This window comes from Pipra filicauda, unplaced genomic scaffold (genome assembly GCF_003945595.2).
Source record: "Pipra filicauda isolate LSUMZ 115617 unplaced genomic scaffold, ASM394559v2 scaffold62_size3274119_pilon, whole genome shotgun sequence".
Taxonomy (NCBI): domain Eukaryota; kingdom Metazoa; phylum Chordata; class Aves; order Passeriformes; family Pipridae; genus Pipra; species Pipra filicauda.
In genome coordinates, this window is record NW_024104787.1 from 1,116,791 (window position 1) to 1,260,969 (window position 144,179).

General features: G+C 42.2%; 4 protein-coding genes across 9 annotated transcripts; 2 read left to right on the top strand and 2 right to left on the bottom strand.

Annotated features, from left to right (window-relative positions):
• Positions 1–583: 583 nt before the first annotated feature.
• Positions 584–36,554, bottom strand: ZDHHC3 (zinc finger DHHC-type palmitoyltransferase 3). Of its 5 annotated transcripts, none has more exons than XM_027718958.2 (7): positions 36,475–36,554; positions 21,243–21,572; positions 18,519–18,643; positions 15,317–15,413; positions 13,336–13,417; positions 11,410–11,540; positions 584–3,252 (listed from the first exon to the last, which is right to left on the bottom strand). In XM_027718958.2, exons 2-7 carry the CDS (start codon positions 21,546–21,548, stop codon positions 3,013–3,015), a joined length of 981 nt encoding a protein of 326 aa, XP_027574759.1. In that variant the 5' UTR covers positions 21,549–21,572; positions 36,475–36,554; the 3' UTR covers positions 584–3,012. The 5 variants fall into 5 exon arrangements, with proteins under 5 accessions (XP_027574759.1, XP_027574757.1, XP_027574758.1 ...); XM_027718956.2 differs by lacking the exon at positions 36,475–36,554 and adding an exon at positions 33,040–33,142; XM_027718957.2 differs by lacking the exon at positions 36,475–36,554 and adding an exon at positions 33,036–33,134.
• Positions 36,555–36,693: 139 nt separating this feature from the next.
• On the top strand, positions 36,694–56,755 carry EXOSC7 (exosome component 7). The gene is made up of 8 exons (XM_027718963.2): positions 36,694–36,808; positions 37,524–37,625; positions 38,283–38,377; positions 43,063–43,228; positions 47,621–47,691; positions 52,301–52,424; positions 53,380–53,535; positions 56,616–56,755. Exons 1-8 carry the CDS (start codon positions 36,752–36,754, stop codon positions 56,718–56,720), a joined length of 876 nt encoding a protein of 291 aa, XP_027574764.1. The 5' UTR covers positions 36,694–36,751; the 3' UTR covers positions 56,721–56,755.
• Positions 56,756–66,382: 9,627 nt separating this feature from the next.
• Positions 66,383–75,495, top strand: CLEC3B (C-type lectin domain family 3 member B). Its single transcript, XM_027718969.2, has 3 exons — positions 66,383–67,848; positions 72,132–72,230; positions 73,574–75,495. The coding sequence occupies exons 1-3, from the start codon at positions 67,743–67,745 to the stop codon at positions 73,972–73,974; spliced, it is 606 nt and encodes a 201-aa protein (XP_027574770.2). The 5' UTR covers positions 66,383–67,742; the 3' UTR covers positions 73,975–75,495.
• An 11,885-nt stretch (positions 75,496–87,380) lies between these two features.
• On the bottom strand, positions 87,381–114,559 carry CDCP1 (CUB domain containing protein 1). 2 transcript variants are annotated; one of them, XM_027718970.2, is made up of 9 exons: positions 114,168–114,559; positions 101,200–101,403; positions 99,534–99,890; positions 97,402–97,770; positions 94,523–94,750; positions 93,383–93,772; positions 92,706–93,071; positions 91,328–91,406; positions 87,381–90,144 (listed from the first exon to the last, which is right to left on the bottom strand). In XM_027718970.2, the coding sequence occupies exons 1-9, from the start codon at positions 114,241–114,243 to the stop codon at positions 89,694–89,696; spliced, it is 2,520 nt and encodes an 839-aa protein (XP_027574771.2). In that variant the 5' UTR covers positions 114,244–114,559; the 3' UTR covers positions 87,381–89,693. The 2 variants fall into 2 exon arrangements, with proteins under 2 accessions (XP_027574771.2, XP_039244236.1); XM_039388302.1 differs by lacking the exon at positions 87,381–90,144 and adding an exon at positions 91,694–91,717 and having other exon boundaries at positions 91,327–91,406.
• Positions 114,560–144,179: the final 29,620 nt, after the last annotated feature.

Below are 144,179 nucleotides of genomic sequence, written 5' to 3' on the forward strand. Positions count from 1 at the left end.
GCAGCATCCTCCCCAGCCTCCCACCACAAGCATAATTTCCAGGACAGCCTTCCCTGGGACCTAGCAAGGTCCAGCCAGAACCCAGATGGGACTACAGCAGCATGGCTTGAAGATGAAGGCATGATTTAACAAGGGGCAAGACAAACCTATTACAGCATGGAGCAAAGGAAAGGAAAATGGAGGGTTTGGTTTCAATTTCATGAAAATCATGTTTGGTCTCAAGCGACCACATAAATCATCAAAGAAGGAGGTTTATACTAAAGCTGTGGATAAAACAGATTTTTCCAACTTTTGAAGACTTCTGTGATTTCTGACAGTTGTCACACTACACTGAGACAGAGGAGATACACCAAGGGGTACTGAGACTTTGGGAGGGGAGAAAGAAGAGGAGGACAAGGGGGACTGACAGCCAAGAAACACCAGAACTGATGTGCTGGACATAAGAAATCACCCCACCAGGTCGTGGGGGAACCAGAGCTGGGGCTGGGCTGGCTGTCCACGCTCTGCATAAGGCACAGGGACATGTCCCTATCTCTCACTCAAACTGTAATTTGAGGAGGGGAGACGGTTGTTCTGGCTCTCACCCATTTTTCCGTTTCACCTATTAAAAAAAAAACAAATCCAGAAATGCCAGTACCTGAGGAACAATACGAGAGGTGGGAAACAGAAGCAGGGGACTCCGGTTCTCATGATGAGGTGAACCAGGTTTGAGAGTGGAGAAGAAAATATGCTGCCTGCATCCATGCCTACCCAAAACCATGTTAGTGGCATCTGTGTCCTGAGAAATGCAGGACATGGGGGTCTCTCCCAAGCTGATGTTCCCATATACCTGCCTCAAGGTGATTTTCAGCCATTATCTAGTTTCTCCCTGTAGCACCATTCCCACTGCAGACACAGCACCAGAGGCAGGGATGTTAACTGGATGCAGAGGCAGAGTAGCAAGCCAAAATTAGAAAACGCAAGCTAAAAAGGGCACTCTTACTCTTCCTCCTTCAACATCCCCATTACTCCCTACAGAAAATCCCTTATAGATGTGAGTGTGGCCCTGACATCCCTTTCCTGTGGGATGCTGACAGATAGGAATGTGGGCTGGCACAGAAGTAGGAAAGCTTATTCCCTCGGTATCCCACTGCTGCACAGGGCAAAGACACTCAAGACCTGATGTCTAAATGACATGAGAGGGTACCTCGTTGCCCCTCAAATGCAGGGTGCTTCCCTTTACCCAAAAGGTTATAAATACACAGTTCCTAATGGCTTTTTCTAGATCTATTTTTCACTGACAAAGAGGACAGACATCCAGAGGGAAGAGGGGATGGGACAACTGTTCATAAATACATCCTGGATTTTAGCAAGAACAAGCTGTGTTCTTAAACAGTCAAGGCACTCCATTTGTTTCCAGTACCTTTGCCAGAAAAAGGTAGAGGACAAGTCCAGGAGAGAATCTCATCCCTCCACAGCAGCCCTGAATGTCACATCATTAATACATCCTAAGATGTTTTTTTGGGGTAAAAATTTTTTTAAAAATCCTGCATAACTTCCATTTGATATCACTCCTATAAATAATAAAATTCCATATAGGTCTTTCACAATGCCATGCTTTCATCCCAAAACCTCCTTTCTCTTACTTTTGAGAGGAAGCAGTTATCTTTGGTCCATGTTACAGGGGAAGAGGAGATAAAATCAAGCATGTTCTGTGGTAGGAAAACCAGGAACACGTATCTAATGACAATTGAACTAAGGGATGTGACAGAAGGGGAAAACCCCCAAACACTTGAAAAACAGTCTAAATTAAAATTACCCTGACATCTGGAGGATGCCAAGTGTTTGTAGTGCATCTGAATGCAGGGCCTAGCAACACCTCTGCATGACTTTGCTGCAACTACTGCCACCTGCAGTGATGCCTTCCTTGAGGGATGTTATGTTCCTTCTACAGAATTCACCAGGAGCTGGCTGCAAAATTAGAGTAATGAAACCCTGTGCAGTGGCATGTACTGTTAGAACAATGTTAAACTCCAGTAAGATTAAGAGGCACTATTCATTCTCAACTAACTCTAGCTATCAAGAAAAGAAAAAAAAGAGAGACATCTAAATTAGACAAGTCAAATGGAGAGATGGCAGTACCTCCATCAGCAGGGTGTTCCTCTCTCTCTCTCTCTGACTGCAGAAATAGCCCCGGTACCTGGTCTAGACAATTTGTCTGCTTTCTGGGCTGCAGAGGTTGGCCAGGCAGCTCCTGCTCCACACATCTTGTGTGCAAACAAACCGGGGCAAAAGTTCAATGGCAGGGCCAACATTTGCCTGTTCTTGGCTGCACTTGCCACAGGTGAATGCTCCTGGCCAGCCTGGCACCACCACAAGCCCACCAGCTCTGACAAGCACCACCAGTCTTGGGCAGTCCCATAAGCACAGAGGGTAAAAATTGACCCCTGGAGATATTTCAGAGCCCAAAGGAATTACACCCAGGGTGAGCTCATCCATCTGCTGCATCCATAACCCTGTATCCATAACCTCTGCTAAGACCTGCACACCAGCAACTTTCATAACCCATAAGCAGCATCCATATGATGAGATGGGCTAAACAGGATGCATTTTTCACAAAAACTTTCAGAGCTGGGCTAATCTTGCCATCACACATTTAGTCCTCCAAAAGGCTGTAAGAACAAAAGATTAACCAGACACCCTAGTTAACCAGACTTCCACATTTCTGGGAACTGGAACCGTTCTATCTGACAATTATAAACTGTCCTTAAAGGTCATGTAAGAAAAGCTCAATAAAGCAGCTGGAACAGGTCTGAAAAAGAGCTTATGAACCTCCTCACTTATAAAGCTCTCTCTGGAGATTTGCATTGCTTCCGCTAGTGCTGTACCCAGCATCCAGACAAATAGTCCTGAATTTTTTAATGCACCAAAACTATGTTAAAAAACAATGCCTTAAATCTCCAGCATGAGAAGTTATTAAAAAAAAAAAAAAACACCTGAAAGCTTCTCCTGGCATCGTGGAGGATGCTTTGCTTATTCATGTATCTGGATGGCAACGTCTCGAGCGAGAAACCGCTCGATTTCTTCTTGGGTCAGTATTTCAGACGCAGGAGCTGCTGCCACCACTTCAGCCGGTGCTGGCCTCTCGCAGTTCAGGTTTGAAAAAGGGTTGAACCAACCCAAAGAGAAGGCACCGCCGAATGCCAGCTTCATTCCTTCCCAGCCGCTGATCTTCTCCCAGGTTGGCTTCTGATTTTTAAGTCGCTCAATACCCTGCAAGAAGAGAAGACTTCAGGGTCGTCTCACATTTATAGCAGGTATTTGGGCATTGTAGCACACGCAGAACTGCCTATCTATAGCCAGATTGATGCTATTTGAGTTCGAGTTAACAATGAAGACAGACATCTTGCATTAGTGAGAGTTTCATCTCTGAATTTAACAACAAAACCCTAAACAATCTGAATCTTGTGGACATATTTTGGCATCAGTTGCTATGGATGCCTACAGTACAGAGACGGCTCCTGAAAAGCCAGCCTTTTGGGAAACATGGATCTCTTCTCACACGGCTTTTTGAATACCTCCAAGGAGAGACAAAATACAGTTAGAACTTAAGAGTTTCACCTTATGTGGGCATTTTTGAAATAGCTTAGATACAGGTAAAATACTGCACCTTTTTCCAGGAATCAGGAATTTACCAATGCCACACCTAGAAGCTCACTCTGTCCCAGTTAAGAGCAAATATTTAAGAACACAATTTCCATTTACCAAATTGTCAAAACCAAATCACAGTGCAAGCCAGATAGCTCACTGGGAAGTGAGAAATTCTGTACAGGTGGAAGTGGAGGCTTAAAAACAGGACTGGAACCTTAGTCAGTCAATATTCTGATTCATTCTCCCTCCAAGAACATTGCTTTTAGTAAAGCAAACATTTTGATTGTACTTAAAGAACAGATACAGCAAATCTGGGCAGCAACATTTTTTCCTTGGTAGCCTTTTCCATGTAGAAATAAAGAACTAAAATTTATTTTCTTAATATATTTTTTTTAAGGCTACCAGTGTGAAATAGGGCACAATTTTTTATGCACATCTTCTGTATCATGTAAGAGAGGAGTCAGATCTGCAGCTGGGTAGGAGACACTCACAATGACATACAAATGATCACAGAAAGTCTGTTCTTAGAGAAGCGAGAACACTGGATCCCAGTTCTGAGAAACTCAAGGAAAGGAAAAAAACGAGCAAATTCAGTTAAAACTGTATGAAAGAAGGGTATTAGAAGAGCTGGATGAACGATACACTTGTCACGTCCTAATTCTACAGATTTTTCTTAACGACACACTACATTCAAAGCTTTGCAGTGGGGGGAAACAAATACACGCAGGAGCTCAAGCAGCACAGCTGCAGTCACAGTCAGCCTTACAAATAACACCATAGCAGCAGCCCAGTTTTGCAATAACATTGAGTCAGCATGAGCAGACCCAGGAGAAAACACACCATAAACTGAAGCACTACGTGCAAAGCTTTTTTGAGCTTCATTCATGCCCCGTTTCTCTGTGCTGACTTAGGAGAAACCCAGCAGTGAATGTGAAGAAAGGAATGACACGACCCCAAATAGGAATTCTTCAGGGTTGCAATTTCAGGAAGAAATCAAGCCCTGAAGGACTCTGAATGCTAAGCACAAGCCTGCATCCCCTCGCTCTGGTCCCAAGCTTGCAAATGTACAGTTTCAAGAGCTCCAGGGAAAAATCCCTTGCAGCCTCTGGTCCCATGGGATACCACACTTGGTGCTGCTGCAGCCATGGCCCGACCTTACCTCCCTGCTGGGCAAGCTGGGAGAGGAGCAGTGCTAGTACACAGCAGAGCGTTTTAGCACTACCATGTGCTCTTCCTCCAGGATACTCCATTTCCAGCACCCAGTGGTTGTGCAACCGGGAGGCAGAGGCTTTAGCAGCTGAAAGCAGAAGACCACCTTTGCTTGTTGGCTGTTCCTTAGTGAACTGCAGAAATTTCCCATGCATTAGTAACAAACTGGCACCACGGCTGCAGCACTTACTGTGTGAGTATCTAGAGAGAAGGAAAACAAGTAGCACAGAGCAGGAGGAGAGACAGACACCAAGCATTTGAACCCTTCCCTGGCAGCACAAGCTTTAACCCTGCCCTCAATCACGTGCTTAATCTGTTTCGATCCCTGCTGCCATCTAGATTGGGAATACAGATTTGGAACACTTCTGGGCAGCAACCCCTCCTTTCCTCGCAAAAAAAACATCGCTCACCTGCTCCGCACAGCATCTGCTAACCAAGGAGATAAGCAAGGTCAGGCTGAGGCTGTGCTAATGCCAATTAGGCAGCAGTTCATCAGAGCAGGGAGGGGCATACTTTCTCTCTCTCAGCCTGACCTCACTAATCCCTTCAAAGTACATATTCAAAATAAGCACAAGTTTTATAATTGTATCTTGATCTAATTTGGCTGCAAGCCACATGGCCAGTAGGGTGTGAGGTTATGCCTTAAAAAGAATTTAGGAGGATGGAAGGAAAGCACAGCTGTTGAAGACATTTTGTTACTATTTAATGGAACTTATTTTAAATATATATATATTATATTTACATAAAATCTCTCACCATTACTTTAGAAAGTGGGAATTTTGTATATCCAATTAAACCAACACCTGTTTATCTTTCCCATAATGCATCATGGTCTTTCACTATTCTAAGTTATATAATTTTGAACCAATACTGAAAAAAAGACATAAACCAAGAAATATAAAATACTGGACACTCCCACTTCAGTAAGAGGTACATCATTGCAAACATGGGGACAGTAAGATAAGGTTGACCTGTGGCCACTATGAGGCTGGAGGATATACCCTGTTTCTCCCACTGTTGCCCTCAGTATCTGCTCCTGTCCAGTGCCAGAGGATGGTGGGCTGCGTCGCCTGACCCAGAAACGATCTGCGGGGCAGCTCTTGCACGTTAGAAGCAATGCATTAATGTCTTTTAATGCACTTTCAAAATATGAAAGAGCAAAATGAAAAGACAAGCATTGTGACAATTTGATGGTTAAGACACTGAAAGCATTGTCATCGGAAATCACGATTAAGGCAGACTTTTCTTACAGCACTTCCTTGCACTTATTTCTGCTTGGAGTACCACTTAGCTTTCCAAGACAGAAGCACCCCGATTTGAGTTTGATTTCAATTTCTCTTGGCCAAGCTAAAACAGAACAAGCACCTGGAAACGGGCTGTCCTGCCCAAGAAAATACTTTACAGAAGTAAACCAATTTGTCTTTCTCATATTAATACTGACTCCCATTTAGTATCATTCAAATTGCACCATCAAGTTGCACAGCTCAAGTAAAACTGAGGACCCTCAGTTACTGCCACACACACACCTGACAGGTACCAATGGCATTTCTGTGATGATGCCTCATTTAAAAAAAAAACCAGTTTGACTGAAAATAGCAATACTGCATAATGCTGTTAAACAATTTGCATTTGTTTGAAACAAGAAAAACTTGGTAGTTACACATTTTTCCACAATGGTCAAAATACCAGAACAGCATAACATAATCTTCCTCCAAGATGCATAACCAACAAGGTTAATTAAAATAAAGCCAAACAGGAATGTAGAATTTACAATCGAAGAAATTTTTAAAGCAGTGAACTGAACTAAGAGATGCATTCATTAGTTAATTGCCTAAGTCACTAAAGTCTCTCTCCTCAATATATCTGATTTTGCATCAGATATATTGAGGGCCGGATTCTCTACCAGTTCAAGTTACCACACACACGTGCCTCACTGGCTGAACTGACCCTGGCCAAAGATCCAGCCCTTAATTATTAAGCTGGGAGGATTCTCTGAGAAACACCATTGCATACTAAAATCAGAGTTACAACCTCTCCCAAGTGGAGACATAAAACCCCTGATTAACAGGTCGGCGTATTACCAATTAACTCACTTTTAAACTTAAAAGCCGATCACTTAGTTAATTGACTTTTGTATGCTTCTGCCTGCTTACAAATGGAAGTGAAAGTTCAGAAAACCATTACAGATTTTTCCCAACATCTGAAGCAAAGAAAGAAAGAACAGCAAACAAGTTTTTGCAAAAGTTTTATTGCATTTGTTTTCCATATGGAAGCATTGACAGATTGAAAAGATGCAGCATTCACACTACTTCCAAAATGAGACATCCATTAAATTTCTCCTTCCCCAATCTCCCTCCCTTTCCCCGTGGCTTTGAAGCAGTCTAAACAGGTTAGTTTCCAAAAAAATACCATTTTATTTTAAACCAAGGAAAGAAAAGATTCCTTGGAAGTCATAGACACAGCTGATTTGTATACTTCCTTTGTCTGCAATTCATCTGATGAGCCCATGGGAGTCACAATCCAAAAATATAAAAAAATTCCTGCCAGAACACAAGATGTCAGTCATAGTTATGAATGGTTTAGCTTTACCCGTTTTTGGAATGCCTTCTGTCCCTCCCACTTCCATTACCACACAGTTCATAACAGCATGCATGCTCCTTATCATAATATTTCCCAATTTAAAACACACATATATGTGTGTGCATTTACACACACACACACATGTATGTACAAATATCAGAAAAGACTTACAAAGCTCTAAACCAGGGCAATGCTAAGAATATAGAATTAATCACCCTGGTATACTTACACATCCCATCAATATGAGTCTTTATAGTAATCTGGGCATCATGTCATTTTTTCACGTTAACACTGTTTAGCAGGCATTGCTCTATCAAGTCATTTACCAAGACAAACACACACAAAGAACATGATTCTGCTATTCTAAACACTTGAAAATTAGCTTTCTTCCTTTCCTGCAAGTGTAAGGCATTTAATAATCCAAAGAGTCTTCTAAATCTGCCACAGTTATCCTAAAAGGGCAACAATTTCCTGCACACTAGGGAGGGAACAGACAAAATAATGCCAGAAAGATGGAATCAGTTCTGTGGCTGGAAGGAAAAAAGAGTGTGGGGTGGGAATTGGTGTTGGCAACCTTCAAGTACTTTAACTGTATGCAATCACCAGGTCAACTGGCTTTCTTGCTGTGTTGCCTTCTTGTCTTGCACCTTTTGGTACACGAAGTATCTGCTTCCCTGTTTAAGTTCACTTATGAAAGAGCAACATGCTCCTTCAGGAAGTCCAAAGGTGTCTGTGTAGGGCTGTTGGCACTCACATGTCATCCACAGAGCTCATCACAGTCAGGAGACAGCATGAGAATCTACTCAGAAGAGGTGGGTCATAACAGAGAAGAGAGGATCCCCTTCACATTAGTTATGCCATACAGAAAGCAGAGAGAAACAAATGCCAGTAAAGTTAATGTGATAAAAAAAAAAAAAGAAAAAAAAGAAAAAGAAAAAGAAAAAGAAAAGCAGCAGCAGTTTCAGCCAGAGATATAGAATTATCTAAAATGGTGGAATACAGGGCTTTTTTTTCTCTGCAATTATCAGCCATTTAATAGACATAAAAAAGTTCATTTTGCTTTTTGTTTTAAACATTCATGGAAAATTTGTAACAGTAGTGCTGTAATATGTTTCTATTTTAGTGGAAATGCTGGTCAAGAATTCCTCAGACCACATACTGGTACGGGTCTGCTTTTCCTTGGTCTGGTGTTGCGAATGGGCTAAGCCATGCTATAGAGAACGGATGGCCAAATACTGCTTTCATGTTCATCCATTTTGTTTTTTTAGCCCATCTTCTCTCTTCCTTTTTCAACTGTTCTATTCCCTGAAAACAGAAATATCACATTTTCAGTCAAATACTCAGGTTTTGTAGTTCTGGATTCGGGGAGAAGTCTACTCTCAGTTACCCCTTATCCAAAGGATGGAGTAAGAAAATACAAATGTACCTGTATTGCCTTTCCTTTTCTTCTCACTGCTTTATATTAAAAAATATTAAGGCTATAGAGTGTTCCTTGGAAATAAAATTACTTTCAATTTGTTCAGTCCTAGATACTTCAGAAACATTTTATGACCTGACATCCAATCGTCTGTGACGTCAAATAAAAAAAAAACCCACCACTTAAAACCAAACAAAAAGTATGTGCTTTAATGGCTGAACGCATCATGTGCTAACCAGATGGAAAAGATTTAGAAGAATCCATTATAAGCTTGCAGACAAAAAAAACAAAACAAAACAAAACAAAAAACCCCACAAACCCAAAGATAATCTCTATAATGCTCCCAGATTCACCAAGCAAGTTCAGGAAGTGCCCATGGCTCAGTGTAGCTGAGTCTACCTCTTGCCTCTTTGTATGTCATTAGAATCACTGCTAAAACATGCATGGGCTGACAGCAGGGAGAAAGGGTTAAATAAGACACTGATTCGAAGAAATCATTGGCATCGTTTAGTAAAGGTTAGAGGCAGAACAAAAATAAGCCATCAAGCAATCAGCTGAAACATTCACTAGTAAAACATTTAAAAAAATTTAAAAATTCCACATTGTGTCTAAAACCCACAGAGTGAATTTGGTCTTTCAGGAAAGCCATATATGCCTGGCTGCCACAGAAGCAAAATGAACAAGTGCAGTCATTGTAGAGCATTACTCTTCCACGGGTAGCAGCAGGCAGATGACTCTGTTCTTTAACTCTGCACCTTTTGCAAGGTAAGGTTTCTCCTGACCTACATGTCTCTCCCATGCTATGAATTAACGCACTGCAACACATCTTTGTGTCTCAAATTACCGGTGCTAGGAGCTCTGAAGAACACAACATGGGTCAACTGCAGGAGTTGTGCTGATCCCTGGTAAATGCCACCTCCAGAGACAAGAGCAAAATACCAGGGCTCTGGGTCCCTTCAGGCAGAAAGGAACCATCTTGGTGGGACAGCATTCTCAATATAAGGAATGATGTTTCCCAGTGATTGGAAGAGAAAGGTGAAAAAAGAGTAAGACACAGCCCTGCTGTCTAAAATGTGAAGTAAAACACTGCAAGAGAGCACAACGAGAAGAATTTCACCTGGAAGAATTCCTCTGCTCAAAACAGATTGCTTGCCAGACACAGCTAGCTCAATGCTAGCAAATCAACAATGAGACATTCCACAGAGCTAAATCCTTGTGGGTACATATTCAAAAAAGAAAACAAAAATGAAAACACACAACCCAACAGGGGGAGACCATATTTCACTTTTTTTTAATTTTAGATTGTTGCATTGCTCCTTTAACATCTATAAGTCCCCAGAATCAGAGGGAAAGGGAAAATCTGGGGAACTTATTTGGTTGCCCTGCTGTAGGAAGCAGCTTCTAAAAATTCTTGACAGGTTTCAAAGACAGAGAAATTCAAATGATAATTTCACAGGCAGCATTGCTAATTTACACACTTATTGATAAACTCAAGCTCAGCAGGATCTGTAGAACACTGTACTTCTTCCTGGGGCTCCCCATCAGAAAGAACAATGAAGTCTTCCTCTGAACACAGAAGAGCCAGAGGTGGAACATCAGCCTCTTGCAGAAGCCAAGCATAAAAAAAAAGCACTGCAAAAAAAAAACGCGGGAGCAATGGGCTCTTACAGCATATGATGCCAATCACAGCTCTCCAATGGCAGCAAATATACCTATTCTAGCTTCCACTGGCCATGGGCAATCAAGGGAAAAGAAACCTAAAGGAAGCAGGGGAGGAAAGAAGAGCTGTCACTCTTTTAAGACTATCACTTCTCTCCAACCACTCCAGTCAATTCAATTATATCTGAGCGTGCTTGGTGAAGACTAGAAGTATTCACAAGTGTGGGAACACACCCAGGAGTCACCAGCTCCATCTTTACAGAAGTGGGGAAATGCAGGCATATAGGATGGGCTGCAACACTGCTATGTAACCTCTACTATGCCACCCTTGAACTGGGGATGATTTGATGGCTTTCCAGCAGACTGTAACCAGCAGGCTTACATGAGCCTACTCCACTCCCTTTTCTTTTTCCATCTGGCAAGAGTTTTTGAACTATTTAAGAAGTAGCCAAAACTAGAAAATCTTCCAGGCTAAAAGAAGTCTCCGTGTGTTTGTGTATATGTATCCCTCCCCCACCTACTTACTCATCTTGGCTTTCCAGTATATTAACCTGTAAATAGTGACAATCGGGGCACAGCTGAGTTTCAGACAATACCAATGTAAAAGCAAAGAGAAAGAGGTTCTTGAATCCATAGGGAAAAACACTCTCTACAGAGTAATCCCAGTTACCAATACCTACTTTATCGCAGGTACTATCAACACAGCACCCCAGCCAATACATAGGCATACACTACCTCCCACAGTAACCTTCAGGGACCACAATCCAGCACTGTGATAGCTCAGTTTATTACACTGGATCTTTCCTCAAGGGGTACATGAACCTTCTGTGCAATGAGATAAAAACCTGTAACCCTTCACTGTTTCTACAAATGGTGAGAGACAAGGTAAAGGAGAGAGGGTGTGAGACACTCACCGTTTCATCGGTGCAGATGGAGTGTACTTGGGTCCCAAACATAACTGAGGTGAAGATAAGAAATAGGAGAGCCTCGAAACACAAGAGGATGAGAAGAATCACCGTAGTCGGTGGAGAGAAGGAACTGCATTCTGTGAAGACAAAACAACAGAGTTGGAAAGGCAGACATCAAGTAATGCAGCAGCTGCAAAACACCTGCTAAGCCACAAGTTTTCCATACTCAAACTGACAAATAAATTATACGATCACCATTCCCAGAAAAGTACACAGGGAAGCTTTCACATTCTTGAGGATATTCAACCATAAAATGATCACTCCCACAATTAAAAAAAAAACAACCAACAAACAAACAAACAAGCAAATAAACCAAAAAAACCCCACACAAACCCTGCAACACTTCAACTTGCTTTTCCATTTCGGTTTTTCCCCAGCATACTGACTAGGATTCTATTCTACTCCATTTCACCTGTAGCTTCTCTCTTAAACCTTAGTCTTAACAGATTTTCCACAGTGATAAAGTCAATTAGAAATCTCAAGCTGGCAGTCAGGACATGAGGATATGTAGCAACAACCTAAAACCAGAGTATACTTCTTTCATAACTGCTCTAAGCCATGACCTAAAGAAGGTCAGATTAAGCCAAATTCTTATTTTTCCTCATAATCTATACTGCAAACTCAAGCAAGAGCTAAAAAAAACCCCAAACCAAGAAGGTAAATACAAAAGAGAAGCAGAAGAAAGGAAGAGGAAGAAAAATGTTATAGGGCCAAGCTCATAGTGTTGAGTGTTGTAAATGTCAGAACATCTCCAGATTTTTTCAAAATCCAAGACTCTCACCAAAAGCCTGTATTTTTCTCATGAGCTGTTAAGCTTTAACAAATACACCATAATCAGGGGCTAACACAATCTGCACAAATGGAAGGAGCTGCAACAACCTATCCATCTCTCATAACAGCTCTGTTCTACCACCTAAACCTGGGGTAGGTGGGAAAGTGCTTTCCCCACACAAACAGGCTCTGAGAAAGGGGGTAAAGGAAACTACCTTTTGATGTATCCTTCCCTTTATGGCCCTGGCCACTGTAGTCAAATGCAGTTCTCAGTGACAGTTGGCAGCTGTTTTACAAAGTTTTGAACCACAGAACAACCTTGTCAAACTCAATTCATATGTATATCCTCTGCAATAGTATAAACTAAAACCAGTCATTATATTGAATAACACAACTGAAATTCCAAGAAAAAAAACCCTAATCCTTTTCCAAAAAAATTCAGAAGCAGCACATATAATCTGCACACACATTCTTTGACAGCTTGCAGTTTGACTCAGCATTACCTCGAGGATTTCCTATATCCATTTATGGTTTTAAAAACATATATAGACTGTCTTCATAAAAATTTACTCACTGGCTGATTCAGAGTGAGGGTTGGAGTTTTTATTTTGGCTTTTTTGAGCTGCTTGGGTTCTGGTTTCGGTTTGCCCTTTTTTTTTTTTGGAAAGGAATTGTTTGTTCTTGTGAGGGTGGATTTTTGGATCTGAGTTAGCATGTTTTTCTGGCAGTCTTGCAAGAATGATTCACGTTACCCTTTTAAAAAAAGCATATGCATTCCTCTTGTCTTGTGTTGGCATTCAGGAAATTAGTGCTGTGTTCATTTCAACAGTAAGTTATCGCACACATACTTGTTAGGTGTCTTTACATCTCAGCTTTTTCCTAGGCACTATCAGGTGTAAGTTGAAACAGGACTTTTCAGGACAGAGATCCCAGCAGATCAAAAAGAATTATAAAGTTCCAGGATTGATCATTAAAAAAAAATTAAAAAGAGATAGCACAGCAGAGCCCTGATAGCATTCTTCTGAAACAAGCAAACTACATTATAAGTTCTTACTCAAAAACTAATATGATATCTTAATGAGGTATTTTGTTAGTACTCACTTGTCCAGTCTTCTTCAAAGCAATACAAGAAGTGAAATCCCACCATGATTAAAGCATGCAGGGAAATCAGTGCTATATACATCTGAAAAATAAAGGATGTAATATAGGTACCAGGTGAGTTTAAAGACCAAAATGCTACATCTTCCCAATGCTTCAAATAAAGCAAAGTGCTAATGTTTCAAAACAAAACCAAACCACAAACAACTCCAAAAACAATCAAACTCTTCCATCTCCCCTAAACAAGCACCATGAAGCTGGCAAATACCAAGACTACACAGACTCATTCTGGCCTTACTAACAGCTCTGAGCAAATATGAGGGAGACTGCTGAGTTCAAAGCCAGCTGGATACCAAACTCAGCCTCCCCTGTCCCAGAGTGGCCTTCCACTCAGTCTAGTGTCCTTATCTCCCCTATGTACAACACAACTTTCAGAGAACAGTAACACTGACATCTAGGTATCACACTGTCAAAGCTTACATCCTTGCTCTTGAGAGCCCTGTAGTCTCCCAGAGAAACAACAGTTAATTTGTTTTAAGCAGAAAACGCACTTTATCTGTTTTCCAGCTTGAGCTCAGAAAAATGATGTATTTGTTTAATAAGCGCTTTCCCTGAGGCAGATGCTTGCATGGAAAATTTCTCTCTGGCTTTAATACTCGGTAGTAAATACTTTTTGTTTTAAACTAGGTCTTAGCTTTGTAACAGAAAGTGTATGTAACAAAAAGTTACAACAGAAACTATATGCAGTACTACACATACATTACAATTTACCAAGACAGGGCTAAAAATATGACTCTCCTGAACGTACGAACTCTGACAAAGGTCAGCAGATACTAGAAGTGAGAGAGATTTTGTTAAAAGAAATCCCTGTGGAAGCAGTAAAAGGCAATAGGGGAGCATTTTTTTTTCCAGTTCAGTATGTTGCCGTTCTTTCACTTCCTCAGGTCTCAAAAAGCATACCCAAGAACAAAACCAGCAACCCTTAGTTTGTTTCTCTCAACTCCATTAAGTGTTTAATATAGTCTGCTTGAAAGTAGATGTCAAGTTTTAATAGAAACTGAAATCCTTTTGATAGGACTAAAACACCTAGCTCGCTCAAGGTGAAAAAACAACCTTGCTCAAAGGAAAGAAACGGGATTAATTTTGTTCTGTAATCCACATCCTAGCAAACCACAGCACAGAACACTAAGCCTTTCCATTTAACTGAAAATCTCCCCCTTGTTACTTGGTAATATGAGAACAGTCTTTCTCAAACCTGCAGATGTCTCAAAAGATTTATTAATAAAACAGAGCATCACTGAAAGTCAGCCTTGTAATGTTCACACTACTCCCACGGGATATTCACAGTTTGCTCTGATGAAACACATTTCAACCCTTCCAGAAATATGCAGTATTCAAGTGTGCACTGCTGTTTTCTTACTCATGCTACAGATATAGTACAAAAAGTCAAACACCTCCTTGGTTTTCAAGTACAAAAATAAACCCCTTGCAATTAAAAGGTGGATAATTCTTGCCAAAGGGGATGCAGACTTCCCACTCCTCGCTTAAGATGTAGCAACAGCTCTTATTACATGATCCCACACAGGTACTCATACAACCATAAAGCTTAGGAGCCCTATATAGGGCCTGGGACCCTACCAGCCACAGTAAAAGGATGGCCCATCCATCAAAAAGCTCAATGCCACAATAAACTACTCCCATTACAATATAGATGCTCAACAACTGCCAAAAGAAACCTCAAAAAAACCTTGAAAATACTTCCCATGATGTTTTTTCCCATTGCTGTGGGTGGATGGGTCTGTGTGGGTGAGTGGGTGGGTGTGTTCCCTAACTAGTGAAACAGAAGTCTGCAGCAGCTCCCCGTAAAGTTCTTCCAAAACAGGAAGGAAGAGAAAGCCAGCCTTGGGAGCTGCCTCACAGACTACACGCTGCATTTCAGCGCTTCCCACTGGACAACCTCAAGCATCACTTGCAAAATACTTACTGTAAACAGTACAAAGTACTTCTGGTTATTCTCTCCTACACAGTTATTGACCCATGGGCAGTGATGGTCCATTTTCCGAATACACCTCTTGCAAACACTGAAAGAATAGAGGTCTTTATTAACAGCACTTTTCATTCCAGGAACATAAGATTTCACTGGGGTTTGGGGGACAAAGAAACTACAGAAAAGAATCAGAAGTGAAATCTGAATCTTAAAAAATTTACCTGTCACCATATTTATGTTTGTGGTTTTTTATCTTGACTAAGTCTGTTAAAAATGAACCACAGAATACCAAATCACCACTGCAAAAATTAATGCCACATTATTAAAACCAAAGAGAAATCAGAAAGATACAAAAAGCAGTAATGAATAAAGATATTTTTCAGAGTTGCTAATTACAGACTACGGTTTATTTACCAACATTTGCTGGCAGCAGGAACTTTCAGAAAAGGAAGTTAAATAAGGCACTAGAAAAGATTCTTGACATCGAGGTTAGCCACATACTAATATAAAATAGCTGTGGCAGTCAGTCAGGAAGACAGTACCACAATACACATTCAAGGTGAAATTAGATGTTAAAGCACTTCACAAAACCAGGCTAATGAAATCAAAATTCAAATTCTTGCCAGCGTGCACATTGTGGCCAGAAGTCAAATAATTAAAACATTATTACTTTGTCTGGACATCATTCTCTTGCTTAGTCAGTAACAGCTTCAATTCACATAATAAAGGAAGTCTTTTTCTTTGCTGCTTTCTCATACGATAGGAGACGAAAGGCAGTCTCCTGATACCACATTGCACAAACAAGCACAGAAATCAAATATGAAAAAACACAAAACCCCAAAGCAAACAAACAATGGACCCAGAAAGGAAACAGCCATTCCAGAACAATTCTGGCAGCCCTGAAACAGAAAGGATTGGGCGCTCTGCTAATTTTATTTTTCTTCTTATAACAAAAAGTATTTTGACCTTAATATAACAATAAACTTCAACACCCAAACGCTTAAGGGAAACTCAAACAAAAACATGTTCTTATCTGCACGTATGAATAAATAATAGAAAACCTCTCTGTCAGAACAGCCTTTCACTCACTCTACGTGGTGGGAGGGAGTAATCCCCAAGGATACTTGCATGCCTGAAAAACAAATGAGTTGCTATAACCCCGATCCTAAATGAAAGGTCAGGCAGGCAGGCTCTGGCCTCTCAGCATGGGGTCAGATCAGGAGATGCTTCTCCTTAGGTGTGCTCAAGTACCCCATTACCTTCCAGCCCCAGGTGCAGTGGAAAACCGGAAAAGTCTCATTTTGCCAGAACAAGCAGCTTGAAATTATTTTTGAGCTACATGGGGACTGCAATCAGCTGGCACAGTAAAAACAATTTATCTGCCAGATAATGTGCTTTGTATTATAATGATCAACCACTGCTTTAAAAAAATTAAAAAAAAGGAGGGGGGAAGGTGGGGCAGGTGGTGTAAAGGAGGAGGATGCCTCCTTGTCTGTAGATGTGCACACACTTCCCTTGGACTCTGAAACAGGGGAGTACCCAAGCAATCCCTTCAACTGCTCCTAGGTCCTAGTTCCCCAGAGAGACAACCTGAAGCAGCCAAGCCACAGATGTGGAAGAGGTAGCTAAGGCTGAGAGGAGAGGTTTTATTCCCTGTACATATACCAAAAGCAGTTGGATGACAAGCAGAACAGGAAACTAGCTGGTGGAAAAAGAAACATAGAAACCATGACTGAAAATTACAGGCAAGCAGGGATTACCCAATCTCAGACACTCTCCCCCTATTTGACCACCCAGCTTCCAAATGCTGCCAGGACTAGCTTACTGGGCTTAGGGGACTCACTAAATAGAACATGAATCAAAAAACATCCTGGTCCCTCTGGCATACCACTAGCAATATCTCCTTCTGATGCATATGCACAACCTTGATGTGTTAAAGTCTAATAAATCTTCCTAGTCCATAGAAAACCTTTTGACTGAAGATTCTCAACAGCATCAGTGCTCAGTAGATAAGCTTCCCAAATCTTAATGTCTAAAAACTTCTCTTAAAGCATGGAAAAAAGGATCACAGTGATGAGGTTTTGTGTTTAGCCAGAGTTGTCTTCATTTACCTATGCTGTGAGTCATCATCAAGACAGCATTTTAGATGTGAAGTTTCATTCATAATTGAAGAGCTGTCAGAGGGGATTTTACAGTAGCATTAATAAGTGATAAGCATGATCACATTGCTCCTGATGAATAACCAACTCCTGATTTTGATTAGAATAAAAAAACAACAAAAAAGAAAAACATTTGCAAACTAAAGCTCTGAAAGTAAGTATGAAAAATGCAAACAGCAGAACAAGTTTGTTCAGCTCAGTATCATGTATTCCCCTCCCCACAAGACCACTGCACAAATCAGCAGTAATCCTGGTACAAGCTCTCTTGGTACGTTTTGGGTTTTGAGGAGGTAAGGAAGTGACACCAGTGCAAACTCATTAACTACTTACTGGAAAGCAGGTTCGCTTGCTTTAAAAGCAGAAGAGAATTTTAGGAAGTAGTTATTTTTTTGCTCACTGCCTTTAGTACTAAAAAGCTCACTACCAGTTACTCTCTTCCGGGAAGTTTATCCTACCAGAAAAAGAAAGGACATGACAGATCAGTAGGCATACTGATCTATCACACAGCACAAAACAAAGTCACAGTACTCAATAAAAATGTGGAAGTCTGAGCTCTTAAAAAATATATACAGTTATCTGTACTTTAGTTTTAACTTAAATATCACTTCTAAATAGAATACACAGTTAGACAAATGGGTTTGTGAATAAAAATAAAAATGGAAAAGACACTGACCCTCTGAGAGACATTACATTTTTCAGATTTCTATGCATTCTGGTACATAATGTCTCTTTTTAAGTCACGTTTACATGAAAATTTATGGAATGCCAATTACAAGGCTGGAGCCAAGGTAGCACTCATTTTAAGTGTTTCTCACTTTAAGTGGCCCCAATGTCCTATAAATAAAAATTTGTTAGGAAAGGCCTGAGATTTTTTTCAGAGAAACTTAAATGTGTCTGGCACTATTGGCAACAGAATTCAGATACCAGTCTCTCAATTTACCCACTCCAGTCTCAGACTCCAATAACAATTTAGATCAAGGCACACTGGTGGATAATTCTTGAGGTCTTAATAATACAGCTGTCTTCAGAAAAGACTTTACCTGCAGTGATGTGCTCTGTCAGGTTTGATGCTACAACACTTTGGGCACTTGTAAACCACCTGGCCTGGCTTTAGCTGCAAACTCTCAATGAACTCTTTTGTGGCATTACCTTTGGGTACAGCACCCTGCAGGAAAAAAAATAAACCAGAAGATTAACCTGTGGACATTACAACTGCTAAGAACAACAGGATGACTTAAAACTATGGAAGGGGAGGAAAAAGAAAGAAATAAGAACTTCCCTAAGATCAACAGAGTTGCAAGAAGATTCAGAAAAGAAATGAAAATGTGGTACTAAAATATGGAATCACATACTTAAATATCATTCTGGTGGGGTTTTTCGGGTTTTCTAAACATCAATAAATCCTCACTTAAGCAATTATTCTTTTGTAATCCTCTCATAAGCTTAAAATATTAAAGAATCCTCACCCCTCTTTTCACATCAACAAATTTATCATGCCAGTGTTTTGTATCACAAACTGGAAACAGCAGATGTTTTATTCCAATACAAGCAGCTACTTCCTGAAGTATCATTTTATACACTAAGAGTTGCTGGTAAACACCTCGTGTATTTATATTTATGCTTCCGCTGTGTATTTGTTATTTAAATTAGGGCCTAACATTCAAACAGTGAACACTAAAAATCTTCCCACCTGAATAAGACTAGGTAAAACATTCTTAGCTGTCTTTAAATAGGTAACATATTGCTGCTGCAGGAGCCCAAGTTCATGAGTTTCCAGTCTTTTTTGCTCAAAAAACTATATCAAAGAAACTCCCTCCCCTCAAAAAAAAGTCATGAAACATACTGTATGAAATCACTGCTGGTACATTGGTACAATTAACTTCTGTGAATTTAAGGCTTTTTTATTAAAATAAAAACAGAGAAGCAATATTTTGACAGATTTCTGACAGAACGGTCTCTTTTTAACATATCTATACAACGTCCTAACAGCAATAAACAGGAAAGATACACACCAGTGAGAGAACTGCATATTGAACCAGTATTATAAGGCTTTCTAGAGTAATAGTTTTTTCCACAAAAACTCCCAACAGGACTGACCAATTAAAAAAATTACGAAAACCAACTTCCCCAAAATGCTACAACTCATGTTCTCTCTCTTCAACACTCAGCAAAGCTCAAGACCTTAGGAATGTTTTAGCAAGAAGCAGTTCCTGAAATGCGAGACACATGCTATCAATTCTGAAAAACTCAGGTGTTCATTTATTTATAGTAAGAATTTTGTTTGTTTGCCTCAGCAGTGATTTCTGTTTCATTCTGATCCCAGACGTGCCCCTGGCTCCCCATGTCCTGGCAGCTTCCTTAATCCCTGACTCACACTGTCTGCCAGATGTTGCTGCATCCCTTCTCTGTATCTTCCCTTCTGCATTTTATTTAGCTGAATTCCTCATTAAAAAAATGAAACAAAATCCCACTGGCTCTTGCCCTCCACACACATAAATCCCACCTCACACTAGGAATTAACATATCTTTTCCAAATGACTCTCAATAGAGATTGTATCTGCTTCTCCAATGTAGCCTGTTTCAAAATACAGCTTTTGTTTCAAAAGAGTTTCTAGTAACTCTGCAAAATAATTCCAGCGACTTGAAGGTCCCTAGGCATAAAAGCCACACAACATACAATAATTAACAACAACCACCACCCTTAGGACACAAACTATCTAACAAACTGCTGCAGCCCAGTCCAATGACCAGAAGTTTCAGAGCATAAACTATTGCTTACAGTTCTGCCCAGCAGCAGTGTGCAATTCAACCGTCTTTACTATAAATTGTGAGATTACCCCAAATCAAGCCATTTCTGCACTGTTGTGGCTTCTGGAAGAACTGGAATCTAAGAAGCAAAGATTGTTCTGAACTCTTAATGGCACCTTAACAAGGTTTGAAGTAGGAAAAGACATTTGGAAGGAAGAGAATATCAGAGGTACACCACCGCTCCCAACAGCAACAAGAACACTTGTGAGGAAGGGGACAAGAGAAATCTAAGCGTGTCTTTCCTTCCACTGACGACTGGAGATGGAGTTTTGAATTGAATCTACTGTCCAGGGATTAAGCAGCAAATAAACTATCACAGGCCACTCAGCATCAGCCTTATGTTGCTAAACCGTATCTTCTCACTAGCTGAAAGATGACAAACGAGCACATCAGATCTCTCTGAGCAATGTCCTACGGATCCACACAGGGAAGTCTTACAACTCTGATGCTTCCCAACTTGCCTAACAGCTCTTAGCACACTCACACAATATTTATTTCAGCATTGTCCAATACACTCAACAAAATCAGGAGAATGTGAGATGGTAACATGGCTTTTCAAAACAACACACGTTCTGCTCCATTCTGCTGAAGCAATACTTGCCAAGGCAGACAACTAAAACCAGCTTTTCCAGCTTTACTGTTTGTCAAGACATGACAAGCCACAAACACGAGATCTGCCACTGGGGAGAAAACAGCGTCAGAGAAACACTCTCCTTCCCAGTGAAAAAGAGGAGCTGCTCACACACTGGGAATCTAAAGCTGGGTCCTTGACTTTGCTTCTGACTTGAGTGGGATGAAAAATTAGCATACCACATCAGCAGCCTCACTCAGCAGGCTGACACACAGAAGATTATTTAAATCTGCCACTCACTCGGCAAGTGAGTTACCCAACATCTAGCAGACAAGAAAAACACCGCCTGTTTCTTTCCGAGACACACAGAGAGAGGTATACTTACTGGATCTGTCAGCATAGCACGAAAATGTGAAGCCAAAGCGAGGAAAGCCAAGGTGTTGAACAGTGTGCCATTGATGACACTATAAACATAATCTCTTGATGGAACTAGCATGACAAGAAGGACTACAAAGTCGGCATAGAACACCAGCATCCAGGTAACGACAGCACATGCAATACCACAGCCATCTCGAATAAACCACATTGTTCCCAGGGAAGCGCGGCTAGGAGGTGGAACACACTTTTCTGGCTGGAGGTATTCTGGTGTCCTTTCAATATCTCTGAAGCGGTGGACTGGAGTAATCATCATAGGCTATTATGTCCATACTTGCATCTGAAAAAGAGAATCAGAAACAGTGTTCACCGCTCTGCAAGACATGCGGCCCTCTGTTCATGGAAAGGCACAGCGATCACATGGAAAATTCAAAATTGCAGAAAGACAGTTGAAAAAGCAAAAAAGGTAAATAAATCAAATGTGAAATAATGGATTTGGAAACCACACTCTTTCACTTATCGGAACACTTCTTACTCAGAAGACTCTCTAAGTGCTTTTAAGAGGTGCTTAATTATACATTAGGTCCACCTGTGTGCCACCTCCCCCTGCGGAAAGGCAACAAGCCTTGCTTTTAATGAAGAAAAAGTCATCAGCTAGGAGCCAAGAGGAGCTGCCCCAACAGGAACTGAAGCAAGAGCTGGGCACTGCCATGTGAGGAAAAGAGGAAAGACCTAGCACAGCTGGCAGGGTCCCTCCTTGCTGCCTCAGATCTGGGGAAGGGTCTCTCCTACAGACACTGGGTAACTTAGCAAGTAGAAAAAGTATCCTTTCTCCTTAGCCATTGACTCACAGCTTTGGTGTAAAACTGCAAAACCCAGCCACTCTAAAATTAGATTTGCAGGAATTGATCAAGAAGCAACCCAGGCAAAGATCTCAACAGGAACTTCTAGTCTTGGCTGAAGGATGGGCTTCCCCAGCAACAGCTGTCTCCTACTCTCACCTTTTCCTCCAGCCTTACAATCCTTGAAAGTCTTCTGCTTTGCCATGGCTCTCACACCACTTTTGCTCCATCCCTCAAAGGCATTTGTTTTCCCTCCCCTTTAGCACTTCTAGTCAACTCCATTCCACTGTAGTAAGAGCACTAACACTGACATTGCCCTGTCCTCTCCTCTCTGCAGGCACCTTGTCTATCCAGAGGGTAAGGTCCACCTTGGAGCCAGAAACTGTAATATTCCAGGTATATGCGGCACTTACTGTAGTTCCAGTGTAACTCCCACTAAACACAGGCATTTGAGAAAACAGAAAAGGTGCTCATAAGTCTCTGGCAAGGGATCAATCCATTTGCAGTGTGAATGTACACCACTCAATAATTGAGCACACCTGGAATGCTAAGCTTTGAAAGAGGCTCTTTATACACCCAGCAGCTTCTTCCAAAGACACTTCTTCACAGAGTATTTGCACAGTGCTCTAAGCACTCAAAAACACTACAACCTCTAAAGACCCACCTTCTACAAAAATGGCTACAATAATTTTACTACCAAATACTCTGAATTGCATATACCTGAACGGAAGGGATCAGCCTCCCGCTATTTCAACATATCAGGCTTTTCAAAAAAAGAGCGTGCATTATGCAATTTTATTTCAGAGAAACGAAGACAATGTTCACCATTAATTATGCTTTCTGCCAAAAATGTTCATACTGAAGCTGCTTTTGTACTTGTTTAAAAAGTTACACTGTTGCCTATATAAAGGGGAGAAATTTTACAGAAAACATAGTCAGCAAATTGCAAAACTACCCAGGACCTTAAACTTCTCTCCAAATGTTATCGCTGAGCTCTGTCAAGCACAAGGAGAAAGCTCTATTCTGCATAATGCAAACCAAAAAGGAAATGTTATTGCCCCTACCCAGACAGGGAAGAAGAAGATAGTTTGCTTTTTAGTTATTATTTCAAGAAGACCAAATTCATAAGAGGAAAATTAGTCTTTTAAGGCCAAAGATGAAGGTTATTAATGAGCAGGATGATTAATTGCATCCAAGCGCAGAAGTGATGAACTTTGTGTGCCTTAGTGCGAGTGACATCGGGGAGAGGTGACTGGAACTGCTACTGCTACTGCCACAGCAAGAGTCAAAAGCCAGGAGCACAAAGTTTCTAGGTGAAGAGAAGGAGATGAACTAGACCATTTATAATATTTGTTTGCTAACATAACTGTAAATAAATAAACCAGGAGAATTAGGTATTTCTTATCTTTCTGCTTTGAGCATGTAGTATGCTGCCAAGCAAGTTTAAGACGGTTTATGAATCTGAAGAAAGTCACATGGATTAATGTTAAAGCATATCAGTCTTGTATTTATACATACATCAAACAGAACAGAAAAATCAAGATAAAAACGTCCTTGTGAGAATGTCATTTACTTTGGCGAGAAAAAAAAACCACAACAAAAAGCCCTCTCCTCATTCATAAAATTCACATAACACATTGTAATTACTTGTGTATTTTAACCACAGCTATAATTTAGCCTCATGACTCCCAATACTTAGGAACACAAGCTATATAATTTTCATAAACAGTGATTACCCAAATGATCTGGTGGTCTAAGTTCAGATAAATCTATACCTACTGGTAAATCCGTACCTTTTCTCCAGTTTTTCACAATTTCTGTGAGGACAATTATGTACTTATGCATTCACACAGACTTAACCAGCATTTCTAAGACTCGGTCCTTCCCCTCCCTCAAGGAAACAGGTTAACCTTCACTGCATTATTTAATAATCTTATTAAAACTGTTATGCTGGTTTGCGAGCTCAAAACAGGGCTGACATAATTAAAGACTCATGCCTGACAACAATGTTTAGTTTACAGTAACATCATATTGCATTAAAAAATGAGAAAGAGAACAGTAATTTAGGTATTTCGATTTTCAAACAGAAGTCTTAGCCTTGACACATCAGGAGCAGGGATAGTCCTGAACAGGACTGGGATAGTCCTGAACACAGACTTTCAGGGTTTTTTCCCTAGACTCTGAGTGTCTTTTTTCCCCCTGAGGTTTTGTTTCCCAAAGCAAAGGAATGAAAGACACAGGAAAAGCAAACTCCTATTTAACAGAGGAATTAGTTTGACAAGTCACCCCAAAGTCAGTATTAGCAGAGACTGACTGAAAGCTAAACAAATGCACAGTGATTAAAACTGTGGGTTTAGTCCTGGACAGCACACTTTACCAGTGAAATAAAAATTAATCTCTCTTGCAAGTGCAAGAACTGGTTTCACTCCAATAAAAGTTCTACAGTTCTCTCTCAGAAATATTGAGCTTATTGAGCTAAACTGGGGGGAAAACATAAGAAAAACTTATAGCTGTGTAACCTATAGCTGGAAGGAACCTCAAGGCACCTCAGTCTGAAAGTCTGGACACTCATTTCTGCAGTGCAGAGTTATGAGACAAAGCACAGACCTCCAATTCTGGCTGGAGGACAAATTTGTTATTTAATGTACTTGACTATTTAATGCTTGGTTTAGAGGCATCATTAGACAACAAAATGAAAAATCAGTAATTGGTACATAAAAACCGTACCTTATTTAAGAAATATGTGTGTTTTAGCGTTCATTATCTCGAGAGTCAATCTATAGGAGCTTAGAGTCTCAGCTTCTATCTTACATCACCCGATTAGAGGGTTTTTTAATACCTTGTTCTTACATACACAAACATCTGCTTTTGTTTATGCTGTCCAACTAAATATTTTCATATAAATAATACAACAACAACAATACTGTAGGGGGGAGGAAGTAGCAACTTGCCCTAACTGGTTTGCCCTTCAACCATGCTGCATATGAATTTAATTTATCACACAGATAGAATATGTCAGTCCCTCCTGGTCTGGAGCAAACAATATGTAAACAATGTAGGCAAAGGGCTTAAGGACTTAATCTTGGTGTCAGGCTACAACGGGCCACTAGGTAAGTGTGAATACAATGACAACACGCACATCAATTCAGCTTAATGACATGACAGAGCAAAGACTTGTTCTTTTTATCTGGAAGGCATCTGGCATTACAGGAACAACTAAAAAACATGTAATATACAAATTAGAAATGTAAACAAAACAAATAAAAATCCACTTCCTGCTACAATGAACACTTAAAATATGCTATTACACCCTATATAAATTAAGTAACTGTCTTTTGATCTGCTATAAGCCATGTCCAAAAAAGCTTGTTTTTCATGGCCTGTGACCACCAAAGAACGTGCAAAAAATGAATAAACAAATGATGTGAGCCTTAAGAAGTACCTGAAAGCTACCTGAGGTTCTGATGGTGTAAAACCTACAAAAAGCTTAAAACCAACATTATCATCAACCTGCTGATTTTCATGTAATTACTCATGCTAGTGAAGTCAAAAGCACATGGGTATGACTTGCAAAACTACAGTATTACTAGTACATTGCAACCATTTCCTTTATTAGAAGTCCATTAACACTGAACTTCAGGAAGAGGTAACATTTTCATTTTGTCATATAAACTACGTGAATTTCAAGTTTAGCCAATTACACAAAAACAATTCTGGGAGAAAAAAAAAAAAAAAGAAAAGAGAGACCGGGGCAGATCACTGACGTTTTTTTAAGTTACTCGGTTTGGTTTTTTATACACTTTAACGAGCATACTCCAAATAGCTTTTACGACACACAGAGTATCTTAAGAGCTGACAACACTAAAGTTAACTTTTAATCATCATCAAAAGGAAGCAAACATACATAACTAGTCATACTATATTCATGACAGCTAAAGTAGGCAGTTTAGATCTGCAGGACAGGATGTCCCTTTAAATAAAACCAACAAACTCCACCTGATAGACAGAAACTGCAAGAGTTCATTTTTAAGTTTATTTCATTTTTCTGTACATAAAACTGCATTGATTAAAACACTGGGTATTTAATCTTCCTTTGCAACAGACATGCAAGGAAGTGTGCTTTCTAACAGGATATTTACCTATGCTTCTCCCTCCTGTCACACCTCCATACAGCCGAAATCTAACAAGCTTATCAGAACTTGCCAAAGCACGTTCTAGCAGGGATAATAATAAAGGAATATCAGTATTTATATATTTTGTTTCCTAATGGCTCCTGCAAGGCCTATCTGATCAGCAGGAACGGAATGAAACAGCCCAGCTATGCTGAGAATTTTTGGCAGTCTCCTGCAGATTCATCCAGATATCCATCAGCATGGCAGTTTCCAACCTCTGGTTTACAAAACTCTGAAGGGTCAATGGGACATTTCTAACAGGTCTATGAAAGGCAGCTAAAAAAAGCAAGCCTATTATTAGCAGGCTTAAATTTGCTATAGAGAGCTGTACCTCCATTGGAATGTTTTTGTGACTCTACACACGGTTAAAAAAAAACAACCAACCAACCAACAAAACAAACCTGATCCCAATTCAAAACCTCAAACAGGTAAAAACCTGCTCTTGGGTTAAAATGGCAAAAGCAATAGGGAAGAATTGGGCACAGAAGTTAACACTGCGCTTACAGGACACCCGATGACTCAGATCAAATGATCGCAGTGCAAAGCCAGTGCTGCTAGCCCTACTCCAGACACCCCGGGAGGAGATAACAGGATTGTGCCTACCACAGATACTTTTTCATTTTTCTTCTGGAAATTCCGGCTACATTAAGGAATATAGTTACAGCCCAAGTACCACATTACCAGCTACCCATATGCTTTGAGCAAGAGGTTCACAAACATCTCGAGATTCCCCTGAAAACTTTGGCTCCTGAAGTCATGCAACTTCAATAGTTTCAGTTCCCATGCTGAAGAAAAATGGCATAAAGAAATCAGTATGTCAATTATATTAAATCTATTAAAAATAATCTTTAAAAAATTACAAGGCTTAAAATAAATTTATGTTTCCTGAGGATAAATGCACAGGCTTGGATTACCTCCCTTGAAAACGGGAAAAGAGAGCACATAAAACCAGATGGTAACCCTTTTAGAACATTTTTCTGTACATGAAGAGAGTAAGAGGATGTATAACAATGCTTTATAGTCAGAGTTTAGAAAACTGTTTATATCATTAACTATTTTGATGAATCATAATTTTCTATTGATGAATCAATATTTTCTATTTTTAACTAATTTCTTATTTTGAAGAGGCCACGCATGAACAAGACCTTAGTAAAAATGGATCACACTAAAATCATACTCTTATTATTTTTACTAGAAGCATCTTAATAGAGGGGAAGATTTAATTGAAGTCATGCATTTCTGAAGAACACATTTGAATAGGAGTACAAATACTCCTACTCAAGGGAACTCCTCCCTAAGGAGAGCAAGGGGAGGGGGAAATTACCTCGAAGGTGCCTGTAGGATCTGGAAACTCTATTCTGAGGCCCTGGATTGGGCTGAGAGTGACAAGCTCAAGAAGGATGCAGCCACATAGGGCACAAACCCCTCAGTCCTGTCCTAATTTATGTCAGTCCAGACAAGAAGCAATTTGAACAGTGTCAGAGGAATTGCATTAGAACTGTAAGGAAAATAAGGCCATGTTTTCTCAATTACAAACATAGGGGTTTCCCTGTCCTGATGGTTGTGGTATGCAGTCTCTCAGGGCAGACAGTAACAACTTCCTGGTTAATGTCTGCATCCTTTCTGTTTAACTAATAGATATGTATTGTATAAATAAATGATAATGCAATTAAGACTGACCTAAGAGTCTGAGTTATCTGGCAAGTGATTGCACCCCCACCTAAAAGGCCTGTCAGCTGCCAGCTTGAGCAAAGGAGAGCAAAGACAATGTAGTTACTGTCCAAGGTACAAAAACACTGGACCACTATAGATGAGTGACAAAATTGGAGCAATATCTAGGAACAGGACACAAATCACAAGGGCAACAGAGACTGAGGTCAGACTTGAATCTCACTTGGTCTGATCACAAAGTTAGTGATCTCAATAAGGCTTTGATCAGAGACAGAAGGTACTTTATAATACTGTCATTAAGTATGAACCATTACAAAATAATGTAACTTTTTCCCTATCAGAGCTGCAAGGGGAACAGAGAAATTCTGTCACTTCAATCTTACAGTTTCCCAGTAAGACTAAATACACACAAGCTACCTAACCTATGTCAAAAGAGAAATATTAATCCTGAACATACAAACCATCTTTGTTGCATTGTCACCTATCTGGAGTTAAGCATCAGAAGGAAAGAGCAATCTTGCAGGAGGGACTGCACTAGGAAACAGAAAACAACAGATGGGGATGTCATGCTTTCCCACAGCATTGCAGTTATCCTGAATACACAGCCTCATGAGAGACAAAACACAAGAAGCTGCCCTGGTCTTCTAGACAGCTTTGCAATTTTGATGATGATTCAAGACTTAAAACAGCAAACCCCTGGATTAAGGAAATTTAAATTTACGATTTGTCCTGTATCAATTTTTTTTTTTTTAACAAAAGACAAAAATTAAAGGGGAAGGTTTATCTATACAACTAGTATTATTTTTAGCATCTATTTTAAAAGCTACACAACTTTCATGGCAAAAGGAATATATCTTCCAAAGCAGAAGAGTTGGAGCTTTAAAGTTTTAATCATAATAAGAAGCTGGTAGAATCACTCTGGTCCAAAAAAATATTCTAAATACTATCTTTCAAGTCAGAAAGAGCACTTATAACTATCAGACATACGTTTTCACTCAAGATGGTCTAATGCTGCATCTGGCTCTCATCTGCTGCTGCTATAGTCACCCTTTCCCAAGCATGTCACTCACTCTCCCTGATTTTATGCCCCCACTTGCAGTTTGTTCTTCTTCCTTACCACACAGGAGTAGGTAAGACACAGGTATGAAGGCTGTAAGGCATTTAGATTTTAAATCTAAATACTACACCTAAGCAGATACCGAAACGAAATACAAAAAATACACAGAGCACACGTTAAAATAGCACAAAAATAACACAGCGACCGAAAAAATTACCACTTCTATCCTGCAAAGGTCTGAAGGTAAAATCATGACTAGAAGAAGCCTATGCTGCTACTTCAGAGAACTGGAAAAACCTGCAGGTTCAAAGTTGCTGTATGTTAAAGCTTTTTATGTAGCAAAGGACATCTGAGTTGGCAAACTAAGTTTTGCTCACGGTTGCATTAGCAAGCAGAAGGGATCCCTGCCTCCATAAAACATACAATTTTTATATCTAAACCTTAATTTTGTTATCCTTTTAAATACTGAGAGTTCAAGCCCAGACCAACTACAATATATAATATGCTACTTATCTATTCTATTCTGTATTGGACATCAGTAATTCAAGTAGTCATTGCAAGAACACAAAGATGTATATCACATTACTATCTTTCTTTATCACCTGCTATAGCTCTCTCTGTATCTATGTTTTGGTACTACTGCCTTTCCACTGGGCCTGTATATGTCTTTTTTTTTTTTTTTAAATAGCATAGTACTTTACCCTACCTTTATTCACTCATACTGTTTCAGCTTGAGCCCATTTGCTTTAACTTCTGCATGCTGCACCACGTTTAAGATTGGTCACCCCTGTCAGTTCTGCGTTATTGCAAAACTCACAGCTGAACTTCACAAACACCAGCCCAGCAGCAAAAACATCAACAAGGGCCCTTCCTTTCCTCTCATTCAACATTCCTCTGTTGTCCACGGGTATTAACAGTGAGTTTTCCACATCCTTGTTTTAGTTGCTGTTTTACTTGCTCCTGGAACAGCATTTCCCAACATTTTTCTAGCTGAACTCTGCTGCTGTAGCCTTCCCTCTTATTTCCATACCTTCCCATCCCTATCCTCTGCTATGTTTTTTCCCCTTTTCTTGCACTCCTTCTCCCACAGCAGCACCAGTTCTATATGGTCACCCTGTAACCTGGTGGGGCAAAGAGATATGAGGCTACAAGCCTAGATAAATCTGTCATTTCAGCCCCAAAAAGCACTCCTGAGTACCCCCCCACCCTGGGGGCACAGCCAGGAGCAAGCGACAGGAGTTAACACGCCAGTGCTCCTATGCAGTAAGAGCCAGAGTACCTGGCTGCACCTTGTTTGTAACACCTTGCACCCACTAGCAGGAAATTGCTGCTGTGTGGGGAGGTCTTTGGCACCCACAGCCTGCAGAGACAAGCTGGCTCGCTCTTTTGGACTCCCTCTCAAAAGGACAACGTGTAAAGTGTTACTGGCAGACTTGCTGCACTGCAGTTCCAGTCAAGTTAAGGGCTATCTTTTTTTCGTATTATCTGCACAACCCAAACATGCAGCTCTAATTAGGAAAGCTTTAACTTCTCCTTTTCTCTAATACAACCTTAAGCTTCAGATTAGTTACATGGACAAGTCAAATATGATGTTCCAGGTGCAATCATTCACATTTAGTTTTCTTCAACCAGCTAAGCACAGGACAGAGAAAATAAAACCTGACAAAACGCTATTCTATCGTGTCATATTTTATGTTACCTGCTGTCTTCTGTCAGGAAGGCAGAACAATTGTATTCCAGAATATCACCCTAAGAAAAAGGTCATGTCTACACTGCAGAGGGACCAGAGAAAAGTGTAAGCTCAGCCAACTAACATCTGCAGAGACTGGCTGAGCTACAGCCAAGCCATTTTCAGACTGACACCACTGTGGGAGCCAATCTAGTCTCTTCTACAGGAGAGATGCCCCGTTACAGATATATGGGAAATGTCTGCACAATCAAGCTTCATTGCTCCATGAGCAAGTTTTCCTGAAAAAATGCAACACATGTGTTTAAACTGCAGTGACTATGAGACACTGCTAGCTTCTGTTCTGCTGGGAGATGCACAGCAATCTACCCATCAAGAAAAGTAAATTCATATTAGATATGAAAAAGATTCACCAAAGCTGAGTTACCATTGCCCAGGATACACACATACTGCTGAAGACTATAAATTCTTCTTTGCTAACACAAGGGGAGCTGCCCAGAAAAGACACATAAGTACTTGGGCACAGCAGACATGCATCTGCTGAGGAATTAAGCATTCATCTTCTTGCAACCTATTTCCGATAGTTAAATTACATTTGTGTATTTTTGTCTACTACCAAACAAGCAATTTCAAACTGAAATACACACCCTTGTCTGTAATTACACCACCTAAAATGAAAATTAAAAGGAAGCAGAAACACACACAAAAATACTCAGTAGGTATTAAATGTTGCAACAAATATTTTGGCCTTTAGGCAGACCTTATATTTGCCCTTTTATAAACCTACAACTGCACTTAGCTTCTGGGTCGCACCTTCTAAATCTCAATGAGCGTTCAGTCAGACACAACTTCCTACCACCAGCAGCTCCCGCCGGTATGACAAACACTATTGCATCAGTGAGACAGCACCAAGAGCTACGCTGACAGAGTCATAGTGTTTGAAGGACCGGCTCTTTATTGCACAGGGGGGCTGCATCTTTAACGACGTATGAATGGCATGGCTCCTCTTATGATGACTCTTATCACCAAAATGCCTGTGACACTGCACAAAAGACTTATTCGTTGCTTTCATTAAGCAAAGAAAAACATGGTACTCACTAACGCCTTGCTATCTACACCACCAGATACCCAATGCAGTCACTCATTGCAACCCGCCGGTCAGTATCAGAACAATCCACTGTATCAGAACAACCATCCGAATTTGGGTTCCTTCCTTACACATCTGACATTGCACACCTCTGCCGTGTCAAGAATCCGGCAAAAAATCACTCTTTTGCACACTGAAAAACACAATTTATCTTTTCTAAATTAGGATCAAAGGAAAGAAACCTAAACAAGTTTTGTGTCCATCCTGTGTCCCTCAGTGGCACACGGGCAGCGGGAGAGCCTACCAAGGACCAGATTGCTGCCTCCTCCTCCCCAAGGCCTGTTTTCTTGAAGACTGTTTTCTAATGATCCATCATGAACTCTTGCTTCTTAAGAATTACTTTACAGAACTACTCCAGTAATACTTAGAAGCTGCTGTTCTAAACAAGTCCGGATCGCTTCCTATTGCCATGTAGCTCACCATCCACTTCAACTAAACCCTCAACAGTGCAGCGCCATGGTTTCAACACAGATTGCTCCCGATGCCGAGGTCACACCCGGCCGATGGTCCCATCGGACAGGTGCAGTCACACGCCGGGTGACCGCGGCCACCTCGAAAGCGAGAGGGTGAGCTCCGCTCGCTGTCCAGCTGTTCGCTGGACACGTCCCATCGCTGAAACGCACGCACAGATTACAGGACCCCGTTGCACCACTGCAATCCATTAACAAGTCACAGGACCCCGACGAAAACGCTGGAGACTTCGAGTTTAAATTTCCTGCCGAGGGGACTCAACGCTGCTCCGAAAGGCCGCGGAGCAGACCTAAACCACGTATTTAGCCCGGTATTATTTAACGTGTTTAGCCTCGCAGTATTTAAAGCCCAGTGCTGGACGGCGGCGAGGGGAGAGCGGGAGCCCACCTCCCGTTTCCCGACCGATGCCAGAAGCTCCCGGAGACGCCGCCGCTGGACACGACCCGCCGCCAGCCCTTGCCGGGGGCCCCGCGGAGGGATGCGGGCACCGCTCGGCCCCCGGGCGGCGGGGCCATCCTGCGGTTCGCGCACGGCCGGGGGGCTGCGCGGACAGCGGGGACAGCGGCAGGGCCAGGGGGCAGCTGGTGGCGCGGCGCAGGCGGCGGCGGGATGGCCGCGCCGCTCAGCTCCGGCGGCCCGCTCCCGTCCCCGGCTCTCGCTCCCGCCTCCCGCTCCCGCCTCCCACTCCCGCCCCACTCCGCCGGCGCACCCACCTGCCCGGCGCCCCCCCCGCCCCGCGCTGTCAGTCGCACCCACCTACCCCACTGGCCGCCGCCGCGGGTCCGGCGCGCCCCGCCGCCGCCCCCGCGCCGGCAGCGGCACGGCACGGAACGGCACCCCCCCTTCCGCCGCCCCTACGCGGGCTCGGCGAGGAAGGAGGTGGAGCGGCCGCGGGGAGGAACCAGGAAGTGAACGGCGGCGGCGGGAGGCAGAGCACACCCTGCCCTGCTCTGCCCTGGCCGACCCACGGGCGGGCACCGGCACCGGGCGCCGCTGGGGCGCGCTTGTGCCATGGGCGCGTCTCCGGCGTGAGGGTTTTGGGAGGGAAAAAGCCCTACCACTTTTTTGTTTTTACATGGGACCAGATGGTTCTGCCTCGCTGCGCACCGCTGAGCCCCCAACCAGGTTCAGGGTGATTTCGGCTTGCAGGTATCCAAAATCCTTCAGCACCCAAGAAGGAGCGAGTGCAGTGGAAGGCAGTGAGGATGACTGGGGGACTGGACCATCTCTCTGAGGAAAGGCTGAGGGAATTGAGCCTGTTTGGCCTCAAGAAGAATCACAGAATCAAAGAATCAGCCGGGTTGGAAAGGACCTCTGAGATCATTAAGTCCAACCCTTGATCCACTACCACCATGGTTACTAGACCATGGCACTAAGTGCCGCATCCAGTCTCATCTTAAAAACCTCCAGGGACTGAGAATCCACCACTTCCCTGGGCAGCCCATTCCAGTGCCTGATTACCCTCTCTGTAAAGAATTTCTTCCTAATATCCAACCTAAACCTCCCCTGGCAAAGCTTAAGACCATGCCCTCTTGTCTTACTGACAGCCGCCTGGGAGAAGAGACCAACCCCCACCCAGCTACAACCTCCTCTCAGGTAGTTGTAGAGAGTGACAAGGTCTCCCCCGAGCCTCCTCTTTTCCAGACTAAACAACCCCAGCTCCCTCAGCCTCTCCTCATAGGACTTGTGCTTGAGTCCCTTCACCAGCATCGTTGCTCTTCTCTGGACCTGCTCCAGCACCTCAATATCCTTCCTGAACTGAGGGGCCCAGAACTGGACACAGTACTCGACGTGTGGCCCCACCAGGGCTGAGTACAGGGGCAGAATCACTTCCCTGAACCTGTCGGCCACACTGTTCCTGATACAGGCCAGGATGCCATTGGCCTTCTTGGGCACCTGGGCACACTGCTGGCTGAGACAACTGAGAGGGGACCTCATTAATTTGTGTTAATACCTAAAGGAAGGATGCCAAGAAGATGGAGCCAGGCTCTTCTTGGTAGTACCAAGCAATAGGATGAGAGACAATGGGCAGAAACTGATGCACAGGAAGTTGCCCCGGAGTATGAGGAAAAACTTCTTTACTTGGGAGTGATTGTGCACTGGAACAGGTTGTCAGAGAGGTTGTTGATCTCCCTCACTGGAGATATTCAAGAACCATCCTGTGCCATGTGTTCCTTGCTTAAGCAGGAAGGTTGAACCAGATGATGCACAGTGGTCCCTTCCAACCTTACCCATTCTATGATTCTGTGACAGAGCATGCTGCTGCAGGTGTCATGTTTGGAGCGTGAGCAGGGGTTGAGTTTGCTTGACACTCTCCACGTTCAGTGGTTGCTTTCAGTATTTGTGGCCTCACCAGGCATTAATCACATAGTGTGAATCTTCACATTCCAGGGGGTTCCCTCAGGCTGGCTTTTATTTTAGCCAACTCGTGTCATTCATTTACTATGAGGCTAGAGGAAAAGACATTGCTTTGCCTTTGTTAAAAAAAAAAAAACAAACAACAAACCAAAACCAAGAAACTAGTGGCATTCTTTTTTGTCTGGTAGCCTTCACTACAGCCTTGCGTTGGAATTTGAATGCTCTCAGAAATAAATGCTCTTTAGAGCAAGAGGATGCCTTCTACCCTCCCTAACAAACGAGCCAAACCTGGGCTCTTCCAGCCTTTGGAAAAATGCTGTCTGCATGTGAACAAGATTTGCTAGCTGAGTCTCTGGATTATGCAAGAATTTGACTAACATTAGGTAGAGTCCAGGCTGGGATGGCAGAGGGGGAAAAAAACTAACAAGTAATTTTTTCCTTGCAGTTAGGACTGTGAGTGGCTGTGGGCTAAGCCATGAGATAGGTAGAACTAGGAGTCAGAATGTCATCTCCCTGTGCTCTCAGTGGAAATCATTGCGTGTGTCTGCATTAACAGTGCGTTTCAGATCAGGAATTCACATTTACAAGGAATTTCTAACATCTTACTTCTTGTTTGTTTCACACTGAGGAATGTGAGGCCACAAGTATCACACTATGGGTCAACCACAGGGTCCATCTGTGCTGGACAGCAGCACTGGCAGATGCTGTTTAGAGAGAACATACAAACCAGGTCCCTTTCACGCATGGGCACTGCCTTTGTCTGGCACTCCCCTGGCCCAGGAAGGGGGTCTGGCCCTGCTCACATCCCCAGGGTGAGCAGGGAGGACAAGCTACCCAAGCCTCAGCTCCCAGCTCTGCCAAGCTCCACCACTGTCTCTCCCCACTGCGAAACAGTAAGCAATCCCCATGCAACAACCCTAGTGTGCAGAAACTCGACTCCTTTTGGATGCATGTAAGCCATGGGAAGCGCCCCAGAAATGCATCTGCTCTGCTCTGACTGTTAACAGATATGCAGCCTGCCAATGGGACCTGATCAGAGCCAACCCAAGCTAAAATCTCCAAAACATCCCTCGCTCTTGAGGTTTGTTTCTACTGCATCATTCCGCCTGCTCAAGTAGGCACAGCCAGGAATGCTCTGTACACTTGATTGAACAGGGAGTTGTGGAGAGCTGGATAGACTGTGGCAGTGTGATGTGTCGTACTTGGGAGCCATGGGTCATTCTCATCCAAGCAAACATGAGCATGAAGTCACATAGCAACCTGTAAAATACTCTCAAAATTATACACAGGAGCTGTGCAAAAAGGTGTAAAACTTACACTAATGACTGTTATGAAGCTTTCAATTAAGGCTGTCCAAAAAATCCCAACCCTTCATTACTGTTTTAATGTATAATGTGAGTTTTTAATTATATTTCCCACACCACTTTCCCAGGGATATCTGGCACAGGACCAACAGCACTCTCCTAACCGAGAGCATCTGGTTTCTTCCCTGCTCCTGCACCAACGTTCCCTGCACACCACACCTTGCTCGGACCCTTCCGAGGTGAAAACTCTACAAGGAAAACGAGGAAATGCGAAATTTATCAGTACGCTATACCTTCCCGAGCACTTGGGCATTTCCACAGCTTCCTTCAGGAGCTTTTGGCAGAGGGCAGCGGGTAGGCGCTGCCTGTTTGCTTTAACATGAGAGTTCGCTTTCTTGGAGGGGACGAGGAGCAATGGCCATAAACTAAAACACAAGTTTCACATCAACATGAGGAAGAACTTCTTTCCATTGAGAGTGGCAGAGCACTGGAACAGGCTGACCAGGGAGGTCGCGGAGACATTCCAAACCCACCTGGACGCGTTCCCGTGTCACCTGCTCGAGGTGACCCTGCCTTGGCACGGGGGTTGGACTGGGTGATCTCCAGAGGTCCCTTCCAACCCAATGTGAGGTGCCGGTGCCGCTGCCGGTGCCGGTGCCGCTGCCGGTGCCGGTGCCGGCTGGGCGGGCGAGCGGGACAGCAGCTGTGGACAGCCGGCAGCTTTCCCGGCGCGGACGGGCGGAAGGAAGGAAGGGAAGCAGGGAGGCAGGAGGGGCACTGCGCAGCTGCGGTCCGGAGGCGGCGGCAGGAATGGCGTCCGTGGTGCTGAGCGAGGCGGAGAAGCTCTACATCGTGCACGGCGTGCAGGTACCGGAGCGGCAGGGGGCGAGTTACAGGGTAGGCTGGGGAGGAGGGAGGCAGGGAGCCTTCCATCGTGGTGTCTGGACGCGAATCTCTGGGGTAGTAATCATCGGAGCACGCTGAGCATCAGACCGGGAAGCTGGCTGAGAGCAGAACGTGGATTTGTTTTCTTTCACTTCTGTCCCCCTTTACCTCTCTTTCTTTGCTCTTTCCACATCTTCCCTGGCTCTTTCTCAAGTTTTTGCCGTTTCATAGAGTTTTAGCCTGCCACGTAGCAAAGGAACGTGAGTGGACCAAGGAGGAAGAGTGAAGGATGTGGGGGGAGAAACGCCGGTGATACAAGGACTGTATTTTTACCGAATTTTGCTGAAAAACAACCTATTTCTGTGGAGGCGAGTGTATAAGTATCAGAGGATGCACAATACCCGTTTTTGAAATACAGATGAAAACATTTGGAAGGCCAGTGGGTTATTTTTTCCTGCCTGGTCCTAATTACTGCTATAAAAGTACAGAACTTGCGCATCCCAGGAAAGGCCTGATGTACTCTTAAGTAAAAGCCCGCGATGAAACCATGAGCTGATGCTTTCATGTTGTTTTTACTGCTGTGTTTGGTATAGGAGAAGGAAAGTTTCAAGTCACATATATATATATATATATATTATTTTTTAAAAAGTTTTCACTACTGATTCCCTTAAGCACAATATATTGATGTCATACTTAGGAGGATCTTCGTGTGGATGGTCGTGGCTGTGAAGACTACAGATGTGCAGAAGTAGAAACAGATGTTGTATCAAACACAAGCGGATCTGCAAGAGTAAAGCTGGTAGGTAAATTTCTTAGGGACCGTGTGCCTCGCTAGTGAAGTTTCTAGTTTATATGACTGGTTTTAAGATAAGCTGAGGTTATTTGTGTGTGTGCATAGCAGTAACTGAAACTATGGTTAAGGAAATAATTACAGCATATATAATGCTTTTTGACTGGCTTAACTGTTATCACGATGATGAAAAAAAATTAAGCAGGGCTGGATTTACCATGAAGTACCTGGACAGCCTTTAGTTTGAGTTGATCTAACATTTAATCTCGAAAACTGCAATCACTGTTGTGCCTAATTCCTGGGAAAAAATTATTCTGCTACTTCAGAGTGAAGTGAAATTACTTTTGGCATGTGCAGTACTATAGTGGTTCTGCAGTAAGAGATGTTTCCAGAACCAAAATGAGAGAAGTAGTCTTGGATATTGAGTGTCTTTTTAACCTAGAGAAAGCTAATACGTATGGCAATTATTTGAAGAATCTTCTTAAGCTTAATATTGTCCTTCTAAAGCCTTTCCTTCTTTAAAAATTTAATGTTATTTTAAGTTCACTCTGATAGAACAATCAGATTACTGAAAGGTAGAAATGTCAGCTTACTATAGACATTTAAATTAAACAAGTAGTTCTGTAACTATAATTTCAGTTGTGTGATGTGTTTTTGTTTTAACAGGGAGACACTGATGTCTTGGTAGGCATAAAAGCTGAAATGGGGACACCAAAGTTAGAGAAACCCGACGAAGGATACCTGGAATTCTTTGTTGACTGGTTAGTATATCAGAAAAGAATGAAATAGATCTAATATTTGGAATAAATGACTAATCAGATCTTGCCATTCTTCAGAAGTTTATACCTTCATTCCACTAACCTCCGGTAAGAGTCTGAGTAAGAGAAAAAAGTTATTTTACTGTTCCTATAGCAGTGATTGTTCAGAAACTTTATGCTGATTTTGCAGACCCAAAATAAGCAAATCAATAGGATTTAAAGAATGAAAGCAATCCCAAACTGCATAACATCACTGCAGCTGGGAAAGAGTAATGGTCCAATGACACATGCATTTAACATGACTTCATGACTACAGTGTCAGCTGTTGTTTTTACAATGACAGAGAAAATCTCTTTCAAAAAAAGTAAGTATTCCAGAAGAAAAGAATTGACTGTTCTTTAACTGTACTTAAAGGTTTGCTTGCTTTGTCTGATAAAGCAGTGGAAAAAGTTGAAGTGTGTTTTGTTCAAATTCGTTTGTTTAAAAAAAGGAAAATCTCCAATGTGAACTTCAGATGCAAAAGCTAATTAGAAAATTTAGTTATGCATTTATCAGAGAATCTGTGCTTCATTAACTAAAATGGTATTTGTTTTAATCATATTCCTTGCTTTTTCCTACAAGTGCACTATTGTTTATCCTTACAGTCTTCATACTGCTCGAATTATGAAGGAAGCTAGAAGAAAACTGAGAACTCTTACTTTTGGGTTGCTCTGAGATAGCATAGTGACATCTCCATGTTATTCTAGACTGTCTGTGGTCTGCAACTACGGTATCCATGTCGTGCAGACTTCCTAAAACTCTCCTTTATGAAGTAATGTGTTTTGGGAACCTCTCATTAGAGCCTTGGCACTGTCAAGTTAGCTGTTTTGCATGTGCCATTTCTTTTTATTTTTATTATAAACAAAAAATGTTGCTACTCGGACATTAAACCAATATACCATTGGTAAAGCTAAGGTATGAGAGCTACTAAGTAAACGTATATCTGGTAATCTTGCTAACCTGACTGGCTGTATCTGCCTTAACATTTGTGTGTCACATTATGCGGCCTTATCTAAGACTGCCTCTGTACCTCACGATGTACTAGTTAACTGTGGAAACCTTGTGCACTGTAGAGGAAAGGACTCACCTGCGAATTAGTAGTTTGTCTACAATTACTATTCAAAAAATACAAGGTGGGAAGATGATCTTGGATGTGGTCCTGCTATAACAGGGGATCTGAGCCTGACTGCTTTATGAAACGCATGCTTGAAATATCCTAAATATTACATGGAGGCTTTTTTCCGATGGTTTCTATATGAAGAAAGTCCAATGGCAGCAGGAATGTTTTCGTACTTAAACAAGTGGGCTGTGCACATGTGGCAATTCTATGACACTTCTTGCATATGTAAATAAATGTTAGAAAAACTTCAGTTCATTAGATTAACATTAGGTTGTATTTTCTAACTGTTAATCTCTGCTTCATAAGATGGGAGATGTGCAGCAATATTGTGCAAGATGGATTTTGTCAGTTCTAGAAATAGACCAAAAGCCTAAACTTTAGAGAAGTGTATTAACTTCTCACATGCTTGTGCACAGGGAAAAGTGTCCTCTAGCCTCCAGAAAGATCCAAGACAAAATGTGAAGTGGAGGCAGCTTGTTCTCTGTAAAGGGAAATGAGCTGCTGTCAGTACTCTGATGCTTTTGCAGGCTGCCACTGGGTGGTAGTAACTGCACATAGTCCAATACCCTGCATCTCCCGGTGAAGTTCTTCTGTGTTCTACTTGGCTTTTATGTTGTTGAAACTAATAATAAAAACTCAGAGTGCAGTGATTACTATCTTAAATTGCTTATTTTCCGAAACTTTCATAGTTTCCTTTCCTGATTAAAATAATCACTTGCTGGATTAGATATATATTTCTCTGCCCCAGAATTCTGTTTCTCTTTTTTCTGCTCCGAGTCCTTTACCTAAAATCTGAGAAGCACATTTGGTCACATTTTGAGATAGACCTTAATGCGCGTCTCTGGAAGGGATGATATTTTGGGCACTGATTTGTGAGCCTGGAAATTAATTACCACAGATCAAGTCCATGTCCTCTGTGATATCCTTACTGCCCATCATCACCGGAGAGGACATTCATCCTGGCCATTGATGTTGAAGACTGCTGTCTGCTTTTCTCACGTTTGAGTTTTGGGGCTGTTCTGAGTTACCGTTTTCAAACTGTAAGAAATAACAACAAAAAGAAAAGCAGACATCTGAATTCCTTGAATGCATTTGATTCTGTTTGTGGAATTAGGAATATATTTGTTCAAGTGTATATTAATGGCCTAAGCAACAGCTGTAAAGCGCTTAACTACTGTGAGAGAAAGGTTTTTCTGCTAACAGCAAGAGTTTTGAAATGGAGCAGAAATCTGTGGCAGAAGCATCATTGTGCTTTAGGAGGAATCTTGATTGTTAGGCAATGTAACACTAAAATGATCTTGATAGTCTTGAAAGTTACATTTTGTTTGGCAGTAAAAATTCTGTGCCACTGCTAGGTTCTTTCTGTGCTCCATAAACCAAGTTTTTTTGCATTTTCTCTTTCTAGTGTGTTAGACAACCCCTTTTCAATTTTTGCCCAGTATATTACTGTAATAATCTGTAGGCATTAGGTGGCAGTATCTACCATATAGTTATTATAATAGTACCCTGCTAACCTTACTTCTTTATTTTGCTTTGATTGCAAGGAACAGAAGTGTTAAAATAATAATGGAATTAAGATGTGGTGAAACATGATATTCCAATTGAGTGTTATGTTCTTGCTACTCACCGTCAAAGAAAGTGTCCACTTACAATCAAAAAATACAACATTTGATAAAACTTTGTATTTAGAAATAATAATGAGGCATAGATTGAAGTTTGTATCATGCTTTTCAGCTTATCATAGGGATCATAATGCTTGCATAACTATGCTTCAAACGGAAAGGTTTAAACAGAATGATCTAGTTAACTTGCATAAAAGCTGCTTCCATGGATAAGGGCTTGTTTAATACAACCTGAAGACCTGACTCAGCACTGAGTTATACTCAGATATGATCTTATTGTATAAAATTGGTGTCTAATACTAATGCGACCATGAATAATATTGTGTGTCATATTTGCACTGCTTATTTGTGTGGCAAATGTAGTTTGGAAGCCTAGGTCAGTGCTTCATTGGCAGTAATGCTTTTCCTTGTTTTTTAAGCATGTATAGTGCTATCTATTTATAATGGCAGCAGATAACTTCCATAAAATCCAGTAGCTCTTCCTGGTATTCTGAGTTTTCATAAACTGCAAAACAAGTTGGGAGAATTAGGTAATTCTTGTAGGTAAGAGTAATAGTAGGTAATTATATATAAGCTTATAGGTTCTGCAGTATTGTTAATACAGTTCACTTGATGATTTAAGTCATGCCTTGATAATATGACTCTTGAGTTGTTTTTTTTTTTAAGGTGAAGGGATTATATTCCAAGACTTAGTTTTCTGCTGTATTTTTGTACTCCTGGTGTGCCTGTTAGAAGAGCTGAAGTTTTGCATCATCATATAAACATGCAGGAGAAATTGGCACTGGGAAGTACCCAGCCAGGAAAATACAAGGCTTTACTATTACAGATTTGGAACATACCGAAACTGCTTCTATGGAGCCACTTTCTTTCCTGTATTCTGCAATGAGAAATTAATTTGGGAGAGATGTGACTGATTTATTTTAAAACATTTTTAATGCTGCTACGGATCCACTGCTTGAGAATACTCTTCTCTCTATAAACCAGAGGTTGGGTTCAGAATCTTTGTTCACTACTTTGCAGTATATGCATCTCTAGACAATTCTGCTCTATTTTATTGTGCTTTGGAGGAGAGGCATTTTTTGTTTGGTTTGGGGTTTGTTGTTTGGGGTTTTTTTTGATTGGTTGGTTTGGGTTGGTGTGGGGGTTTTTGGTGGGTTTTTTTGTAGGCCTGTTTTATTGTTAGAAATTTGTTCTTAGCTGTGTACAAGGCATCAGTACCCAAGGACTTTCTTGTATGACTACTCATAAATAAAGTTACATATGTTGGAATCAGGGAAGTGAAGACCAAAGACTTTTGTCAGACCTCCTCTGGAAAATATGTTCTTTAGTTGCAGCTCTCCATAAGCTGCAGTTGCTGAGAATAATGAGCTGCTTTCTGTAAGGGGCTTGATAGCATACAGTACCCTTCAGTAAAGAAATTACCAATTAAGGACAGGCAGTCATGTTACTTTAAAAGAAATGTGTATTCTACTTGTCATATAATCACATCTTCTTCTTAGCCATCCTCTTAATAATTTAACATTCAACTCTCACCAGACTGTCTTGTTAGCTGTTCTGAACTTAGCACAGATTTCTCTCACTTTTTTGTTTTTCTAAAGGGTTGAGGTGATAGAAGATGACAGTGCTTAAGAAATAATCCCTGAAAGAATTCACCAACTTTAGCATTGCAACTTGGGAACTGAAGATAGTGGTGCAATTTAGTTGGTATCAGTATTTGTAACAAAATGTCGGTATATTATCTGCATCAGGACATTCTCTTATGCAAAATGGAAATACTTTCTTTTCAAATAGGATGCTTATTCTTGTACAAATAAATCCTTAGATATTTTTAATGCTCTATATTTAAGAAATGTTCTTTGGGTATTGGCTGCCACAGAAGTGAAAGTATTTTTTCTTTCTTTATCTAGTTCTTCAAATGCTACTCCTGAATTGGAAGGCCGGGGAGGAGAAGAACTTGGCACAGATATAGCAAATACACTCTACAGAGTATTCAGCTGCGAGAACAGTGTAGACTTGAAATCCCTTTGTATTAATCCCAGAGAGCACTGCTGGGTTCTCTATGTCGATGTATTGGTAAGTCAGGAAATGAAAACTAAGATTCAAGATTTAAGGCGGAGACTGACTTAACATAACTTTGTGTATTTTCTTATAAAAAAAAGCTTCTCATAATGTGATATAATGTTTCACAAAACAAATGGCCATTTTCTTGGGAATCTGCCTGTAATAGTTAATCACTGTGTCCAGCTTGCTCTTTTCCTACTCTTCTTGTTGCTGATGCTCCACTGCAGAGCTAATAAAACACTGAATACTCCAAATCTGTCTCAGATGAAAATCAGTGATCTTATACTAGCAAGGAGGTTGCCACTAAAGAAGGCTAAACTTTTCTCCCAGGCTAGTTGCAACAGCAAATGTATTGTTCTGTTGAATGTAAATTAGTATTACGTATGTTAGCCCTAAGGTAACTGTCCATCCTGACTGCTTCTTTGCACTATTATCAGTACTAATTCAGTAACGTAAAATAGAAACTTTTCTGGCAAAAGCTACATTTGGCCTAGGCACTTTTTGATGGAAGTTGTATACATGTATTGAATGTAGAAGATAAACTGAATATTTGTTCCCATTAAAAAGTGGAAACTGAATTTTATGCATACAAATCTCATGCATGTAGCAGCTTGATTTCCAAACTATGCCATTTTTAAACCACTCAGCCACAGGAATTTTAACAGAAGTCTGCAAGTCAGACTCTCCTGAGCATTATTCCCAGTTCTTATTGGTCCAAAATTGAGTTTCTCTTTGTCAAATTTGGAAGTGAAAATGTGTTGAGGGACCTTACTCACAGGAATCCATTAGTATGTATTATAAATGATTTGCAAAACGTTAAGCTATATGGCCAGGAAAATTAAATACAGGATTTTGTTAAACAGGAACATTTAGACTAAGACCTAAATAAATGTGAAAATTAGTTCATTAGGTGTTTAAAAAGCAGTACCATTAGCCTAATTATAGTAGATATGGTACATACTGCGACAGTCTGCATACAGAGCGACTGAGTGTGTGCCACTGCTGAGGGCTTTAACAGCCCAAGCCACCAGCTTATTGGAGCTTGGCATAGTTTAATAGAGAATGAAGTGTTAGTTCTGAGAAATCACACTGGGGACTTTAGTTACTGGGTAATTACAAGCAGAGGTACAGAATATTAAATGCTGTGCTTATTTAAGCAATGTACTGCTTAAGATTGCATAAACACAGCATAAACAAAGACTTGCATAAAGGTGACTAGTGCAGAATTGGTTCTGTATAGCTTCTGCATGAGATATAATTGGTTATTGTTTGATTCTTCCTGGACAGATTTTTTGGTTGTCCACAACTACAGAGAAAAACAGCCTTGGTATTTTCATGCTACTGGCTGTATCAGAATTATGAACATCAGGACCTGTGTTATGTGAGGAATTTTACATTTAGCTTTTTTACAATGCCAGTAAACAATCTGTTGTAGGTTCATAATTACGACTGAACTTGATGAGTCTTTTTAATGTTATATTCTGCAGGGATTTTTTGTGTGAGCCATTGAAGAGCTGCTGGTACATTTAGAAGAAGACACCATTAACATTAGTCTCTTATTCTGTTGCCTGCCTCACCCTCATTCTTTTTTCACCTCAGGTGTCTGTATTTTCACACTTTTGAGGTCATTGTAATATTTGCTTTTCTAAATGGAAGATGTGTATCACATGTGTTAGTGTATAGTTAATGTTGATGCTTGATACCTACAGATTTTGCTGAAGCTACTCCTGCTGAATCGTTCCTGTAGAATCTTACTTTAATAGTACATGGTGGGAGTATAATACTTGGGCTGGTATAAGGTGCAAGTCATATTATTCAGTGTTTGAGGGAGACAGATTCTAACTGTAATAACAATGCTCATAGAGAGTGTTTTGGGTGGTATTTTCCTTCAGAGTTCCTGGAAATTGTTTATGTTGGTGTTTGTGTTGCGCAAAGCTAGAGGGAAAATAAGCCTTAAGTCTGTCGTAAGCCTGAAAATACTGATACTTTGTGGTCAGATGGGAAGGTACTTATTTGGAAGTGTCTTGTTCTGAAAGACAAAAACCCCCAAAAAATTTTATGAACCTGGAAGTTTCACGCTATGCAATTTAGCCCCATGTGCACTTTGACTGAGCATATTTGACATATGCAACCTCAAAAGAGAAAATGGTGTGTTTTGCAAAGTCATGCAGCTTATCGATTAAAAACGTCTCTCAAATATTTTCTAGTGGTCAGTGTACTTGAGACTTGCTATAATTGTGTACAGTCAGACTGGAAAGAAAATAATTTCAATCATACACACCACAAAGAAGCAGAAATATGGCCAAATTGAGATATGTGACAAAGGTCAAGAATATGTACCTTGACCTTTCAAAATAGATGCATTCTTTCTTAATAATGTAAGGCATTCCACTTCCAAATAGTAGCTCGTGAATGTGGAGAACAGTATCACAAAACTGTAAGCTTGTTCTCACTCTCTGTTTCCCTTGATTTATTTCTCTTTCTAAACCACTGATATCAGAAATAAGATTTAGGCATTTTTGAGTGTGTTTTTGATATATGTATAGCCTTCTCCACATAACTTGGCCCAGCAGTCTGCCATGCTGAGCAAGGAAAATCAAAGTGTGCAATCTCTTATCATTCCCTTCTCAGTAGATGGTGTGTTGGGGGGAAGGGGTGCAGTAGGTTCTGTTGAAATTTTAGCAGTTCACTACTGAGCACCTCTCAGGATTTCTTCATGTTTTCTATTCCTCCCAAGTTTGATAAAAAAAGAAGTTAGGAATCTGTCCTTTTGAAAGAAAAGCTTCTTTGGATAAGACAAGGTCTACAATGTTTTATCTATTTTTACCAATAACTTTTTTATTTGTACATCAGTTAATTAAAACCAGTCCTTTCTAAAGAATCCTTTGCTTCCATAACTCGCAGTTGTGCAGACTTTCTTATTTCTATAAATAAATAAATAAATAAACAGCAGGAGAGATCTCAGTACAAGGTGCTTCAGCTGAGAAAAGTGTTCAGTTCTGTGTGGAGGAATTCTGGCATCATGCTTGTTACAGGTTATGTTCTTAGCCTGTAGGCACCACTGTAGTACAGATAAGGTTTTAGAATAGCAGCCTGTGCACAAGCCTAGCAACAGTGCAGATATATCCCATTATTGTGTTTTAATAACAAAGATATTGTGGGTCTTATTGTGTTATCCAGTAAAATCCAATAATGACTGAAAGTGGCAGGTTAACCTCTCTGTATCCAGCAGCTGTTTGCGAAGAAATAATCTAATCACCTTTGTATTTAGCTTTCTATTCCAACTTTTTGTCATTCTTTTTACACTATTCAGTCTGTCTTCATAAAGAAACTGTCTTTACAGAATATCTGATTTATGATTTAGTCCCAGTGCAGGAGTTTATCTCATTTTTAAATAGATTTTGAAGAACAATCAATGCAATCAGTGTTGCAAAACTTGTTTTGCTCTCATCATACAGCAGAGATTGATGTCATGGAGAAGCAACCATATGTTCTTGCTGAAGTAGTTTCAAATGCTTACTCTGTGTGTGTGCCTTTGTGTGTGTGTGCTCTCACAGAATAGTACTGGCAGCTGAGAGCGGAGCTTGTCAGAGAACTAACGATAAGCTGTGGAGTTGTCTGGCAGCCTATAGAAGGTATTGTGGTTTTGGGAGCCCTGCCTTTTTGCCTAGTATGCAGTGCTGCTGTTCCCTTTGGTTTTGTTCTCCTGATCTTCATGGGAAGAAGCTAAGCTAGACTCCCTCGACACTCTTCACTTGTTTGATAACACCGATGTTTGAATTAGACTTTGACATCAGGATTTCCTTGGATCATTTTCAGCTACAAGAACAAACCTGATGATGACTCTTTTCCTTAAGAAGAATAAATCATAGTGTGCCTTCATAACTATAACTTCTGTAACTACCTTTTCATACTGTGTTCTCAGTGACAATTTGCATTGCTTCTTTAAAAGCAATTCTCCCAGTTGGTTTTGTCCAGTTGATATTTTAAAAAGGCTCCTCTTTGAAATAAAGTATAAAAAATTGACTGGTTTGATTTAATATTAAAGAATGAATGTGATGGGTTTATAAAGAGAATTCTGGTCATAGTCTAGTTCAGAGCCTTAGCACAAGAAGATTAAGAACAGAGGTGATTTCATTTCAGGTTCTATTATTAAATTTTATCATTAATTTTATTACGGAGTATATTAACTCTTCTATTTTGCATGTATAATACAGTTAGCCAAAATCTTAATTTCCTATCTGTTTCTTTTCATGGATGGGCTTTAAAGACAACTTTGTTTTTTAAAAACCTGTTCTGGTTATTAATTTTCTTCCTTTTCAAGTAGGTTTAAATAAAATAAAGACTTCATTTAAAGGCACTAGTCCAATTTTCTTTTAAAGAGATTCTTCTTTTCCTCCTCAGTTATTGGAATGTGGTGGGAACATCTTTGATGCAATCTCTATCGCAGTGAAGGCAGCTCTCTTTAACACAAGGTAAAGCACAAATCTCATTTCATGTGAGTGAAAGTGGCATGGGAAATGGAAGAGAAGTACTCTCTGTGAGCAAAGCATTTTTAATGCTTAGTTATTTAAATAAGAAATACCCAAAGCAGCTTGCATTCAGATACAAGGCAGTCCATTTTCATGCAAGTCATATGAACTAATGTTTAGTTCAGTTTCTAATAATCAAGTGTCATATTGCATTGTGATTGTATGCCCAGTCAGGTTCACAATATAACTTCTGTTCTGTAGCCCGATCCAGAAAAAATTGTTTGACCATGAGATTTTGTTGCAGGTAGTTGGAGGACTTTGTGTTGATGCCTTGTGGGTTTGAAGAAGTACTTACTGACATGTGATGCTCTTGATTAAGAAGCCCTCTGTCAATGTGACTAGTGATTTATAACTAGCCTTGATGTTTCTCTTCTGATTTCGTTCTCATTAATTTTTAATCTAGAGTTCTTTTTAAAACTAAAAAGAAAATAACGGTAGTGAGAAATTGTGGGGAGGGGGAAACGATGTGTCTTTAAAAGAACTTTGACCCGTGCATTTTAATTCAAAGAATGGAAAAACAAAATCTAGTAGAATGAGTGATGGAAATCCTCTGTGTGGTTTTTAATGGTAAGTTTCGTTTGTATTTTTCTATTGTTTTTATCTTCTTTATCTGTAGGTGGAAGGGAGTACAGAGTTTTGTAGCACCCTTGAGAAAAAAAGCTAATGAAAACAATAGTGGAAACAATAGTGGGAAGAGGTGCGAAAGTTAGACTCTTACAAGCATAAATGTTTTAAAAGTGGATTTCAAATTGTTCTTCAGCATTAAATTAGAGATCTGCTAAAGCCACTAGTGTAGTTCTGGCTTATTTATCAGGGAATCAATGCACTAGATCTGGAAAAGTATGTGCAAAAAGAAGAGGAAAATACGTTTTTGAAGACAGGCAGTATATCAGGTTATAAACACTTTAAAAGGGGATGAGGGAAGAATCCATCTGAGACTAGAACTTGTATATATTGCTGAGAAATTTCCCATGTTAATCAAATTCTCAACAGTAACTTTTAACAGTAGATTGTTTTCATAACATTAAGAAATACTGTCACAAATATAATGGCTCACAAAGGAGCTGGCAGTACTCTAAAGGGGAGAAGTGCTGTGTTCCTGCCTGGATGCAAAAGTTGTATAGTTAAAACAGTTACTACCATGTAAGTTGTTTTGCAGATCCAAGGCACATACTTTATTTATAAGATAACTGGGTCTTTTTTCTTATTTTAACCAGAATAAACAGAGACGATCATATAAAAAGTAATGAATTAAATAAGCAAGTAGAAGAAAATGTTGCTTTGGGAACATGGGCAACATGGAGGGTGTAATTATTCTAATGATTCTGCTTTATTTTGATTTTTCTGACAACTTGTGTCCTTTATATAATCTGTAATCTATGGAAAACATCCAGAGTCTTGTTAAAGTTGGGTATTGTATCAAAATGTGGTACAGTATGACATAATGGAGAGCCTGTTGATTTTTTACCTGTGAAAACCTTGTCTTGCTGAGTTGAGTCATACATCTAATCTCATAAAAGATCAGAAAGTCAGGAGGTGAAATTCAAAGTGAAAACCTGTTGTCCTCCTTCACTATTCCTCTCACTTTCTCTTGGTAGCTACTAAGTTTTCTTTGGATTGACACAAGGCTGTTTAAGAGTAGCTTCCCATTCTCCATAAAATCTTATTGTCCAAACAAGACAAGATGTCAGTTTGAAAATTGCTTCAGATTAAGTGTTCTGAACTTTGCTTGACATGACTTACTTTAAGTCTTACTTGCTTTTCATACTTTGTTTACAACCAGGTTTTTGTTAGAAGTGTTTCCAGATCTTTGCCAGCCTTGACTGCGGCTCTGAAACAAAGAGCAGAGAGCTCAAGCTGCTGTTTTTCTTGGAAGCTACAAAATTTTAGATATTCAGATAGGCATTTGAAAACTTCAGCTTCATCTTTAAAATCTTGCTCTAAGCATTTCTATAATAGCTATGGACACATTTTTCTTTAGAGCTAAGTAAATCCAAAATCATGATATGAGGAATTTTACGCAAGGCTGGCAGGATTTAAATCCTTTGAATGCCTGACGTGACTCATTATATCCCCTTCAGGCATGGAACAATGACAATATGACTGTTTTAGGGGGAACACTTACTCCTTGCAAGTTTGTATTGTTCATCATGTTCTAAAAACTATATCAAGATCATGTGCAAAAGATAGCAGGCATCAAACTTACTTCTTACCCCTGTCTCCAAGGTGTTTAAGGATGGATTTATTCATGATGGAAGTAGATATTGCAAAATATGCAATATTAGCTACTGTGTCAGGACATTAAACTTGGTTCTGTGAAATGTGTCTACTTGCCACAGAGGCTGCAGAAACTAGGCAAGTTACAAAAACTAAAGAGTTTATAACACAACAGCTTTACCGATATCGAGGTTTTTTGCTGAACAGCATGGTAGAGGCAGAACTGATGCCTGCTTGCAAGGGTGGAACTGGTTTTGCAGTTGTGAAATCTGGGTCTGCAGCACATAGGAAAGAGCGTTGTTTGTTACTTGACTGAGTCTTGCTGTACAGATTTCTGCCCTGATTAGTTACAGGAATCAAAATAGAAAAATGAAAGTTGCAATGTAAACATGTACAGCTAATTCTTAAGACAAATATTCACAAGCTGGGAGAGGAAATCTCCAGTGTTCTGGAAATACTTTGTGCTACATTCACTTTTCCTAGTTTTTGTGTCCATATACCCCCTTTTTTATGCAACTATGATTCTTGTGTCTGATCTTTTTGCCTTTGCAATAGTTCTAATTTACACCTCTTTCATCCGTGCTTGGCCAAAAAAGCTCCTTGCAGGCATTTTTCAGGTATTAATTCTGGCAACTTTTTCTTGCAGACCAAACACTGCTCTGGTTTCATGGCTATTTTAGAATGGAATTAAAAATTGCTTAATCTCACAGATTTTCCTGAAATCTTTCTTTGTTTTTTAACACTGCTTTGGCACATAAACTTCTTGACTAGGCTGTTTTCCAGTGTTGTCCATTGTCCTGCGTAGCTTGAGGATCAGTCACCTTGTGACTTTATTCCGTCAATTTTTAATGGAATATTTTAAACTTGAGAATAGGCTTTGAGGCATTTCTAATGGATTGGAAAGCGTTTGGAGTTTTGTTTCAGGAAAAAGTACACTTCACAATTGTTCTGCTTACTCAAAGTCTTAGTTTTGGCTTGGTCCAGGCCACTGTGCTTGTAGGGAATTTGTTGTCACCGGAGCAGGGTTAGCTGCTGTGAAGTACTCGCCACTAGGACTTTTAGCCACAAATAACTAACATACTCTTCCAGGGAACAATAAAAAGTCACTTTGTATTGGTGGGGGAAATGTTCATTAAATCAGTCCCTATCTCCTCCTCCTTCAAAAGGAGAGGTTTCTTACAGACGGCATAAAAGAATGTAACCTCCAGAGTCTAGTTATAAACGCAGTGCTACTGTAAAAGTACTAACATAAAACCAGATTGTGGTTACTGAAGTTAGCTGTCAGGGGACGTCTTGAAATATTTTGTTTTCAAGTGCAAATGTGTGGAAAAGAAAAAAAAAGTAATATGGGAGCTGTGTGGGAGTTTTACTGGCCAGTAATGCAAAGTCTCTCAGTCAGTACTCCATCCTAACAGGCACCTGGATAAATGAGGGTATATAAGATGCTGATGTTCTTGGCAGCTTGAGGTACCATCTTCTACTAAATTGTTTAAAATTATTTTATTCATTATGCTAAGAAAAGTGCCTTAAGTCATCCCATGAAATTCCCATTAAATGTCTATCACAAATACAATATATTTGCCACTGATAAGGAGCCTGTCTTAGTTCATTTGTGAGAGAGTTCGTCATTCGCTACTGAGAAGAAAGCGTTTCTTGGATTTCTGCCTGGGTTTTTATTCCTGCCCTGTCCTTATATTTTATATATCCCTTGTATATCTGTCCTTAGAACAGTAGAGTCTTCTGGCTTCTTAAAGAATGAGAATATCCTGCCAATCTTCCCGTCTCGCTAAAGAGAAAGGATTTTACTGATGTCGTCTTTCTCTTTACCCCAAGTCTCCCTTAATTAGTGTTGCTCTTTCCTGAAGGGCTTTAAATACTTGTATTTGCTACTGATGTCACAGCTTTGCCAAGCAATGTAATTACTCTAATTCTGTCAACTTTACTGTTGTTTGCAAAGTTGAGAGCCACTGTACGAAAGGATTCAGTCTTGGTAATTTCTCTCCTATACATCCAGCAGAAGTACAAAGAATTGTTCAGAACTGATTTGTGCAAATTCCAAAAGAATCTCTCCCCATATAATAGTGTAAAAAACAACTCAAATTCTAATGGTTTGAATGATGTAAATATGATGATCTCATCCTAAATGTCTTCGAACTTACAATGTTTTCTTCCTAGTCTTGGGCAGTGAGTTGTTAATACTTTGATCACATTCTGGACTTTTTTTCTAAACATTTCGCCTCATTTAGAAGAAAAAGCACTTCATGGAGTCATGACTGTATAGCAGCTTTATTTGTTATCTGTTCTGGCAATGATTTTGCACATTTTGTTTCCACAGAATACCCAAAGTGCGTGTTCTGGAGGATGAAGAAGGCACCAAAGAGATTGAGCTGTCTGATGACCCTTATGATTGTATTCGACTTAATGTAGAGGAAGTGCCCTGTATTGTCACGCTAAGCAAAGTAAGCATGACAAATTTCTGACCCTCTACCTAGAAACTTCAGTTTCTATTAGTTTCACCTACCAGTTATTATTTCCCTAGAGATAAAAATTGTGTTACAGAAATGGTCAGTGTCCACTATGTAGATATTTGTTTGTCTTTTGCCTCCTAATTAAGAAGAACTTCTACTGAATAAGGGGTATTTTTGCATCTCTGACTTGTAGGTTTCTACTTGATGTGCTCTTAAAATGCATCTTCTTGCATTCAGAAGAATTGTTTACTGGTTTTTATCTACTCCTTGCTTAACATCTGTAGCAGCAGATGTGTGTTAGAACAAGTGGCCATTGTTGTGAGGTGCAAAAGTTGTGTCATCTGCCTGGAATTACATGATGAGTATTTGTTGCTGGGGAGAGAATTCCATTTTCATGGGTGCAGTACTGTGCCTTCCCTTTCAAACAGGTTTTCCATATATAGCACACAGCCAACACAGTTGATTTTATGGATGCTGCAAGTTCTATTGCAAGTGTTAGTGATTTGCTTAGTTACCTGAAAGTTTATGTGGCATTTCTCTTAAGCAAGTTGCATAAATAGCAGAGGCCTTTGCTGAAGTGAGGGCTCACCTGAGTCTCGGGATGTGTAATTTTCACCTAGAGGATAGCAAAGTCCATGCTTGGAGTTGAGGGGGGAAAGAGGAATAGGGAGTTTCATATAGAGGAAAGGATGGTAGAGAGGAAAACAGTATGAAATAGTGACATTTATCTCACCTCTGTTGTGTAACGTACACAATTTGGGGTCAGAGGCTGTTTAAATACTGTGCTATCAAGTTATCAAGTCAGTCTCAGACCACTTAAAAAGGCCACATGATATTAGGATGGGAGACTGAGGTAGCTAACAAAGCTGCCACTCACAGGTTAACTTCTTAATGGAAGCCCTTAGAAAACTGCGAACTGATACATCATTTTGTCACTAACTTACAGATTGGATACAGGCATGTGGTGGATGCTACCCTTCAGGAAGAAGCCTGTTCTTTGGCAAGCCTGCTTATTTCCGTGACCAGTAAAGGTGCCCTCACTTCTATGAAGAAAGTGGGGAAAGGTAGCCTGGATCCTGAGAGTATTTTTGAAATGATGGAGGTAAGGAGTGTTGAGCAGTTGACTGTCTTGGATGATACTGGATGAATTGGAACGTGGGTATATGGAAAGCTGCAGTAAGGACTTTTATAGCAGAAATCTTGGAGCTTCGATTAGGTGCACAAGGGACTTTGTAAAGGTCACAGTTTCTTTGAAACAAATTCTGATGTGAATGGATGTTATCTAAAACTTCTAAATGCCTGAAATGCATGATACTCACATATGTTTCAGGCAAGTACTTTGCAGCTGTAAGGCAGTAAAGCTTAAGCTGATAAACTTTGAGAGTATTTTTAAAGAACATGTTCCCTCTTTTATAGTTTCTCTTAAAAACTGAAATAGCAAAACTCCTAATATGGTAAAGTCCCTATAAACGTAGAGAAGGTGTTTTTGCTAGTGCATGGTGTTCTCTTCTAGCACAACTCATTTGTTTTATTATAAGCTTATTCTTCTCTTTACTGTTGTTTTTCTTTGGTTCTTTATTGGGTTTCTGATCTGCCCTTACTTCATAAAAATACTAGTATCTGGATATTGTCCACATCCACATAAGAATTCCATTTTAAACGTTTCTTCAGGCTCTTCTTAAATGTTCTGCAGTGTAAATTCTCATGCCTGAGTTTGGCCTTGAGCGTGAGACAGAAATGGGTTTTGAGCTTGGAAGTCAGAATGAAAATTAGATACTTCAAGCTGACTCTGTTTCCAAGAGATACAGGACTAATTTCAGCCCGGCTGTAGTGAGGAATGCGGAAGTTGGAGCCAAGTTTGACAACAGTTGGTTTCAAGTGAGAATTACATGCTTGAGTATATATGGCACTTGAGTGTGTCAATATAGAGTGCTAATTTTGGTGGTACCAGTGGGGATTTCATTGTGTTCAGAGATGTCACTTTCTCCCTTATCTGGATAGAGAGGTGTTATCTCTAACTTGGCATCCTAAAGAAACCTAACTTCCTGTGGGCATCTGATGTGTCTTCCTTGATGGATTTTGTGTCTGATGCTAACTAAACGTCATAGAAAACTTGAAGTTTTGGGTCTAGGGCTGCTAGAGAGGTTGGTGCTTAAGTCAGATACAGGTTCATGAAGAAGCTGGCCTTAGTGCAAATTCCCTGCACCGGGCTTTGATGGAGCCTCTGTTTTGATTACCAATTTCACTCTACATTGAGCCCTAAATAGGAAATGAACTTCTGCAGTTCCATTTTATACCCTACCCCCAAAGGCTGTGCCTGGAGTTCTGTAATGCACTTCTGAACACTGGTCAGAGATGCATATGGAAGGTAACTGTGGGAAATCTTCAAACCATCCTATTCTGCGAAGAACATTAGTGAACTTGTCCCTACTTGTTGGTGCAGGAAGTTACAAGCTTAAGCTGATCACTTGTGCCATCTTTCACTTGCTTTGGAAGAAGTCTTCCCTCCTGAATGTTGAAGAGTTTGAAAGAGTGAGAGATAAAGCTGATCAAAAAAAACCCAATATGTTTTCTGGAAAGTCAGAGTTTATCTGTTTGGCCCTGCCCTAAACTCAACAGCCTCATTAGGATACCAAGAAAAACAAAAAGGCCTGGGAATATCCACTGGAAAAGATGCATAACCCATGTTTGACACCTCCATTCCATAATGATTTGGCTGCAGGTCAGAGTGTCAGCTTTCCCTGCCTTGTAGAAAACAGACGTTCTAGGACATATCTCTTAGTAAGGGAGTTTCATGGGAAAGTTTTGGGAAGCTGCCAGCATTAGGCTTTTCTTTCCTAAGTTTATGATCTGATCCATTAGAGAGGCGAGCAGCATTAAGAAAGCAGTAGTCTTGCGTCAATACCAAAGTTCTGCACAGTTCCCGTTCACTTTGACCTGGTGCGAGTGACGTTGTCCTATATTTGAGGAGTAGAATGCAGAAAGTGTATCACTCCTTGGGACTCCAGACTGCTGCAGTGATCTTTGTCCCAGTACAGAGCTGTTGGGACAGTTCTTGTCTGTGCCCCCCTTTATTTAGCATGACTCATAGTATCTAGGATTGACAGCTACCCTGCTGCATCAAACCTCTTCCCAAATTTCCTTTGGTACCATGGGCCGTGTTCTCTCACCTGGATCTTCAATTAGAAATGTACCTCATTTTAAGGTTTGTGCTCCCATGGTTCCAGTAATTGTCACCAACAGGTGAAAGAGAGCTTTGTGTCAGCTGTATGGCAGGCCTAGGCTTCATTGCATAGATCAGGAGCAAATAAACTCAGTTTAATATAATCTGCCTTTGGCTCTTTACAGATAGGTGGGCTCTCTTCATCTCCGTATGGAGTCTGTATTTCAGATCATTTAGAGAAACCCTGGGAAAGCTTTAATGGGCACTGTTGCCTTAAGATCTTTATTTCAGCATTGCCCAATGTTTCCTTGCCCTGTAGCTTCCACAGTACAGTTGTGTGTGGGGGAAGAGTAGAGGCTGGTGTCAGAGCTAATCCTGGTGGCTTTCCACTGCTGGAGTTTCCTTTTGTAAAGAAGACATTGTGTTAACCCCTTTAAGGGCCTTGGACAGTACAGAATTGCACATCATATGAAAGATCTGCCCACAGACTGATTTGGTGATGCAGCCAGTGTGCATTTTGGGCTTCTCTGGCCATAGGACACAATGTTGAGCTAGTCTAAATTCACTCTGCTGATTCTGAGCACCTTCAGAAGAGTTCACTGAATTTTTTATTAGTAGGCTGCTTTGCTGGTCAGGTGTCTCTTGTCCTCTGGCAGCTAGAATATTGCTTTGTGCTGTGTGTGCTGACTAATTTGAGTGTGTGCTTGTGCCTGATGTGAATTTAATTTGTATTCCTGGATGATCCAGCGGTGCACAGATCTGGTATTAATGATCATAGAATGCTTCTCTGATGAATGAGAGCACTGCATTTATGTGTGCATTTTTCCAAAACTTAATCAAATTAAAATGAAACTTCCACCACCATTATTTTTCTTAATTAAAAGCGTATTTTGGTGATACCAGCTGGTGTATATGAATCATCAAAGGGAAAATATTTGTCAAAAGGAAGTGTTCCATAAGAGTTGTCTCCTGTTAATAAGCATATGTCTCAGATTTGTTTTGCTTTCTTTGCATTGCAGACAGGACAAAGAGTAGGTAAGTCGCTGCACATAGCCCTTCAGAAGATTTTGGATGAAGAAGAGAGTTTGGGGACGTCACGGCCAAAAGTTGGATTTCTAGGATGAGATTTCATTAAATGTTCAAAACTGTTTTTAATTAATTGTGCAATCTTGTGTGTTTGTGTATAAAGAAAAGGTTATTTTTTTTTCCAGTACAGTTCTCATTCTGGCTAAGAGGCTTTTAAAATTTTCCTAAGCATAAAGAAAGCTACAGTTAAGTGCAGATGAGAAAATTAGAGATGCTTTCCATACGGGTCACTGTTCACACCTGGGAAGTGCACCAGCAGCAATTGGTGCCATTGCCTGGGAAGTGCTTGAATCTATTTTCAAGAGTGACTGGTGTAGGTTCCACTTAATTCTGTTAGCACACCTTCCACTTCTGTAGACCAGATGCTGTGTTCTGGACTGTACTTGAGGCTGTGCAGCACTAATAAGAGTAGCACAAGGTGGAAGTCTTCCTTCAAATTACCTAACTATTCTTTGACTAAAATGTGGTTAGATTTTACTGTTTCCACATTTCCAATTTGTATTTTAAACCAAGATTTCTTTGCTCACTAGAGCTCTACCTATCCCTTTTGCCAACAGGTGCAATAGTAGCGTAGCCACAGCTTTTCACAGTGGCTAAGGAGAAGGGGCATGGCTAAGGTAGAAGGGAAAATGAGTTAATTTTTCAGAGTTAGACAATTCAGCTGGAAAAGCATAGTGTCTGTCAGTAATGATCCTTCATAGGGAAAGTCAGAAGGTGGCAGGTAAGGCATGCTAACAAGTTGTATCACCACGTGTTGAAAGCAGTGGATTCCCTTCCTACATCAATTGGTTGCCCCAGCAAAGAGTAAGAGCTGTTTATTTGGCAGGATAGGAAGAGACAACAGACGGAAGAAATCAAAGGAAGAAGTTGATTTTTAAGAAGTTGATATTTCAGCTGCATGTATTAGAAGGATAGATTTGAACAAACATTATGGCAGAAGTTACTACAATAATCCAGGAGCAACGTTTTCTGAATTTCCTGTTTTAATTTTATTATATGAGATTAAGAATGTTCTCTTGACTGTAACATGTTTGGTGGGGAAAAGGGGAAGGCTTTTGCTGAAAGAGAGCTGTAGATACAGGACAGAACATATTACTAATAATCATGATCACGGTAAAATATATGGAGTGCTTAAGGTCCCCAAATCTCTTCAGCCCTTTTCCTAGAGCTCACTCACATAATTGCTCAAGGTAACTGCAGTACTACTGTGTATTGTACAGATATGTGTAGCCACTAGTATAACAAGCAGGCAGGTTAAAAAAAAAAGAAACTGTCCCACAAAATTTGCCCAAGATTGTATTTTGAAGAGTTGAAGAGTGTGTATTTTTTCAGTACTTTAAGTAGTAGGTTAGGTAGGTTATGATGGGTGCAACGTGGATAGAGCCTTCCTAAATCTTCGTTCGCGAAGCCTAGCCATGACATAGTAATAGAGCCAAGAAGTGACAATCAGCATACATAGTCTTTAATCACTTCAGTAGCGTTATTCTGTGTGAGGCAAACACTAACCCTAGATCAGCTTTACAGTAGCTGTGATCATTCCTTGCCATGCAAAGCTACTTGTAAAAATATGAAAGAAAACTGAAGGGAGAAAAAACATTTAAAGTACCTGAGACTTATCACAGGCAGTTTTTGTTTGATCATGTGTTGTTTAATGTTTCAGAAAATGGTTAATCTAAATGAGACTGCAAGTCCTGAACCTCAGCCATTCTCTGAACAGCTGTTGCCTGTTTTATTACAGATTTGTGGTTGGATACCAAAAGGCTGCCCTGAGTGATGCTCAGGATGAATTTTGTAACATGGTATTAGTAGTGTATTTCTTCATAGCCTTCCAGCTGAAGGATCTCCAAGCATTTTGCAAGTTACATCATTTAAGATGTCCCCTCTCCACATCCTCTTACTTTTAAATTTAATTTTCTGAGAACTGGAGGTGGTGGTGGGAGAAACATTACTGTGTTTCAAGCGTGTTAACTGACCTCTCTGTGGAGGTGAATATATGTGCATTCCCTCCCAACTTCTTACTAAGGATAGCAAATATTTAGCCATCTGAGATTCAGGATACCTATGTGCTCAAGATACCTAGAAAGAAAATTCTTGGTACCTCAGCTTCTGTGCTTGATGCCAGCCCAAGGGAACCTGTGGAACAGCTGTGTATACAAAAATGGCTACCTTTATCACAAAATATTTGGTGCCAAGCACTTCCTCAGAGCAACACTGTAAATTAACATGGTGAAAGCATCTGCAGCACCTCCCCTAAGTGTGCATGTCCTCCCCCTGGTCTTCTGTAGCTGGGTAGGCAGGCACAGAATGCATTGGGGCTCTCAAGGGGTCCTATTCTTTCTGTACTCAGTGCTTCACATCAATTGGCATGGAAAAGCAGTGGGGCGGAGTGTGACCCCAGTTCAGACTGGGTCTGCTTCAAACCCTGAGATATAAATAATGAGCGAGCCCAGCCAAAAGTATAATACAGCTGCTAGTTGGTCTCAGCTGCCCCTGGAGGTTTGCTGCTACCAGCTCATGTCCCAAATGGATAAACAAAGCTCTGACAGGGGTAAAAGGTCCTACAGCTCTTCCAGTTGATACAATATCTGCCAAGAAATCTTTGAGACTGGTTCTCAGGCATGCTAAGGGCTGTGCTGCCCATTTCTGTTTTCTTAGTTCCCTTTAACCCCTCCCTTCTATTGCAGATTTTTAGTAGAGACTTCAGCTGAGAATGCTCCCGTTCCCGTCTGGGCTGATGGAAAGTTCCATGTGTTGCTGTGCAGATACTGCCACGTTTTCATTGACTCGAGTCCAGTAGAACTAAGAGGAAACATCTGTGGAGAGGGATAGCTCTCTGTTTGTCCCAGAAATTAATTGCTTCTGCTGGGAGTGTCGAGAGGCTGAAAGCTGTGTACTAGAGGTGAGGAGTCTATCAGCTCCTGCTAGGCTTTTACTCATGTTGCCTAAAAAGCGCACACTTCGAATTTACCTGCTTCACAGGGACAGTCTCCTTGGAGCAGAAGAGGGCTAGCCTGTAGGTCAGTGGACCTGGCAGATTTACCAAGCCCAGGAATCCTGTCAGCCAGCATTTTGCAACTACAGTTCAAAATTGTGGTTGTGTGGTTTGGGGAGGAGAGGGGAGCTTGTTCTGCCCTGTGGGCAGAGGTGGAGGCAATGGGGAGGAGTGAGGCTATGCCACGTGCAGGCAGGCTTTATATGAAAGCTTGCTTCATCACAGCCTCTTGTAAAGACACGTTGGTGTGAAACAGAGCTTGCTCACAGTTTCTGTGAGAGCAGAGTGTGCAGATCTCTCTTTGAGGGATTCGGCACCCTGATTTGACATAAATATTAGGGTGTTTCTGCATTTTCTTTCTAAATAGGAATTAACTGAAATTTACCCACTTCTGCTAGGACTGCCTCCAGCTTTTCTTTTGAAGTTCAGCAAGTGCCACTGCCCTCCTCATCAGTGTGGTGTTCTCCAGCCCTGGTTTACTTTGCCTGTGGTCAGCAGCCACTGAGAGCCAGAAAGCAGAAGAATCAAAGCTGTGACTGATGAGACCTGAGTGCTCCAGTCCTTACCCCAGAGCCTCCTTTCCTTTAACGCACTTGAGCAAAAAGCAAGAGCAGGTCTGCAAATGGTACTGAATCTCTTCAGCCATCAGCCTGTGTTATTCCTCCCTGCTCCCCAATCCCTTGTCTCCTAGTGCACTCCTGTGTGATTGCACTCCCTGCCCATGTGAGGCAGCTTTTCCTTCTAAGGCAAAATGTGGCTGCTCCTGTTAGCTGTGCCTCACAGAGGCTTCTTTTCCTTTGGTGAGGTCCCAGACTCCCAGTGATACTGCTCGGCTGCAGCGGGACACTTTGGTACATGCCTCCCCACAGAGAAACTGCAGTGCCTTGGTTTTTCCTTGGATAAGCTGCATTTCCAGCTATCCAGTAACAAAGACATTTTTGCTGTTCCTGCAAAACAACATTAGAATCTCACACATGCTGTTAATGACTCCCTGGTGATGGTTTCAACCTCAATTTCATCGGTTAGAACACTTTTTAATAAAGCTGTGGTTATCTTATGAGCTCTGTGAACATCTCTGTTGCTATCCCGTTCTCAAGATTTGGGTAAGATCAGCAGCACAGGCATGCCTGAGTTTTCAAGTCACACCATTTGTTGATGAGATGATCTCCCTCATTTAGACTGATATCATCATAGTTGCTGCAGGCCCGCAGCTTGTACCTTCAGAGGGGTAAGAGGAAATGAAATCTCAACCCCTTTCTGATGTGCAGAGACCCTTCTCCACTCAGCCAGCAGGGCAGGGACTACAGCCAAGCCAGTTGTGCTCAGATGTTGGAGGTACTTGGAGCCACCAGCCTGCAGGCCCCCTCTTCCAGAGGAGCTCTCCCACTACATGTTCTCTCTTTGTTTTGGCAAATGGTAAGTTTTGGTACTTCCACAGTTGGAAACATACGGATTGAAAAGTCATGATTTAAGTCCTACCTTTCTTCTTTCCTTCCAGAGAGAGACCAGTGTTAACCTGATGAGGCTTTTCAAGATTGCTTTCTTCCTGCTGTCTGATCATGCAAACTTTTCTCTAACTTAAAAAAATAAAGCAATTAATGAGGCTGAAGTTGAAATTCTCTTACAACCCCTAATTCAGCACCCACAGCGATATGAAAGCAAACCAGTTGCTCAAAGGTGGGAACAATGTGCAGTAAGAGCATAAGCTGATAGAAATGCCATCTGCTTGCCAGTCCTAAAATAATGACTTCAATGGTGACTTCACTTGAACTGATGCTGTGACAGGCAGTTTCGTGCAGCCTGCTCAGCGAACCTACACAATTAGGAATTCCTCCAGAGTTTTGGTGTTAGATTTAGACACTTGACTGCAGTTTCCCTTTAGTTGTTTGGACTTTGGGATGTGGATGATGGGCAGAAAAACAAAGCAGCAAAGACAGCTGGATTTACCCCTAGCCCCAGGAGGTGCATACTCCGAACGGAAGGAAGCATGAGTCCTTTGGTGCAGTTCCTTTGGAAACAGGAGAATTTTGAGCAGCTGGTACTACTTGAGTTCAAGTTCTCTTCATTTGGGTTCAGTTTAGGGCCTGAGGATCTACTGTAGCATGGATCCTTCTGTTCTGTAACCCTTGGTGAATGAGGGGGAGGGATGTGAGCCATGCTTGTCATGGGATGTGATTAGAAGGTTCCCTCCTTAGGCTCAGAGCCAATTTCCTAAAGTTGATGTTGGGGATAACATTTTGGCAAAGTGCTGACTCCTTGGTTTTCCTCATCATTGTCCTTATGAAAACCACCCTTTTCTGAACTATTATTGCATTTATTCTCAATTGGCCTTAAAAACAATGATCCATAGATTTGGCTCTTTCCATTTTAACCTGTTCCAATGTTTATGCTGCTGGAGATCAGGAGTGATGCCAGCATGAGTTTAGGCAGCAGCTAATGAATATCAGAGATTTTCTTCTGGGAGCCCCACTTCCTCACAGCATGTTCTTCACTGTTCACTGCTGTTTCCCTCCTGTTCCTCTCTGAGGTCACTGCAGTGCCGCTGAGATGCAGATCCTACCCCTGCAGAGCAGATTTGGTCAAGAGAGCAGAGGTATGAAACCCAGTGTGCTGCCCCAGCCATGGGCCAAGACACTGAGCTGCAAAGTCCTGCATGTAAAGATGCTTTGGGTGTCCCCCTTTGCTCTCCTGCTGTCACTGCTGGTGGGGAAGGCAGGAGCATTCCCAGAGGAGGGGGTGCTGCAGGCAAAGAGCGAGCATCATTCTGCATTATGGTGGCCTGCCTCTGAACTGGTAGCTTAGCCTTGAAAGGCCAGGTCTGGTAATTGCTGATCTTGATTATAACCATGTGAATACTGTTATCCAGTCTGCCCTTGCACTTTCCAGCCATTGTGCAGTGGCGCTGCCTCATTTCTTGGCTTGGCAATACCTGCTCTTTTCCTAGGAGGCAAAGCAAAATAGCCTCTGATCTCGCTGCCCATTTCCTTGCCTAGCTGGGCACAAAATCACAGGTTTGTATCGCTGCCAGGAGCATCCAGCTTCCTTTTGTGGGCTTATTCCAGCGACCGTTTTGCTAACTGAAAGCCTTCCAAATTCAGCATCGCAGCCTACTTACTGGGTTTCCCAAAGCCACGTAAACTTTTCTGACTGCTTCCCTGCAGCCTTGGGATGGTTTCCATAAGCATAGGTTCTTCTGCTGTCTTTTTTCATCTCAAACCAGTTACCTTACAGCTAACAGGGGCTACCCAGGAGACCAGGCTTGAAGCCAGGGAGTAAAGTGCTTTTACTGGGAAGTAAAATCCAGAATTGCGCAGATGTAAAAAAACCCTGTGTTCTTGGCATAATTTTAGTATTTTGCTGATGTCTTCCAGTTCTATTAGTTCATCTAATAAAAAGGATTACCTCTACTCACCTCCCACACCTCCCTTAGTAAGAAGTGTGAATCGTTGGGATCTCAAAAGCATGATATCTGCGCAAAGAGCCAACAAAGGTCCATTGATAGCCCCTCATTTAAATGGAACTGCAGCCTCTGGCTTCAGCAGAAGCCTGGGCAGGATGCTACCATCATTTTTCCTGAAGAAGAGAAAAATGAAAATAAGCAGACTCAAAACACTTGTCTCCAGCTGCAACACCTATTCACAGAGGGCTTTGCCCCAATTCTGTCCTACAGAGACTGAAAAAAAAAAATCCTTGACAGTATAAAAGCTGATAAACCCCCACAAACCCAGACAATGGGAACAAGCTGAAGTGTTGCTGCAATGAGTCCAGAATGAGCCATTGCAGGCTTTTAGGTGGCTATTCTCTGTAGCATCCTGTGGCAGTTTGAGCCACATTAGAAATCCAAAATCCCATTTCCAGGCTTCCCCCCACCCCTTCCCACAATTACCAGAACTACCATCACCAGAGAGAAACTTTCAGGCCAGAGGCTTCTATAGGGGAAGGGGGAAGTATATACATTTATTTACACAAATAAATACTATACAAACTAAAGGCAACTATATATATATATATATTACATTACTATCAGTCCTTCAAGCGCCTCCCTTTAACTTTAGTCCAGGAGAAGCCTTTCAAGGCTGCTGGGTAACGCAGTCTTTCTCTCGTGGGAGTGTTCTGGGCCCCTGAACACTCCCTAACCAACCTTAAGCTGTTTGTGGAAGTCCTTCCTTCCTCACAAAGTCCAAGAAGGTAGCTTTGAGTCCTCTCTCCTCAGTCTGCTGTGTGATCTCTCTTTCTCAGTCTCATACCTCGGTTCGTAGGCTGCTGTAGTGTAGCTTATCAATGTACACGTCCTCTTGGGTGCTGTGAATCTCTTCCTTCACAGCACACACTCCAAATGCTGCCTCCAACTCCGGCCCAGGCAGAGTTGGGGGGACCGCAGGCCTCCCCTCTTCCCCCCCCCGGAGGGGGGAAGAAGGAGCCCAGCCAGCCCCTGGCCTCCTACACCTACACGCAGCAGACACCAACAGAAACTGCCAACAGCTTCCAGTGCTGTGTAGGTATGATTTTTCAGCAGAATCGAACAACATGGACAGTGATCGGCTCTCCAGGGAACACTGCCCTGGCACCCAATCGCCTCTGAGCCCCCCCCCCGAACTCTCAGCGGGGGCCAATTTTAAACTATGACACATCCTCATTCTGGACTCATTGCAGCAACACTTCAGCTTGTTCCCATTGTCTGGGTTTGTGGGGGTTTATCAGCTTTTATACTGTCAAGGATTTTTTTTTTTCAGTCTCTGTAGGACAGAATTGGGGCAAAGCCCTCTGTGAATAGGTGTTGCAGCTGGAGACAAGTGTTTTGAGTCTGCTTATTTTCATTTTTCTCTTCTTCAGGAAAAATGATGGTAGCATCCAGCAGAGGGCCTGCTGGCTGGTGCAGAGAGAGGCCCCCTTGGTTGTGGACCTATTCTTCAGTGGCTAATGAAAAGCCACGTTGCCCTTCTTGTTTCAGCTGGGCAACCCTCTGGTGGGTCCCAGACACACAGAAATCCGTGGTTAGGGATCACTGTCAGACTCCACACCAGAACCATCCATTTCACGTACAGCAGCAAAGGGAACATTTTGGGTTTTTTCCCAGCTTGGCAGGACATGAATCAAAGCAAAGGCAGGCGAGCATACCTGGAGCCAAGGAAAACTGGGAGGTGCTGAGTTACCAGAACTGCTTTCAAGTGTCAAGGGAAAGGAACGTGTATGTGTATGTGTATGTAGGTGTCTGGCATCTCTTTGGCTCCATTCCATTTTGGGATAGTCCAGGCAGGAGAACAGTAAATCCCCAAAATATATATTTTCTGGCTTAAATTTGAGTGGGAGTAGTACATGTGGCAAAGGGCAGTGAAAATCAAACCCATTCCTTCTTGGCTTCAAAAGCTTGGACTGCAAGGGAACTTCTGTTCAGGTAGGACATAAGGGCAGGGTTTTCCTTATTCAGCGAAAGTGTGAGGCAGGGTAACACAGTGGTGGCCAAACTAAATAGTAGCTCTTTTTCCACGCACCCTGTTTATCTTTTATGGTCCTACAACTCAAGTGGTTTACATCGTGCTGAGTGGCATCTTGCCTTAAATTGTCAGAAAAGTTTTAAGGTTAATGGCTGATGTCCGGACCACTTTGTTGTCCAAAAAATGCCCATCCCTCCTCTCCTCTCTCTGCGTGAGTTTCCTCCACTTGCTCAAACTGTTCCTCCTGCAGGAAGGGCTCACCTGCTTATGCTGCAGCTGCTGAACAACCACACCATCCAAAAAAACAGGCAGTGGTCTGCAATGTTGCTTGGCACAGCCCAGCCCAACAGCTCCAAGAAGTCAGGCTGGGACCCTGAAAGGGGGTCTCAGGGAGAATGGCTTTTTGTAGAACGTGTTCCCCCCATCCCAAGTCCTACTCATACCAGTCATCTGTTACAGCTCTAGAGGTACTAAGAAGCCTGAACGTTCCCCAAACTGAGTGAAGACACAAATTTCTAAGTATTTTTTGGCCACCTAACTATGCAGGTGGCCCTGAGGAAGACCCCTCATGTACTCAGCCAGACTCAAGGGCAGCGGGTGTGAAGATTTTCAGAACCACCGTGCCTCATGAAGTGTCTCAGTGCTTTGACAGACTCGGCCATGAGATCTTTTGGATTATGGACCCTGGCACGTGCCAGATTTCCTAAGTGCAAAGTGCACCTAGTGTGAGTACTACTAGAGCAGGAAGGGAAGTGGTCCAGTGCCAGGCAGAAGCAATTCACTTGGTGTAGAGGTGGAGCAGCCTTCTTCTTAGTGGGACATCTGCAGTAGCAAGTCAAACATCTTCCCAGTTTTCTTCATCCATGCTTTTGCCCACACCTGCCAAAACATGGTCCCTTTGGTGTAGAGGCTGAGATCTCACCTTCCTGCTGCCTGGTAGGGTGAGGCAGAGCTGAAACACTTCCAGCTACCGGTCAGGGCAATGGAAAGGGTTAAGGAGCAACCTGATGAACAGCCCTCTGGTTGGATTAAAACATCTGGAGCCGATGTTTGGTTTCTTATCTTACAGAATTGAGAGCAATTTTGGAAAATTAAAAGCACGTGAAGCCACTGTGTGGTCTGGTGGTTGGGTTGCATTTGCCACCAAAAGAGTCTCACGCTCCTGGACGGTGCCACTCAGATTTTTATGAGGTCTAAATGTAATGCTGCTGCTGGGCAGCTCCATGGCACTGACCACCCCTGTCCTTGCAAAATTGCCATGGGGCAGAGGACAGTATGGCAAACATAGCTGTCCTCACTCCAGAGGATGGGAATCACCGCGAGGAGAGTGATTTACACTGGAATTGCCTCAGAACTGGCAATTCAAGTCTGGCACTGGGAACCACACTCCATCCCCAGCCATCAGGGCAAGGAAAAGGGATGGGCAAACACTAGGTCAGCCCCTCCTGCCCCCCAGCCCCAGCAGGTCCCACAGCCAAGAAGGGGTGTCACCAAGCTGCTCCTCAGATAGACACAGACCAAAGCCTTATCCTACAACATAAATTTGGGAGCTGGACAAGAGCAAAGACACAGTCACATGCACCACAGGCCTGCTGTGCAAGGTAACTCCTTTTTGTGGGAAGGGATCCCAAATTTAGAGGTGAAAACCTATCATGTTGGAAGCTTCCCTCAAACTGTGACTGTCTAAAGGCAAACAAGAAACTATCTTTGGGGAGAAAGCAGTTGGCTTGCATGGGATGGCTCTGCCCACAGCCGGCAGGGCTGCCCAGCACCTGCTTCCCATCCCCACAGTGAGCAGAGAAATGGGTGTTTCTGCAGCAAGGGACCCTCCAGAGGGAACCCCATGAAGAGCTGGGAAGAGGTGGGCATGAAGTACCAGTCTCATCTCTCAAGAAGAAGCAATGATGGCAGGACAACCCTACCAAAGCCACAGTGGAACTGCTTTTTTTAGGTGTTAGAACCATCCTACATTTTGAGAAAGGATTACTACAGGAAAAAAAACAACCAACCTCTGCCCCACCATGGCTGCACTCAGCCTGGGGGGCTCACAGCAGCTCCTCGCAGAGGGGTTAAACCAGGAATCTCCATGCCAGGCCCTATGTCACACCATGGTAGGGACCGGGGCACTCAGTCCTCCCTTGCACTCCCCTCTGCCTCTGTTGGCACTGGCAGCATCCCTCACGGACATCCTTTCCGAGGGGCTATGGGGCAGGTGGCCCCTCTCTGTTCCCTCGGCCACCTAAACGCTGTTTCACACCTCGTGCTGCTGTTGCCATCGCTGACACACAAGATCAAACTTGTGGCATTTTGCTAAAAGTTGTAGGAAGTCGTTCCAGCTATACTCCCCGCCTTTCCTTACGCTTAGCTTAGCAGACTTTCAGTACATTCATTCCCTTCTTTTTTCCCTTTTAACAAAAACAAGCAGAGTGCTAAGAAATGCAAACCCTCTGGGAGGCTTTCAGCCTTGGCTGGACCCGCCTGAGCCTCCCCCCGGAGCAGGGAGGCTGCCGCTGGCCCGGGCTCAGCGGACGGCTTTCTGGGACAGTCATTCCTGACTCCAGCCGGTGTCCGGGCGGCTGTGTGAGGGCAGAGCGAAGCCACTCCACGATCGCTCGGCACCAGACGGCAGCGGCATGGCGCTCCGGGGAGCCTGCCTCCTCCTCTGCCTCCTCCTCTGCCTCCTCTCTCTCGCCCAGGTCTCCGGCCAAGTCCGGCAGAAACCGGCGGCTTCCAAGAAAGGTAAGGGGCAGTGGCACCTTCCCTGCGAGGAAACCTTGCAGGGGCTTGGGGGGTCGCAATTAGCCCACTTGTTTGGGCATTTAACAGTGCTTTAATGAAACTTCTCTAAAAAGCATCTAAAAATTTAATAAAGTGTCTTTTTCTCACCCCCCCCCCCACCTCCCCCCACCCCACCGTGGGGATGATTGTGTAGCTTTTCTATAAAATACTGAGGATATTGAAATGGCTTGGGTGGGTTCCTGCCTTAATAAATTTGTTGGGACAGCTTGGTCTGAATTTCGGAGGGCAACGCATTTTCCATGTTCTCTCTAAGGTTCATACCAAACCTTTCCTATACTAAAATCCCCCTTTCCATAACTTCCCACCCCTTCTCATTCTTTTTTCAGAAGCAAGTAAGTGGCAGATGACAGGCAACCGATTTGGAGACAAAAGTACGCAGAAAATACATAATCCATAAAAACACTGGCCTCGGGTGTATGTCACACTGTACATGAGCTCCGACTACTCAGGCTTACCAGAGGGCAATGCATACAAAATTATGCCTATGTTTTATTTTCCCTAGTGGCTTTCTTTTTTTCCTTCTCCTTTTTTGCTGCTGTCCCGTCCTTTCTCCTTCTGACTCAAGGCACATTAACTACAGGAGAAGGCAGGTAGGGAAGCAGCATGTGACCCTGCCTGCCTGATGTGCCTGACTGCATACCCTTGGGCTTAGATCGCTTCTGGCAGGCGCTTTCCTGCTTGGAACAAAGTGGGGAGCAAGGAAGAAGCATCCCTGGAATTCATTTGGCCAGGCTGCTCTCTAGGCTCACCCAGTTGCTGTTTTTGTTAGATAGCATCCTTGAGAAAATTTTTCCCTTTTCTCCCATTAGATCTTTCTATGAATTCACAACATAACTGCTTATTCCACATCTTGTTTCACAGGATGTAGAATAACAGAGAAAACAGTTTGTGACTTATTTCTAGAGCAAAAAATACGCCCTTGGGCTCATATAAGGCACATACATGCATTGCACTCACTGGAGCTATAAAGACATTTCTTAGAGAAAATCTATTTTAGAGATATATCTTAGAGACTGAAGAGAGACATTTCTTAGAGAAATCCTCTTTTTCTCTCTGTGTCACTGCAACTGCTGTTTGTAATCAATTGGTGATAAGAAGGTAGGAGAAAAATCACCTTTTTGACAGGAAAAACTTGCTCTGATTTAAAATTCGTTGAGGAAGGTGTCCCGAAAATCAAGCCATCTGGAACAGCTGGTGGCAGGTTTTACTCAGAATTTCTTGTCAAAGGAGACATCAAACTTTCTGTGGGGAAAAGTCGAAAACCCGGTAACTTGGCATTTTTTGGCCAGTGGCATCCAGCCCCACAGTGGATCAGCTGCCCTGCCTTTACTGGAAACTTCCAGCATTTCTTCATTAATATTTTTCATATCTTTACCAATGCCAGGGGGTGGGGAAAGGGAGAAAGCACCACAAATCTCCCAGGAGGCTCCTCTTCGCCTCGAGCCCCTCCCCACATCTAAGCCTGCCTGCCCAGCCACCGCAAGGGACAGGGCTCAGCTATTCCTGCTCTGAACAAAGGCAGGTTGGCCCCATCTCAACCTCATCCCAGGCCTCTGGTAACCCCCATCCTGGCTCACCTCCTGCACTTTGCCCAGGAGGGTCAGGCAAGGCTAAACCAGCGGAGGGTTGGGGTGTTTGGCTGGATTTATTTTTTTTAATCTATGCAGCCAAACCACGAATGTCAGAAAAGAAAGCACTGATTTGAGCCAAGCATTTTATCTTTCTTTTTATTTATCTTTTGTTTTCAGTTTGGTTTGGGTTTGGTTGGTTTGGGGTTTGTTGTTGGGTTTTTTTCTTTTGTAATTACTGCTTGTATTTGTATCTGCTTCAGAACAAAAATGGTGCTGTTTCAACATGAAAAGCCAAAACACAGTATTTAGAAAATGCTGAGATGGCACATTCACTTTGCCTGCTCTTGGGTTTTTCCCCCTCAAATTGCTCCCCAGTTATGTTTCCAAATGCAGCCGTTCAGCAAACTCTCCCTGTTCCCTGATGCCCTGGGGGGCAGACAGGATTTGCCCTTGTCTGGTAGCTCTGGGGGTCTCACCCAAAAGGATGCCCAAGGGAGGCAGACAATGGCACTCCTGCCTGAGGGGCAGTGTCACCCCCTGGCTTAGGGATAACAGGCTGGGCACCCACCAGCCCTGGTGGAGTCTTCCCTTGGTCACAGCCATGGTGGGTTGCTGGGGGCACAAGAGGAAGCAGCTTTGCATAGCTCTCACATTTATTTCTAAGGTAACTGGAGACAGAAATTGGAGTTCAGATGCTTAAATCAGTGAATAGGGACTAATTTGGGCTCCACTCCTGATGCTGCCCAAAATTTCAGTGTACTCTTGTACTCTGGGTGCTCTTTCCTGAAAATGCCTGTGAACATTTACACTGAGATAAATCCATGCGTGTGTGTTTGGTCTCCTCCTCTGATCCAGGGACAGACTGCAATATGGGATCTGACTGATCCAGTTGGGACATTCATGGAAATGCCTGGTGTCAGAAGAAATACAGATGGTCAGGGAAATTTGATGACAGAGATTGTAAATCAGAGCAGTGCTCATTCTTCTGCGGGACAGAAGCCTGTTCGGATGTCCAGGCAAAGCTAAGCAACTCACATATAGATCCAAATTTCATATAGTATTAGTTAAATAATTAAAATTAAATACAGACGGATTTGTTTGTTATTCATCATATAATTAGATCAAGGAAAAGCAGGTAAGAGTTCCCATTTGCAGCATTAAATACGTTTCTGGCCAGGCTTTCAAACCAATGGACTACTGCAACCCGCATCTTTCTGTGAGTCTCCTTTTCGTCTCTCCTCTGCCCACTCTTAATCCTGCTGCTCATGGTTGGCTGCACAAGGACCCACTCCAGCTCCTATGGACAGCATTGGCATCCCGCATGCTGGCTTCAGTTACAGCAAACCCAAACTGGAAACAGGCTTGATCCTGGGCTTGAGGAGGCGAGCCTCGAGGAAATGACAGCAGAGACAAAACCCTGCAGTAATAATATAGCAAACTCAATGTCTGTTGACGTAGCTGTGGTACTCCATAGCTGAAGAGCAAGTTAACCAGTCCTGATCCTCCACGCAATGTCCCAGTGAATGCACTGCTGTAGGAATGTCTTGTGGCCCAGGATTTGGAAACAAGGCTGTCACAAGGGACGGGGATCTTAGATAGTTATCAAGGAGATGCGTGACCTCTCATGGCAGGGAGCCTCCAGGTGGAAACCTACCAGCAAACTCAGTTGGAACACCATAAAGAGCTGTCCCAGCAAGACTCATTGACAATGTTCTGCCATGGCCCTTGGATGTTACTTAAACTTTAGAACATTTGTTCTGCTGCAAGAGAGGCTTGCATGGAAAAATAGAACAGGATTAATTAGCCGTTTCCCACAAAGTGTTTTCATCAAAGGCAGCAAAATAATAACTAGGCCCTCAGTGTTAAGTGAATCCATTAAAGTTAATTGAGCAATGAGTAAAGCAGCTTTAATGCCCTCCTCCTGATGTGTCTGGCTTTTCATATTCATGGCACCATATAATCTTTGGGCTGGAGATTCTGTTCCGCATCCAAGCTGCTTCCCTACTTGCCTGGCTTGGTGCCTCAGCTCCCCATCTCCTTGACCCTCCAGGAAGCCTGTCCTGCCGCATTTGTGGGCAAACTGTTCCCTTTCTTTTCACCCTATGAGGACTACTAGATGTTTATGACAGACAAGGTAAAGCAACAGGAGCAGCAAAGGTGGCATAGTGAATACAAATGCCTCAATATCCAATCTCCCAACACCTTCAAAGAGTGATGGTCCTTTTGCTCCTGTCTAAGAGAAATTCAAATACCAGTTAATAGCTTGTTGAAGCCATTGCAGAGGCAACATACCTAGCAAGATGTAGGCTTTAGTAGCCAGCTGCAACCAACTCCCTGGCCAAAAGGTGTCTTCTCACAGCAGGAGAGCAGCTCTGACCAGTTTTGGGGTACCTACTCCGGGGACGCTGAAGGTAGAGGTGATGCAGAGGCAGCCTGAACTGGGAAAACTGGGTTGACAGTGGAACCAGGCTGGTGAGCAAATGCTCACTCTGATGTATGTGCAAGGGGACACAGGTGTTGACTTTGTGGATTCCTTTTGTTTATCATTCTCTGAGGGCAAGGAAATCTGGAGTTTTGATGATAGGAACAGATTTGGTTGCCTCTCCTGGGATGTAACCAATGTTTATGCTCTTTCCTTGACTTCTCCAACAGAGGGTGTGAGCCTCAAAATGATTGAAGACCTGAAGGCCATGATTGACAACATCTCTCAGGAGGTTGCTCTACTGAAGGAGAAGCAAGCGCTCCAGACAGGTACAGGACTTGCTGAACAATTCAAGGCTTTTGCTTTGGGAGAGGAGCTCTTATAAAGCAGATCCAATTTCTCCACACATTTTGACAGGAGATGCCCAAGCACCTCACAGCAACAACATGGGGAGAAAGGTTGGGGGATCAAAGCAGAGCGTGGGCTCACTGCAATTCCTGCAGGCAGGTGAAACTCCTCAGGCAGTTAATGACAGGAGTTGTGCAGTGTGGGGCCCCACTCTTTATGTGCTAGATCTTCCCATTTGTACAGCTACTGATATTTCTATGACACTTAGCCAGATATTCATTTTCCTTTATGAGGTGGAGGGATGGGTTATGGATTAGTCTGTGCTTTAACCAAATGTAGCTTACTCTTTTTGTCTGAACCCCAGTGAAATGGTGACCTGGTCTCTTACACATACCACAATACTGCCCAGGGAACCTCACTGGTGGTCAGTTCCACCATGCTTCATTAAACATACACAGATGACAGTCCCAAAATGTCCATCTTCCAGCAATGCTCCACAGTTATTCTGTGCAAACTCCACCAACATCAATAGGAACAGGATTTGCAGAATAGAGAACAGAAATTAGATGAAAATGCAATTTAAGGAGAATTTTCTCCTTAAAAAAAAAGGAACACAAGCAAAATCAAGGCTTTAGTTCCAAGCTCACATTCATTGAGAAATAATTGGTTTGGATATTAATGTGTGGCTCTGATTAGGTATTGTTTAGCTACAGTACCCTGTACTCCTCAAGGTTTAGAGCTTAAAGAAAAACAAGATAATTTGATATTCTTAACACTTAAATCAGAGGCAAGCAGAAACTTCCTCTGAAGACCTCAAGCTATGCAAGCATAACGCTTCTGATCAAAGCTTATTAAAAAACACTTTTTTTTCACCTTGCATAATTAAGACAATTTAATTGGCATGCAGGCTTTTCCCAAAACACTCCAACACTTGGCAGTGCCCACGACAAAACTCATTTCTACCAAACTCATCTGAGAAAGAGTAGCATTGGCTGGGGAAGAGCAAAGCCAGGGGCAGGGGCAGGAGGACCATGCTGTGCCTCTGCCCCAGCAGCAGCAAAGCCTGGGAAGATGGCGGGGACACCCTGAAATTCCATTTTTCCTGATGGTTGGCTGACAGGGAGGGCACGTCCCCATGACAGTGTCCTTCATAGGAGGGCAGGGGCCCCTTGGAATCCCGTGCTGCCAAGAGCTGCTGTGCAGCCTAAGAGAAGAAGCTTTTAGTTTGACTGCTGGATTTGCTGCTGCTGCCTCTTCCTGGGCACCATTTTTAAACCCAATTCCCTTTCTGTCTTTTTGTTCTGTTCCTGTGGTAACTTCTCAGTTTGCCTGAAAGGCACCAAAATTCACCTAAAATGCTTTCTGGCGTTTTCGGACACCAAGACGTACCACGAGGCCAGCGAAAACTGCATCTCACAGGGCGGCACGCTCAGCACCCCCCAGAACGGGGAGGAGAACGATGCTCTCTATGACTACATGCGCAAGAGCATCGGCTCGGAGGCAGAGATCTGGCTGGGCCTCAACGACATGGCAGCAGAGGGCAAGTGGGTCGACATGACAGGCAGCCCCATCCGCTACAAGAACTGGGAGACTGAAATCACCACCCAGCCCGACGGCGGCAAGCTGGAAAACTGTGCAGCTTTGTCGGGGACCGCCATCGGCAAGTGGTTCGACAAGAGGTGCAGAGAACAGCTGCCCTACATCTGCCAGTTCATGATCGTGTAGCGGCAGGGCCTCCCCCGTGCCCGCCCACAGCCCATGTCTTCCCCCTCAGCAGCAGGATTATGAAGCTATAGGTGTGTGTACGTGCACGTGCACATGTACGTACGCACACCCGTGCGCACGTGTCCAAGTAGAGTCACTCTTTGCAAAGAGAGTCGTCATGGCTCAGTGTCAGATTGTAGAGCATTAGAGCATTTCATTTGGCCATAACCAGCCCTCTTAGCAGCTGCACTGTTCTTTCTAAGGCATGATTCATAGATATATTTTTTTACACAGGGAATTTATTAGGATGGCTCAGTTGTTTTGGCAAAGAACCAGTGCAGCAGTCCAGCCTAGCATACAGCTGCCTCAGCTGCCCAGGGCTGTCACTGTGCAATGTCCTTTCCCATCTTGCTGAGCTTTGTTGGGACACCAGCAGAGCTAATTTCTTCTTTCTTCTCTTGTTTTCCTTCCCCAAAAACCTTGGCAGTGATCCATGGGAGCTCCTTGTTCCTCGTAGTGCCATGATTCAGCCTGATGAGGATCAAGGTCTTGTCTCAATGAGTGGAGGGAGTTATTCCTGCTTTGCATTGACAGATACAATTGGGCTTATTTGGCAGAGTACCAGCTGTTCAATGAGTTGTCCAACTAGCTGAGTTATGTGCCTGAACAAATTAGCAAGTTACAGACATGTTTGGTCCTTTCCTCATCTGCCAGAAGCCAGTTTCACTGACTTCAGTGGGAGAGCAACACCCACTGCCAATGAAAAAATCCCATCAGCAGCTTTATTTATGCTGCAGCATCATGGTGGAAGCAGCAATGACTTGCAACATAGTTAGTCAAATATATTATTAAAAATAGAAGATGAACGTATTACGTAAATAACATAAACATAATGCTATTAGGGAATACACTGCTATATAAAAGCAATGGTGTATTGAAAACAAACTCCAGGACAACTCACTTCAGCAGCTTTAGGAATAACCTGACCTGTTTATGTGATGAGAACCCAGATGAAATAGTCCAGTTGCTAGTCCAGACACAGTCCTCGGCAAGCATAAATCTGCTGAGCACTGTGCCAATATAGTCATGCCCAGTTGAAGGTCTGGCCTCAGTAATTTTTTACTGAGACATGAGTAAAAGAATAGAAATAAATTTAAATTAACAGCAATGATGGGAAAGTAGTGCAGATCACCCTGGCAGCTTAATGAAGCTCTGCTGGCTGTTGGCTGAAATGTATCAGAGATTCTTTGCAGTCTAGTGCTTGGTAATAACCCCTCCAGTTTGGCTCACATCCCTTGTGCTTCCAGGTTGGGGGTGTCAAGACATGATGCTGTTGGGGAACCCACAGGATAGGTATTCCAATTTGCTGCTTTGTTTAAAAGCAGCATGATGGTAGGTCTTCCAAGACATCAAGTTTGAGCCAAGCTGGAAACACACATACGCAAATGAAGAGTGCACGCTTCTGAGGCTGTCACTATTGCCAAACTCTCTGCTGTTCAAATGACTATAAAATAAAAATATCTACATAGCTTGCTGAAGGAATGGAGTTGTGTCAGTGTGATTGGAGTGCTTTCTTCTCCTTGTCTTTCCCTTCAGAGCAGCTCCAGGGATCTGTCTGAAGGTTGGAGATATCAAAGGCAGGGGAAAAAAGCAGAAGGCGAGAGCCTCTTACCTTGTAATATGCTTTACAGGATTATCCCCCTCCTGCCCCATTATCATCCCAGTCACACACCATACACAGGATACAGGCAGGGGGTCCTTTTATAGGAAAATAAGATTTCCTTCCTCCCCTCCTCTTGCTGCTGGGAAATTTCATTCTAAAATACCAGCCAACACAGAAGAGAGGTCCCTCCCTTTAGTGGTGCCGGGGCAGGCAGCACCTCAGGTCCCAACACTGAGACAGTCCTTCCCAGGCTGCCTTCCACCTCCTCTGCAAAGAGCAGAGCTGCAGCAGCACCAAGAATTCCTCTCCTTCACACACTGATGTGGTGACGACTTCTCCCTCCTTCTCCTCCTCCACCTCCTCCTCTCCTGCATCCCACACAGGAGAGAAGACGGTCAATGAAGAAGACAGTGCTCCACACCAGTCGGTGAAGTTTCAAATGCTGCAGAACTGCATGTGAAGTTAGGTCACTTTTGCACAGAGGGCAGCCCTGTGCCGAGCTTTACTTTGGGCCCTGATCCTGAAGATTTCCAAGACTCTTTGCTGTAGGTCATGGTTACATGCTACAAGCCAGCTTGTCTCAATATAAATCCTCTAGTTCCTTTGGCAGATGTTCCCTCCATGTTTTGAGATACACATGAATGCAAAGCGACAATGCTGGAAGAGTTGCTGGCTTTAATCCAGACTGGACATAAACCACAAGGTCTTAGCACACAATGTGTGGTCAGAGAAATAAACAGAGGGAGCCCAGGAACAGAAGAGGGACAATGTGAAAGCTATGGACCCTGGCAATGCTGAGCTTTGGGGAAGATGTGGGTGCTGGAGCTGGACCATCTTTGCCTAGAGTGTGTATCTGAAAAATGGCCGTGGAGATGGATGCCAAAGGATATTCCCAGAGCAGACATTAAAGAGTCAATCTCTCAAAATCTAAAAAATAACAAGTTGGTCTCAGCAGATTTCTTGCTCATCTCTCTCTTGCTCTCTATTTTCTCATAGCTAAACTCCTGCCAGCATCATTCCTCACGGATGTCTTGCTCTTCTGAAGCTGGGAGGACAACAGGGAAGGGTGGTTTTGCCCTTGCTGTAGTTGTTGGATCCAGGATGATGAAACTGACTTTGCAGTTTCAGTGTTACTTTTATAAGGTTAATATTATTCTTACATTCTTCTTCTTACTGTACATTATGAACTACAAATTGTCTTTGAAAAGCCAAAGAAAAAGAACTTCTAGAAGATTCCTCATCCTTGCTTACCACAGTACTCTTTTTTTGTTCGTTTGTGGCCAACTCTGTGTTTTGTGCTCACAGTGAATGCAAGAATGGAGGGGTTGAGTGGGGGACGCTGGCTGCCTCAGCTCCAGAGGGACCTGATGGAAACTGCCCAGAGCACATGTGGTCCATCTGCTGGGGGCCAGGACAAGCATCACTTTTTTGATCTTCCATTAAATTGTTTTTGCACTTAAGCCAGAGAGGAACATCTGCTGTCCACAAAGTGCGGTCTGAACCAAAGGCATGCAGAATAATGGAAAGAAACCTCAGCTCTTCTCCCAGAAAAAGGAAATGTGGAAATGATCACGTCTGAAATAATATATTGTGATGCCTGCAATCTCTAGTGAACCTCATGTTATTAAAATAGGAGGTGTTGTGTAAGATCTTGTGCCACTGATGGCACCACTTGGCTGCTTGTGGCTCTGTGACACAGCAGAGGAAAGATGAAGAATGAAATATGCATATATTTATATAAACAAAAGAAGAAAAGTTATTGGGTGAGCCCACAGAAAGAGTTACCCCAGTACTACGTCATCCACAGCTGACTTCAACAGGCCTGCACTAATCCACACAACTGATTGCCCCCACCCCAATTCACCCAGGTCCAGAAGTTCAGGACCTTCTTTGCCTGAAGGTCCAGGCAAAGGACCAAATGGTTCAGAGTGAAATGGCTAACCATAAAATGGGTAATACCTTTCTGAAATCTCCCTCTGAACAAGAGCCAGAACAGCACAGGAGCCAGGTTGCTTTTTGGTTTTGCTCAATAAAAGGGCCAGCTAGGCAAAGGTGGGTAAGAATTTGGGAGTTGCAAGCAAAAAGCTTGTTTTGAGCCTTGAATACTTTTGTGGGACTCCAGGCTTAGCAGTCCTGGGTGAAATCAGATCAAGAGAGATTGGTGACATGGGAAAAGGACCCCAAGCAAAGAGAAGGCAAAGATTCACATTTAGAACAGGAAACCCAAAACCATGCCTCTGCTCCTTGTGCCTGTCCACTCAGCCTGGGGGTTACTCAGACTGAAGGCAGCTGGTGCAGCCTGTCATCCTCTGCAAGGAACACTCCCTCAACACCTGTGCTCCTGCCTGACACAGGGGGAACATACTTCCCACCTCTGTCTGTGGAATGAGACCATTGGTAGAATTCATTTCAAAAAGGAAGGACCTCCTCCACCCCTGAACCACTGAACCTTGTGATTCCTATAGGCTTTACTGTTTGGTCCCCCTCCTGTGTAAGCACTGAACCCCACTTCAGTACCTGATCTGCCAGTTTCTCTTTTTGCAAATAAAATAAAAAGCTTAATTAAAGTTACATTTCTCCAGCTCAGAAGTTGCCATAGGCAGGGAAGCAACACAGATCTGTGAGACTCAGCAAACAAGGGTAAGCAAAACCACCCCTGGGAGCATAACTATAAATCAGTTAGGGGTCACTAAACTAATGGAGAGTATAAAAATAAACTCCTTGGGGATAGAAGATAAAGAGGATATCAGGCTATGGAGTACAAACTAAATGCTTTATTTTTTTATCTCCAGTATAAAATTACCCAGAGGGAGTCCAAAGGTAACAACCAGGAACTAAAAACAAATGACAACCATCTTAGCCACGACTCGCACCCGGCAGCCTCTCCACTATGTCCTGCGCTGTGCAGACAGGTCTGCGGCTGCATCACCCCCCTCTGACTCCCATCTGTCCCACCATGCTAGAGACTGGGACCTCACCCCAGTGTCTGCAGCCTCACTCCAAGAAGGAAGCAAAAACCCACAGGTGCCATGCTGCCAAGAGGTGAGACCAGCTGCTAATCACAGAATACAGTTGTTTTGCCTCAGCCCTGTTAGAAAGCTGACCCTGAGCCCGCAGGAGAGAACACAACACAGAAGCCACTTGCCAACCTGGCAACGGAGAACATGTCTCAAGTTGCTATGTTTAGAAAACACTGTTTGGGAAGCACTGTAGCTTATGAAAGAAAATGCAGGAGGGTAAATAAAATCTGCAATCCCTACTGCTTTTGTATAAATGCCCCAGGGCCAGCTTGGTTTCCAATTGCAGTATCAGTAACTTCTTATTTCTATCACACCCATTAACAGGGAGCCCAAAAGTGAGGTCTGTGACATTCAGTAGTTTACACTGTTTCTATGTTTCTCAGGACCAGTGAGGTCACATCTGGAATGCCAGGTCTAGTTCTGGGCTCCCCAGTACTGAGGGACATGGACTTACTGGAGTGAGTGCAGTGAAGATGAAAGGATTGGGGCAGCACAAATCATGTGAGGAGAAAGTGAGAGCTGAGACTACCCAGCCTGAAGAAGAAAAAGTTCAGGGGATCTTATCCAAGTGTTTAAATGCCTGATGGGGGAGGGTAGTGAAGACAGAGCCATGAGCACAAAATGACATAAAGGAAATCTTGCTTAAAGAGAAGAGAACCCCTTTTCTCTGTTAGGGTCATCAAACCCTGGCACAGGTTGTCCAGAGAGGCTGTGGAGACTCTTCCCTTGGAGTTACTCAAAATCTGACTGGACATGGCCCTGGACAAGCTGCTCCAGGGGACCTTGCTCTGAGTAGGAGGCGTAACCAGGCAGGTTCCAGAGGTCCCATCAACCTCAGCTTTTCTGTGCAAACACAACCAGGTAGGTAGGTAGCAAGGGCTCCTACCTACACAATTTGTTCCTCTTCTACTGTCACAGGAGAAAAACAGGCATTTCCAGGGCAGACTGATGACCTCAGACATGTGATAGATGAGCTGTCATATAAACACCTTCCTACAGAATAAGGTTATCAATAAAGCCAATAAAATAATCTCTTGTGGGATGAGATTTCTACACTGTAGTTAGTGTTGCCAGAGCTCTAGATACTGACTAGGTCTTACGGGTCTGCCAAGTGTTATCAGAAGACAAGAGCTGAAATTCATACGGCTATTCAACCAAAAGAAAACTGGAAAAAAAAACTCCACTAAAGCATCAAAAAGCAAATTAAATGTGTTTTTTTAATTAAAATGTTTTTTATTAAATGTTCAATTCAAACACACAATTCATGAGTGCATAGATGACTATGTGAATTGGCTCAGCCACAGCGACAGATTTGCTTTACTGATAAGAGTAGGACAGTCCAAGGGCAGCTTGAATTTCATCTGGATTCATGTGCAATGTGGACACTGCTCCATCCCTAGGAAGGCTTTGATCCAAACCCCCTGAGTGTCAAGCCATGCTGACATGTGGGATCCAAACCCCAGGAGGTGGGCAATGGCACTGCCTGTGCACTAGCACAGAGGTGCTGCAACACACATTTATCCAGATAGGCTCTCACACTTTGTTCTATAATACATCAAAGCAGAAAGCCAAACCCCCAAGTGGGTAAACGTTAAATCAGTCAACTTTTAGGAAACGCTCCAGAAATTGCATCGATTATAAACATGGTTAAACAATTGGTTCCATTGAAGAGCAAGGACTTGGAAGGAGCAGTGTGGGTGGGGTGCTGTGTACCTACAGTGAGTGACTGACAAGTTTTCTACACAGCCTGCAAACGGAACTTGTTTTCAAAAAAGAAGCAAAACAACACTTAGTGGGTTTTATTCCTAAATAAAAACGTATGCACCATAAATGGATGCAAAGACAGCAAGGAATTGTATCACTGGAGAAAGACAAGAAATCCTGAAAGCATAGTACTTGGGGAAAAAAATACACTACAGATAAAATATGGAAAGCTTGAAAACAGAGAAAAATCGTCATTAATGAGAATTTTTCCTTTTTTTAAACATTCATAGGAATTGTTTGCCAGTCTACATAAGTAGCCTATTTTTAATCCCGCTGGAACTACAGATTTAGGTAGTGTCCACAGCCAGATATAAAAACACCTTATGAGTTTCATCAGGTGATAAATGCCCATTAAAAAAAGAGAGCACATAGCCTAGAGGCCAAACTGCAGTAAGCAGTGCATGCATACAAAAGCAAAGATTCAGTCTTTGATTCACATGCTAATGAGGGAGCCAGGATGACCCCTGGTCCATAAAAAATCGTGGTCTTGAGTCTCAGGAACTGGCTGCATCAGGTGAGGCAGAGCTCATGGGGTGGTGAAATATTGCCTTGAGGTCACCCATCCTCTCACATTTCCTGCAGGGCCAAGGACACCTTTCCTTCTCTCCTTCCCCTTTCCCAATGCCCTGAACTTGCACTCCTTGGGGATTAAAATTGGTTATTCCAGGCACAGAGACTTGAAGTTGCATTAAAATTATCTATTAAAAAATATCCCATCATGTAATCTGGCAATTCCCTAGTCTGTGTATCAGTTATCGATCCACAGAAATCACAGCACATCACAGCTTATCTGCACACATCATGTTTTGCAGCGATTCCACTGCTTCCTCAGCTGCATCCCCACAGCACAGAACAAGCCACAATATTTAATGTAGAGTTGAGGTGCACAAGCACAGTGCTGAGATTTCAGCTAACAGAAGCAGTGAGGAATTACACATGCCTGGAGTCTTAAGCCATACTTGGTCCAGGAACCCAGTTCTCAGTTAAATCTAAGCCTTGCCAGGCAGATAGGAAGGGACCACAGCAGCCAGCCCCTCACCCCTGCTCATCTCACATACAACTACCCATTGACTTGCTCCCCAGCTGCTCTTGGCAGAGCTGAAGGGAAAATCCAGCTTTGCCAAAGGAGAGAGAAAATTTAAAAGACTACCAGGTCATAACATCTTTGTTCCAGCCTTTTGTTCCCTTTGCTGTCGGGAGCTGGTTTAGAGGCACAGGCTGAGTGAAGGAAGGCAGGGCCCCGGGATACCTGGCACCCAGGCGCCATGTGCCTCCAGAGATGTCTGTGTTAGGGCTGGGATCATGATGCAGAGGACACCTCAGTATTACAGACATTGCAGTTGTGGGGCTTTAATTTTGAATTCTGCACAATGAAAGACAACATACAAACAAGAGACATTATGGCTGTAAAGCTCTGGACCTTAAAACCAGGAACATGTGGAAACTAGGGTTACCTGGAAACCATGATTCAATATACCTCTTCCACCATATCAGCATGCATTAGCTGTACCAATAATTTCTTATCAGGGTTAGTACATTTACCACAAGCATAACATCAGCACTAACCGCAGCAAATGCTATTACAGCAGTAGCTTTGCAGAAAAGGATGAAACTTAAGCATTCAGGCAGAAACACACCCTCCCACTGTGCAGGAGAGCTCCTCCTCCCTACTTTGCTTTCGCTGGCTGTCACCTAGATGTGACTGGTTTCTTGGCAAAAACTCAAAGGGTGGGTAAGAGTCTCTAGTTAGGGTCCAATATCAATGCGGACCAAAAAAACCATCTCATATTCCTACTGCTGTATAAAATTACCTGAAGACATTCTGTTAGTGCAGAACAGTGATTTAACTAAATATTGTGATTAGGAGAAGAGACTCAGTAGTCACAGGGGTACTGACATCAACTAACACAGCCAAAAGCAACTGCTGGTTTGGGAATGCCCAGGGATGGCACAGTAAGTCCTCGTCATCTCAAAAGGCCAGCAGAGCCTGCCTACCTGCTGCATCTCCAGGATATTGTCAGGAGAGAGGTGGTTGTAATTTCTCCAGAGAAAGCTTAATTCACAGCCCCTGCCACAGCATATAAGATCCTTCTCTTACATCTGTATCCCCACAATGATGAGATGACGTGAGACAACACGAGGTTTGCCATACATTATTGTGTTAACAATAGGAAATACCAGAATGAGGTGAAATTACTCCAAAAGAAAACATAGAGGAAAATTTCTACCCTCAGAATAAGCACTAAGTTTTGCCTTAATGATTAAAGTTAAAATTGCTATCTGAGCCCACAAGAGTGAGGGGATGAATAATTCTCATCATCTTTTTCCACTTTGAGGTAGCAGGAAGGGGAACATCTGCCTTGTTTTGTTCCTCAGTGAAAGCAAGCCACAAAGTCATCACCACTGCATCAACTAAAGCAAAGTGTGAGTTGGTGGAGACATTTTTGCTACAGTCAATGCTAGTGAAGCAATTACAGATTTTGTAAAGCATATCTTGGAAAGAGGTTACCGGTGGCGATATGATTAGTTGCACCATTTGTGGACCTAGCTTATTGTTCTGCACATTTCCATCTAATTTGGTGTGTAATTAGGTGTCACTTATACAAGAGGTCATTCATGTCAAGAGAAGCAATAGTTTCCAGAATAATTTGAGTTTTCCTACATATATTAACATTTTCCCAAGCACTTCTCCAGCTACTTGAGATGTCAACAACTGCTTCAAGTACTGCCACTTCATTCAGCGCTGAAGCAGCTTTGCGGTTGCTTTGTGCCAAGACCTGGGGACCTTGCTGTAGGAAACTTCACCCAGCAGCTTTGCTGTATTCCAAGATGGTTTAGGTGAGGCTAGAGTAAGAAATACATTCTAGACAGAGGTTATAAGTATCTCACCCGCATTCACCAAAAAAATTGGTTTCTGCAGACTTCTGTTTTGATTTTGGCTGATTAGAAGTGTCGGGAGAAACGCAGATAAGACATGAAAATACAACAAGGGGGTGATAAAAATCTGCTTTTCAGTGGTGTTTGGAACACCTTCATTGACACATGGTCCAGCCTTTCCAGGTTGAGCTGTCCTGCTTCCAACAGTGCCACTTTCCCAGCCATAACCCAGGCACAAATTCCTTAAGACTCGTGCCCCACAGGCTGTATTGGGAAGCGTTGTTACAGAAATCCAGCACCTCCTTTCAGTTGAAGCTGTACCATGACCTTTAATGTAGATAGGTGACCCATAAAAACCTAAGGAGAACATGGGGCAGTTTGACCTGCAGAACTGATCAGCCAAATGTATCAAATGTCAGAATACATGAGTATATAGTAAATTCCCATTTCTCTAAGCTGCTTGACCAGCAAGGAAAATTATTAAATTGTCTTCTAGGATATTAGACACATGCGTGAACCCCTATGCCTTGCTAGGCTGGTTTAAAGATATTTAGAAATTTGTTCTTCATTAACACAAAGAAAAGAAATTAGGAAGATCTAATAACTTGCTGTCTTTATTTTTTTTTTCTTATTGCTCTGAAAGATTAACCTATAAAATATTCACTGAACAATCATACTAGAAGATTTTATTAGGCCTTTGGTTACTTTTTAGGGTTTACCACTCATTAAATAAACTTTCATCAACTAAAAGAAGCTAAGGGAAAACATACTAACCTTTAACAAGCTTTTGACCAGGTAAAATATTAAGCTGTGAAAGGAATTACCAAGTATCTAGAGGTTTGATTTGGCAGAAAGTATAACAGTTTTAACTTACTATGGAAATGTGAAACCCATATTCAAGCTTTTGAGCTTGCATATTACTAAGATGATGTTTCTTACACAAAAACACATCACAGAATTTTTCTTATTTCTGAGGATATCAGAAGTTGCATTGCTTTTCCAAGTAGTGTAACTCTGATAGTTTCTGCCTCATAAGAAAGTACCAGTGGATGTGCAGGTCTTCAAAGTTGAAAGCTTTGGGCTGTCATGCCCCAAAGTGCAAATGCAGAGTTTGGTATGAGCAAAACTCTACTTAGCAGCTTAAACTGTAGGGCATTTCTTTGCCTTTGTAGTTAACCCTGTGCTATGAAACAGCACCTCTGTGCCTTTGTTTTCACGTTACTTTTTCCAGAAGCCACCAATTAAATAAAAATAGCATTCCGAGAGGAAAACCACACCACTAGTTTGCTTCTCTTTTATTTTAAAAAGCCACACACCACCTTTTAAATAAAAAGCATTTGCGATGATGAATTTGAAGCAGCAATTGGGCATAGGAGCCTGCAGTTCATACTCCTGAGACCAAGTGGTGAACCCTTTTAAGGTCAAGTTCTTCTGTGAAGAAAACTAGATTTGCACTTGTAATCAATACCTGCTTTGCCACAATTAATCTCATGTACAGAGGAAGCTGTCTGTATACATTCTGTCTGTCATTTTTTATCCTGTAAGATAAAGATTGAAGGCAGGGATATTTTTCCCATAATGACAAGTGGCAAAGGTTCAGGATGTCTGTCTACCCCCTTCAGGCAAAACCATGCCCAGGGTTCCTGAGAAAGAGGAACATCCAAACATGTCCCCATTAAATTTGAGGAGGTAACTCCTGAAAGGTGTCTATTCACCTTCCCCATTATTTACCTAAGCCAGCCCACTGGAGGATGCAGCCTCCAAAACGGGGGAAAACCAGCAACCAACAATAGCAACCAACAATGGCAACCAATAATGGTAACCAAGAACTAAAACAAAAATTAAATTTTAAATAAATAAATTAAATTTAAAAAAAAAAAAAACATTAAGGGAAAATAAATACTTAAAGATAATTTTAAATGAAAAAATCAATTTTAAAATATTTTAAAATTTTATTAAAAATAAATAAATAAAAAGGGGAATACATACTTTACATGAAACATTTAGTTGCTTCTGAACGATACTTCCTGAAATCAACTAATTTCCAGACAGAAAAAATAGCTTTGCTGCAAAGATGACAGGACATCACCAAAACCATTTCCCTCATTTTCTTCTGAGAAAGCACCTTACAGGAAGTGAGGTCATATTTTCCAGCCTCATGCCTAAAAAATGTGCTGCTCTGTTAGAGCATCTTTGACAGGATGCATTGTGGCACCCTTTCTACTGCAGGAGTTGTACCAGGATAAATCCACATATTACATATAAAATGCACACACAACTGTGGCAAGGAACAAAGCAGTCCCTTCAGTTTTTGAAGACTCATCTTGCCCAGAAGCGTAAAGCCTGGTTTGTGTGCAGCAGTGTAGCAATTCTTTAATACAAAAAATGGATGCAGCCCAAACCACACAAAAAAAAAAACCCTTTTATATGTTGTATTGCTAATTGAAACAATTTGCCATGATTTATTTATGCTGATGGAACAACACACTAGAAGTTTCTAAGTCCCTGTAAAAGGACTGTTTCTTCCTCCAGGTTAGATCAATTTTCCATACCAGAATTCCTCAGTTTCAAAGAAAATTAGGTAACCCATGCTTACCTAATTGCTGTGAAGCTATACTTCATGAAAGATAAACCAATCACTGAATTGGATGTAGAAAGCCATTTATATTAAAGGTATAAATCCTATAGTTTTTTTGTTTGTTTCCAGTTTCAAAGTTTTCAGGGAGGTAGATTTGCTCCCACCTTTGTGTACACCACAGCCTGCCTGGTGAACATGTGTACATGGATGAGTGTTATTCAGTGTTTTGCTTTCTCCCTGCCCTCCAACAACATTCACACACTTAAATGTATTCTCTGTCACACTCACAGGTATCCCAGGGTAGTTTCTTCAGAGTAATATGATTTTTTCCCCCACCGTCTAAGGAGTTAAGTTTCACTATTAGTCTGGTGTGAACAACAAAGATTACTTTTTTATTTCCTACCGGTGCTCTACAAATTTTGCTGTTATTAAAAAAAACTAGTAACTTGGCTCTTGATTTATCTGGAAATTACATTAGACTATTCACAAACATGCTTAAAAATAAAGCAATTACTGAGTGTTTTGATAGCTCAAGATTGTCCAGACCTTACAGATTCAAGACCAAGAAGCAAGAATTATCTTTTCAGCTTTGCTGGTTGGGCAACAAAACCCTGAGCTTCCCTTTGCTCTTCAAAAGCAAATTACATTTGGGCCAGGAGTTTAGAAACTGCTGTCCTCCTCTGGACCCCCACCTTTCAATTAAATGGTTAACTAGACTTAGAAATTTTCATTTCTAGGTAAAGACCACTGCATGGGAATTACTCTAGGATGGCACAACTGCAGTAAAGATACAAATGATAAACACTTTCATTTTCAATTGTATTAAGCGACAATTTTGGAGAGGGCCTAGAGACTGGACAATCCTTGCTGAGTTTCCCCATGCCTTCCAAGAGTAGATGTGATTAATTCAGCCTAGAATCCATTCCCAGCAGTTACTGGGATCCTCAGTAGTGAGGAATTCAACCATCATTTTCTATGCTCACTAAACTTGCCCCAAAATAAATTAAAAAACAATAAACAAAAAGAGGAATCAGTATGTACTGATTCCATGAGCTTTTATTTAGAACAAAATGGACTTCACACATTTTCATAAGGGTCTCTTCTGGGCTGAAGAACTAGTCATAAAATGTACTGTTATGCTATTATCCCTGAAAAGAAAATTTTGAATTCAATTGTATGTGTCAGTTGGAGATGAATAAATTATAAACATCACAACCCTACTGTGAAGCCCCTGAACTATTTATTTTTACATGAAAGCTTCAAATATTTATGACCCTTATCCTCAATGATCTAAACACACACCTTTAAGAACTGTAATTATCAGCATATCACTGGTTACACAAGAAAAAGAACACTCACAGTCAGCAGTCTGTTATCCCAGGAAACTAGATTCTCTAGAAATCCATTTCTATTGTCTTTGGTGACGGTGGAAGCTGCGAAGTCAGACATCAAAATACTCAAGGTTGAGGCCACACACACATACCCACATACCCACATGAGGAAGAGATACAATAGTTACTCCAGCTGGCAGTAGCATTATTTTTCATTTATTTAAAAAAAAAATTCACAACTTTCTCTTAATGAAAAGCAAACTGGAATCTGTGCCTGAACTCTTACTCTAAACATACCAAAATAAACACAGTAAAAGTCAACTTTAGACTGGAAATATCTGTAAAATAAGGTTTACATTGCCATACCAAAAGCTGAGTTAAAAGAGAACAAATGAAAATATCCATCAACAACCATCAATATTCTCAAAGATTAAGAGGTTGTGAACAAAATCCCGATCTCCATTATGTTTTCTTCAGTTGGTTAGAAAGAACATGAACTATAAAAAGTCATCTAAGAAACTGCAGAAACCTTGCTAAGGGGAAGAGAAAGCCTTGAATTTCGCTTACAGACTTCTCATTCCTTTTCAATAAAACAGAAGTGAGGAACATTGACCACACAAATGCGTAACTGGACTACTCTGATAAAAAATGTATTGCGGCAATTCAGTTACCTGAGAAAAACAGATATCAGTATTAATACAGAAATCTTTTTAAGTTCTCAAATAACATTAAAATTACCCATTACACTTTGAAATACGTGATTCCAGTGAGTAGCCAGAGATCTAGAAATACACGTTTCCGTATTAAAAGTGATAAAAATAAGCAGGAAGATACCTGAAACAATAAAAGGCATTTTTGGCTGGAATGTGTTTTGCTATATGCTACAGGAAACTGCATCAGATATGACATTATACTGAATCTTGTAGTGGTTCCAAGCAGTATAATGGTACACACTGTTAAATACATACACTTGACCAAATAAATAGTCAATCTGCCAGAATAGTTAACACAGGAAGAAATCCACATTTTTTCTTAATGTAAACAGTAAGGTTTCTAAAAGACATTTAATTTTAAGCATTATTATATTTTTAACATTACTGCATGCAACACTGTCGAAGTTTTATGTCACCTTTGTGCATCACTAGGCAAGAAAGAGTAAGACACTTGGAGAGGAATTCTCAAGTCATTGAGTCTAGTGCTGCACAGCCTCAGTAAACTGCACACCTGGACAAGACAGATGTTTGTATATAAAGGGTAACTTTATTTATACACCCGTAATCCTCTGCACAAAGATCTGACCCTCACGTTTTAAAAGGCACAGGCTTTTAAAAAGGCTAGAGTGAGGGGCACTTAAAATGGAACGTATTATTTACCTGATTTGAAGAGCTGCCTTTAAAAGGCAGCTAGACAACTGAACTGCAAGTCCTACCAGAAATCAAGAACTGTCCCCACCATCATTTAAACACTTGAAAGATTTAGGCTTGTCTTATGGATTCACTCTCATTCTTTGCATTTCAGAGAAACCACCTGCTGGAAACAATAGTTTCCTTTACCCCGTTTTTTAATCCTTAGTAACAGGTGAAGTGAAAAGCACTAGTAAACAGTTGAATGACCACATAATTATTTCTTCATTGAATCCTTACTCTTACTTAAACCAAAAGTTCAAGTTATTAGTAGAATGTGAATGTTACAGGCATCTGAACACAAGTGCAAATTGGTTTAGACTTTTGAAACTGTTTTTGTACAAAAGCAAGAAAATAGTCTTTGGTGTAGGCTCATGTTGTACAATCCAAGTATAATAACATCAGTCAAAAATTACAGAAAACCCTTATCTTCTGAAGTAGAAGAGCCCAAAGCTCAAGTGATCACACTGATTTATAGGCACAGAACTCTTCCAGGTGGCCTACATGGTCTTTCGCTACACTTACATAGCCACTATCATGCTAAATATGATAAATTTTCAAGCTTTCACAGCTTTCACTGTCCTTTCACAGGTGGAAAGGACAGTGTCCCCACCTGTGCTCAGATATTAGCAGATTGCTTAGATGTGTGCAACCTGGAGCTGCCTTGAGACAGTGATGCAGCCTGCATCTCCTAAGAGTCACCAACCAACACTCAAACAAATGACTCTGAGAGGAGGAAATACTGGACAGAACACTCTCCCCACTACTAATGGCCCCAGTTTTAAGCTGGTAGTTAGGAATTAAATTTCCAGATGCCTTTTTAGTAAAAAGCAGAAGTGTACCTTTGGCACCTGTTTCACAACAAGAAGTGCATGCAGTCCTGGAATGTTCTGACTGAGTTTGCTAGATGTTCACTTTAAAATTGAAAGCTATCAACAGCTAAATTTAAAAAAATAAAATTACACAAAAAACCAAAACCACACACAAAACAACACAATATCAAAACACATTGAAAAATAACACTCCTCTTCAGTATTTTTTTTCTCCTAGACTGCTATCCTTACACCTGTGTTTCCACAGGAAACTGCTATACCTGGTATAAAATTATTCCACTAAACCATCCTGTTTCTTACTTTCCAGCAAAGGCATACTTGTGTCTTCCTTATCCTTTTCATTTGCATCTCCATTGTCCTCTAATTGCCCCAATTTCTGATGAGCAAATGTGTAAGTGTCATGGTCTGTGTCCATCAGAGGTGGAGATTCCTCCTCAGTGTTAGAAGAGCATTTAATGTCTTTTCTGAAGGAGAATGGAGGCGGTGAAGGAGGCAAGCTACCCATGCGTCCATCAAAAGGCCGGTACACATCAACTTCTGGGGCAACTGAGCCATTAGACTCCTTCAGCAAGTGTCCATAGACCACAGCATCATCAATAACTGCATAGACATGAGACTCATTGTTTTGCCTCCCTTTTCTGAATAAGCTTTTTTTTCCAGGCATCTGGGTATTCACGTTAGCATTGTACACTCCCACCATGGGATTCTGGGTTTTCTTCTTCCTGTTACAGAGTTGAAATTGTTAACAGGTCAAAAACAACGTATGTGGTGTGTTTGAACTCAATAATAAGAGCTTCTGTTTACCCATCCCAGCCACAGTGTCAGGCAGTCTACCTGGATTAAAGGCTTTACTGGCAATCTTAGGAAAAATAGACTCTTGAGTCTAGACATGCTGTTTTAACAGAGCAGAAAATAACTTCACACCACCTGGTTACCCACTGGTGCTGTCTGACCCTGAAGTTTGCAAGATTAACTGCAATGGCCTGCCAAGCATTGGGGTCCTGGCTGTGCAGTGTACCAAGTCCCACAACATCCACCGACATTAATAAGACCCAGCGACTACTAGATCCTCACAAAACAAGGCTGAGTGTTATTGAAGATGAGACAGTGGGTCCCCTATAAAAGCCAAATGAACTTTTCTTGGTTATACTTTGAGTGACTGTCCCTAAATTGGAAAGAACAAAGGCCAAACTGAAGACTTTTAAGCCTGCATTTGTAAAGTCTCTCCTGTGTGGCAGGAAAATGTGCTCATAAGTGCTCTAGTCACCATATTGCATAAATTCCTTCCAGCTTTACAGCTTCTGGACCCAACCACCTTGACGGCACCGAGAATACATGAAAGCCCAAGCTATCAATGACTTCAGACTCTGCTTGTATGAGTAATGGTACACATGTAAGCTTTGCACAACTCAGTTCTCACTCCAAGGACTCATCTCATAGAAAAATACTCCCACTTGATGCGAAAACTCCAGAAGTGGCTGGATGTTGTGTAGGTGAAAGAAAGCTCTTGGTATATCTAGGTAAGCTTACAGCTTGCTTGAACGAAGACTTGAATAGAGTCACACACAAAATCGCAATGAATGTAGCTATTGCATGTCAGGTACTGCTGGTGTCCAACCAACACCTCATTTACAGTACAGCCAAAAGCCTGTCCTAAGGTCAAGGTAAGCAGTACTCTGCAGGTTGAAGTAATGTGACTCCAGGAATGCTACTCTGCTCTTAGAGTCAGTCAGTTTAGAGTAAAGAAGCATTCCTGGAGTCACACTACTTCCACACCATTGCCTACCTAATGCTTTAGACCCCGGTTCAAGGGATCTATATCAACACATGAAACAGATGGCCAAGCAGCTCTCCCAAAATACCTTCTTTAACTGCTAAGTTACACATGCCAAATTATGAACTTACTTCTTAACACAGCATACAGCCAGTCCAATAGCCAAAAGAACTCCGGCCCCAGCTACCACAGCGAGTATGATTCCTAGGTCTGCAAACAGACAAGATACAAGGACACTGAGCAAAAGAAAGAACATCCAGCTTTCTCCTAAAAGCTGCCTGGGTTTGAACCTCCTCAAGAGTTTCTACACATACCACCTGCCTGCAGAGCAGCAGTTCCCAAGCCATGCTCACCACAGAACAACACAGGCCATTTCCAAGAGGCTGGAAGTCAGGCAACAACCAACTACTGCTGTTGGCAGTGGAGCACAACCAAAAACCCCAATCAACCCACCCACCTCCAAGAGTTTAATACAGCTCATGCACTGCTGAACTTACCTGCAGCATCTCACATGCCTCTGGCTGAATAAGCAAGGAAGAGAAAAAAGTGAAGAAAAAGAGAAGGATTCAACAGAAGAAATAGTGACATTTCAACAATTTCCCCTCAAAACCATCCTTTCCTCTGAAATGCACAGGTTGTGTTGACTTGGGGTTTTCTAGGAGTCATAAAATTGATTAGGAAAGTCCACACACGAGCAAAGAAAAATGCTGCATGTTTTAAAAGAAGTATACATTACAAAAAAAATTATTGAAAAATTAGAAATCAATTTGATACTGCTTCAGCTCTAGTCTGTGAATCCAATACTTCTATGGACAGCAGTCTCCCACAGGTGAAGAGGAAGTGCAAATGTGAAGCAAATTTAAATAAGCAAAGACTACTCTAAAAATGTCCCCTTCCCGTTTTTTTTTTTTTTTAAACTGTTTATGTTTCAGGGAGATGAAAGAGAACAAGAACACAGATTTTGCTGTTAGCAGTCAGGGCCCACTCTCCACTAAATGGTCGGACCTGTCCTGGGGATGATTTCTTGCTTATGTGAACACTGAGATTAATTGAACTGCTAACATGAAGTGAGCACTACTTGGATGAATAAGTTTGCATAATCAAATCCCAAGCTTTTTACCAGGTCTGTGACCTTGGAAGGGAGAAAAATCATTTGATCTTATTATACATTCTGTCTGCTATCGCCAACTAAAAAACCTGAATTAAATTTAAAAAAATGAAATCTAGTCTTAATACCCCGATCCCTTCAATCCCCTGTGTAAATAAAAGAAAACCCATAAACATACCCCACCCCCTAGAAACCCCCACCACATTAAAATCCCTCCTTTCTCTCCAGCTCCTAGAAGTACCCAGCTGAAACTCTCAGAAGTTTTTGAAGGACAGACATTTTCAAGTGCAGAAACTCATAAACCTCCCACATCCAAGGAGGACCACCATCCATTCCCGTTACCCCAAGGGAAAGCAAGGAAACAAGCAGAAAACAAATCACCACAGCCTTACAGGACTCACCTATCTGCTTGTCAGCAAAAGTCACCCAGAACTCCAAGGTCAGCTGCATCTTGTCCACAGGTTTACAGTTGGAGATGTTTACCCAGAAGTTGTGATACATATTTCGGGGATCAGGCAGAACTTCATCCTCACGGCGCACGGTCTCCTCTGCCCCCAAAGTCTCCTCCTTTATGTTGATGTAGGCACGGCCTGTCTCACAAGCAATACCCATGCGGTCCTTGGAGAACCCAAGGCGGGCAATTTGCTTGCTGGGCACAATGATGTACCAGGATATGGAGACATAGGGAGGTAAACCATAACGCCAGTTGGGAGTCTGCAAGTAAACTTTGGCCTTTGAATTTGGACTCACAGTGAAAGAGCACTCATCTGTAGTACAGGAAAAGAATGAAAACTTAGTTCTAATAATTACAGTCCCCTCCTACATCAGTAACTATCACAACAAACACAGGCATATCTGCAGAATTTCCCATAACCATCTACCCAGAACGTGGAGTGCAAAGTTCGTTCTTTTTTCCAGGAACAAACAACCTCACTGTTCAGATACAGACTGATTCTAGCAATGGCTCCACGACTAGACTCTAAAGAATTGAACTCTTAATTTCTGTTTATCCATACGTGTTTTAATAAGCATATTGAGAAATTTATCACTGCACAACAAAATATACAAAATACCTCACCTTTAATATGTGGCACAAAAGACATTTTCAAATCTTGATGGTTAGTCTCATTGATGAATCCTTTACCAAATGCTCTTAAGGTTATGGTGATATTATTCCTCATCTGAATCTTTTCAATGGATCCACCAGGACAGAACACACCAACATTCAGCTCTGTCTCTGGGGTGGCACTAACAATGCTGTAACTGTAGCTCCTGTTGCACCTCTGCTCTGGGACATCTCGGACATGTTGCTGAAGTTTCAAGGACGGAGACGTAACTTCTATGTTGATCAGATCGGGGGCCAAGAGCTTCCAAATAAACTCGTGCAGCTGAATCGGCAATTGCAAAATAGCCTTGGGCACCGAAAGAGAATAGATCTTCCTCTGACACCACCGAAGATCAACGCAGCCTGCAATCACAAAAACAAATCTCAAGGGTTGTGTATTTCTTGCAGAGGAATTATCTAGGCACATACAGAGTACTGTCAGTTTTTCCTTACAGAACTCAGATAAGCACCTACCTGAGAAAATATCCCCTCTTAGAAACCTTTACCCAAACATGTATTGTTTGTATCTAAAGAGCTTTCCTTAACATGGTGCAGGACACCAAAGAAACAAATAGATACAAACATATTCAAAATTCCTCACTCAAGATACTACTTTTGCTATATCACTTGCTGACTGAGACGCTGCACAGACTAGTCAAGGTACAGATACATACCCGAAATCTCTTTCTTTACCAATAGTTGAAAGCATTTAGGAAAATCATACACCAAGGGGACACCCAAGCAGAACAAGATGCATTCCTGATGGCCACCTTGGTCCTGAATTTTCATGGGCAAATTTATGGCTCTCAAGCTCTGTTTCCCTATTTCGCAGTAGCTAGCGAGAAGATTCTTAGGTGATTTCTGTCCTTTCCCTTCTGGGAACAGCTACACAGTTTCTATTTTTAAAGGTAGAATGATGTACTGAACAAGGTCACCTCCAGATTCATTCTACCCATCTAGGTGCACTGTACCCATCTGGCCCAGCTGGCCAATGCCCCGTTTCCAACCAAAATCCATTTCAAGCCAAAAGGAGAGAGAAGGTTTCACTGAGCCCTGGGGAAAAACATGCAAAAGCATTCCCTAGGCAACAACGTTAAGCCACTTTTGTCATACTTATGCCTTTTTCAGCCGTGATCCTCAGACGGGACAAGTCCTTGCACAGAAAGGAGATCCTGTAGACGGTGCCAGACGCTAAAGTCAAGATGCGGTCGCAGGTGCGAGGATCCTTACAGATCAAGCATACGGGTTCAGACATGAGTGGGATGCGGCCAGGCCACCCATCTAAGTGTATGGTCACAGTCATGTTCCGCTCCTTGCTCAGGTCAACCAAATGGGTGACATCTGCAACGAAAAACATCCCAGAGCAGTTACAGGCAAGAAGTGTGGTGTGAAGCAGAACTTCATCTCTTCTCGTCCCATTATACGAGCAGCTGTTACAGCTATTTCTATATCAGCTAAGATATTTACTTCTTTCCATCAATGTAATATGAACTCAGGAGGTGTTGTATTACTCTTCTAATGTAGAGGTTTGAGCCTTTCCACACACAAAGCCCATTTCCCTCCCCCTTTCCAGCTATAGCAGGCTAATACATATGCTAAGCCCCATGTGTGGGCAGCTACAGCAAGTTGGAACAACAAGGGTAAGCAGGAATGGTAAATACCTTCTCCCATGTAAGTTAAGGGCAGTTGCAAATACTTAGAACATCTGGAAGGAGGAAATAAAAGGAAAGAGGAAAAAATGCAAGGTTATGGGTCATAGTGTAGTTCACAAAGATTGACTATCATGTGGAAAGATAGATATTGCATCCACACAACAACCTGATGCTGTTAACAAGCCACAGGTCTCTAATGTCAAAGAAAGCAACCTGATATAGTGGAAAGTATCCCTGCCCATGGTAGGGAGGGTTGGAACCGGATGATCTTTAAGGTCCCTATCAACCCAAACCATTCTATGATTCTATAAAGAATAGGGGGAAAAAAAATTGAAAAAAAATACACACACACACACACACTCTATTACTACTCTTCATTTTCCGATTTTAGCTTTACATATGGATCTCAAAGTCATACACAAATGGTGAATAAACAGCTTTCTCCTGTGAGGGAAACCAGACACACAAAAAGTGTGGTCAAATGAAGTTGTCCAAGTCATTGGACAAGCACACAACCAAGCACAGAACCTAAGATTCCTACCACAAGGTTACTCATTCTTCAGAACACTTTTTCCTGCAGCAGCCAAACGCAGCAAGACTTAGATCAAGAAGTTATTGTGACTGCAAAGAGCTACATTTTCTTCTTATCACAGACATCTGTGACAGCATCACAGACAGCTGTGGAATACCCAAATGTTTGGGAAGCTTTCAAAATATGCAGATATCAATGCATTTTTAATAAGAGCAATGTTGCAGATGGCAACCTGAGGGCTGATTTTGAATCTTTGATAGAACTTACATAACTACAAAATCAATCATGAAATCCTATAAAATCCCTAGAGAAACCACTGTTGTCTCTTAAATCCACATGGTTTATTACTTGTATTTCATTCACGAAATGACAACGTGTTTTTAATTTTGTAGGTGATTATCGTCTTGTCTACTGGCCATAAATATATTAAAATTCTTCTTGCTTTCCAAAGTACAAGGGAAATAAAGCTGATCAACTGAATACAACGTTTTCATTCTATCTAGTTTCCAAGATGCAACACACAATAAATGTAAGCAAACACAATTTTGTTAACAACAACTTTGTGAGGATTTACTGTTTATAAATGGAGCCAGGCTAGAGAGACAAAGGATGGAGGACTGCAGTGGTGAAATGCTACAGACCCTTTCTGGATATGTGACTTCAGGGCACAGGCCATTCAAACTTTATTCCCTCTAAAATCACTTAAAAAGCCTCTAAGTAGCTCCTGTCACAGCGGTGGTCAAGTGTGGACTTTCCTCCACCTGCTCTTCTGCAGTGAGTGCACCTTGATTATTAACCTCCACCCCGAACTGAGGTCGGAGCTGATAAGTCAGAGAATAAATCACTAGCTCATTACTTAGCCAGGCCTTTTATATCTGTTTTTAGATAAATGCTCTGATATTACAAGCTACTGTGTTAAACCAATCTGACTTTCAGGCTAGAAAAACAAACAAACAAATTATTTTCTTAGTGTAGAGAAAGAAACATAAAGAACATCCAAATATGTAGGAGATATTACTAGTGGAGTATCCTGCTGACAACTTCTCTGCCTATGTGACTTCTTCACACCAGCTGATGTTCAGGCAATCAAAATAAAACTCAAAGGAAGAAAGAAAGGAAGGAAAGAAATGCACACTGATGCCATTAGTATTACAGAGACAATTTTCCACGTCTCATTTCACCAGTTTATGCTACAGATCTTGTTACCTACCATGACAGCAGGTTTCACCTTGTTAAACACAACTGCTCATGTTGAGAGCAGGAAATTGGGCTCACATTTTATGATTTGCCTTTAAAATGTTGAATCTTACATCTGAAAGTAAAACTGTCCAAACGAGCTTGAACTTGATTTCTTTACTGGAGAACAGGCAGCCACACGTAAGCCCAAACAATTCCAATTGAGTAGCTACAGTCCTTGCCTGATAGCTTGATCAGACTCTCAGGAGGAACACAGTCTATACAACATGCAAGACCTGATACTCCAGGTATTAAAGGCATTTTTCAATTACATGATTCAGATGCTGGAAAGGGAAAGGAGTCTCAATTTACAAGCTTACAGGATAAAATCTACAAACAGAGCTTCATACTCCATTGCAAATTGCAAATTTCAGCATCACTGCTCGCCTTGCTGTAGTGATGGCCAAAGGTACCAAGGGCAGTAAAACAGGCCTCAGTGTTGCTTGGCAACCCACCTCCTTAAACTCACAGAGGGACCTAAGTTCAAGGAAAATAACAAAACAAGGAGTATTTCTTTCCCTTTTGGTGCTCAGTCCAGGTGTCTGCAAGCAAAAGCAATAAAAGGTACTTACTCTCATCAAGCTGCGGATGTTGAACGATGACTTGGAAGAGCAAGCGAAGGATGCCTGGGTTCTGGGCATCCTGATCACAGCCCTGCAGGGACATGTTGAAACTGCCAGCAATATTGGCAGGCTGGCTGTCACTCAGCTTGAACACCTCCGGGTTGCTGGGGGAGCCAGGGATGTAGTACTCTACCCTCTCCTCTTTCCTTTCGCAGTTGGAGAGGCTGTAGTTGTGGAAAAACACACTTGCTCTCATGCTTGAAGGAACCACAAACTGCCACGTCATGAGCTCATCTTCTGGAAAGCCCAGTGGGTAGTTGGGGGACATCAGGGTGATGGAAGACTCCCCCTTCAAAATGGATTCAATTATGCATAACCCTAAAACATGGGGTAGGAGGAAGAAAATATATAAAACAAGTTCCATTTAACAAAGACACACTGACATATCTAGCAGCCCAGAGGCAGAGCATTTTTTATTTTTACAGTGAGATCATCCACTTCAGCTACAGGTTAGTTTATTAAAAAACCCTCAGACTAAAACATATACTCAAGTTGATTCTTTCGTCTTCAATTACAGAAAAGATAAGGAATATATTAATGCTGCATTTTCAGTTTAGTGGGTTAACCTTTCGAGCATATAGACAGACAAGCCTTTATTCTTGGGAAAAGAAAGATCCTAGTTCATACTTCTACTCCGGGCTTTGCAAGAGCAAACATGCCACTTGATAACTCCTTCTGCTCCAACAGGTTTTGGGAAACAGAAGATTTGGGCTTTTATACCAGAATGGAGCAATGTTTCCTAAAACCTCCTGAATCTAACAAAAAGCACACCAACACAGAGCCTCAAAAAGGCGTGATAAAACATGAATATGAACCGTGGAGTCTGTGTAATACAGTTGGATGACTCTTCCCAGCATGAAGTTGGGTACACAGAGATTATGGTCCTGCTCTAGGACTCCTGGGGTCATGTGCAACTGCAAGGAGTGCCAGGAGTTACAAAAAAACTCATGTTCTAGAAGCTCAAACCAGGACTAAGTTCCTTTTATAGTTGATAGCAACAACTGCAAAATTCAAGTATAGAGCAAGAACACCTCCCAAAGAGGATTTGTCATGAGATCACAAAATAACCCACCGATTGGTAAATAATATTTCAGGTATTTTAGGAAGATTATTACCCAATGTTTTGTGTTACTGTGCAGGTTGAAACAGATAACTGTATTTAAGTAGCCTCATATGCCTCCCAGGCACTGCTTCCCCTTTTCTCACATTCCTCTCCTGAAGAAAAGCATTGGTTTGAGGCTCCAGAAGTTAAGAAAGCTTTATTTATAAAAAAGCAAGTCCAACTACACACCGCAACCATTAAAAAAACTCCCTTGGCTTATTCGAATTATGCTACCTAGTCTCACTGAGCTGAACACACAAAACCAAGAGAGCAGGTATGTCAAAGTTTCAGGAAATTTAAAGAGATTGGAAATGAATAATCACAGGATTGTGATTATTAGGGTTGGAAGGGACCCCTAGAGATCACCCGGTCCAACTTCCCTGCCAAGGCAGGGTCACCTCGGGCAGGTGACACAGGAACGCGTCCAGGTGGGTTTGGAATGTCTCCAGAGAGGGAGATTCCATGACCTCCCTGGGCAGCCTGTCCCAGTGCTCTACCACCCTCAAGGGAAAAAAGTTCTTCCTCATGTTGAAGTGGAACTTACTGTGTTTTAGTTTATGGCCATTGCTCCTCATCCTATCGCTGGGTACCATGGAAAAGAATCTGGCACCCACTGTTGAGATATTCATACGCATTAATGAGATCCCCTCTCAGTCTTCTTGTCTCTAGACTAAATAGGCCCAGCTCCTGCAGTTTCTCCTCATAAGAAACGCTCCAGTCCCTTAATCTTCTTTGTGGCCTTCCACTGGACACTCTCCAGTGCACCAAAAGGAGCAACAGAACAGTCTTCATAATTATTAATTGACCAAACTAAGATATTTTGACTCCAGAAGAGCACCAGCTTACCAAACTAAAAATTATACAACAATAGTTTCCAGAAAAGATGAAGTGGAAGGGAGTTAGGGATAGCAGCACCAAAACTAGAAGGTTAGCTGAGAAGAAAGGTTTAAATAATTCAATTACAGTACTCCATACTTACTTTTTATGGAAGTCCTGTTAGCTATGCTGAAGCCTGAGGTGGTGAGGGACGAGTCCCATGGGAGGTGCAGAGACATGACAACTCCTCCCAGCAACTTGACACGAGACACTGAGCCATTCCTGCAGAAGGTGCCAATGTTGACCATGGTGTTATCAATACAGCTGTTGATGTTGTAGCTAATGAAATCTGAGCACGTCTCTCCTGGTTCAATCTGCCTCAGCCACGGGGCAGAAAATTTTAGTTCGAGTCCAGCTTTTGTACTTGCCTTCACGTCCCAGGTGTAAGTCCTGTTAAGGCGGGGCAGCTGCACTGGGTAAAGATAAACATCTCCAAAGGGACATGGGCCTGACACACAGTCTAAATGGAGAGAAGGAACAGCCATAATACACTCTGGAAACTACTCAAGTAAACAAGGAATTTGACACTTCTTCCTTGCTATTTTCACAATTTTTAGGTTAAACTTAAATTTTCTTCTACGTGCACTAAAAGGCACTCCTGTAACACGGTCACATGTTGTCTCTAAACAGGTCTCCCATAGAACAGACAGGATAAACCTGCTTTAGTTGGGCTGACTACCAGAAGGGTTTCATTGTCTCAAGTATTCTGCCTTGTTTGCTGAAGAATTTAGAAGGTATTTAGTGAATAGGGTAGAGTCTGAATGGGCAAAAGACAGAAACGCAGTGTAAATAGAGCTGGAAATCACAGACCTGGAGAATCCATTTTATCCCACCTCGCTCAGAGAATTCCTGTCAAATCATTCATTGCTAAATTTTCAACTGTTTGCAATAAACTGTATTTCTGTTTCCTTGGTGCCCAGATGAACAACAAAAGCAACTACCCCAGGATTCTGGGGAGAAACTAGAAAACTTTAATCTGAAGAATCCTAACGATTGATTGACACTCAAAATAAGCATACTTTAATCTATGTCTAAGCTCCAACTTAAAAGAAGAAATATCACAAGTGTATCTTGCAAATATATCATGAGATATTGTGAGCATTACTATTTGCATGAATCATATGAATAAAATTCCAAAACACAAACAGAATTATCCTTGAACACTATCCCAAAAATAATGATGTTACTAAAGACTGAATGGCCAATGAAGTTTGGGATCTAGTTGTGAAGTTGCATGTGTTCATGACATTAAAGAGTACATACACCAGGGATAACATTCGAAGTAAATGAAGCTTTAGCTACACTTCCAAATTTTCAGTTTCTTGTCTTCAGTGACATTCATCAAATATAAAGAAACATGTGCATGTCTTCAGTGTTTCTGTTGTCCTTATAGATACACTCAAGCTGTTCATCAAATACATAATATATTACTGTAAGTGTTCAGAGGCTTTTGCCAGGGGAAAAAAAAAAGATTCTTCAATGGGTTTAGAAATTGTGGGAAAAAGAAAAGGCAGAAAGGAATTGGCACAACAAACTACCATTTAACTGCTTCCAACACAGCCAAGTTAACATTAATTCTGCCAGCTGCAATACAGACTTCTTTAACTTGCATAGTTTCAGTAATCCAAGGTTATTTAATCAGTGCTCAAAGATTTCTTCTTACCTAACATTAGGTGGATATCTTAATACAGTAACCAGAAAGAAGGGTATGTCATTTTACTGGAGGAAAATTACCACTGAGGGAAAATTAAAAAAAATCTGTATCTTACCAATATTTTTCTGAATTTCCATGATGAAATACTTCTCTGGAGTACTACAAGTGAAGGTAAAAGTCACATTCTCCCCAGGCTTTAAGATGAGTTCAGACCTGATGACACTTCTAATGCGCATTTTACAGATTGATGAAACACCAGGTTTCAGTTTAATTGTAACTGTGGTGTTGTCCACTTTACGAAGAGAGATTGCAAAGGAAGCTAAGAAAGACAAAAAAAAGATAACAGAGGTGTTTTGTTACTATGAGGATCACCAGCCTTTCCCCACATCACCACAGATGCCACAGTGTCCAAAGGAATATTAGTATCCACATTTTCAAGAGTCTCTAGTGTTGTACCAATAGAAAATGCCTTGGCTCTGTCAGCACTGACAACATAGAAATATGCTTGCTGTATGTGCCTAAGAGAGGTATACAGGGAATTTGTGCAGAACCAGTTCTGCTCCAATTTACACTTCCTAGTGTAATATACTTCACACTTAAAAAGGAGTTCAGCTATTCCTTTCAAATTTTTGTTCTCCTGACTTTGGCTTTCAGTCTGTCATCACATGACCTCCTTAATTTCTGAAGGTACCCATCGAGTCATGACTCAGTTTAGGAAGTTTACTCAGTAGCAAACAACAAAACAAGGTTCAACTTCAATCACACCCAATGAATCTCTGGGTTCACATCAACAACTACTGCAGCCCAAATGAGGTATTCCAGTGATACCAAAAGGACATACCAACAGACATTTATATCCGCGGTCATGGCTCTCTCCCACCCTCCTCACCTTTCACAATTTATTCCCTGAAGGTACAGGATGTCCACGCAATGCCCTCAACAGCACTGAAGGCATCTGTGGCCTGGGATACCTCCTCTCTGTCCCTGACATGACCATCACTGACTTAAAGCTTTTGGGAAATACTTCATGGATTTCAAGCACTACCAGATGCAGCAGCAGCTTTCACAGGAAATACTGGAGCCACAGAATAAACTGCTTGTTGAATAACCTTTTTACGGTAGCAGTTTATCAGCAAACAGATCAAACCTGATTGTCTTTTAAAAATATATATGCAATACAAGACACCAAGGAGCACTGACTGGACATTCAAGATGACTAGAAAAGTTATTAGCATCAGTTGGATGCTCAGTAAAGATATAGCCCAGCCTTGGCTGAAGCAAGTAAAGTTTGCATTGAAGTCAACCATATCCCAGCCACAGGTGAAAATCTGAGGACAGGTCAGTCGATCAGTTTTCTACTACTTGTTTCAACTGCTCCCCCTTCCTTATTTCAGTGTCTGTAAGATACAATCATAGTGTCTACAGCATTTGTGCTTCTAGTGTATATATTAAAAAAATGTACATAAAAAATAATAAGAGATCTAAAAATAAGGTTACTCCAAATTCTGTTAAAAAACATCTGTTCCTCAAGTGGGACATCACACAGGGTTGCATGACAAAGCTCTGCCCATATGCCAGGTTGGGAATCCTCTTGCTTGTTAACCCCAAGAAAGAGAGATTTACCCTGGCAAAATTAGCAGTGCAGTACCCTGAGGGAGCCTCTAAAGCCATTCCCATTGCCAGGCAGCATGCCAGGAAGGTGCAGGAGAACAACTGGCTCACAAAATCACACCTGCAAGATGCCCCAGGCTCTGCCCAACTGTTCACCATCCCTTGAGCACCAGCACAGTCCATGCCAGCTGCTACTGACACAGCAGTGGTAAGGAGGCTGGCCAAAGCCAAGACACCTGGGGACTCACTTGGTGAGGGTTGTGGGGAGGGAGGCTGAGCACACCATGGGAATCCTTGATCAGCAGAGCCCTCTCATGGCAGATGAGCATGCCAGAAACTCTCAACAAACATGCCCACCCAACTCAAAACTTTAGCCATTGAAGCTGCAGAGAGAAGCTTATTACAGTAGTGACTCCATTTCACACAAAACCCACCTGTTCTATTTAAGAGAGGTTTAAAAACTCTCTTGATTTTTACAGCATTCTCACGTTTCTCCAGGGCCTGACTTTTACTGCAATGTTTGGCAAAAGTCCTGAGGATTTATCAGGGGCTATTATCCCTCTCTGCCACTGGGAACGTTGCAGCTCCAGGTTTGTCAACATCAAGTATCAAAAATCTCATGGTTAAAGAGAATAGGGCAGAATAGAGTATTCAAAGAGGCACTCCATCAAGCTTTTATTTGAGTTTTGTTGGTCTTGAGCCTTTTTGCAGCCTTTCTAGCTTGGAATCAAAAGACTTAGCAAGCCCTTGAAACTGCCTTACCTATCTGCCTCCAGAATCAAAGGCTTTAAATGAAAATCTCAAACATCACGAGGCTTGCCAAATTCCTGCACATACTTTTAACCCCAAGTTTACCAGTGCTCTAAAACCATTAGTGAGAACCTGGTCACTGAGTAACTTTCTTACAGCTTTTAGGTGATGGGACAGTACTCTAACCCGAGAGCCTACGCTGAATTCTCCTGCCTCTTCCAAATGCCAGCACACTTTACATCTGGGTTTTTGCCTTAGAAATGCTTTTGCAGAGGTTTTCAATCTGGGTTTCCTGAGGAAAAAAGACGATGGTATAGTCGTACTTCCAAGCACACGGGACAATTGCAGGGGCAATGTCCATGGGGTGGGGAAAAGAAGAGAGTAAAGCCAAGCAAGTAACCAGTGCTGCTCTTCCTCATTCTTCAGGAGGAAGCAGTCTTCAGAAGACAAAGTGAAACTACTTCCAACCTAGCCCCCAGTTTTGTTTCCCATAACACTGGATGCTTTTGGGGGTTATTTGGGTTTTTTATTTACCACACTTAGTGCACAGAATACCTTTTGACCAAGATGGTCACCATTTTTCTGATGTTTAAGTCACCCTGATATGAAGTGTTAATAGCATAATACCAGTAATTAATAATTACAGACAAAAGAGGCTTCTTTCTTGCATAGGATAACTGTCATACTCATCTACAGTTTATAAGTATTACTAAAAAGTCTGTTTCTAATTTCCTGGTCAAACAGTTATCACTATTCCTCTTCTCATCCATGGGACAGCACAGCCAGACAACCAACTTGGGAGGACAGAGAAACACACCAGGACCACTAACAGCCAGCACTTCTGCACCACATGCTGGTGTCTGGCTCTGATTTTTAGTCATGAGGATTAAGTATAAGCATAACGTTAAACATATGACTAGTTTTAAAGCAGAACAAATACACGCTCTGACCTGAAATAAGGAGTAGGAATTTTTAACATTTTGAAATAAGCAAAGCCTGCTTACAAGGGTCAAAACAAAGTATCCCCAGCCCTTGAAAGACCCAAATTCTGCTGCCTGGACTTTTTTTTAACTCCTTCCCTCTCCTCTTGCTGACTTCATGACCATATAATCATTCTCCATTTGATCCCTCTGCAAGAATATAAAATATTTGTCAGCTCAGTATCACTTTCCAGCATGGATGTGACCCATGCCTCAGCTTTCCTAAACAGGACCTGAGTAAAATCACAGAAGTGTTGCAATGAACAATATATCATCATCCCAATAGGCAACAAGGATGCAGATCTCTACCAAATTAGGCTCAGCAAAGCTGTCTGCTAGAAGCCCACATGGCGACATACACCTTTATTGCATAAACAAACAGCTTCCACAGATGAAACTGATAATTTTGGCCAAGAAATAAGAGTGTAGTGCTGTAATGTCAACAGCAGCCAGCTAGGGATGTGCTGAGATACATTAGACTATCAAATCTAATTTTCATAGGAAAAATAGAAGAATCATGCAGAAATTATATCCAGTGATCCCAAAGTCACTAAAAATAAATGAACAAATGGCTAAAACCCCCAAACTACAGCCACACACAAGCAGCACAACAGAGAGACTACGTAAAGAGCATCTCTGTTGGAGAGCTTTCATGAACACAAGTGAGTCTCCTCATGACTCACACTAATCTGTCTTTGTCTATGATTCCCACTGCATGCCTTTTTATTAGGATTACTGGTAACTGGACATGTTTCTTCAAAAGAAGCAATTTCCACACCTCATTGCTGCTGCACAGGGATGACACACAGGATATCCAAACCAACAAGATGAAGCATTGCCAAGATGGATCTCATCTTTGTCTACACAACAATGGAATTGTTGGGCTAGAAGATGTCAGAGATGAAGCCTCCAACCCCAAGCTGGTTCACAGGCTGATGCAGACAGCTGATCTTACCCTATTTTTCTCTTCCTCTAAGCAATTACAGTTTTGCAGCCTGCATTGGATATTTCTTCAAATGCCCTAATCTCAATCTGCACCCTCCCTGCCACAGCTGGATTTTTCTATTGCTCATGCTCATTTAAGAATGCACCTTCACAACAGCTGTGCCATTACAGCATCCCTTTATCACTAGAGTAATGCCCCTCTCCACACAAACACAGCTTGGCTAGATTTTCTTCAACAGTATCATGTTTCCAAACTTTTCATCAATGTTATTGCTCAGAGCTCTCCCACTGGGGTTAGAAATAAACTGCATAGTGTAAAACAAGTTGGATTACTCCAAGGAGTTTAGCCCAAATTTATCTACTATGTTTGCACCTGACACTAATCTTATAGTACTTTTAATATGTATAGATAAATGTCAAAAGGACGTTTTTCCTTTACAAGACAGGGGTGCAATGTAGAAGACAGCTGGTGAGTAGTCAAGCCAGTGGCACTCACAGAGAGTGTGCATAAGTATGTACAAGCAAAGGACTTGGCAGAACCGAAGTTTTTATGGCTATGTGCAGTGCCTTGCTAAACAAAGCAGGAGCTAGAACAGAGTCCAACTAGTTTTAGCTAGACAGCTCCATTTCATTGCAGTAATTTATCCATAAGCATCTATGGCTTGTTTCACATTACTTGACGGGATGGATTAAAACAACCAAAAAGTCCCAGACAGACCAAGAAAACAAAACACACAAGAGTCACCAACAACAAAATCCCAGATATTAATTTAGCCCAAAATTATGTACAAAACCTCTTGGTTTTCTCATTCTGGTTAAATCACAGCCTTGCTCCACTACAGCCATTTTTAATAAAAACCAGGTGGATGGGGCTGACTCAGATACCACTGATGAGCTGGCAGCAGCTGGAGGAGAGACAGACAGCTGTGGAAGACTAGTAGCGGCAACACTCGCTCCGGATATGAAATACCTGTATCCAAACCCCGGTTCTGCCCGAAGGGGATCTGAACCCATAAAACCAACACACCTCTCCAGAGAACATTGCAGCACATTGTGCCACAACCTCGGGTCAAGGATAGCATTGGGATGTTGTTAGCCTCTACAGCTTGGAAGGTTCTCTTTGAAAGTTTACCGCCTCTTCTGAGCCCCTTCAGGGATGCTGACCTGCAGGCACACTCATAACCTGCTGAGGTTATTCCACTACACATAAGCTACTGCAAGAGTCACTGCAAGATGGTGGCAAGCAAGGGTACAACTCAGTAACACAGTAACCCAGCCACAATCTGAATTATTTCAGGTCCAAACCAAACCAACTCCTCTCCCTGATCTATTGGATAGCATCAGATCAAGAGACAGCAGCATCAGCAAGACACAAGCAGAACAATCCATCCAAAACACCCTTCTCCTAGCTAAGCGACCTCAAGGTTGTGATGGGGATCACTGGCTCAAGTTCCCACATCCTGAACAAACACCCCAATGGCTCAGCTAAGATATATACAAACAGCTGCGCCTGACCATCTATTTCTGCATCACCTCCAACACAATTCCCTGCACAGTTCACTCAGATTTGCCAACAACACACCAAATAATATTTAAAAGAGTAAACATCTCCCTGCTTTGCCAACTCAATCATGTTGTACCTGTCTTATTGACTTCTTCTTTGACAATCCAAGTCCAACTCTCCAGTTAACTGCAGCACCCAGATGCCCAAGCACCATCCACTTCTCCAATCTCACCTGCAGTGTCCATCCAGCTAAGGGCAAAGTTAGTCAGGGATCCATACACTGCTTGGACTCCTCTAACTTACTGAACAGTGCTGAGAGCAGCAAATGAAAGATCACAAGCATCATCAAAAATTACAGCCAACCCTTCTTGCTGCAAGCTGCTGAAATCCTGTTTGACTTTACAAAGTGACCAGGTTTTCTGTTTACATTTAAAGTGTGAACTAACCACTCTCTCCACTGCAGGATGATCTCCCTATATTTGGACCTGTCTTCCAACATCACGCTTGTTTAGGATATGAGGTCCATATTTTGTGAAAGGGTTGCTTTCAGGGAATCACGCAGAAAATTAAAGCAATAAAATCTGCAAAGCTTGTAAACTCCTACCAACAGATGCTGCCAATTGCTACTGTGCCATGGTAACCACCCACATTTCAGGAGAGGGCACTTGGGAGAGAATACCCATTCCTCAGACATCAGAGTACAGCCCCCTAATCTTCACTGATTATTTAAACTGACAAGACAAGATGGGACACAAAGGAGGTGAGATGTCACACATTCCCCTCCTCATCAGGGAGGAAGGGTGGACACTTCTGGCATAATGATGTTACAAGCCACTCCAGCACAATTCACCAGAAAAGGTCTGTTAGCACCCCAGGCCAACAAGCTTGCTCATTCAAAAGTTAATTCATTAATTTGTAATGCCTAACAGGAATAAAGTACCTATAGATTTAAAATAACAACAACAACAACAAAAAAAAGGCCTATTTCTACCCCTTTCTCTAGAAGAAAGATAATTTGGAAGATAATTAAGACACTCAGATGACTTGTGAAAAAGAGATTTTTTTAAAAGAAACTTTGATTTTCACCAAAAGTGGGAAAGAGAGACACTTTGTGATTTGGCAAGCTTAGCTGTAATTATGTAAAGGAAAATGTTGTCTCTGAGCTGCCCTTTCTTAATCATTATTTTACAGATATGAAGTTTTGTTGCTTCTGTAGAAGTGAGACACAGATCTGAGTGAACACTGTCTGCAAGCTGACCACTAGCTCACATACAACATACAAAATGTACGACATGTGAGTCTGTACAACTTCAGAGAAAATGTCGCACTGGCTCAAGGAACGCTGATACCACACAAGTCACTGCAGGAGCCTCCCTTGATCAAAGGGTGTTGCTTGCACAGTTTATTCCTACCTTGATGTAAGCCAGCAAGAGGACATCTTGGAGCATGTCTGAGCAGCTCTTCGGTCTTGGCTCCGGTTAACAAAGGAATAGAAGCACGTTTCACAATCAGGGTCCCTCCCACACCAAACATCCTGCTGTCAGTCTCTCACTTCTGAGGAACTTCAGATCATCCCTTTTCACTCCTCAAAGTTTGCTCTCTCTCAGCTCTGCCCAGGGACCCAGAAAAGCCAGGGCCAACTCCAAAATGTCAGCATTATCATACCTCTCAAAATAAGAGTTTGCTCTGACATCAAATAATCACACTCACTTTGTTCCCCAAGAAATCAAAAGGCACAGCTCAAGGCAGGCTGTCCCATGGCATCCTTGTGAATGGTTGTTAAAAGGTATCCAATAGAACAGGCAAAGTTCAGAAAGACTTTTTCCCCTGTTACAGGAGATCGATTAAAAAAATAATCACTTTCCTTGCAGTATTGGCAGCCTGGGCACTCAGAAGCAGACTAGATCTTACTAGCATACATGAAATGCATGTCTCCTAAACACTATGGCACAATTCTTCAGCTGTCTCTTCCTGAAGGTCTTCCAGGACATCCCACCAATCCTGTCCACACTAGGCAGGTTCAGCTGCAGGCAGCAAACCCTCACCTCCTGCCACCAGCCCATACAGAAATACAAGATTTTGCCCCGACGTAACAGCCAGCAGCCAACAACGTACTGAGCACAGCCCAGCCCACATCCTTTCCTTCACACCCTGCTGGCAGATGCGAAGCAAGAAGAAACTGTATGGTCACACCTCCAAGAAATTAGAGAAGTTTTCAAGTCGAGGGATGGTGACACGGCTCTATCAGCCAAATACTACCAAGAGAGCACCAAAAGTCACCAGCTGCCTTACAGGAACAGGTTAATGGTTTGGTTCCAACAAACCAACTGTGCTAAGCAAGTGCGTCCTCCGCTCCAGAGCTGAGGTTTGACAGGGATACTCAGGCAGCATCAGGGAGTTGAATAATGTCCCAGAAACTGCTGGAAGTGCTTCGTTAAGGTGACACTTTTACCCTTTCCCCTAGGTGGGCAAAGGTTTATAAATTATAGAAATTATTAAAGGCCTATTAAATAGGCCTTGGATGCCAGTTTTGATCTAAATGATCATTTAGATCAAAACTGGCATCCAAGGCCTATTTTCCCCATATCCTCTGGCCTAACATATGCTTTGCTGCAGCTGAGTCTTTCTAGGAGCTCTTGCGTGGAGACCAAGGCCAGAAAACATCCAAAGGGAGAGCTCAGAAGACATCCAGATGAGAGCGGGAGGAAGGAGGACCTTGCTGCAGTAAGAAAACTACTGGCCAGCTCATTTCAGGGGTACAGCCCGCTCATGACAGTGATGAGCAACACTCAGCTTCCCCCTCACAACCCCAGCACCACCAGCAACTCCGCACCAGCCACAACACAGAAGGGTACACAACTCCACACACATTCACTGCTCCTCTGTTGCACTCATCTATTGCTGCCCAGAACCCAAAGAAGGTCATGTTTTGCTATCAGCAATTACAAAAAGCGAATGAGAAAGTAATCAATACAGGGAAACTGATGAAGAAGGAAAAGGGTTACTCACCCTTCGTCTACGCTAATTTGCAAACTAATTTGCAAACACACCATATGCCTGTCACCCATAGCTGTAGCAGTCAACACAGGGAAAGCCAAAAGTGTCTTGACTTTGTTCTCAGCAAACGATGGTTTCTCATTCTATTTCAAATATTAAGAAAACATTTCTGGAATAAGTAAGTGCAAAGTTGTTCCACCTCTGGCTAAGACTGAGGTGAGGGTTTGGCAGCTGTGGAGCCCAAAGCTTTTTTATTTAACATATGCCTGTATAAATAACAATTAAGCTGGGTGATAAGGGCTATACCAATAAACCAAGCCCCAGCAATACTTATTTGTGAAAATACTGCCGCTGCTACATATTTCAAAAAGTAAAAACTTTTTTTCCAGTAGTTTTCCTCCTATTTCTTTTCTATTTCAATATTATTTAAAGATAATTCATAGAAGCAATTAACAAGCCTAAGCACAACTGACCCAAATGATACCCAATACCAGGTAGGGGAAAGGTCCTTTCTTTATTTCATAAAGCCTGATTTCTGTCTAGAAACTCTTGTTACAGTGTAGGAATACAGAGAAGTTGTAATAAAAATGAGAGAAGGACAATCTTCTAGCCAACAAATAATTAATTTTCTCCATGTCACAGGTCCATGGTGGTACTCTGAATATGAACTTCAGCAACCTCCAATACTTCCACCTTGTTTCTGCCTTGGCCAGTCCTCTGCCTTGAGCCAATGCCAAAAAATGAACCTTTTCAGCCTACTTTCCTTTAATTATTTTTTGGCTGATGAGCCACCACAGCACGTCAAATGACAACCCCAGGCACAAAAAAGACACCAGCCAGCTAAGGAGCCAGGCTCAGGAGCCAGCTCACCACATCAGGCTTCTTCTCTTCTTCTTCCCAGCCAAATGGCTGCTATTTGTGGGTATTTTCAGTTTTGCACACAAGTAACCCCATGACCAAGAGTACAGCTGTTGGAGAAACTTCATTCACATCCAACTCCAGAGAGCACAACCTTACTGAGGATCTCTAGTGGAGGCACTCAAATTGTTGGTCATTTGTGCTGCTATGGACAACAAGGTCAGCTCAATGTATTAATCCTCAAATATTTTCATGTTCCCACCACCTCGCATATCGACTTGGGCCTTCACATTACCTCTACATCCCTTCAGACTTACAGATGAACAAAAAATACACAAAGACAAGGTTCACCTGTTAAAAACAAGCAACTCAAACCCACAAAAAACCCTGGAATTGAGAAAAAAAAATTAAGGGTATTTTCTGGTAGAGAATTTAAGGTAGTAGCACCAGAACTGAGACAGACTACAAACTAGTAATTTACTGTAAACACATTATTTTCTAGAGAGTAAAAACTAAGCACTCCAGACTGAAAATGGCAGGAGGTAAGCAATAAAAAAGTTACTAATGCACATTGGCTGTGGTCTTAAAAGAAAAGGTCTCAATCAAATGAGCAAACAATGATTCAGAATGGAAATGATCCAGCTTCCACTGACTTTCAGAGGAGAACAAACGGGCTAGTTATTTATATTCTGTCAGAACAGCAAAAAGACCCTGCTAACAGCTTGGTTTTTTTTTTATTTTATTAAAGGAAGCAGCCTTACATATTAAGACTGACGCATGATTCAAATCAGTCGGTTGCCAAGAAAAAGTTAACTGGAGGGTACAAAGAGAGTCAACATGGCACTATCTGTAAATTCACTTATCATAACAATGATATTTTAAAGACAAAGACCAAAACATATATGCAGATTTTATCGCATTTATAAGGATACTTTAAATCTGAAATATTTGTGTTTCACAGACAGAATAAAAAGTCTGATTAACTTTATTATTACTGCTTCGAAGAAACATATTTTTAGTTGGAAAACACATTTTCAAAGGTCAGATATGCAATACTTCATTCACACTCCTATGTCTACGCACAGCTATCACACCAAACACTTCTTTCTGTAGTTTTACAGCTATAAGTTAACCAATCTTTCATTTGATAATTTACATTATGCATGAAGTTGCATTTCAAGAAAACCTAAAAGCTCCTCTGAATAAAATGTGACCAGCCACACTTGACCCACACGTTCCTACACGATGGTAAGAACACCACTGTAATACTGTACCTACTAGGAAGTGCTGGAGGCAGACAGCGAGAGAAGAACGAACTTCATCAAGGATGACAAGAGACAGCTTTAGAGCTCACCAAAATTTGTAGCTGTCTCGCTAGAGCATCATCACTCTCCAAGAAGAGGCACATGTGCCTCATACACAGCCCATATGCACACCCAGCCTAAAGCCGGCCTTGCTAAAAGAGAGGTAGCTGCAACCTGCAGCCAAAACACAGCAACAGCAGAGCCAGTACCAACATCAGCACCGGGGCAAAGGGAACTCCTTAAAAATTACAGACTACCTAGGGGTGTGGGGGAAAATCTTAACCTGAGCTATCTTGGGCTTTCAGGACAAACCTTTGCTCAGGGAAGTGTCCCAGCTACAGTTTTGGTTGTGCAATAACAAAAGCAGCTCCCACTGGAATGAAGGACACCTCTAGGCATGTGAGATCTGCCAACAAAGCTGGGAAGGCACCAATCCCGCTCACACCACAGCAACCTTCAGCTTGCCAACCCATGCAGCATTGCCAATTAATGCAGCTGAGACTGAGCCACCTCTTCTTGGAGGGACTGGGAATTCACAAAGAGGAGGAAGGCACCGAGTTAGAGACTTGCAGAGGATGACAGAGGACCTGGCACACAGGAGCAGTGGTGCTTGTGCAGGAGACAGACCAGCAGGCAGAAGCATGCAGTAGGAAAGGAAGGGACTGAAGGAGGTAGGAAGAGGGGCCACCATCAGTGGCAGCAAACCACTGGGTCTATCAGTGATGTTTTGTGCAATTTCACTGTTAATAACTTTGCTTCACAGAGCAACTTCAGGGTTTGCCTGAGGGCACCGTCAGTGGCTGGGGAGCTCTTGCTCTCTGGTTCCTCCAGATTAAGCTAAGATCACGGGAAAGTCTATCTCCTCTGCTTCTAGTGCTGACCCATCTAAAGTTTTAAACATTTGTTTTCTCTGGAAACAAAACACAATTAAACACTGCACAATATTCTTTCTTTTTCCTTTAGAGAGGCAAATAGATGTCATTCACTCAATGCAGAGGCAATATATTAAATGCAAATATTTTATTTAAAAGACTACACAGCTTGAAACTTAAACCTCAGGGCTGTCCAATTTCACAGTCAACATTTAGACTGTATTGTTTATAATAAGAATGGCATGACCCCCACTTCAGAAGAACCAGAGCAGTTAAAGGTAATAGAAATGTTAAAAAGGCACAAATTTCATATCAGACTCTCAGTTATTCATAGTCACTGCAAGTGACACCAGCTATTCTGTACAGAAGGACTCATACTTCAGGAGCCTTTAACAGGACTACTGATAGCAATAAAACAGACTGTTTAGACTTGAGGATGGGCATTTTTTGCAATCAAGCAGCTTGGGAAATTGAGGAAAACCCCACACACTATCCCTATGTTCATAACTGGAATTGTTCTGCGGTCGCAGACAGGATTTAAGAAAATTATGCATGGTTTAGATATATGGGATTGCATCAAGCATCCAGGAATTTCAAGAGATGCAGAGCTGGTAGTGAGCAGCAGCCCCCATTAAACTATCTGGGCATACAAGCCATTCCGTTTCCGTGCTTTCACAGTTCATCCATTGCTCTATATAAATAATATTCTCTTTGCTGAAAAGTTCACATGACTGCACGGTCCGACACAGAACACGGTCCTGAGAGCTTCTCCTCCCTATAGAGAATTCAGCTGCCCCTATGGCGTCCAGGAAAAAGGACTTTGTGAAGTTATTTGCATAACCAATACTCCAGCAAGCGAGGATGTAAAGATCAAATCATTTATCTGGACAGTACTTTCACAGAGAAAGAAAAAGAACGTTCAGACGAGGGGTGCTGAAACTGAACCCTAACCCTATCCCCGCTCCCACCCGCGTCCCCATTAAACAACTAATAGTTATTTAATCAGCAGCAGCACACGGGGATAAAGGCAGAGTAATCGGTCTCTCGCCTACGCTGGGGCCAAGAAAAGTGAGGTCGGGCTCAGCCGCACACCGGGCGGGTCCCATCGGCGTGCAGGGGGTTGCGGGGAGCCAAGGGTCGGGGTGATGGGGAGCCGTGCAGGGGAGGCGGAGAGGGGGAGCTGACCCGAGGGTGGGGGTGATGGGGAGCCGAGCCGGGGCTGGGGGGTGCCGCCCCATCCCTGTCCCCGTCCCCGTCCTTACCTTGCGGCGGGAGGAGCTGCGCCGAGACGGCCAGGAGCGCGGCCAGGAGCGCGGCCAGCGCCTGGCCCGCCGCCATCTCCCCGCATGGACCCGGCGCCGAGGCGGGCGCGGGTCCCCTCTGGCACCGCCGCCGCCGCTTCCTGCTCCACCTCGCACCTGGAGGGGCGGGCCGGGCCGGGCTGGGGCAGGTGAAATCCCTCCTCTTCCTCCCGGGCGGCAGCGCTGGCTCGTCCCGGCCGCGGGCGCTGCCTCCGCCCCGGCGCAGCGGGGTGGAGCCGGCTGGGCGGGAGTGCCGAGGGTGCGGGTCGTTGTCGGAGAGGTGTTATGCCTGCTGTGACACCTTGCTCTAAGCGCTTTTCCCTGCCCGTTCCCGGCATCGTTAACGCTTATCGAAAGGCTTTCGACTTGTTGGTCACCAAGCTCCCCTCGCCCCCTCGATGAGTGCCCGGATTGTTACCGATGTTACCGGGTACAGCGCCCCTTGCCTGCCGAAGCATCTCTGAACTTCATACTTAAAGGCAGCTTAAAGATGGGGACAGATTTTTTGGTAGGGCTTGTAATAATGGGACAAGGGGTAATGGCTTTAAACCACTAAGGCAGGTTCAGACTAGATATAAGAAACAGATAGGAGTGTGGTGAAACACTGGCACAGGCTGCCCACAGAGGTGGTAGATAGCCCGTTCCTAAGAACATTCACGGTCAGGTTGGTCGAGGCTCAAAGCAACCTGATCTATTCAAAGATGTCCCTGCTCATTGCAGGGGGGTTGAGCTAGATGACCTTAAAAAGGTCTCTTTCAATTCAAACTATTCTATGTTTGGAAGCACCACAGAAGTAGGTTCTTCCTAGTAAACAGCAGTTTGTATCCTGTTTATTTAATGTCTGGAGACTTTGCAAGGGAAAATTCTGAGTAGAAACCACCATGACACAGTCAGGAGTAGATGTTTGCCCAATGAGTAAATACATTACTAACGTCAGACAGCTCATCTTCTACTAATCCCATGCAGTTGCTTTGGAGCATTTGTTTCTTTGGCAATACCATTACAAAACCGAGTACATTTATACTAGCCCACAACAGCACTTGGTTATTGCAGAAATGTACACAGGCATATTCATGTTCAAAGAAGGAGAAAAGTCAAAACAATATTAGAAGTTCAAGGGCTTTTACAGATTTGAGACCAAGCTTTGGAGAAGACTGAAGACTCTGCTCTTGCTGGTTTGAGCCGGCAGTGAGGATACTCAGCACTCCTGGGAGATTTTTACATCTCTTTTATAAATAAATCTACTGTGCAGTGTCTTCTGCACTGTACATCTTTTTACTCATCTTAGCAAAGAATATGCAAAAAAAATCAGTCTTTTAAAAAGGACAGTATTAATGAGAAAGTAATTAATCGGTTATATGACTGCAGAGAAATGAATGGCTTTGAGTTTTACAGTTATATGAGGAGGAACAGAAAGATTTTTAAGGACTCAAATCAGATCTGATGCCACTTCATTAGTCTAAGGAAATAGGCGAGAGCTAGAGTTTTTATTTTCTCCTACTGGAGAAATAGGAAGGCTTTTATTTTATGTTAATTGCATCTTATCAGATTTCGCATCGTCATAAAGTTCAGTACTTTCCCACGGAAAGTAAATCTTATGTCAAATTTATATTACCTTACAGTTCTTTTTTTTTTTTTCATGTCAAAACATGGGAAAAACATATTAGATGTCCTAAAATGCATGTGGGTTCATGTCCATTATAATTCTTAACACTGTTCTATGATTTGTCATTCTGATGTAGGAACACAGAACCAGAAATCACCCACTGTCTGGCTGCTATTATGTTCTCCACAGTCGTCCCTCTGGTTGCCAGAATTTCCAAACCAGAATACAATCATCTAATGTCTTTGTCAGCTCTATAAACATTTTCTGGTCAGGCTAATATCACCTCTGTGAGACAGCTAAGTTCAGTTCCCTCTGATTTGGAGATTATGTGCTGAGAGACAGTCTGTATGACTTTCCTGGTGTGATAAGAGAGTAAGTGATCCTCCGTGGGGTTCAGAGGGCTGTGTAGTGATGGCCTGGCTACTTATGAGAGTCACTTCCTAGTAGATTTGGACATCTACTGTTGCATAAACAGCGTAGATAGCTGGATTAAGATATGAAAATATTTGGCATGGGAAAACATGCAGAAACAACCACTTGAAGTCAAAAAACTTTGACTGTCTGTACACATAATTTTATGGGGGAAAAATCACCAACACGAAGTGATGGCACTTTCCATTGACTTCATTAAGGCTTGCACAGCTAATGTACTCCCTTACAGTGGCAGCAATCCGGGTTGCTGTTGCTGATCAGCTACAGTGAAGTAGTCAACCTCCATCAACACATTTTGTCTAGACATATCAGGATGCTATAGGGGGGGTGGTAGAGCTAAAGAGTTGTTCCATGTGTTGGTAGGTTGACTGTGGCTGAATGCCAGATGCCCACAAAAGCCACTCTGTCACTGCTCTCCTCAACTGGGCAGAGGAGAAAAAATATAGTGAAAGACAAAACAGACTTGACTCGGGGAAATTAGTTTATTTTATTACCAATCAAATCAGAGTAGGATTATGAGAAACAAACTCAAATCTTAAAAACACCTTCACCCCATCCCTCCCTTCTTTCCAGGCTCAACTTCACTCCCAGTTTTCTCTGCCTTCTTCCCCCTTGAGTGGTGTAGAGGGATGGGGAGTGGGCGTTGTATCACATGTTGTTTCTGTTGCTCCTTCCTCATCATGCTCTTCCTCTGCTTCAGCATGGGGTGCCTCCCCTGGGAGACAGTTCTCCACAAACTTCTCCAACATGAATCCCTCCCACTGGCTGCAGTTCTTCATGAACTGCTCCAGGATGGGTTCCTTCTGCGGGGTGTAGTCCTTCTGGAACAGACTGCTGCCTGATGTGGTTCCCCTGCGGGATCACAAGTTCTGCCAGCAAACTTGATACAGCATGAGCTCCTCTCTCCATGGATCCACAGGTCCTGCCAGGAGCGTGCTCCAGCATGGGCTTCCCACGGGTCATCTCCTTCAGGCACATCCACCTGCTCCAGCACGGGTCCCTCCATGGGCTGCAGGTGAATAATCTACTCCACCATGGACCTCCACGGGCTGCAGGGGGTCTGCCTGCTTCACCACGGTCTTCACCACAAGCTGCAGGGGAACCTCTGCTCTGGGGCCTGGAGCACCTCCTTCCCCTCCTTTTCCACTGACCTTGGTGTCTGCAGAGCTGTTTCTTTCATATATTCTCCTCTCTCTGCTGCTGTTCTGGGAGTTGTTTTTCTTTCCCACTTCTTTTCTATAGTATCCCAGAGGTGCTACCACTGTCACTGAACATCTCAACCTTGGCCAGCAGTGGGTCTATCTTGGAGCTGGCTGGCGTTGGCTTCTAGCAGCTTCTCAGAGAAGCCATCCCTGCTACCAAATCCTTGCCACACAAGTCCAAGTGTGGAGTACGGTTCAAATGGAGGTATATCACTCTGCACGATGATATTCCAGCATCTAGAAGGTAAGAAAGCATGCTCTGAAGGTGAATGCTGTTAAATAGGCACCCTGCTAAAATCAGACTTTTCTCCTCTGTTTACGAAGAGTGAGGACCAGAAGTGAAGAACTGTCACTCTGGTGACAAGAGTTGATCTGCTAAGCATAAAAATAATTTAATCTGCTTTGTTATGACTTCAATTACTTCAACTTTGTTTTGAAGATGAAGAAAAAAGAAAAACTTGAAGAAGAGTGAGAGACCCTTCTCCTTTCACACATCTTTTAAACAAAATTTCCTTTGAAATAGTTATCAACTTTCACTTCAGTGTATTTTCTTGAGAAGGTGAATACTTTTGTGATATTGTCAGTTCATCCATGTGTCTATTTTGGCTGATGCAGCTGATGAACAATTCCCTGAGTCTATCTTTTTATTGAAGACAAAGAATTTTTCTTTAAATCATTCCATCCTGATTTTTTTGTTTCTTAAAACATTTCTGGTTTTTCTCTCTCTTTGGTTATAGTTGTACATCCACAGTGACGGGATGGATCCTGACTTAGTCCCAACGTAGGTTAAATGTGAAAGTGTTTGTAAGGAGACCTAACATCTCAGGCTGGAGATGAGCAAGAGCAGCACATATAATTTTACATTCCTCCTCCCTGCTCTACAGTCATTTCCTCAGAAAAGAACAAGAGTCAGCTGGGTCAGATTTGGGGGCCAGCCTTACTGGATGAACTTGAAGTGGTGTGCAAGTCTATGGATTGAAGCTCCCACGGGTTGAAAAATAATTGCATTTGCAATCAGTGTGCGCCCACACGCTACGAAAGCTCCATCAAAAACATCTAATTTGGCTTTCAACTCTCATTAGCTTAATGCAAAGTGCCCTGGTCCAGCTGGAAATGGTGTAGAAAATCCCCATTAACATTATTTGTCATTTTTATGGTATTATTCTTCTGCAAGACTCGAAGTGCTTTGTAGCAGCCATTTCACGAGGGGCATGTATTGTATTTTACTAGTGAGTTTTACTGACTGACTGACCACAGTAGTCACCGCGGTCCGAAGAGGGGATGGGACACGAGGAAGGGTGCAAGTAGAATGATTTATTCAGGCGTGCGCAGGATTCTTATCGGTTCAGGCAGGGAAAGGACCAGAACGTAGGGTGGGGTATCAGACAGACAAATGGGGGAGCAAATCAGGATAGGGGCACAGGCGAAAGAGGGAGGAACGTGGGAGGAACCGGGGAGAGAAGGGGCGAATGGAGGCTGTTTCCTCCCTGCAGCTCCTCCAGCCAATCGGCAGAGAAACAGGGGAGCAGGGGGGTGAACAGGCCGGGATATGCCCGGAAGATACAAATTCTGGGGGAACATACAATGTGTGTATACATAATAACTATAAAGTCTGCATCATAAAGTCCGTTCAATCACTGTACATCCTTTTCCACTTCTGAGATTTTCCCCATTCTGATTCCTGGTCCTTCACAAGTAGTGTCAACACACTTCTGAGGAAGGGCTAGAATTAATCATCATGGAAATGTGAATTAAACAGGGGAATCCACTGCGCAGGCTCAAAGGGTTAATGACCTTTCCCAAATCTTCGCTCACAAAGACTGGCCATACCCAGGAAAGAGAAAAAAAATGGGTTAAAATATGTGCTGGTTCGTCAAAAACAATCCTCTCCCTTGTTTATGGGAAATATTCCTTTCCTTTGCCCATGGGAATCACATCCTTTGCCTGGAAATGCCCTATAAATTACACAGAGCAAGTTGCAAGAGAACACTGAGAAGTTATAAAGGGAAGCACGTGAATTCTGAACTATAGTGGTTTTGAGGAACAAACCTCCCACTTCAGCTTCCTTATCCCCCCATCTAGTGTATGTAACATAGCTAAAGGAACACATTGAAGACTAGGTCAGCGTTGTCCCTACCAATTGTTGTCAATGAGAGATTCATTAAAGTAATAACCATAAAGGCACATGGGCACAGAACCTCATGGTCAGCCCAGGGAAAACCTTGCTGAGAAAATATCCAATAACCTCACACTGAGAGATAGACACAGATGAATGTGCTCTTTGTCCTAATGGGAGAATGTTCACTTGAGTAATTTTTAGGTTGGTGGCTTCTACCATGCTCTGACTCTCAGCACCAAAACAAGCTCAGTGAATGAAATGATGGGATGTGTATTTAGTGCAGATGTCCATGAGGCAGGTGGTAGAAGAGCCAATGCAGCCTTAAGGACAGTAATCAAGATGCAGTTCGTCACGCTTGAAACATAGCAGTTGTATGAAATAGTATTTGCTTTTGCTGGGTAAACAAAAGCAGCTTTCAGCCAGCCATGCAATAGTCATCCAGCTGCCCGAAGAGCACCAGACAAGTACCCCACACTGGTGAGAATTATGGCACTCACCGGCTATTCTAGCTGAATCTCCAAGTATTTCATCTCCTCTGTTATTAAAAAGATCAGATCGAGCAGCTGATTTATGGCTTTATACTGTGGTTATGCCTGAAGACCTTACCTAACATGGAAAGCTTCAGCCTAGGCACTGTGCCAGCTCTGGAGTGAGCCCTGCTCCACAGAACTTGAAAATACATAACCAAAAGGTGGCAGAAGCCATAACGGAGAAGAGGCTGTGCTAGAGGGAGCAGACCCTGGGCTGCTGGTGTCTGTATGCAACGGACAGGGGTGAGTGCAGCTACCTGTCACTGACATACTGGGGTAACTGCTGTGTGCTGGCTCCCTGGTTCTGCTGCAGTTGAGAACAACAATGATGCACAGCCCTTGCTTTCCTGTGCTGGAAGCTCAGCTCAGTATGACAGGAGAATGGTAAGAAGTACAGTATCTCTTGCAAGAGCGCAGGAAATACTGCATTTTTCAACACTAGCAAATTCCAGGTGTATTTTTCTCTCTATCTGAAGCTTATTGGAGTACAGTGAATGTGCTGCCTCCTGAGGTAGGCATGGAAATATGTAATAGCATATTTATTTTTTGAATTAGTTTTACTTACCCTGCTCTATGAAAGTGATTTATTTCCCTTGTACAGTAGTTGCATCATCCTAGTGGACTAATTAAGAGAGAGCAGGTTAATATTAAGGAAAGAGGTAAGAACTTTCTATGTTCCCTTGTCTCTGTTCAAGAGAGCCATTGTTTCCCCTGCTTCAATCCTAGCAGGAATATCCAGCTATAGTAATATGGCACTCATAGGATGAAACTCCTCTTTGCTCTGTATGGCAGCTGCATGGAGAAGAAGGAGTTGAAGTCTCGTGATTATCTCATGATAATCATGGAAGGAAGGAAAAGGGATTTTTATTGCCTGCTGGGTGTACAGCCCTACATGGTCTTTTATGTATTTGTGAAAATGCAAGCCATATGAGCACATTTCATCCCCTTGATAACTTCCTAAAGCAATTATTCTACCAAAGAAATTATTCTACTGAGGTGATTTCACAGACTAAGCCTGCCCCAGCGCCCCTGACCAGGTCTGATGAGTCACTTCTTGGGGAAAGCAAGTGACTCAAGAGGAACAAGGGAAGGAAACAAACCTAAAGGCCAAGGTGCACTAGAGTCAGGACCCTTCTGATAAATGTAGGCATGTATTTGAATCATTATGTTATCAGGATGATCAATGTCATACTGGCACTAGCTCTAGTCCACTCAACCCTCTGGACACAGGGTTAAGTCCATCTCTGCAGGATAAAACAGATTTTTCCACAATAAAATAGAATTATTTGCATGTTCTTAAATTCCATTGCTTTCTAGTTAGGCTCAGAAAAAGTTCCCTGAGTTGAAGTGTATCTGGGAGCTACTCTATTACAGTGTTTAACAAGGGTACATATGATGCTAAATAAGCAATGCAACTCTGCATGATCCGTCATAATATATACATTATTGATCACTAATTAAAAAAAAAAATGGGCCCAGCTATAATAATGTTCCGTGGAATATTTTGGATTCAACAAATCAGAGTCCATAGACTGAAATTATGCAGCACATAATTTTGGTCAAAAGCTTAATTATTTCCAAGTAATTCGTGGTGGTTAGATGAATTGTTGGAAATATAGGGACCATTTACAGCACTTGAATACTGATTCTGATTAGTTTTTGAATATGAGTGTTATTCAGCGATGCTTGAATGCCAGGCTTTGAGCCAAGGCTTGTTACCTGAAAATACACCCACAAAACACCTCAGTAGTTTATAGAAATTTTTTTTCTTGCCAAAACATTTAAAATGTTCTTGTTGATATCTCTGAATTGACTTGGCAGGTCTGCACAGTGAGTGCAGAAACATTTGTTACAGCTTATTCAATGATTTTATGCTGCAAAACAAACAGCTCCTGAGCTGACTGGTTACCCTCCAGTCAATTAGTTACCATGGGGCTTTTTTCTCATCATAGCCTTGATGTGAAAATTATGAGACAAGCAGATTTCTGTAAAGATTGCAAGTTATATGTGAAAGGTCTTATCCTGTCATCGTTTGCCCTTTGTCTGAGACATCACAAGTGGGGCTGGATGGAGCGGCAAATTGGAGAGGGATGTGAAAAGCTGCGCCCTGAGCAAGGAGGAGATGGGTCACAAACTGCATGCTAATGCTGCCCCTGGTCAGGCTGCTCATTCAAATAAGAGTTACTCATTCACATAAAGAAGATGAGCAGGATTTATCCCCAAGCATGCTTCAATAAACAGATAGCTCGTAATTTTCCTGTGAAACTGAGTGTGAAGAATATGGTGCTGTTACAGTAGCATGGGAGAGAAATTGCTGCTCCTGGTACATTTTCATTTGTCTTTGGTATAAAGTTACTGTTTTCTTCTTGCTCACAGTTTAAAGGGAATTTACCCAGGAAAAGAAACAAAAGCAGAACTTCATGAGGGGCTGCCTGCCCTGCTTCTGCTTTGTGCTATGCAAAATGCCAGAGTGGCTGTTTGGCTGTTTTGTATCCATCTGCTCCGAAATGGTGGCAATGGGTGATTCCACAAAAAATTTATTACCTTTCCACGTGAGACACTGTGGCCTGAAAGGAGTAACCTGCTTGAGAAGGAAGGGAGCGCTCATCACGGATCACACAGACAGGCAAAGGAGACAGCAGAGAGACTTCAGGCTCAGGCGTTTCTGAGCCGCTGGGAAGAAACCCAGTTTTTTGTCAGAGAGAAGTCATTTTCCATCATCTTTATCTATCACTAAGTGAAATCATAACAAACCAGCTTAACAGCAGGAACATTCCTTGGCATGTAAGTTATTTATTGCATACTGTACGGATCTCTGTCACTTTGTACAGACACTCTGGTACAGAAGTTCAAGCTCTGATAACAAAAGTTATAAATAGTATGTGTAGTAAACAACTTGTAGAATAGAATACCACTACCAAATGGCATATATTCCTACATGTACCCTTAGCAGAGACAGTGTGAGTTACACAAGGGATTTCAAAGGGAGACCGGCACTTCCCATGGCTCCCACACTGGAATGTATCAAATGGATCCTTTATAAATGGGAACTAATAGTGATGTGCCTGAACTTTTAGCTATTTTGATAAAAACATAGTAAATCTGAAAAGAGTCTGAGACAATGAAGTTTCCTCCTTGAGCTGTGCACATAGTCTAACATTCCTATGCCATCATAAGGTCTATGAAAGCAAATCAGGTGCCTACCGCATAATATCCTGCCTTTAAATGGCTTGTGTTATGTACTGAAATGATCTAATTCACACAGACACCAGTTGTGCCTGGCAATGGCAGTCTTTCCATCATGGATTTATACCACTCCCAAGCAAGGGGGCTGCGTACCAAGATTTTCTGTTGTCGCTCATACTCGGTCCCATTCTGGCAAAATATTTGCCATCTCAGGTGGACATGGAAAAAAAGGATTAGGTCAGGGATTAAAGACAATTGTGGACTTGGATGAGATTTTGTGGTGATGTTATAGGTTCGATTGCAGCAGGTTGTCCAGGAAACTGAAGCTAAAATTCTTATTCCACATGTAAAACTGCTAAGACTTTCCTGGAAATGTTTAATGAGAAAGAAGTGAGCATATGCTGAAGCTATTTTAAGTTATACAGAATGTATCAAAAAAACTGAGATTCTGCCCAACAGGATAATGTGAAGTGTTAAAGTTCTGTTTTAGCCAAAAATCTGTAGTTAGATCCAGTTGTCACCAAAGCCTTGGAGAGTTGGGCACAATGCTCTAATGATGTTGGATGAACACTTTGGTTATTTAAGTGGCTCCTGATGCTGCCATGATGATTTCTGTAGGCTACAGGTTGCTAAGCTAAGAAGCTGTTGGCTAGATTTGAATTCAGCTTTCTAGGAATCCGTGTAGTGTCGGTCCAGCATCCTGACAAAATGTGATATTTAAAAGCCTGCTCAGGTGTGGGAGCACAGCAGGTAGTCCTTACACTTTTCAGTAATTAAACATCTGCCCATGATTTCCCACCTAGCCTTGCTGTACACCAATACAGCCCTGCTTTGGCAAGCTTCTGGCGGGGTGAGTTAACTAGGCAAAGAACTTACTGAGCTGTTTTGGGTGTTGTGTCACCCGCTTTAGAGTGTGCTGGTTGAGAACTGCATTGCATTGTGCAGATGTAGTCTTAGCCTTTCTGCCAAATGCTTAACAAGTAAAAATAGCAACACCTGTTTCGTCAGGGATTAAACACATGGAAAACTGGGAATGATGGGGTGTTCTCTAATGCGGTGACAGCGGAGGCTGTATAAGCGTGGGAAATTTTACTCTTGGTTGAAGTTGCACACTTCAGTAGGTCTCTTGTTTTCAAAAGCAGATGGAAAAGAAGCTGCTTTGCCTTCTGGGGAGGGAAAAGCTGAACACTATCCACTTCTCCCCCAAGGCAGACAGCCTGGATGCTGCAAGGGCAAGAATCAACAGAAACTTTCTGTAGAGCCTGTTAACACTGAGAACACACAGTCCTGGGGCTAGGTCTAGCTCTATTTTTGTGTCCACAGCTCATCTCCTGCTCTTTTGGGTGTTAACTTTATAATACATGCTGTTGTACTTCTGCCACAGAGACGATAAATTCACAAATCCCCAAGCTTGTATATTAAAGAGCAAAACTCAGGTGAAAGGCACAGCCGTGGTCATTACTAGAAAATCATCATTTCTCAGAAAATAATTGCCACACATTGCCTATGGTCATTATAAAAATACCATAGGATCTGCAAATTAGATTGTATTCACCTGGCACAGATGCTGACTTCTCCAAGAAAAAGTAATGTTTCCAGCAAAAAGAACTTCTCCCTTAGGATTTTAGAACTGGACTTCAGAAAACATCCACTTTACACTAAAAAGACTTATCAAATCCCTAGGAGAAACACAGTCTAGGTGAAAAATTACTTTACAAATGTCAAATTTATTGGGCAAGGAGAACATACTCGCTACAGCAGGCAATGTAAGACCTTTCTGCCTCAAAAGGCTCAACATCTTTATCTTTCCTCATCCCTACCTGTGCATTCAAGCTCAGCAGACAGCACCAAGCCCTCTCAAATGAGCCCCTACAGACTGAGCCTGCTATCTCTTCCTCCTAGCAAAGCTGTATATAGAACAGAAGGAGAGAGTGAGCATATTTGCTAGGACACTGAATCTGTACCGTGAATTAATTGTAAAAGTCAGTTGGCAAAACAAAAATTCACATCTTCCATCTCAGAGAAATACATCAAGGAAAACAGATGCAGAACATCTCCATTTAATTATGCAACAGGACATAGTATAAGCCCTTAGTGTATGCTTTAAATTCTATTCTTTTCCTTGGTTGGGTTCATTTGACTCTTCCTTTATGCTGTCAAATATTTCTGCTGTTCTACACAGGTAGAGTCAGCTGAACGCAAATGTCACCACTGCAGAGATCTGCACGAATCTATCCCCTGCTGAAAACTCAAGCCCTCTGTCAGCTTTTTATGTCAGGGGAATTCACATTCATGGAAGACAGCAGGGACAGATCCTGGCACGATATTTATACTTTGCTTAGGTGTTTAAACTTTCTTGACTCTAAATTCTGCACATTTGATTCTGTAACACATTCAAAACAGAGGTTACAGACAATGTCCTGTGGAGCTTACATGGCATAGAGGCACCAGGTTCTGTACAAGTAGGTGTTGCACCCTTGAGTCCTCAGACAGAGCAACAGGGCAGCCAGGTACACTCACATCTGTTCAGGAGAGGACTTTGGTGCAGGTTTGTAGGGACAAACAAGGGGGTGACTCCCCTTTGCTGTTCCCTCCTTCCCAGCAGTATGTAGCAAATGTAGAAGAACTCATTGGGTTTAGAGCTGGGATGCAAATTCAGCTGAAAATCCTAGGGAGTGTTCCTAAAGCTTACCCACTCGGCAGCATTTGGTACACGGATGCTAATTGTCTCCTGAAATATTCTTGAATATCTGCGTGCTGTCAGATGGCCTTTTTTTTGAGCTACACAAGATGGCGCAGCTTACAGCATCCTTTTATGCCAGCAGTACCTCCTGATCACACCATGATTCCTTACACACTGTTAGCAGGACATCGGTGAGGCCAGCAGGCTTCTTGGAAGGATACAGAGACTGTAGGGGTGATTCAGACTGGTTGCTCTGCTGGATGCCACATTCACTGTGTGGAGGCTGAATGCCCCTCAGGTTATTTCAGCAGAGCAATAATTTTGATAGAGCGATGGCTAGTTCATTTTGGTGGGAAACTACACTCAATTGAAAGCCCATTTCTCAATAGACAACAGCTGCAAGTAGGAAAAATTTATTAGTGCCTAACAGTTCACTGGGACATATGTTCCTTTGCAGACATCTTATACAGGCAGTATAAACTAATGTTGGATCTGCCAAGGGCATACCTGTCGCATGGGGGAATAGTGCTTCTTTAGTAAAAGACCCTGTTGAATATCTGAAAATATAACTTCACAGCAAGAAAATCATCATCATAATTCAAGGAAACTGCTCTGTAGCATTGGAAGTACACATAATATAGTATGTGGTATTTAATGGAATATATAATTTTCACCCATTGTAGATTGGGAATGGCACCTCTGGTTAAGATCATCTAATGCTTCCCTCTCTAAAATTGTTTTTGATAGTTTGTAAGCCTATCATACTCTTCATGCTGAAATTTTTCATGCTATTTAATTTGACCTGAATTCTTCGAGTACATTCCAGCCAAATTGATTTAACTGATTCAATAAATTCATCATTTTATTATTTTTTCCAAAAAAACCTCTGCTGTTCATATACTTTGAAGCACAAACTAGAAATAAAGTGGGGACAGTTTGTCTGTCTGGGATTTTCCAAGATTTCCAGCAGTCGGAAAGCTCTTTGGCTTCTGTTTCTGATGCCATGTAGCTTTCAGGTGTCCCAGTTTGCTGAGCCAAGAAGCCTGAGGCAACAAGCTCTAGAGGTGACTGGAGGATACTGTGCTGGCACTTCCAAGGGCACCATGCCTGCTGCCCTCTGCATTCAACAGAGGCATTCTGTTTCAGGAAAGAGGTCTCAGGAGCTTGAGGACAACCACTGTGTATTGACTGTGTATCAAAAGCTGCAGGTTACATGTTGAGAAGCAGAAGGATCTTAATTCATTTTTTACTGCTCATGGATCCCCAAAGCACATTGCTGCTTCCACGTTGCTGAGGATCACAACAGCTCACCATGCTGCTGCAAGCTTTACTTGAGGCCACACATACATGCACCTCCTCTAGAGAATGTATTTGCCATTTATCATCTAACCTTGGACCAAAGCTTGCTTTATTTTCCATTCTTCTTCTTCCAACCAACATTTTAGTAATCCAAGTTTTCAAAAAGCATATCTGTTAGAAAGGGTCACTAGTGCTGGGCAGAAGGGATGACGAGAAAAACCAGTGAACAAGATCTCCCCAATGACCTTAGTAACATTCCTCAGTTCCTCAGTTTTGTTTACTTTACCACTGTAAGGAGAATAAGCAAAGTTTCTTTGTCATCATTTTTCCCTCCCTGAGACTTAAAGTTATTATCAATACTTACCACAGCTGAACAAATAATTAAAAATGAATAATTTATACAATTAACGCAGTCTTTGCTCCCATTTATATAATAACTGCCAGAGGATCACAAATTTCTTTTGAATTTATTCCTTAGTTAAGTTTATTTGGTACAGCTTAATGATCCTACTGCTCTGTAGATTGAATTTAATTTAAAGTAATTATTCACATTCATTAATATGCACATTGTTTTCTAGTGGCTGGTTAAATAAATCAAGTGATGTCATTTTTATTTCCTGGTTGAATAAATCTGCAGTCACTTCCAGTACAAACGTTCATAAACATGAATGCAATGCTTGTTTGTTTGAAGTCAGGCATAGGAACTTTGAAAATTCTCTTCTGAGTTTATTTGAACTTGGAAACCGTGATTTCCTCCATATCTGCAAGCAGATGAGCACAAAAGGTGTGGCAGCATATCTAGAATGAATGCACTTAAAATTCAAATGGATATTAGCTTGTGGCTTGCTTATTTGTACCTCTTTTTTCAGTCCTTCAGGTGCAGCTGGTGCATTCAGGCCTCTGCATCAGACTGCTATATAAAAAACATTATTCCCTCCAAGTTCTGGCATCTTCCTTTCTCTAACGCACTCTCAGCAGATAAACAGCATTCTTTTGTACTGCTGATAGGCATTTAAGAGCTTCTTTAGCCAGTTCACAGCAGTAATGAGAAATAAAAATTACTTTCCTGGTACTGCGTGGCCAGGCCATAATGACCTTCTTTAATGTGAGCTTTTCTTTTGACTTCAGCAGCAAATGGATACTGGCTCCTTTCAGTAGATGGTTACTTTGCTCAGAAAAATCATCATTTCTTTAGCAGCAGTACGCAGCCTTTATCAGAAGGAGAAGTGTGCCTACCTTCCCAAGGTCTCTGCTGTCTTTAAGAAACAGTTGCTTTTTCATGTTGTATTAGTCCTCAATAAAATCCCTTCTCATCATAGCCCAAAGCTCCTGGGAATGTCATAGCAGCAACAGTGCTTCAAAACCTAAGGACTAGAGTTTCCTAAAAGCGGAAGCATAATTATTACCATCAGCACTTGATCTTTGTGAGAATTTAAAGTGTGACTTTAAATCAGATACTTGATGTTACTGAAAAAAAACCTATTTACAGCACTCAAAATAATACAGTAATAATGCAACAAATATAATATAACCTAAATACCACCAAAAAACTATTTCGATGTGAAATCTACAGATACTGTGGATGGTCAAAGCCCTCCCTCTGCATGCTGAAAACCTCATTCCCAGAGGAATATCTCCACAAAAGCATGCCCATAGCAAAGCTGTTGTGAACAGTGTGTATTATCATGACTGTCAGAGAGCCAGGCCAGCTACAAGATTGCCTTAATTCATTGATTTACAGGTGTGGGCTTGAGGACAGGCTGGAACAGGTTTAACACAGGAACAGTACACCAGGAGGTGCTACACAGACAGGCAGACATGTAACGAGTGATGCTTTTAGCTCCAATTTGAGGGTTGCCATGGTTAGTGCAATCTACTGCCCAAAACGACCAGCTCAGTGACATGTAGGCACTTTGTGTTCAAGCCAGGATTTTAAGCAAGAGCCACAGGGTGCTGAGCTCTTGCCTTGACTTCAGCTCCTGCTTCCCCACCAGTGCAGAGCTTTTTCCTGGTTTCCTTCCTATCTTTGATTCTCTGCAGATTTTTGCTTTGCCACAGATATTACTCACCTGCCCTGCCTTTGTTTTCCCTTCTATTGCTAACACACTCAAATATCCGCTTGATAAAGCATTCCCCCTCTGATTCCACCTCCTCTAACTGCTATTCACTACACGCTGCCTTTCCAAGGGTATCCAATTTAACTGAGGTGCTTACGGGGATTAATCATAGGAGATCGGCAGGACAGCTCTGCAAGGCATCATCTTTGCAAGTCTGATTGTCCTGCTGTTATTTGTCCAGTGTTTTTACATTTTGGCTCATTTACATTTTTGTATTCGTAGTTGTGAGTGCCAAAGCTCTGTTGAGAAAGGCTTAATGCTTTTTTAAGTGGATAAACTAAAGGAGGTTTCTGTGATAATATTCAGGTATTGATTTAATGGTCCACTTGGAAGCCAAGACAGACCAGGAGTGAGCTCTGTGGTAATCTAGAGGGGCTGAGCCACAGCAGTCTCATAACAGCTGGAGATAAAGCTGTGGTTCAGTCCATCCCCTGCTGATATCAAGCCATGTCCCCTCCTAGGCTGAATGGGACTGCTTTACTATGCATATGACAACAGCCACAGCAACAAGTTTGTGAAGAAGTCTGATAAATTATTTTCTAAATATCAAGATTAGTCAGATGACTAAAAAAATGTTATGAACATTATAGAAGTCATTATAGGGAAATCATTTGTTGAGCTCAGGAAAAAGCCCCACAAAATATCAGAGATATTTCTTGTCCATGCGTCAAATGAGTAAATAACCTTGAGAAGAAAGCAAGCAACTTTTAAAAAAAAAATTATGAAAATATCATAGTAAATATGTCACTTTGCACAGATGGATATCATTGATTTATGCATAGACATCAGTCCCTTACTCTTTGGAAATGGAAGCATACATTTGATGGAGGCTATCAGACACAGAGGCACTCTTACCCTCAAGGTTTTTAAACAAGAAGAATTTGCACCAGTAAAGAAATCCCCATTCAAAGCACTCAGTCTACATTTTCTCATCATCTGGGGAGGGAAACGTTGCATCCACATGAGGAACTGCATGCATCTATCTGAGCACCACCAAGCTGGGCTGTTCATACTCAGAAGCAGACAGCTACAGTCTTTATTTTGCTTTTGAATAGGGTGCTGGGGCTGTAGGAACAATTGCAGGGTTACCAGGTCTCTAGATAATGATCCTGAAGGAAGCTTTTAGCAGAATAGATTTCCCATTATTGTAACACACCTATTCCAGGGTTATAATTGTTCCGGACAGATCTAGCGCTTTCCATTATGCATCACTCAGATTGCTTTGATAAACAAAGCATTTGCTCATGTCGATTGTAAAGTGAGAAGGAAACTCACACCCTAATCCAATTTAAAATATAGCCAGGAGGTGGATGTTGATTACAGTGTGAACACAGCCACTGCCATTGGTGTAATGCCAGTCACTGGATCAGAAAACAGGCAGTTTGGTACTTGCAGTACTGGAGGAGAGGAGTGGTGCCCGCTCCCAGTATCCCTGGGAGTCTCAGGGTTGTTGGCTTTCCTGAGTCATTAGAAACGTGCTTCTCAGTGCATTCAGGCATTCTGCTTATTTCAACCACCTAGAGGTGGGATGAGAAAAGTACATTTGGGTTAAAATGTGAGCACAGAGCAGAAGTCTCGGTTTGTGAAAGAAGGCTGTGATTTAATGGTTACCCAGGCTTTGAAAAAATCTGAGTGGAAGAAAATAAAAGCAGAACAATGAAATAGAAATAGATAATTGAGGGGAAAGTGGAGCAAAGGAGACAAGTAAAGACAAAGGAAGGTATTACTGGGGAGCAGCATGAACATTAATGGACAATGATAACCCTAACTCCCCAGAGAATCAGGATTCCTGTTCACAGATCAAAACTGTTAGAAATAAAAAGGTTGTACTGTTTGTTCAGTTGCTTTTCTTAAGACAAAGAAGCCAGTGGTCTCAGCTTGTTTCAGGTCTCGATGCAGTTTTCACATCAAAAAGCCACCAGTGGCCTTTTTGTTACCAATACAGATGTCAGGAGCTAAAAGATCCGAAAGCCTTCATCTTGCTACAGGCTCTTGCCTGGCCCCTGTCCCTGCAATGGTGGAGCGGAGCGATAATCCCATCTGACAGATGGGAACAGAAGCAAAGAGATGCTCAAGTTCAACCCAGCAGCCTGCATGAGAGCAGGGTTTAAATCCCTCCAAGTTCAAGTCCAGCGTTCCTTTCAGCCATCACCTCTTGCTGAGTTATATGTGCACTGTAGCCTCTGTGTCCTCTCCTGAAATAAATAGGACTGGTCCTTCTTGTAGAGCATCAGGGCACAAGGAAAAAACTCATTTGCTGCCTTTCTGATGGAGTTTTACTGGTGGGGAGTTGTTTTTGGGTAGCTGGGTTACTACAAACTTTATGAACTTCAAACTGCCTTTGTTTTCCTTAAAAAATAGGTTTTCAAAGCAGTGTGGATAAAATCCCACAAAACCCAATGCCTTAACTGCAGGCTAGATTCTACTTTCAGGGGATATAAATGGAGAGTAACCAAACTGCTGTCCGTAATGTTAGTCCTAACTCCCTCTCAGTCAGCATAGAACAAAATTCGGTCCTCGGCTCTGCCTCAGAGCAAAGCCAAAAGGATCACACTTTCAAGAAAATATAATTTCCCCTGAAATCTCATGGCCAGCTATTCCAGATTTGAGCTAGACATGTCTTAAAACCACGTTTCTATAAAAGGCTCAGATTAACAAACCAGCAATAAGAAGATATGCTTTTTTTTGCAGGCAAATGTTAGCTTGGCCTGGTAGTGCTCTGAGCCAACCTGAAATAATACATCCAGGTCAGGGCAGTGTGGGACCTGCACAGGCTACAGCCCCTTGTAAGATGGTGCTTCTGTGCCAGACTCAGCTCCATGCTGATTTCAGCTCTCCATTTTCCATCTTGGAGCTGACTCTCAGAGCATGCCCTGAGCTCAGTTATGTAAGGATGCAAAAGCCCACATTCCTGGACAGAAGCACAGGAAAGAAAAACATAAAGTGGGAAACTTTTCCTGCACCCTGGAGAATACAATGTGAACAGCTGTCTCTGCCTTCTCCCTTTGTTACCAACACCAAAGCGCGGCTCCACCGGAGGACATTGACCAGATGAGTCCAGACCAGCAGACTACCTTCCACCAGCTTCACATGGATCAGGATACAGCCACAAAGCAAGAGAGACTCGGGGTTTCATTTTCCCCCATAGGATTATCCTGATCTGAGACACCATAAAACAAGCTGTGCTGGGGCTTAACGAGGCTGATGATCAGGAGAAGAGAAAAAGAGAGGAGAACCAGTAGTACAACAGTAACTATCAGATTTCCTTCTAGTTATGGTCTCTCAATTTGTCTCTAGTTATGGTGTTAGGTATCATGGCTGGTTTGAGGATTTACACCAAGAAAAGAAATGGATCTGGGGGGAAAAAGTCCATCAGAATTGTGTATGAGCTATATATGCATACAGACACAATCACACACACACAAAAACGTATAATAAAAAATTCTCAAGCAGTCAAAAAATGAGTAATAAAAGACTACTGAAAATTAGCAGAAAAGTATTTCTGAAAGCAGTGAGATAAATGTAGGAAATGCCTAATTATTAGCATACGCAGACTCCTTTCAGCACAATTCTTTGTATAACCCAAAAATAAACCCGTACCTGGAAGGGTATAAATGGAAATATTGACTAGTCTCTTAGATTCACTTTGTCGGCTTCATTTCTCAAGTGCCTTGTATTTAAAAGACAAAGGACTTGACCCCATTTTGTTTGGTTGATCTGTCACTTAACGTATATTATTGCTCTAAAATGAACCCTGGCCAGGTAACAGTTGCTTATTTACCAAAAAGGTACAGTTCTGGTTACCACCCGAAATTTCAAGGTTCCACATACTTCTCTGCAAGCCATTTGGGTGAAGTAGCCAGCCTGACCCACAAGCTGTCTGTGCAAAGCTGAAAGCCACCACACCTGAACCCCATCACTCAGAAAGCCAAGGAGCCCCAGCAGCGGGTCACAGGCAAAGGGTAACTACCTTATCCTTATGTATCCTCACAGCTTGCAGGATAGACCAGGGTTTGGCATGCCATTAGATCCAGGTGCAACCTCTTGATGTTTGCCTAATGACCTACAAGCCAGCATCCCTGGTCTAAGGTTGTACTGGGGGAGCCAGCCCGCAGTGATGGCTCATTTTTGGGCTGCTCAGAAGCCAGCACTGCTGTACAACAGCATTCTCTGGTGTCTAAATTCTGGCAGTTATTAAAGCTTTCCTACCTGGCGGTTGTTGCTAGGCAAGAGGCATCCTGCAAGTGCTCCATCACTGAGGTCAATTAAATGCTATCCTCAAGCAAGCTGCTTTGAACTGAAGCCTGTGTGAAAACAAAGAGACAAGATTCTTGTTCTCTTCATTAAAGAATGATTGGAGTTGTTGATAGAGACAAGCCTTACTCACAGCTTTTACTTTTCTCAAAGTAGAATGAGGTTTGAACAATAATTTTTAGGACTAAGCAAGGGCACTGAATTTTTAAAAATAAAGGATATGCATCTGATGTAATGTCATAATTTGAAATAGCAATACCCACCCTCTCCTCCTTTGCATTACTTTTTCATCTGAAATGAGTGTCTATGTCAGATGACACCGTAGTTCATGCTCACATAAGTGATAGGGTCCCTAGGTGTACCAACTGAATGAGGCATATTTCTATTCAGACTTGGAATTTCCCACAAGAGAAGGAAAAAGATAGGAGGGTTGCTAAGGTTCAAAAGAGAGAGTGAAGCAGAAAAAGTGGAAAAAAGAGAAGGAAAATATCACGTGTAGGCTCAAAGGTAAGGGCTGTTTCTCTCACTGATAATAAATGTGCCAAGAAAGCTGAATTCATTTTAAAAGGTCATTGGAAAAAGTCAGATGAAAAATGTTTTGATAGCTGAAGTCCAAAGTTTTGTGCATGTTGTTTCATCCTGGGTTTCTGTCAGCTCAGCCAACCACTTTCTGGGCAAGCAGCTTGTAAAATAGACTGTCTCAGAGCCAGGACCCGCAGATCACTGCTGGAAGCAGCTCTGCACAGCTCCATCAGGCAGACACAGAAGGGAAGGAGCTTTGGACTGGCCAAAACAGTTCCAATAACCTGTGGAACTGCTTGCCGTGGGATTGGGAAAATACTCAGATCTCATCTGAAAGAACTGGAAGTGGGATTATGGTTGAGGTTTCCCTCATTCCAAAGTCTCTGGACTTCTTTTCATCCAAACAGGCAGAATGTTATTTTAAAAAATTAAGTTGTAATGCTAAATTATTTTTAGGTTTTTTTTTCTGAGACATTCCAAATCAGAATATTAATGTAAGCAGCTTTTTGTGCCTCATTCAATCCTAGTGGGTACCTAAATTAATTTTTTGTAGCAAATAACTTCTTTTGTCAGTGAGAGACAGTTTAGGAGCCTCTATGCTTATTGAAGTTTCACGTTCAAGGTTTTGAATAATTCAGGCAGAAAAAAAATATTTTGAAAATGTCAGATCATTTTACTTTGAGATTTTTGGTGTTTCATTCTGCTGCAGCATTGTAGGGCTAAATGAAACAGAGGAAAAGTAATGTCAAATCCTTCACTACATTGGGTAGTGGTATGTGAAAATCCACATCTTGCTACTCTGTGAAATGGAACCCACCTTCCCTTCACCCATTGAGCCTGTCACCACCAGGTTACTGAACTGCTGGCTTAGTGTAATTTCAGGTGTAATTTTAGTGTATTTTTAAAGAAATGCCTTTTGGAGATAGCCTTCATCTCAGAGAGGAGGAAGTTCAGCTTTGTCCTCCTACATCTAGTGTGTATCCCTCAAAATGCTAGGCTTTCCTGGGAAGGGGGAAGAATTATCATGACCCTGTCAGTCTTCAGTATCCAGAACGAACAGTGTGATGTTGTACCTGGATATAAATAATTTTGGAACTTTTAAAAGAAACAGGAATGTCACCTTTCCTCTTGCTCCCTTTAAGCTGCATTCCACCTCCTCCTGCTCAGGCTGCAGCAGAAGCTTCTGAAGGCCTCTGTGAAATGCTTTATAATTTTTTTTCATTTAACCTGAGACACAGTTTCTCAGCCTTTTCTTTTGGTGGGGAAAACAATGCATGATTTTTAAGGTCAGTCCAAAAGGGATATTTCTTTACTGCATTATAATCCTGTAATAAAACATTGCATTATTTCATCCTGCCTCAAATAGCTTTCCACCAGAAAAAAATGAAACACTTATCCTTCCTGTGATTTCTGTACAGGCATCCTGCTGGTGAGAGCAGCCAATTAGCTATTTGTTGTAGGATGGCAGCATCCTGAATGCATATCTCAACTGGTGAACCATTTGTCTTTTGAAATTTACACTCTGCACCTTCTGGGTATAGTTGACACCCCAATCTGACACGCTGGAGTAACACGAGCTACCTGCACCATATCTGCAAATATAAAAATGCAAACTATTTGAATCTGCGGGTTTGGTTTGAACACAAAAAATGTACAGACTTTTTTTCCTCCCCCTCTGAAGGACCCTTCCCAGCTTGCTACAGCTGTCATGTAGAGGAGAAGGCATTCACAAATTCTTCTTACTGACTTCTTTTCTCAGCAGTAGTTTTCAAGTCTTTCCTCAGTGCCATTGAAGTCCCTACAGGTGATGTGCCACAGGAGACCTTCAGGCTGCTGGGAAAGCCTTACATAGAAGCCAGTGTGATTTTTGAGCTAGAGCCAAAATGTGGTTTGTTCCCATCGCTGGGGCTACCCTACCAGAAGAAGTGACAAACGTTGCCCATGAGAGAAGATTGTAGTAAACAAAAAACTATTGAGTAGGAAAACAAATGTTAATTATGTATGCTAAAATACCACCAAGTGCACAGAGAAAAAGATAGGCAACTGCTGAATTTTCCTGCTAATGCATTTCACTCCATTTTACTGCTAGAGCTTCCTGTAAAAAGTTAAGCTACTCACATATGTTGAGAATTGCCAGGGTTTTCATTTTTAATGCTGTGCCAGAGGGGTAGGTGGCAAAGGAGCCTGACTGGTTTTATCCAGCTTTAACATGAAGTGGAACAATAATGTTCTGACAAGGATGCTAAATAGGGGAGTCAAGTCATCACAGCACATTATTTCTTGCTCAGCCTCCCTGTGTTTCCCCTTTTTCCCCTCTGGACAAGCCACTTAACATCTTTACTTGCCTTATTTTTTGTGTTAGAGACAGAAATATCTGTGCCACGTTTCCATGCCTACTCATATTTACAGAGTTTTTTTCTGAAATCCCAAGCTGAAAAATCAAAGGAAAGGGTTGCTAATAATGCGACAGCAAAGCAGCTACACTTCCAGCATCCCTTGCTTTGCCCTGAGACCTTTCTCCTAGGAGAATAGATATTTAGAATGGGAGGTCAATAGAACTCTAAAGGCAAGCTAACTGAATAGTTCGTATTTCTTATCGTCTTTAATGATGTTCAATGACATGAAATCGTTACCATGGAAACTAGTTTACCAAGGGTGCTGTATGTGCTATTTCTGAGGTTCAGACAAGGCTCCTGGCTTTACCAGTTAAGTTTGTTAGAGGAGGGAATGACTTTTCAGCGTCTTCATGGGTCAAACAACAGGTATCTGAAAATCCACAGTCCAGTAATTAGATGTTTGCTTGACTTCACCCAGATAGGATATACATTGTTCCCAGATCCTTCCCTTTTAAGTAATCAGTATAAAGTTAAGATACTACTAGTTGAAGACTCTTTAGGAAATGCTAGAATTGAGTACAGCATGAAACTGGGCCTGCCAAATCAATTATTTTCTATTGCTTTTCTGTAGGCTATTTTAGAACAAAAGAGATATGATTTGGACTTTCAAGATTGGAGTTCATCTAACAAAAGTTAGATCTGAGAACACAGAATATTCTTCATTTTTACAGGTTTAATAATGAACCTACTCTCATTGCCAAAAAACATGTCTCCATGGAGAGTGCTTCTGAATTCCATCCAGAGGTTACAGAATGGAATGGTTACAGGAGGCAAATTATTCTTCATAGAACATAATTCCTGTTATAGTCTATTACTATTCTATTCTTCATATAATTATATTAAATAGCATGATGAGGGAAAGAGGAGGCCTGTGGCAGTCAAGACTAAGAGATTTGCTTGGGTACTCCAGAACCAGCAGTGGCTATGAGGTAGTGGCAAGATCATCTGTTGTACCAAGGTCAGTGCAGCCCTGCAAGAAGCCTACAGAAGCAGAGGTCTGCTAAATGCAAGTTGTGTAGGTATGTTATGCCCCAGGATGGACTGCCTTGGGAAGGCCAGTCTGCTCAAGAGATCCTTGATGGCACAAATTTGAAAGTCTAGAAAATAAGTCCTGCAAGGATAAATGGAAAAATGTGTAATTTTTTAGCCAAAGAGAGCACGGAGGAGTGACATAGGAAAGGTCTTTGAATACTTCAAGGGTGGCTATAAGCAGGAAAGGACTATCTGGTTGGGGGGATGTGAGAAAGACAAGGAATAACGGGTTTAAATTATAAATGGTTACCTTATATATATAATTTTAAGGGTGGGATTCATCTAAGCAAATATAGACATCTACCATGTAAATACTCCAGCTAGTTTTCATCCATAACAGTGGAAAGAAAGAGTCACTTACAGAGCATGGATCATCTCACCCTAAAATAAACATCTAAAATAGTGCTTTCACAACACCTCGTGCTTTTTATCCACAGCAAAGTGAACCTGTTTCTTGCATCCAGTGCTTCCAAAGTGGTTCCTGCTCTTATAGGCCTGAACATTAAAGTTTGCAAATGCACCGTGCACGTGGGACTGGGTCCCAGGGGCTGCTAACCCCACTCATCCTCGTTAGCTAAAGAGCAGACCCTGGAGCAGTCTGAACTGCTACATCCAATTAGTGCTGTGACCACAGGACTGCACTTAGCGGTTGTAGCACAACCCCGTGAGTGCCAATGGCCACGTTAGAAAGACTGCATATTTATGCAGAATATAAATACCCCTGTTCCCCACTGTCATGTGCTGAGAATTGGTGCTGGGTCATGCTTTCAATGACTCCTTTCAGGAGGGCAAAGGGAAGAAAGAAAGAGGGAACATTACCTTGGTGAAGGACGGGTTTTCTCTTGCACTCCAAGTGGAAGGCACAACACAAATGTCTGGGCAGCATCATGGTTTTGGAGATGTGGAGAAATAGTGTCTGATAACAAGGTTTTGTATAATCAAAGAAAAATTACAGCCTAGATTGTTGGAAGGTAATAAATTAAATTACTTAATCTCTCAAAATAATACTTTCCCTTTACCGTATTGAGTTCTGTGCCAGAGATGCACCTTTTTCTTTTTACATAATTATTTATTCCAACACCACCCATGTAAAAGGCCAGCAGCAAAACTGTCTTTCTTGCAGTGAACTGACATACACACACACATACATACACACATACACATCTGCTCCTTGTTTCTTTTCATTTGATAGTCCCTGTAATGAAAATGCAGGGATGCTGGTAAGGGCTAATGGCAAATAGTAGTAAGGATGAACATTGGTACATTATTATTGCCTTTAAAGAAAAAAAAGCAAATTGCAAAAGCTCTATCACGAGGAAAGAAAAAAATATCTCTAGCCAGAGCAAATGGAGATAACTGTGCTTTGCTCATCTCTGTTCTAAACCACAGAGCTCAAAAAGGGCTAAAGGTTGGTTTTAATGATCTCTTGATGAAGTTTAATGAAGGATTCTCTTGCTGTCCAGAAAGCCCAATCCCACAGCACGTTTCACTTATGGAAACACTCTGAACATTGAGCTATGGATAAGCCATTCTGCCTTTGAGACTCTGGCAAGCTTCCATATATTTTATCAGAAAAAATAAATACCAACCAAGGGAATAAAGAAGCAGCGATAGTCAGTACATAGAAATCAGGTCAGCACACTGGTACCTGTAAAACATGATAAATATATGTTACACCAGCAGCATAGGCATTAAATCAATACATGAGAAGATGTGGTGTTATCAGGATGCAAGCAGCTATAGATTTCTTCTAGTTTAATTGTATTTCTGCACCTCTGTAAGCTATTAGAAGTAAGTAAATACGCCAGTGTAAAGGTTTAATGATGACTTACGCTAGAGCTTCTGTAACACTTTCCATCTTCAGAATGCCACCCGTCTGAGGCGTGTAGGTAAATATTAAACTTGCTCTACAGCTGACTTATTTATAAGCTATCAACAGGCAGGTTATGCTGGCGGGCTGCGGAGACTAATTTATAGCTCTGCTGTGGGGAGTCACTTGGTTTGTCTGCACCCAGGAGTAATTTCATACCGCCACTAGTCCTTCCCAAGCCTGCGGTTGGAGATTTCATTGTCAGCTGGCTCCTGCAGCGGGAGGATAACGGGTAGCTGGCTGCAGGAGCCCTGCCAGCCTCCCCTCCTCTGGCTTTCACGGCCAGCCCAGGGATGCCAAGCCAGTTTGCCCCCTGACATTTTAGCAATTGCTAAGGACAGCCAGGGGCACTATGTTTTATCTCTGGAAGAGCTCACTCTTATTTGCTAGAGAACAAAAAGGTCCTGACCTCACCTTCTCTAGTGTAAATCAGGAGAAACGACGCTGAAACCACTGGGGTTGCAGCATTAGGAGTGGAGTGGTTATAAAGGATTCAATTCCTCATTATTTATTGATCATGCAGAGGATCCGATTCTTGCTGTTACAAAGAGTCAACCAGAGAAGAAAGGGCATTTCATAAAAGAAATAAATGTTTGGTGGTGATTGTTCTAGAGGCTAAGATTCTGCATAACAAGGGATTTATGGTAGCTTTTAACATCTTCCCTAGCAGGCTAATACCATCATTAACACACAACATCTATCCTTTCCTAATTCACTATAAACAGTTAAAAATTAGGTCTTTAAAGACAAATAGATTGTACTTTCTGGAGACTGGCTTATTGGCATAACTGTTCTTGCTGTCTTGGAAACAGGATGATCAGGGATAAGTACACAAGGGCTGTGAGGTGGATAGCACCCAGCACAGCCACACAAGTGCTGCCATGGGAAGCCAGACTGTGCGAAGTTGGAAGCAGCCAGCAGAGCCTGACAGGACACAGCTCTGCTCCCAGTGGGGTAAAGCCAGCACAGGGATTTGATATGCAGGCTGAAGCACACACATACTGAGGCAATAAAAGTGATTTGGGTAAGTCTGTTTAGCCTGTGTGTACTGAGGTGTTAATGGTGTTTTATGCCACTGTGCATATTAATGGGACGACTGGTGAATGCACATTTTCATTCCCTTTCTGCTATTAACTTGCCAGTGAGTCACTTCTGCTCAGTGCACAGGCCAGTCTTTGATGGCATCATTAGACAGTGTGATTACATCATAAATCACACTGCTGTTAAAGCAAATACCCAGATCTGTAGAGCAAACATAGATGTACCCTGTGAACACTGTGAGTCTCTGTCTTCCCTGAGGGAGCAGGATACATTCGGTCCCACTCTTTTCTGATGTACTTTAGAGAAATCACTCATTTTAGGTGCAGTGGCTACCTAAACTTCTTGTTTGCTCCTTTTAAGTTTGTGAATTTTTTATGTTCAAAATGAATCATGAGGCATGAGGAGGAGGAGAAGAGAATAGCTATCTGCACTAGAGGAGCAACTCCTTCCATCTTCCAAGCCTCCCATCTGAAAAACTCATGTCCCAAGAGTCAGGTCAGGGGCATTGCATGTCCAGAAAGTCAGGAGTGAAGGATGTAATCAGGCATCAAACAAGATCGCATGAAGTAGTCAGGAACAGAGAAGCAGGTTGAAGCTAAGGTGTTCAGAGGCGGAAGCAGCATGCAGAGCCAAAAAGCAGGAGACCAAAACAACAACAGGAGCAAGAATCTGTAGCATAACAGTGGCCAAGAGCTGAGCTAAGCAAAGTCAGCGCATCCCAGCAGCCCCTCAGGGACAGTCTACGGGCTCGTGTCCAACTGCCCCTCAACTGCCTGGGACCCATAGTTTGGGCTCAGAATGCCCTTGACATTTTGGAGAAAGAGGACTAGTGAGATAGTCAGAGACCTCCACCAAAGCAGTGCAGCAATGGCACTGCACCTCTTAAGCTGCACTGTGGTCAGCTGGAAGGGTACAAGAGAGCTGAAAACTCAGTGGGTTTCCTGTGAGGAAGCATGATGATGCCACGTGCTGGGTATCCTGCTGGGACATGGCCTTCAGTATTGACTTGTGCCTGCAGCACATCAGAATGGGCTTGCTAAAGTTTGCACAAAGAAGTACTCATGCTTCCATTGGGAAAGTCTGTAGTAAAGTCATACACTGCCTACATCCTCTCACAGTCATGATCAACTGTGTGTGAATCATGCTACCATTCATATACTGTGTAGTTCATCACAATGGCCCAGCTTTATTAATACCACCTCCAATTATTATTCAAACACATGCTTTTTCTGTCCATCTCATACATTAATTTCTTACATTTCTCAATAGGCAGAAGGTAATTTGATTACAACTTCGACCTTTAAGACAAGGCATAACTTGTTTTTTAAATGTCCTTTTCCATATAATGTACACATTAGTGTAACCTTATTAGACACAATTACTGGTTATTAATGACATAAAGCATAAATATCTGCGCACAGAGACTATAACCAGATGTACTGCTGAATTAAAATACCAGTCATATTAGTGCTAATCACTTAGACCTTTGGGCACAAGCAACTCTCACCTAACAGAGTTAGAGCCAGGGATGGATTCTTCTGGAGAAGAATGAGGGTAGTTGGTTTCTCTTGCCACCATCTTCCAAAAGGAGCTCAGAGAAAAGAAAATTAAGGATATGCAATGAAATAAATGACAAGAATATATTCTTATTCAAAAACATCATGCATGGAATATTCTGATATGTGCGTCCTGGAAAATAGGAAACCATCAAAGTCATGGTGGGGTCTAGAAGCCGAACTGCCAATGGGGAAAAATAACTTAGAGAAGGAAGTGTGAAACCTTGGAAATTCAAGAAGCCTGGAGTACTGGAACAGGCAATGACAACATAAATGTCATTCAGCCATGACGTTTGGATTTCACTTGCACAGCACCTAGAGGTGCAAACAATTGCAGAAAGTCTTGCTCAGTCAAAACACTTTTTAAAAATTCTGTCTTCCACAAGTACCTAGAAACCTGAAGACTTTGTTTTAGTGATTGATACTTTTTAAACAACCAAGGCACTCCCTGGGCAGCTACTTTAAAAGTGGAGAAGAGCAAAGTCAAGAAAGCATGACAGCATGACCAAGAATGGTAGTACTAGGGCAGTGATTCCACCTGTACTTGGCACTGGTGAGGCTGCACCTGGAACACTGTGTTCAGTTTGGGGTCTCTCACTACAACAAAGACATCTGAGTGCTGGAGTGTGTCCAAAGAAGGGCAGCAAAGCTCGTGAAGGGTCTGGATCACAAGTCCTCTGAGGAGTGGCTACAGGAACTGGGGTTGTTTAGCCTGGAGAAAAGGAGGTTCAGTGGAGACCTTGTCACTCTCTGCAACTAACTTAAAGGAGGCTGTAGCAAGGCGGAGATTGGCCTCTTCTCCCAAGTAACAAGTGACGGAACAAAAAGAAACAGCCTCAAGTTGTTCCAGGGTAGGTTAAATTGGATATTAGGAAAAATTTCTTTCTAGAAATGGTTGTCAAGCATTGGAACAGGCTGCCCAAGGAAATATTTGAGTCACCATTCCCAGAGGTATTTAAAAGATGTGTAGACGTGGCACTGAGGGACATGGTTTAGCTGTAAACATGAAGCAGTACTAAGGTAATGATTGGACATGATGATCTTAAGCGTCTTTTCCAACTTAAACACTTCTATGATTCTATGGAAATTAGTTAGTCAGAGCAGCTCTAAGTGCCTCTTTAGACCAGCCTAAACACATGGTGATATTGCTGTTTTATGTGAAGCAGAGCTTACACCGACAGCCTAGTGCAACCTGGTAGCTTACACCAAGCAGACACAACAGGAAAGAACTTGTTCAGATCTACCCCAGCTATCTGCTCCATTGACATGTCCATAGCTCATGGACATGTGTCCACAGCTGTAGCGTTCTGCCTCTGAAGTGGCACAGAGGTGACCCCGCAGCGACGATGGTAACTGCTGCCCTCAGCCCTTGGCCTGCCCTCTCTCAGAGGTTTCACCCTCCTGCTCGCTCAGGAGAAGGCTCAGCCGTTTCGGCTCCGTGAGGTTAACTGGCCCGTACTGCGCGCTACACCCATCAGACTAAAAACAGAGGAGCTGATACATCTTCCTTTCCTTACGCTCTATCCAGACTGACTGCTCAGTGCTTTGAACTGACGAATAAAGATCAATTTCTTGAAATCATTGCAGCAAAGGTTGATTTCATTTTTCTCTGAAGTCGCACTCTACACTTTGCAGCAAGCAGTGTAAGGAAGTACCCAGCACCCTCTGTTCCTCTGCTAACTCCAAGTCTAGCAGGATTAGTATTGCCTGTAGCAAGGTTTTGCTGAATTGCTCACATATTCCACTGCCTCCTAAATAACCACAACTATAAACATGCTGAATAAAACCAGACAATACAGCAGCTGTAGAAAGTAAAGGCAAGAAAATGAAGATGGTCAAAGTGAAAGAACATTTTGTACCTTTTAAGCCTTCATATTCAAGACAGCCTTAGAGGGAGATAAAAGATGCTTGTATCATCGAGGAATTCAGAGTAGTAGTTCGAAAATATTTTATGTGCATTGTTATGAGTAATTGGTTTTACCATGAATGTGGGATTGGAAGATATTAGGAAGCAGCTGAGCGTAATCATTATTTGCCAAGCAATAGCAGACAACATATGCTCGGGAACTTGCAGTGAATGCTTTCTCTTGCAACAGTCAACCTGTAGTCCTCAACACTGAAGATTCTG

What these genes read in the sequence shown, in the direction of transcription:
- ZDHHC3 (XM_027718958.2), bottom strand. Translation starts at nt 21,548, where the DNA reads ATGATGATTACTCCAGTCCACCGCTTCAGAGATATTGAAAGGACACCA. An exon ending in GACAGAGCACATCACTGCAG is followed by an intron (nt 15,414 to 18,518) that starts GTAAAGTCTTTT and finishes CTATTCTTTCAG; the next exon opens with TGTTTGCAAGAGGTGTATTC. An exon ending in CTTTGAAGAAGACTGGACAA is followed by an intron (nt 11,541 to 13,335) that starts GTGAGTACTAAC and finishes TTGTCTTCACAG; the next exon opens with AATGCAGTTCCTTCTCTCCA.
- EXOSC7 (XM_027718963.2), top strand. Translation starts at nt 36,752, where the DNA reads ATGGCGTCCGTGGTGCTGAGCGAGGCGGAGAAGCTCTACATCGTGCAC. An exon ending in GATCTGCAAGAGTAAAGCTG is followed by an intron (nt 37,626 to 38,282) that starts GTAGGTAAATTT and finishes TTGTTTTAACAG; the next exon opens with GGAGACACTGATGTCTTGGT. An exon ending in TTCTCTATGTCGATGTATTG is followed by an intron (nt 43,229 to 47,620) that starts GTAAGTCAGGAA and finishes TTTCCTCCTCAG; the next exon opens with TTATTGGAATGTGGTGGGAA.
- CLEC3B (XM_027718969.2), top strand. Translation starts at nt 67,743, where the DNA reads ATGGCGCTCCGGGGAGCCTGCCTCCTCCTCTGCCTCCTCCTCTGCCTC. An exon ending in ACCGGCGGCTTCCAAGAAAG is followed by an intron (nt 67,849 to 72,131) that starts GTAAGGGGCAGT and finishes CTTCTCCAACAG; the next exon opens with AGGGTGTGAGCCTCAAAATG. An exon ending in GAAGCAAGCGCTCCAGACAG is followed by an intron (nt 72,231 to 73,573) that starts GTACAGGACTTG and finishes GTAACTTCTCAG; the next exon opens with TTTGCCTGAAAGGCACCAAA.
- CDCP1 (XM_027718970.2), bottom strand. Translation starts at nt 114,243, where the DNA reads ATGGCGGCGGGCCAGGCGCTGGCCGCGCTCCTGGCCGCGCTCCTGGCC. An exon ending in TAACAGGACTTCCATAAAAA is followed by an intron (nt 97,771 to 99,533) that starts GTAAGTATGGAG and finishes CCCATGTTTTAG; the next exon opens with GGTTATGCATAATTGAATCC. An exon ending in CACGGCTGAAAAAGGCATAA is followed by an intron (nt 93,773 to 94,522) that starts GTATGACAAAAG and finishes TTGTGATTGCAG; the next exon opens with GCTGCGTTGATCTTCGGTGG.